At 57.8% G+C, this 106,509-nt stretch overlaps 2 protein-coding genes and 1 long non-coding RNA gene across 15 annotated transcripts; 2 read left to right on the forward strand and 1 right to left on the reverse strand.

Annotated features, from left to right (window-relative positions):
- Positions 1-9,635: 9,635 nt before the first annotated feature.
- Positions 9,636-33,631, reverse strand: CTBP1 (C-terminal binding protein 1). 8 transcript variants are annotated; one of them, XM_033856481.2, is made up of 11 exons: positions 33,422-33,626; positions 26,171-26,363; positions 24,615-24,769; positions 16,405-16,549; positions 14,931-15,137; positions 12,818-13,032; positions 12,040-12,170; positions 11,532-11,651; positions 11,311-11,438; positions 10,698-10,815; positions 9,636-10,542 (listed from the first exon to the last, which is right to left on the reverse strand). In XM_033856481.2, exons 2-11 carry the CDS (start codon positions 26,175-26,177, stop codon positions 10,356-10,358), a joined length of 1,413 nt encoding a protein of 470 aa, XP_033712372.1. In that variant the 5' UTR covers positions 26,178-26,363; positions 33,422-33,626; the 3' UTR covers positions 9,636-10,355. The 8 variants fall into 8 exon arrangements, with proteins under 8 accessions (XP_033712372.1, XP_033712371.1, XP_033712370.1 ...); XM_033856480.2 differs by lacking the exon at positions 26,171-26,363 and having other exon boundaries at positions 9,636-10,539; positions 33,422-33,629; XM_033856479.2 differs by lacking the exon at positions 26,171-26,363 and having other exon boundaries at positions 33,422-33,627.
- A 12,557-nt stretch (positions 33,632-46,188) lies between these two features.
- LOC141278728 (uncharacterized) lies at positions 46,189-54,865 on the forward strand. The gene is made up of 3 exons (XR_012331810.1): positions 46,189-48,534; positions 51,440-51,996; positions 52,166-54,865. It is a non-coding gene; the product is annotated as an uncharacterized lncRNA (long non-coding RNA).
- A 15,102-nt stretch (positions 54,866-69,967) lies between these two features.
- MAEA (macrophage erythroblast attacher, E3 ubiquitin ligase) lies at positions 69,968-104,931 on the forward strand. 6 transcript variants are annotated; one of them, XM_033856490.2, is made up of 10 exons: positions 69,968-70,114; positions 85,469-85,651; positions 87,515-87,718; positions 91,639-91,761; positions 92,500-92,613; positions 95,122-95,198; positions 96,142-96,250; positions 99,365-99,498; positions 99,796-99,991; positions 100,236-104,931. In XM_033856490.2, exons 1-10 carry the CDS (start codon positions 70,046-70,048, stop codon positions 100,329-100,331), a joined length of 1,305 nt encoding a protein of 434 aa, XP_033712381.1. In that variant the 5' UTR covers positions 69,968-70,045; the 3' UTR covers positions 100,332-104,931. The 6 variants fall into 6 exon arrangements, with proteins under 6 accessions (XP_033712381.1, XP_033712382.1, XP_073660844.1 ...); XM_033856492.2 differs by lacking the exon at positions 69,968-70,114 and adding an exon at positions 71,035-71,055; XM_033856491.2 differs by lacking the exon at positions 92,500-92,613.
- Positions 104,932-106,509: the final 1,578 nt, after the last annotated feature.

The raw sequence follows: 106,509 nt of genomic DNA on the forward strand, positions 1-106,509 counted from the left end.
AACCACTGGGCGCGAAGTTTGAGCTTAGACCATCGACAGCGTAAGCGACGTGCACTCCTTATCGTCTCTCCTAACTGGAAGCTGCCCTGCTTTCTGAGCGCTGGTTCTGTGCACAGCCGCCCTCCTGAACTCACCTGTGGCTTCTGTGGTTCCTGCTTGTTCCAGGGCCGGCACGAAGTTGCAGGGGGGCCTGTGTGCGTGCGCGCGCGCGTGGTCTGGGGGACACGCGGACGGGGCATGGTGGGCTCTGGAGGCCAGGCCCGGTGAGGCCTGGGCCCGAGCTGTCATCACTGGCGAGGGGCCGCCAGGCTGGGGCCTCGTTCTGAGGAGAACTGCGTCTGTCTGCGCGTCTGTGCCGTCGTCCGTGCTGTCTGTGGCTGTTGCCGAGAGTGCCTGGCACTTGCGGGCACTGGGTGGGTGTCAGGATTTGGGTCACTAAGAGGAACTTGAGTCTCCCTTGGGGAAGCCAGGACACAGCCCAGCACCCACCACCCCAGGGCCCCCGCCGGCACCTGCCGGGTTCACCCTGCCCGGCCAGGCAGCCTGAGGTGTTCACCTGCAGGGATGGTGGCCTCAGAGAGGGTGGGGTGGCCGCAGTGGGGATCCTCACTCACCCAGATGCCTCCTCCGTAAGAGCCCCAGGCTGCCCACCACCCAGGCCCCCTCGAGGTGCCCCCTCCCCCTGTCACCACGGGTCCAGCGGGGCAGCTCCCACCTCTGAAGCCAGGCAGCCTTTCACAGGCTGGGGAGGCTCGGGGCTCAGCGGCCAGCAGGAGTGGGGTCCCCAGGCCCCAGGAGGCAGGGTAGCAGGAAGCAGCCTGGTCCCTGGCCCCACCTTGAGCTTTCCCGGGGCACCAGGTGGACTTGAAGGTCCGCCCCGGCCAGGGAGGGTCTGGGAGCAGCGCAGCGTGGGGACGGCCTGGGGGACGGCCTGGGGGGCGGCCAGGCCCCAGCGTGTGGTCTTGACGTCGGGTGATGGCGTCTCCCGCCAGAGTCCTCCTGCCCCAGTCCCTAGACCGGGGGCCACCAGGGCGACCCTGCTCTGCCCAGGGCCGGCACAAGGCCCTGAGTGGGAGGTGTCCCTCTCTGGCGTCCCCGTGTCCCACCACGCCAGCCGGCGGGCAGCTCCCGACCTCAGCCATCCCTCAGGGTGCCTGCCTGAGGGCCGGTCCAGCCCAGCCTCTGGAACTAAAAGGGCCCAGCACAGGGTGGACTGGCACTGCCCACCCGCTTCTCCCGTGGAGGGCCCAGCCGCGGACCGCGGCGTGCCCACCAACGCCAGGCCCCAGCTCCCCTGGGCCGACCGTGGGCCCACGTGGAGCTGCCACAGCTCTGCCAGGGCACAGGGGCCGGTAGCCAAGGCCACCTGGCTAGAGTGCGACCCTGGCCGGTGCCCCACAGCCACCACCCACCCCTCCGACTGCTGGGCGTCCCCATCCGCCCATTCACACTTGCCACCGCATCCCAGGGGCAGAGACCAACGACGAGGGTCCGCAGGTGGCGAGAGGCCTGAGGCCTGGGACCCCCAGCAGGCACCTTGGCCCTGCACCCGGGTGGGGACCAGTCTGCCCCCTGGGGGAGGGGGCACCTGTTGCCGACAGGGGTCCTGGAGTAAGAGGGGTCTCCTTCGGAGACGGACCCCAGCAGCGTTCACGGCAGCTCAGATAGAAAGAGCCCCCCAGCAGCCCCGCCTCTGGGCTCAGTGCTTGGCCTAACTCTGCGGAGAGCAGGGGAGGGTCCCTCGACGGGGAGCAGGCCTGGCCTGGGGGGCTCTCGGCCATGGGGCAGAAGGGCTGGGGCAGCCCATGAGGTGGGTGGGTGGAGCTCTGCCAGGAGCACAGGCGGTGCGCAAACTGACGCCCAGCTCTGCGTGTGGGGGTGAGAGCAGGTGGCTGGGCCACTGGTGGAGAGCGGTGGGGGGAGGGAGGGAGGGGCACTGTTGGCCAAGGTCAGCTGGGGGAGGGCCCGAGGGAGGCCCTGAGGCCTGTAGGGTCATCACTGCTGGCCCGGGGCAGGTGGGCCCTGAGCGTCGGGCACAGCTGAGGGAGCAGCACAGACCTGCTAACCCCAGGCTCCCTGAACGGGGCCCCGGGGGGACGGCTGCAGCAGCCCCACTCCCGGCTCCAGCTGGGGGCGCCCGGGGTCTGAGCTTGCCGGGCCCAGGGATTCCATTCCAAAGAAAACCAGTGTCCACAGCGCGGCCTGGGGTAGGGGCAAGGGCCAGCCCCGTCCTCCCCACGGCCACCCGCGCACCCCTCTTCTCCTGTGAGTCCAGGGGGCCCAGGGCGGCTACTCCTCCGTGGTCGTCCCAGCCAAGCCAGATGGGCCCAAGGACTGGTTTTTTCCTCAGCAACTTCCAGGACCTTCCATCTGTCAAAACACTCACTGCTTTTATTGGAAAGCTGGTCCCCAGCCCTGAGCTCGGGCTGCCACCCCTGCCCTGCCCCCACCCGGGTACCAGGCCCCCAGGGGACGGTGCACTGGGCAGCCTGCCACAGCCCTGAGGCAGCAGTGACCACCCGCTGCTCAGATGGGGACACCGAGACTCGCGGGAGGCGGGGGTGGACGTGGGCGGGTCTGGCTCCTGGAAATCCACGTGTCCCGAGAGCAGGACGGAGGTGGCCTCTCTCCCCAGCCTCGCGTCCCCAAGGGCCCAGCCTGGCCCTCACCAGAGGGACCTCCGCTGCCTGCCCTCTGCCCGCCCAGCCCCAGGCCTCCTGCCTGTGCCTGGGTGGGAGGGGACAGGACTAACTCCGGGCCCGCCCCCCCACCCAGCTGCAGCTCCACACCCAGGGGACAGGCCCAGCTCACACCGGATGGGACGCACCGGGGTCAGCTGTGGGCCAGGGGCAGGCGAGGGAGAGTGGCTGGGAAGAGCTACTTCCTGGAGCAGGGCCACGGGGCAGGGGCAGGCTGCTCTCGAACGATCAGGGGCTGTGGGTGTGGGTTTGGAGGAAATGCCCTGGGACAGCCAGGAGATACAAGGCAGGTGGGGACCTCCAGTGTCCTGTGAGACTGGACGTTTGCCGAAAACCATGCATTTCCTCCTCAAGGACAGGAAGGAGGGGGTCTGCCCCGTCCCCACCTCCAGGCCCGAGGGCTCTGTGCTCTGGGCACCACACACCAGCTCTGACCCTGCTGTCGATTTGGGGCTGTTCTCCTCCGTGGGACATCTTAGTTTCTGGACCCAGTGAGGACCATCAGACACCAGCTGCCCTGGACCGAAGGCCTTTATCAGAGTGAGGAGGGAGTCCGTCCTCCCGAGTGGGGGCCTCCTGGGGGTGCACTTCTCTCCTGACCCCCCAGGGGCCCACCAGCCTCTTGATCTGGGCCCTGCCCTGGCCTCCACCCCTGGCAAAGTCCAGGGCACCGGGCAAGGAGAGTCTCACCTGAGCCAGGTCTGGGTAGGGCAGGCTTCCAGGTGAAGAGGACATGGTGCCGGGGCAGCCAAGACACTCCCCCCCGGGGCTGACCTTCCCAAGGAAAGTCAGTAAACGTGTATGCAAACAAACCACAAGTGAGGAAAGTATTTACAACTCATGTTGTAGATAAGTCTAATTCCTTAATACATAAAGAGCTCTTACAATATAAGAAAAAGACCAGCCATAATTTCCCAAATAGAAAACGAACAAAGACACGTCCCAGGACAGTGTGCAACTTCACTAGTACCAGCAGACAGGCACACACAGAAGCGCCGTTTCTCACTGTGACATTGACGTGAATTGGGAAGTCTGATAACCAGTGTCTGGGTGGCTGTGGGGAAATAGCTCTCGTAGACGCAGTTGGGAGTGTAAATTGGCCAGTTGGGGAATATCTCCCCAGATTACACAGAGGCTATTCCACTCCTAGGAAGCACCCAGGACAATGACCGAGGACAACCCCGGGCTGAGCTGCTGTTTGTAAGAGCAAAAGAGGGGAAGGCACGTGGATGGGGAATAAACAGTGACTCATCCCCACGCTGGAGTCCCATACAGACATCACCAGACCCCTGGCCATGTGAGAGGGACGCAGGAAGCACGGGTGCCCCGGTGGGGGGGCGGCTGCCGGGCTGGGGGTCTTGTGCCCCTCCCTTCTGTCTCTCTGCGCCTCTCGGAGATGGTTCCAGGCCGTCTGGGATGCCCGCCAGAGACATCCCTTGATTCTATGACGAAGCCCCTCTGGCTTCTGTTGGAGTAGCCTGCGGGGGCCGGGAGCCTGGAGCAGAGGTGGACTCGTGCTTGGGCCCCGGTGCTTCAGGTCTGAGGCCAGAGGGTCAGGAACACAGATGGGGGCAGGGTGTCCCTGCCAGGGCCACTGGGCGAGGCGGACTGGGCTCCGTGCCATGACCAGGGCAGGCCTGGATGCCGTGCGCCAGAGGAGAGGCCGGCAGGGCAGCCCGGGGAGCAGGGATGGTCACGGGGGCCCGAGGTCCTCCTCCGGGTGCCGGGCGCCGGCCCAGAGGACCAGATGGTTCTCTTTACGAGGGGAGCGCTGGCGGCCAGGGGCAGAGAGCCCGGAAAAGCCTGCAGCTGGCCCTCGTCTCCATGCTTCTCCCTGATGTTGTTTTTTGCTGGAAAATCAATTCTGCAAATCCAGCTGGGCCCTGGCCCGGAGCAGCTGGGGGCGGAGCAGCTGGTTCTCTGGCAGATGCGGACCCAGTGCCTCTTCCTGCCTCCTCTGGGCCCTTTCTGGGCCCAAAGCGGGGAGGCGGGGCAGGAGGGGGCCAGCCGGGCAGAGACTCAGAGGGCGCAGGTAGAGAGAGCCTGCCCCCCGCCCCGTGTCCTACTCAGGCCACCCCCAGGACAACTGTCCCAAGCTCCGGCCCAGGGCCCGGCGCATTCACAGACCCTGGCAATGGGCACCCACTCACTGTCCCCATGGCCCTGAGCCCCAGATCCAGGGCAGAGGCCGGAGGGCAGCCACCACTGGGTTCCTCGAAGGACCACGGCGGGGGCAGCCCTGATGGAGGGGAGGCCAGATGGCCGGGCCTGCAGATGGGCGGGCAGTCTGACCTCGGCCCCCACTCCTGCACCAGGTTCTGCTTTGCTCTGCAGATCACAGGACCGCCAGCGGGGTGTGCCCTGACCCCCCTGTGGTCCCGGCCCCTCCTTGGATGGAGCCCATGACGGGGACACGCAGATCCAGCCGTTTTCTCCCTCGTGGGCTGCGCTTTTGCAGTCCAGATGTTTAAGGAGCCATTCCACCCCGATTCCGGCCACAGGGAGATGCCGTCCACAGAAGGGTGTCCTTTCCCATTGACTCGTGTCCCCGTGGCATCTCAAGGTTCCACGCACAGATACACAAGTGCACACAAGCACACACACCCCGAGCCAGCTCTCTCCGGGTTCTCTTCCGTTTGGCCCCATCTCTGTCTCTGTTGCTACGTCTGCTTTTTAACGTGCCTTCGAGTTTTATAAGCTCAAATTCACAGACCCGTTAGCCCGTATACACTTGGAGATAAGAATCTGCTGACGATAAACAGCTGGCGTTTTGACCAGGCTGCAGTGAACCCCAGTGCTCCTGTGCAGAGAAGGTGTATTTCAGTGCTACCCCCCCGACGCCACCCACCGACAGAGACCGGTGGTCGCGTCCTGATGGGTCAGCGCCTCCCCAGAGGCCGGTGGCCTTTGCTAATTGCTCGTCAAGCTTCTTTCTTCTGGAGTCGGCGCAGTGTGTCGCACACTGGATCTTAAGATCGGGGAGGGTGTTGAAGGACGTTTGCTCACATGTCTTTCCGTGGGTTCATCAAAGCCATTTGTGAGCCACCGGCAGAGCTCTTGGTGTGAAACGGCCCTGCCGTCTTCTGACGGGTCCTGGTGGAGCCAGGATTTCTGTGCCGATGCCTATTGGCACACGTCGGCAGGCTTGTCTCTTCCTTTCCCATAGCCCGACCCCTTCCGTCATGCTCCCGCCTCGTAGCTGTGGCTGTGACTCCCAGCCTCAGCCCTGCGACCTCCATTCCCAGAGGGAAACCCTGGCTGCCAGGGTGGGACCCGCTGAGGTCACAGGGTGTGCGGAGGGGCTGCCCTGGGCGCTGAGGGGCACCTGGGGCCCACGGGGGCCCGAGGTCAGAGGGAAGCTCCTTGCCTCCCCGCCGCCCTCCCTGCAGCCCCCAGCCCCTTCCAGCCTGTGCCCGAGACCCTGGAGTCACCCGGACCGCCCCCTTCGCTAGCCCACACCCCGAACCGGCAAGGCCGGCGGCTGTTTCCTCCAAGCACGTCTGGAAGCCACCCCCTTTCCCACGAGGTCAGCCACCTTCGGGCTCTCGGGTCCCTCAGCAGCCTGGGCGTCCAGGCAGGGCCGGACGGGCTCCTGGGGCTGCTGGTGATGAGGTGAGGGACCCCCGCTCCAGGTGCAGGCCTGTGGGAGGGGATCCCAGGACGCGGTGCAGGGCCTGAGGACATGGGGCCTGGCGGCTCTTGGGCTCCTGACTTAGGCCCTGGAGCCGATGGGGGCTGCTCCACGAGGCAGTGACGTGTCACAGGGGCCACCTGCGGGGTCGGCCTCGAGACCACAGGCACTGGCCACACCTGCCAGTGACCTCCAAGGAGTTGGGGACAGGAGCTCCGGGTGGGGTGCTGTCCCCTGAGGCCAGGCATCAGGTCAGGAGGGGGCAGGAGAGGTTTCTCCTTAAAGATGGGGGTGATCAGAGGCCCCAGGGTGAGCGCTGAGAAGCCTCCAGGCCCGGAACCAGCCACTGGACAGAGCAGGTGCAGGCCAGGCCCAGAGGGGCAGCGCCATCCTATCTGTCACCCTCGCAAGATGGTCTGCGGTGGGCACTGGCCCAGGGTCTCGCCCAGTGGGGTTGGGCTGGGGCCCAGAACTTTGCCCTCCCTGCCGCAGAGCGGCCGTGTCTGCAAGGCCTCCTCCCCGCCAGGTGCTGCCCCACCCGGCTGGGAAGGGTGCCCGGCGAGGGGTCCCGGAGCCCCTGGAGCAGCACGCTGGGCCTGACCCCCGCCTCCCCACCAGTCAGCGTGCGGGTGACAGGAGGGTGTCTCAGACACGTGAGGTTTTACGAAATCAGCTCCCCTGAGCCCACTGTCAGGAAGCTACTGAAGGATGTGCTTCAGCAAAATGAGTGTGAAAACCCAAGAAGAGGGAGTCGTGGGCTCGGGAAATAGGGCCGCCAACACGGGGAGTTCTGAGGGTGACCCGTGTCTCCAATCTGAGGAAAGGCCCAGATTCACTGATTCATTCCCACCCTCACACGCTGGGCACGGGGCAGAGAACAAAACGGACGAAGGGCCGGCCTCCGGAAGCTCACACTTCTGCAAAGGCAGTTAGACCAAAAAAGGGCTCAAATTAAAATATCAAGTTTCAGCTCTGACATGGAAAGACCTCAGAAGCGTCAGCCCTGTCCTTACAACAAGGAAAAGTCAACAGGGTTTCCTGGACCCATTCCAGAACCGAGGTCACAGGGCAGAGCGCCACCCTGAAATCTGGGGGGACAGCTGACAACAGCATCCCAGCTGAGAGCAGATCCCCGGAGCCGAGGCCATGGGAGCAGAAGCTGGTAGGAAGCGTCCCAGGGGGCAGGGCGGCCCCGAGAGAGGACGCCTCCAGGACAGAAGCCTCGCCGCCCCCAGTCACCGGACCCCCGACCAACACGTGCGCTGTGAGCAGCTGTCCCGCCGAGCTCCGTGCGCACACCCGACATCTGGCTCCGACCCGCTGGGCGAGGCCCACGCTGACCTGCCCAGGCCGGGGCTGACGGATGATGTGATGAAGTGATGAAGCCACTGTCAGATTCCTGGACGCGTCTCCCAGCCTCTGCACGTCGCAATTCTGTGGCCATACCAAGAGTAGAGATGCAGGGACTGGGTGATAACTGGGCCCAGGGAAGGGACGAAGGGCGTGTGTCCACACACAGCAGACGTACACCTAGTGCTCTCAGCAGCCCCTACAAGGCCCGGAGGGGACATGCCCGGGCAGAGGGCTGGTGTCTCTACGGGAGCTCGGGGCTGGGCCAACCATCGACACTGTCCTCTATGGGGGACACCTGGGGGCCCTGTCCCTATAGGGCCACCCTTCAGCCTGGGGGACGCCTGGGGGCCCTGTCCCTATATGGCCACCCTTCAGCCTGGGGGACGCCTGGGGGCCCTGTCCCTATACGGCCACCCTTCAGCCTGGGGGACACCTGGGGGCCCTGGTCCCCGTAGGCGGCCCCGTGCACCTCCTGGGCTGACGGTGTAGGAGTCGCCCCACCTGCACTCACTCCTGGAGATGAGGCTGGAGTGTCTTTTTCTCCTAGGAGATTTGAATCAGAGTTAATCTCATAAAATGACTGCAAGGTGCACCTCCTTTCTTTCTGTCCTGTGGAATCAGTTGGTAATTCGTGTATTTTCTACTTTAAATATTTTTTAGAACTAACCATTGATGCCACTTGCAATTTTCTTTCAGGAAGTTGTTTTTTTAGTTCGATTTCTTAAGTCATAGAGCAATTCAGATCTTTTACTCTTTGCCTGTTTTAGCAAAAGTGTGTTTTCCTTTTTTTCTAAATTCTCATCAGAAAGTTGTCATCACATTCCCTGTCATTTATTGACATCGCCAACTGTTGTAACAGGCTCCTTTTCAGTCCTGTTCTGGTGGTAAATTCCTTTATCTGAATTTAGTCATTTTACTAATTTAGAGAACCAACCAGCGAACTCGACACTCTTCTATATATTTGCGTTCTATTCGATTAATTCCAATCTTATATTTATCACGTACATCCATCTATAATTTAAAAGTTGATTTTTTCAGTGTTTTTCCTAGTTGCCAAGATACATATAAATACGTCCTTATTCCAGCCTTTATATTCTTTTCTCAAAGTCGTACCGCCTCTCACTTTTCTTCTAAGTCCCTGCTCCGCCCGCTCCCAGGTACGTTAGCTGCTGCCCAGCTTGTGCAAGTTGTTCTTTCACTGCTGTTCAGGACTCCCGAGGGGGCCGCTGAAGACGGAACAGCTGAGAACCTTCCACAGTCAAGTTAACAACTCGAGGGTAAGCGGCTCCAGAAGCAGAGAAGAACCCTAACCCGGCGTGGACGCGAGTGGTGGGGACGGTGGCCGCGGGGAGCGTGGCAGGTGGCGAGTGTGGAGCGCGACACGGCTCCCGCCCCGGGCTCCGTGCCCACACCCAGGCGGGGACGTGGGCAAAACCGAGGCGCTTTCCCAGAAGTTTCCCGTAAGCGAGTGTTTGCCCTCGCAGGACCCAGGGAGGAGTCCAGGGGCGAGAGGCCGAGGGGCCGGAGCTGGCGGGCCCGGGACCTGCTGCGGCAGGTGGCAGGAGGGACGCGCCCCGTCCCCGCCCTCAGGCCCCCGTCTAAGTGCAGCCACGCATCCCAGCCAAGCGGTGCGGCCGGACCCACGGGCGCGGCGGGGCTTCCGGAGGCGGCGGCGTGACGAGGACAAAGTGGTGTCGCTGGGCACGTCCCTGCGAGCCCGGAGCCAGCGGTCTCTGCCGCCCCCAGGGGCCCGGGTCCAAGGCTGCCCGAGGGCGGAGGGCGGGGGTGGCAGAGGCCAGCACTCAGGCCGCAGCGCCCCTCCTGTGGTGACAGCGGGGCTCACTGGGCCGTCCATCCAGCCCCAAGGCCACCAGCGCTAGGAGAGAAGAGGACTGACCCCGCCTGTGTCCCGGTGAGACGCAGCCGATAAAACAGATGCTAGGCGTGCCGGCTCTTTCTGGGACTTTTATTTCTTTAAAATAATTCATACAAATGGTTACGGTCACAAACATGATTTTAACCAAAATATTGCTAGCCTACCACATCAGCAGGACGGCACCGCGCGGCCAGGCGCCGCAGCCCCGCCGCCCGGGACGGAGGCCCGCGCGCTCCTCTGCACCGCTAGCGACGCCGTCTTCGTTTGGAACGGGGGGGGGGGTTCATGCCAAAGTTAGGAAAGACAGCCTTTGTTTTGTTTTTCTAAATTATTCTAAAAATAAGACAAGCAGGTAGAAAAAACAATGCACTGAGTGGCGTAAAAAGAAAACGGGGAGGATTCATTGTCCTGAGAAGTTTGCCAACTGCTTGGTTCGGGATGCGATCCACACACAAAAGGGAGAACGTCTGAAGCAGACCCGCTGAGCCCTGCCTCGGGCTTCTCCTGCCGACAGCTAAGCAAACAAATCCTTTGCGACGTTCTAAAGACTGTACACGGACGGGGACACTCACGATAGAGTTAACTACTGACTCTGCCGCTGCTGAGCGGGGACGCAAAGGACACGGCAGCGGCCGGCCCTCGGGACGGGACAACTACAGCTGATGCGGGGAGAGGGCGTCACCTCTCACCCCTGGCGCCCGGACCGTCCCGGAGGCCGTGGCCGCCTGCGGCGCCGCCCCTGCACACACCTGTCCGAGGGCTTGGCCGGTGCCCAGGCTGCGGAGCTCTGCCCGGGCTACAACTGGTCGCTCGCATGGTCTCTATCTGCCTCGGGCTTGACGGTTTGGCCGGGAGAAGGCGCGTGGGGTGGGTGGGACACGGGGGGCAGGCCGTGGGACAGGGACATGGCGCTGGGGACGATGCCTTCGACTGCGGCGGGGATGCCGCTGGGGGCCACGCCCACGACGCCTGGGGGGTACCTGCTGGGAGAGGAAGGAGGCAGGTGAGGCCAGCGGGGCAGGACCCCGGGCTGCGCCTGAAGGCCGCCTGCTGGGGGACGCCGTCCCACTCCCTGTGTGGCCACCACCCAGACAGACGGTCTCACGTCCACCGGGCCCTGAAGGCCGCCCCCGCTCACCTGTAGGCGGCCCCGTTGAGCTCGGGGTGCACCACGGCCGGGTCCACACTGGCCCAGTGGGTGGCGGCTGCCAGGTGGTCTTTGTTCACGCAGTTCTTCAGACTGTCAGGGATCCGGCCTGGGGGACGTCGGGGAGAACGGGAGGGACGGCGCCCGCGTCAGGCCGCTGCCAAGGGGACCCCAGAGGCAGGGGCTCCACCGGGGACACGGGCAGTCTCCACAGACTCGCTCCCCTTAGGCACAGCCGGGTCCTGTCTGGGCAGTGTTGCCCTCAAAGCTCGGGGACCCCCAACCCCAAGCAACCGATCTCAGCTCAGCAGTGCCCCCCACCCCACCTGCTTGGCCCGGGGGTTTCAGTCAGAAGCTGACAGGGCCAGGCCCGGAAGGCTTACACGTGCAAGTGAGTTTTTACAAGGTGGGGGAAACACCCCACGAGCTGGCACCCTGAGCAGGACAGCCAGCGAGCGCCACACACGCGACGCGAGGGCCCGGGCTGCGCTCGGCCCCTCCGTGCTTGGGGTCTGCCACGCCCGGCCCCGGGCGGCCGTCTCCCTAGCCACGCCCCCCCCCACCCCGCAGAAGGCGCCGCGGCCTCGGGCCCCCGCCGGCGCACCTGTGACGGCTCTCCGGATCTCCCGGGCCGCCTCCTCACGCATCTCGATGGAGGCCTGCTCGCTGTACCAGGCCGCGTGTGGGGTGCAGATCAGGTTGGGCGCGTCCTTCAGGGGACCCTGGCTAAAACTGCACGGCACACAGGAGGTCAGAGGCCCTGCGCCTGCCCGGAGCCACACCCCACCCTCCGCCAGACTCGGTGGCTCCCCCCGAAAGACAAACCTGCCCACGGGCTCCTGACCGCAGTGGGGAGGGGCCTTCACGGGGGGTGGGGATGCTGCCCGCCCCTCCCGCAAGTGGCTGTGAGCTGCAGACCCCAGGCCCTCCGGACACTGCTCCGTCCTGGAAGGGTGAAGACCCGCCTGGAGCTGCCCGGCCGCCCCGGACGGGCGTTTCAGCCGGGAGGCGTCTGACGTGGCCACGTGGGGGCAGCCGCCTCGTGCCCCCGGGCACTCAACAGGACGCCTGGTCTGAGCCCTTCCCACCACGTGCAGGGGACTGGGCCGTCCTGGCCTACAGTGGTGGCCTCCCCCCGCTCTGAGACTCGGCCAGGGAGGAAGGTCTGCCCCACGTGGGATCTCAGTGCCCGAGGCCGGGGCCTGCAGGCTGTGGTGGGCGTCGGGGCCCCACTCCCTCGCCGCGCTGTGGCCGCCGGGTCGGACGCAGGCAAGCGCGGGCCGTAAGCGGGTGAGCGCCGGCTCGGGGACCCCAGGGCACCCCCGGCAGGCACCTGAATGGCTCTGACTCGTGCACGTCCAGGGCCGCACCGCGGATCCGCCCCTCCTTCAGGGCCTGGGCCAGCGCCTTCTCGTCCACGAGGCCGCCCCGGGCCGTGTTCACCAGGAAGGCCCCTTGTCTCATCTGGAAGACACGACAGTGCGGCCTGAAGACACTCCCCCGCCGGGTCAGGAAGTGGCTTCCCTGCTCCCCGGTGAGGGATTCCTTGTGACCCCTATCTCACCCCAACTAAGCCCACCCCGTCGTGGGGCTCCGGTGGCCGTCCACCAGCTCGGGGCAGCTCGTGCCTGTCCGGGCCCCACTGAGTCCTCGGGGACCGCACAGCCCCCGGCCACGCCCTGTCCCCCAGAGACCCAGACCCACTGGGTGAGAACCAACGAAGGTGCCTGGCCTCACCCTCTCCAGGGCTTCAGGAGCCTGGGGCGGACAGCAGGTGAGGCCCCAGGCGGGCACACTGAATGTACACGCACGCCCACCCACACGTACACGTGCACACATCAATGTAAGTGGCCGCCCCACACTTAAATACACGTACACACACGTGTGTACAAGCCCACGTGCACACACACACGTGGGGTGGGCACCATCGTCGAAGCTGACCCGCCCCCACGTGCATACACCGTGCACGCCTGCAACACAGGTCTCTGCGCACGCGGGCACTTGAAAGGCCCTGTGCCGCGGTTCGGGGAAGAGAAGGCCCCGTGGCAGGCCCGCGCGGTGGCCGGTGGCCGGCAGGCGTGGCGGGCAGGCGGGGGCCCCGGGCCGCACACCTGTTTGACGGTGAAGTCGTTGATGAGGTGGTGGTTGTGCTCGTTGAGGCCGCAGTGCAGGGTCACGCAGTCGCTGTGGAAGAGCAGGTCCTGCAGCGTGCTGACCCGCTGCAGCCCCAGCGCCCGCTCCGTGCCGTCCGCCAGGTAGGGGTCGTAGAACAGCACGTTGAAGCCAAAGGCCTTGGCCCGCAGCGCCACCGCCTGCCCCACGCGACCTGGGGGGCGACAGGGTGTCACCGCGGCACCTCTCTGGCCGCCCCGCCTCGGTTCCCCGTCTGCCCGGGGTGAGCCTGAGGCGTCTGACCCCAGAGGCCCAGCGGCAGGACGTGCGCGGGACGAGGCTTTGCAGAGAAGGGGCGGGGCTCCGGGGGGCTGGGGAGCGCCGACGGGGGCCCCGCGGATGCACGGGGCGGCGAGGCAGGGGCTGCAGTGTCAGGATAGGCCCCAGTGCCCCGGGGGCTGAAGCCCTCTGTCCTCGGCTCCCGAGAAGACAAAGCAGGGGAGCAGCGCAGGCCAGGAGCTGGTGGGGGGGGTGGGCAGGCACGCCAGGGCCCTGCGCTTGGGGCCACGGGACACCATGGAGGCTGGTAAGGCGCCAGCGCAGAGGGCCCGGGGAGGACGGGCACCCAGCGGTCCTGCCGACCCGCCACGGTGCCAGCGCCTCGGAGCAGTCACTCACACTGCCCGGTGGGCGACGCTGGCACGGAAGCCCCCGCTCGGCTGGCCTCGCCTGAAGCCACTTCCCCTACGACGTCAGTCCCCAGTTCCAGGAACCAAGAGAAACCCGAGGAGGATTTTCACTTTTATGAGAAAAGGCAAAAGCGAAATTGCGCTCAGTGTGTCTGGTAGGTGCCGTTACAGAGTCCCTCCTGTCCCCGGGAACCGCGCTCCGTGTCTCAGTGTGGAGCTGCTGTGGCCTTGGCCTCCACGAGCGACACGGGTCCAAAGGCTGCTGCTTCTTCCCTTTACGCCACTCGGGCCACAGGTTTCAGGGGACCACTCTGCTTGGGGCGGTGGGGAACCAGAACAGAGACTCTCGGAGTCCCGAGGGGCGTGGGGAGGGCCAGAGCAGGTGCCCAGGGGCCGTGGTCCCCAGGGCCGCCGGGCGCTGGTTGAGACGCAGCCTCTGGGGCGTCCCCGCCGCACTGAGTGTCTTGACAGACACTGCCTGGAGGTGGCCGCCCCAAGCCCACTGGCCAGGCACAGCAGCTCCCCATCCTGGCTCCTTCCTCCCGGCCTGCATCACATCGCGTGGCCGGGCCATCCCTGCCCTCAGACAGGCCGAGGGCGCTGGGGGCCTAGGTGCCGGGTGCAGGGCACTCACAGGGCTACGGGGCTCTGGCCAGCCCTGGCATCTGTGTGTGCACATCCAGCAGGACAGCACGTCGTGTCGGGGAGGGACACCCCTGTGCCCCACGGACGCCCGTGACCCTGACCCCCTGCACTAATGCAGGCGCGTCTCTGCCCTGCAGTTCCCCCACAGCTGCACGAGGCGGCGCCTTCGCCGTGGAGAACCTGTGAAACAGCTGATGGGGCTGCAAGGAGCTACGGTCCCGCCCATGCTGGGTGGCCCAGGTGGACGGGCAGGCCCCTCCCGCCACACTGCCCTCCCCTGCTCCCCCAAGCCCTAAGGCCCGCACCACCCCGGCACCTCTGCCCCCGCCCCCCGCCCACGTCTCCGTTCCCTGGTTTGCTGTCTGAGCGCAAGGGGCCCAGGGCTGGCCCAGGACACCGGCCTGCAGGGCACGCGACTGAGCGGGTGAGTGGAGGGAGCAGCCTCCGTCCACCCAGAGCAGGGCTCAGGGCAGCCTGCCCGGCCACCACCCGAAGGCCTCGTGTGTTCAGTCGCGGGGCAGGGGAACGGCAGAGCGAGCGTGCGTGAGTGTGCGTGACCACACGAGCACGTGTGACCCCAAGAGCACCTAGTTAACATCTGTTGTGTGCGTGGGCCCCACTAGGTGCTCCCGGGGTGGAGAAGGACCAGCACAGTCTCTGGGGCAGAGACCCCTCAGCCCCACGCTGTCCCCTGGCTGGGGACCACGCGCTAGCAGCATAGCGCAGCCCCAGCCTCAGGGTCCACAGAGCCTGCGCACGGGGCCGAAAGCCATCGCACCTAGCCCGATGATGCCCAAGGTCTCCCCGCGGATCCTGGCGGCTCCGGAAGCCACCTCTCGGATCTGCTCGACGCTCTGGACCCGCGTGCCTTCCCGGAGCGCCTGGTGCAGCCACGTGGTCCTGCGGTACAGGTTCAGGATGTGGCACAGGGTGGAGTCGGCGGTCTCCTCCACGGACGCGGCCGGCACGTTGCAGACGGCGATGCCTGCGGACACGAGATACGCGGGGCAGTCGCTAGCACGGTCCTGGGCCTCACGTCCCTGCCCCAGGATGCTAGGAGACAGATGCAGGTTACCTGCCCCGTGCCGCGTGGGAAAGCCACCCATGGGTCCAGTGGGCAGACAGGGTGGGGGACAGAAGAGAAAGAGGCCACCTGGGCGGATGCCCACACCTGCTTCTGCTCCTCCTGGACCACTTGCCACTGAACCTTCTGGAAAGGGGTTTTGGCCAGGCCACCCCTCCCCGGGCCCCGCCCCCCCCACCCCCAGCTCGGCTTGCGACAAAACGTTAAGACAGGGTCAAGAGATCACGCAGGGGAGACCGAGCGACAACAGAGCTGGAGGCCCCGTCACACTCGGGAACAAGGCTGCCGCCTGACAGAGGACCAGGCCCTGCGGAGGTCTGGCAGGGATGACCGCACAGCACGCCCCAGACTGTCCCTGGACGAAGGACGGAGCCCCAGCCCGTGAAATCGCGAGGCAACGAGGACCCGCTCCGCGAACGGGGACGAGGCCCGGAGGGCGGCCCAGCTCGAAAAGTGCCCAGACCGCAGCCTGACACCGCGGTGCCTTCCTGGGGACAGGTGATAGCGGGGTGAGGGAGCTGGGCTGGCAGAGCAGAATGAACCCTGGGACGCGTGGCAGCCGACAGCGGGAGCCGTTTTCACGCTGCAAGTCTGAGGCCGCCGTCGGTGACCGCGGGCCGTGGCAGGGCGCGTCCTGACCTGCCCTTACGCCGTGACCAACACAGAGGATATGGAGAGACTAGACCAGAACGTCACAAGAGGCTGAACACTGCACCCGGAGAAGCATGCTGCAATCTGTTTCCGTGAGTGTGTCACACACCTGTGTGTACACGCTCCCACGCGTCCTAAATCACAACACAAACCTCCTTTCCCAGCAAGTCTCGTGCACAGGGCCGCGCAAACCCCGACACAGATGTGCTGGCCGCCCCCCCCACCCCGGGCTGATGTCCCTTCCCCGCGGTCCCCAGGAGGCAGTGCAGGAGGGCGGCGGACACGCCGCCCACAACGCCCGGGGGCTTTCTGAGAGATGCTGCTGCCACCCTGCACCTGCCTGAGGGGAGCTGGCGTGGGGCCCACACGCTGCCGGCCTCCAGGCCACCTCCAACCAGGCAGTCGGCTGCAACGGGACTCTCCTCTTCCCCGTAAAACCAACAGACAAAACGTGATGAGGTCACACCAAGGGAGCAGTGCGCAGAGTTGCAAAAAGAAGAATCCAAGTCCGTCCTACCTAAGTCCCCAGCTGACTTGATGTCGATGTTGTCAAAGCCGCTGCCGATTCGGACGATTATCCGCAGCGCCTTGAACTTCTCCAGGTCCTCCCTGGTCAGCGTGATGGTGTGATACATCAGCGCCCCAACGGCCTCGTTCAGCACCTGCAGTGAAGGGGGCACGTGAGCCGGTGCCGCTGCGGGAGAAGCCACGCGGGCACTCCCCCCAAGCGCGGCCCCCGCTAGGCAAGTCCCAGGGCTCCAGCAGGTTCCCACCCGAGCGGCCTTCCCTCCGGTGCGCATGGCAGGCCCTCTCAGGGGGAAGGTGCCCGATCCCCATGTGAGCGGCCTGCAGTGACCCGAATATGACAGATCAGCAAACGCGCGAAGCACACCGAAGGTCCCTGCCCCGGTCGACACAAGGGACGGCGCTCTGCCTGCCTGACGCAGGGGGGTGGGCGGGGGCTGCCTTCTCCTTGGGCACCAGGCGCTACTACAGACGACAAACACCTGGCGCTGGGAGGACCCGGCGCACCCGCGACCTCCAGACCCCGCCGATAGGATGAGAAGCCAGCGGCCACTTTGACACACCGTTCCTAGAACAGGAGCGGCCGCAAGGCCGCAATGCGCTCGGAGCGTCGGATAAGTCCCTGGGGACAGTGAACGTGCCGCAGTGAGCAGGGCACCACTTTCAAATGGGGAGAGGGCTGATGTGCCGACCCCGCCGTCACCGTGCACAGAGCCCGGCCTCCAGGTCCGCCCTGCACGGCCCAGGGTTGGAGGGTCACCCCCCAGAAAGGAGCAGGGAGCAGCCGCAGCCCCTGCGCACTATCCACCGCGCCGCGGACCTGGGGGGCCGCCTCCTCCCAGCCCCCGCCCACCACTGGGAGGGGCGTCAAGGTCGGGTACGCGCTCCGGGCGCGCCTGCGCCTAAGGTGGGCCTAGCCAGCTGCAGCCCGCAGGAGGGGCCCGCCAGCTCTGTCTCTGCACCCGTCGGAGCGTGGCCGGGGCCGTCGCCCCGAAGTGCGGGGCTCCAGGACACCTGGGGGCGGCCCGCGTGTCTCGGCGAGTCTGTTCCAGGCGAGGCCCACGCGGGCAGGTTGGTGCCAAGCGCACAGACCTCCCCGTGGGCGACGTCCACCCACCATCGCGCCCCGTGCAGAGCCCCGCCCACGACCCCCCTCGAGGAGACCCCCCACCCACCTGCCAGCTTAAGTCCATAAGCTCTGCCGGGGCTGGGCCCACCAACGTGTGACGCACCTCGCTCCTGGGGGGTGGGGGCGGGGAGCGCGGGTCGAGGAAAGCGGGGCCACAGCCCAGGACCGTGAGCCCGGTCCGCAGCGGGACGCAGTCTGGCCAAGGCCAAGGACGCATGGTCTGCCATCTCTGGGCCCAAAGGCAGGGTCTGCGGAGCAGGCCCACCCCGTTCCAACGCATCATGTAATCCAAATCCTGCCGTACTTGGGAACGAGGTTTACTCCTCCCTAACGGGACGTTATAATCAATGACGTCTCAAATTCAGTGAAACAGAGTCCGCTGGGAACCCATGATGATGTGTCTGTGGGCCCCCCTCTGGACCGAGCTTCCAGTGCTCACCCTGGGTCCCCCAGGGCAACAGAGGCTGCTGGACCACAAGGGGCCACATGTGAGCTGAGGCAGCAGCTGGCCCGTGGCTGACGCAGTAAGCGGGGTGGAGCGGGCTCTGAGCGTGGGACGCAGCGCAGGGGACTGCAGCCCCGGGGAGACTGCTAACGGCCCCAGCTCGCCCCTTCTACGATGACTGAGCCCTGGTCCCAGCCGGACACGTGACCACCCGGAACTCAGTTTCCTCTGAGGCTGGCCTGGCCTCCGTTCCCCTCCTGCTGCCTGCGGTGGCCTGGAGGACACGGCCACAGGGGACCTCACAGAAAGGACCAAGGTAAGGGCAGCTGGGAAGCAGCGCAGGGGGTCCTGGGCCCCTGACCCTGCAAGGAGGCGACGGGGCACTGCCAGCCCCACTCTGGCCCCAGCTCAGAAGATCTAGGAAGCTCAGCTCCGGGAGCAGGGGGCTGCCAGTGGGCGTGTGAATGGACCGGCTGGATCATGCCCGAGTCCTGACAGCTTCCCCGACCTCCTGGGAGGGCCACAGACGCAGGCGCAGACTTCCGGTGCCGTGACTCGACGGGACCCGGTGTGGACGGGGTGAGGCCTGACGTGTGACAGCAGAGCAGCAGCAGAGGACATTAAGCAGGGGCACGTGGGGAGAGTGGGCAGGAAGATACAGGGCAGTGGACATGGCTAAGGCCACGGGCAGGTGCAGGGGAGAGGGAAGGGCTCGGCTGGCGGTTCCCCCCGAAGGCCCCTCTGGCCGCCCTGTGCTGTGTGGACAAGAGCTGCTGAGGAGGGCCCCCTTGGGGCAGGTGGGCAGGAGCGGGGGGCAGGCTGCATGCAGACAGAGATCTGTTGGTGCCCGCGTTGTCCGGCACGGCTGGATGCTAGAACCAGAGAGACGGACACGTCCCTGCCGGCACTGGGAGGGGCTGCCCCGGACACAGGGGCAGATGTATCAGCTGGACGCCCGTGGGGCCCTCGGCTACAACGGGCGTGCGGATGGGCTGTGGGCAGGCGGGGCGGGGCAGGTGGTCCTCGCGGCTCAGGCGCGTGTGCAGGGCCAGCTTTTCCTGAGCATTGCACCCAGCTGTGGTCCTTAAGTGTCCTGGGCTGCACTTTTTTTGTTTTTTTTTTTTGCGGTACGCGGGCCTCTCACCGCTGCGGCCTCTCCCGCTGCGGAGCACAGGCTCTGGACGCGCAGGCTCAGCGGCCATGGCTCATGGGCCCAGCCGCTCTGCGCCACGCGGGATCCTCCTGGGCCGGGGCACGAGCCCGTGTCCCCCGCATCGGCAGGCGGACTCCCAGCCACTGTGCCACCAGGGAAGCCCCCGGGCTGCACTTTTAAGCAGGGATGGTCCACGACGGTCTGAACGTTTCTAAAGCTGGAGAGACTGTGTGGCTTCCAGCGCTGGCTGTGCTGCAGCAAAACCCCACGTTTGCTTGTTTCCTTGAGGTGAGAAGTGAGTGGATCCCTGCAGACCCTCTTCAGGCTCCAGTCTTGCTGCCGCTGCCCCCGGGGCACAGTCTGCCCATCAGCACCGACCGCCCAGTACCAGGCATTCCCAACGTCCAAATACTCCGTGTGACGCACGCCGACTGGAACTGTTATTTCAGCTTTCACTTGCATTTCTGGGTGTGACTCAGTCACCCAGGTACGTTTCTGGGTAAATTATTTTTTTCACGCCTGGTCCTTCTACTGAGCGTCTCTCGAATCCCAGGGTACCCGGAGAAGTGTTCTCAGAGGGGAGCCCGGGCTCCCCTCAGAGCAGCGCCCACCCTGTACCAGCTACAGGAAGAGAGCACTGCAGGGGCACCACGCTGCCCCGTCCAGACTCCAGGTCCACGCTCCTGCTGGCTCCTGACCCCTTTCCTGGTTGCAAAGTGGCCGTGACACCCCCGGTGTGGCACTGACCTCCCAGCGTCCACTGCTGCCAGCCTCTACCTGCTGTGTCACCAGCTAGTCAGTGACCTGGCGTCCTCAGGTCCACAGGAGGAAACGCAGCCCACCTGGCCAGGCGCTCAGAGCAGAGGGCCTGAGGGGTACTCACTGGGCACCACACCAGAGGCAGGCCACCGGTCAGGGCGCCTCCTCGGCCCGAGTCTCCCCTCCCAGCATCACACACACACATACACACACACACACACACACACACACACTCAGGGCACCTCCTCAGCCCGAGTCTCCCCTCCCAGCATCTCACACACTCACACACACACTCAGGGCGCCTCCTCGGCCCGAGTCTCCCCTCCCAGCATCACTCTCTCTCACACACACACACTCACACACACACCCACCCTCAGCGACTTCTCATCTTTCCAGATGGACATGTTCTGTGAGAGGCCACGCAGACGGCTCGAGGGCTTTCCCGATGACAGGAGGCCCAGGTAGAGGGACAGCGGGCTGAAGACCGCAGACAGGTTCCCACAGGCCTGCTGGAGCGCCACCCAGACCTGCAAGCTGACAGCCCGGCTGCCCCTGGGGGGGGCGGGGGGGCAGTGTCACCTGCTCTGTCCACACCCCCCCTCCCGTGCCCACTTCCCACTGGGATCTTTCTCCTGTGGGTTGAGGAGTCTGAGTATTTCAGCTCTTCCCCCCCGACTGTTACACGCACTGCAGTCGCGTCTCCTTCGCCCCCTCACTTCCTGTTGTGTGTGATTTCTCTTGCAGGGAGACTGTTGTGACCGCCTTGTACGCGGATGCCCCTCCTTCCCACGCTGTGCTTTCTGCAGAACTGCCCACGTTTGGTCCTGTCCTGACCAGGGCAAACACGCTCCCCTCAGACGCCCCTCTCACTCTTGGTGACGGCGGCCGCGCACGAAGGTGCTGGCCAGCATCCCCAGGGCTCGTGGGCTGACCAGTCCTCTCTGCCTCCAGGGTCCTCAGGTCCCACCGACTGGGAGCCACCCCCCCGCTGGCTGCAATGCCTGTTTCTGCGTTTCCCCTGGATTTTACTTCATGTCTTACCCGGCCTCGGCGCCTCCCTCCTGGGACTGGGCGCTTCACTCCAACGAGGCCCCTGCTGGTGCCCCTGGAACCCCAGGCGCGTCCCCGTGTCACTCCCACCCTGGCCCAGCCCCTCAACGGGACCCCAGGTCTTCCTTTTCCATGGCCCCCTCCACCTCACGGGCACCTGATCTCTGAGGAGCTTCGGAGAGAGCGGCGGAGGGGAGAAACGCCTCTGCCGGCCCCCGCGCGTGGGCGGGCGAGCGAGCCTGGCTAAAACCCTCCTCTCAGGGGCTTTGACGCGCCCAGCTGGGGCCGCTCCGGTTCTCGTCCCCCACCCCTGACGCTGGTGAAATCTGGATCCTGAATGGCAGGGCCTCTCGGGCCCCCGACACTCATGCTGGGTTCGTGGCAGGAGCCCGGGAGCCTCTGTTCAGCTTTGGTAGTTTTCCTCGTGTTGTGGCGAAAACGTCAGCCTCTCCTCCTTAACGCTCAAATAACGTCGGATGGACGTCCAACCAGCTGTGAGGAGGTAGAAACCCCTGATCAGACGTGACGCGTAAGACAGGCTGATACTTCCCTTCTAGGCCAAAGCCTGCAGCCAGGTGGTCCACGGACCCCGTGTCAGCTCCAGAGCCACCAGGGTCCTGGGCTCCTGTCTTGCTGCCCCACCATTCCCAGGCTCCCCTGGCTCCACACGGATTCCTTTTGTGGTCTGGGTGGCTGCCCAGGCTCCAGCCATCACATCTGGTTTCCAGCCAGCAGAAAGAGGGAAGGTGGCTCTGCACACAAAGGCTGCTGTCCTCTCCCTGGCTGCACTTAGTCATCTGGCCACCCCTGGCAGCAAAGAGGGGGAAGGAAGTGCTTGCCCGGGATGGGGAACGGGAAGTTCCCGAGAGCGGCTGCACTGGCCAGCTGGGCCCGGCACCCCCGCGGAGTCTACGAATCTCTCCTCGTTCCTCATCGCTTGCATCTTTCCTCTGGGCTTCCCCTGACTGTGTCTTGTGAGCTTCCTATTGAGGTTTAAACCTTCCGCTCTCATTTTAGTTTCCAGGAGCTCCCTCTAGTTCTCCTGTGGTTCCTTTCTCACTGCGTCCTGCCTGGTGTACAATCAGGCGTTACCTCAGGCCTAAGGACCCCAATTACACAGTCCTAACGTCTCTTCTGTCAGGAGCATAAAATTCCGTCCCCAGGACACTTTTTCTGCCTGTTCTTCTCTGGCAGGCAAGGCCTTTCTGTGGCTTCCCGTGGGTGTCAGGAGGCGTAGGGCTCGGGGGGGACGCCGCCTGCCCGTTGGGGGGGGCTCTGAGGGCCCTATGCCCCTCCCCAGGGGTCTGTCAACATTCATTCATTCCTTTATTTATTTATTTATGGCTGTGTTGAGTCTTCGTTTCTGTGCGAGGGCTTTCTCCAGTTGCGGCGAGCGGGGGCCACTCTTCACGGCGGTGCGCGGGCCTCTCACTGTCGCGGCCTCTCTTGTTGCGGACAACGGGCTCCAGACGCGCAGGCTCAGTAGTTGTGGCTCACAGGCCCAGTTGCTCCGCGGCATGTGGGATCCTCCCAGACCAGGGCTCGAACCTGGGTCCCCTGCATTGGCAGGCAGACTCTCAACCACTGCGCCACCAGGGAAGCCCTGGGTTTTATATTAACTTGTTGAAATAGTTTTGGTAAGTTACAGTTCTGAAAAAAACACGTTTTGTCTCAGTTTTCAAATTTACTGGCAAAACTTGTTTTAGTACTGCTTACAGTTTTTAAACTTTCTCTCGGTATATCTCTTTTTCATTCCACTACTGTTTTTTTAAAAAGTATCTTTTTAGTTTGAAGCGGTGTAAGGTTCACAAGATGCTGCCAACGAGGGGGATCCCGCGTCCCCTGGCCCGGCCCGTGGTGGGCAGCGAGCCTGCGCCCGGGAGGTAATCTGTGCGCCAGGTGCCCTTGGCCGTCTTGTCCTTGCTTGTGTGCTGTTCTGTGGAACTTCACCGTGGGTCTGTTCAAGCAGCCGCCTCACAACAGGACACAGAAAGCAGGACTGCCGTCGCCACAGAGACACCCCCGTGTTAGCGGCACCTGAACCCGGCACCTCGGTCCCCTTTGCCGGCCCCGTCACGGTGGCTGGCCAGAGTGACGACGCCCGTGACCCTGAAGAGCTGGCTGCTCTGGCCCGGCCGACGCCGGTGCCCGTGGCTCACCCTTCCTGCTCTGCCCAGTGGGGCTCCTCGGTACCCGTGCCAGGTGGAAGGCCACCTGGTTCCCTCTGCTTCCGGCCCCGAGGAACGAAGCTGCTGGGGGGCTCGCGGGAGGTGTCTGAGTGGACGTGTGCTCCGCTTCTCGGGGGTAAATGCCGGCACTGGGGCGGCCAGCCAGGTGGCCCGCACCTGCTCAGCTTTGGGCAGCCGCTGGCCCGAGTTCCTGGAGGGGCGGCCCGGGCGTGCAGGCCGCCGCACTTCTCTCACCCGCTTACTGCTGCCTCCCCTCGGCTCTGGACCGTCGTCAGCCTTTTCCTCATCCAATTCTGCCCGCGGCCCATCCCCTCCCCTCAGTCCCTGAGACTTGTGTCAGAGGCTGGCTCCCCACCGGGCCCCGCACCCCAAGCCTCCGTCCTGCCGCTGACCCAGGTGGCTGTCGAGTCTGCCCAGTGAGCTCTCACTTTCAGCTTCGCTGTTTCTGCTCCTAGATCTTCTAAAAACTCCCCCGAAGCCTCTGCCGTCGTCACGTCTTCTGCTCTCGGCTCCCTTGAGGTGCTCAGGCTTGGTTTTCACGCTGTGGTGGTAGCAGCAGACACCCCGCCGGCCCCGTGGGTCCCTCTAGTCCTTTGTCTCTGCTGGTTTTTGCTCAGTTCTTTCTTCTCCTACTATCTTGTTATCTTCGACTGTGCGATGAACATTGTGCTAGGAGGTGATCTGCAGAGACAACTGGGGGCCCAGGCCTACGGGCTCTTCCCGTAAAGAGTGCCGTTCTCCCTTGTCTCTGCCAGCCACCTGAGCGGAGGGCACAGGGGCGCCTGTGATCCAAGTTCAAGGCTTGATGTGGACGTTGCGGGGCCGGTGGGGGGACATGTGAGGGTGCATCTGGCCCCAGCTCGTCCTTTCTCCAAGGGTCCAGCCCAGAGCCAGGGTCCAGCGGGGCTCCAACCTCACCAGCCCATGAGGCTGCCAGAGCCGCCCTGGCCTCTCAGCCGCCTCTTCCGGCACAGCTGACGCCCCGGCCCGGCGGGCACGACCTGTCCACCCCTGCGGCATCGGGGCCTCTCCTGACCCTGTTGGTCTCTGAAGCACCTTGGTTTTATAAACCTCGGTCCAGCTTCCTCACTGACTCAGGGGAAAGGTGCTTCTGAAGTACCCGGTTGGCTGTGACTACAAACAGAAACCAGGTTAACATACTTCCTGTCCCAGGGAAGCTGAGAGCTGCAAACCGCGTGGCACAGGCTCAGGGCGTCCCGGCGACTGCCACGGCCTGAGTCGTCAGGTGATGGTGGTGCAGCATGCCCGCCCCCAGCACCGTCCACCGCAGCCACGTCCCCAGATGCCACTTTCTGGGAAAGAACTGGTTATAATGGAGACATCCCACCCCCGCCTCCCGACAGGCCAGGTGGTGAGGGCAGCGCCACACCTGCCCACTCCGGCAGGAACCCTGGGACACCTGCCTCAGCGCTGGCGAGGCCACGGCTCCCCACCTCCCCGCCCCCGCCCGTGGTACCTTCTCGTGGATCTCCTGTGTGGACTGTGCGTCACAGAAGGCCACTGTGGCCACGTCCTTCAGGATGGGCATCTCCACCGTGCAGTCCCGGCCGTCCAGCAGTGCCACCAGGGGCCGGGGGTGCAGGGGCCCGTTCATGATCGGAGGTCGGACGCCTGCAACGACAGGGCCGGACGCTCAGCTTCCCGCGGCAGCACAGCCCCCGCTGAAACCTCAGCCCACCCCAAGGACTTCCAATTCTACGTGTCCAGCCACCAGGATCTTTGTCAAAAATAAGTTAAAAACCAGGAAGGAAAACACACTGATGTTTGCCACAGCTCAGTGCCACCTGAGTGGACACCGACGGTGGTGACTGCCCCCCTCCACGGATCAGGGCCTCAAGGATGCAGAGGCCCTGGCAGCCCCGCGCTCCAGCTGGCGTCCAGACACGCAGGTTGGAACGATGGGCTCGGGGACGCACCCGACGTTTCTCTTGCACTCGATGCTGTGGTGTTGCCACCCAAAAACCCGGCAGGGACCCACCCAGCACCAGCATCGCCTCTGCTTGTAGGTTTGAGGAGCAAGAAACAGTGTAAGGGTAGAACAGGGTCAGGACACGGGAAGAAGGCCAGAACCCCTCACCTCCCCAAAATGAGACAGCGAAGAATGGTTAAACACTCACTCCCTCCACACGAGGCCCAGGTGGAGACGGTAGGGCTTCACAGGTGACACGCGAGACAGTGGGGGCCGCACCAGCCCGCCCCCTCACCATGGCCCCGCAAGGCTCGCCCTGGGACGTGGCAGCCGGCGCGTGCGGTGCAGGACGAGAACCGGGTGCGGGTTCCGCGGCGGCCCGCCAGCGCCCACCACCCACGAGAGCGCACGGCCGTCAGGACCGGCGGCAAAGGCGCCAAGACCGCCGGGAGGGCTCCTGGCGTGGGGTCCAAAGGCCAGGACCTCCCTGGTCACCTCCCCCCGCGTCACGAGCAGAGCGTCCAGGCCCCCTCTGTCTGTGGTGCGACGGCGGGAGTCCTGTGCAGACGGTGCCCTGGTCTCTCCAGCTCCACTGGGAGAACAGCGACATCTCACTTAAAGATGTTACTCATTTTAGCGTGTGACAAACACCCGCTCCCAGCCTCACTCAGCTGGAACTTTGCCCAACATCGATCCACGCGACCGCAAGAAACCGAGCCCTCCGGGTCTGCGAAGGTGTCTTAGCTGAAAGGCGCCTGCAGAGCCTCGTCTGAAGCGCCCAGCGGTCAGAGAGGACGGGAAGCCCCAACGGAGGGCACTGCGACCGGGAGGGCTGCCAACCGCAGCGTGTCCACGGGAACGTCCCGAGAAACCCCGCGCCGACCTGCAGCCTGGCCGGGCGCCCCTCCCTCGACACCCTCGACAGAAGCAAACCCCACGGCAAACGTGAGGCCCGACCGAGGCCTCGCTGGCCCGGGCGACTCGCCCCCTCGGGACGCCCCTGTCCTAACCCCAGCACACGCAGGGGGCCCCGGAGCAGCGCCTCCTCCACGGCCGCGGGGACACCGGCCTCGGCGGCCTCACTCTCCCGAGCCCCAACCAACCTGACATCTCTTAATATGGGCTCGGCTTCCACGACCATGAATTCGACTGTTCAAAGCGTCTATCTTCAGAAGCCCCCTGCAGAACCGCGTCCTGTCACTGGATCCTCATCCCACGTCTTTAATTGTCTCGAACCAAAGCTCCTAGGCTCCCGTCCACGGCGACCACTGAAGCCCACGCCGGGTCAAAGTCTGACTAAAAATTAAACACAAGAGACACGTTAAACACCACTGAGGGTCAACTAGACTCACGAACCTCAGGTCCATGGAGGAGGGGCTTCCCTGCACCTTGACTCCAAGCCCGTGGCTGCCGGGCTGGGACCTACCTGGAACCAGGCCCGGCCCTGCGTGGGAGTGACCGGCGGGGCCACGGCTCGGACGCAGAGGCAAGAGGCTCACCCCGAAGGTCGCCGCCACGTACCCGGGAGCCCACCCGGATGCCACCGTGTGCACTAGCTGGGAGGCCTGGGGACCGGACGGCCCAGAAAGCGGGTCTGTGGCCAGTTCCGCAAGCTCCTATCTCACGGGGCCCATCGCTTCCTGGGTCCGTGACGGGGCACAGGCCGCTGGGGGAAAGGGCCCCGGGACACAGACCCTGACCTGGACGCTTCCTGTACCGCACCCCCGAGCCCCCCAGGCGGGGTCCCGGGACCGGGGCCAGATTCAGGTGCAGTCCTTCCCAGAGAGCTGCCCAGCCGTTCCCGGCGGCCAGGACGACCTGGTCATGACCCACACCTCGGGCACACCCGAGCCCTCCCTGATCCGGCTCAGCTGCGGGGACTGGCCAGCCGCTCCTGAAAAGCTCCAGCCGGCCAGCCAGACACAGCCCACGACCCCAGGACACGGGCGGCAGGGCCGGGGGCAGCCTGCAGCCACGGGCCAGCGGCGGCCCTCAGTGCCTGCCACCCAGGGGGGGCTAGCACCCGAACCGACCTCCCCGCCGGCTCCCAGGCGGCCTCGGCCCCTCTCAGCCCCGTGCGGCCACGTGCGCCAAGGCCCCCGCGCTCCCACAGGCGGGGGTCACGACGCCCCGGCCCAGGTCCCCGTCCCGCCGCACCCGCTCTGCTTCCCGGGCCACGCAGCGTGGACAGCAGCCCCGCCGCGAGGGGACTCGTGCCCAAGGGGTCGCGCTACCAGAGCTCCCGCAACTCACGCCGGGCCCCCCCCCCATGCAGCCACGCTCCCCTCCGGAATCACCAAACACGAGGAATCGGAACGCTTCCACCTGCAAACAGCAGAGGCTCCTTTGATCTAACTTCCTCCGGTAGAAACCGTACTCAGCGAGCCGTAAGGCAGCAGGTGTCACCCCACACCCCAGACACGGCCCCAGGACAGGACGACACCCCCAGCACCTCAGGGACCCTCAGTGCCAGTCCTCAGGCCCTCCTCACCTTCCTACCCTGATTCTCACAGAAGGGGATCGGGAACGGCGACGGGGGTGGGGTGCCGGGCCGGGCGGCAAGGACGCTGCCTCGCTTGCGGTCTCGCTGGCTCTGGGGCCCCAGCCTCGCTCCCGCTGACCGACCACACCGCCGCCGGGGTGGGCACCCCCGCTGCAGAGGCAGGAGAGCGAGCTCCAGGACCTCAAACACCTGCAACCCAGGCCCCACTGATCCCATCGTCTCTTCCAAAGTCGGCCCCAAACTCATTCTAAACTGCAGGGGCAGCACAGCAATGCACCGCGGCAGTCAGCTCCGCACAGCCGAGTCAGGCCGACCTAGGCGCCTTGCCCTCCTACCCGAGGGCCCCCGGGAACCACACGGGAGACAGTGTGTGCAGGTGATGGAAACCCCAGAGAAGTCACAGCCGGCCGTCTGGTCACGAGGACTGCTTCAGTCCCCTCCCTAAACCCTGGAGTAACCAGGGCCAGCTGCACTGGGAAGCAGGACAGTGCCCAGCCGGGCCTTCCCTGGCTCACTCGCGCTCCCACCAGCCAGCAGCGCCCCTACACGCCCGCTACATGCCAACGGCCAAGACGGTTCCCTGTCCCCCGAGGGCCCGGGGCTCACAGGCCTCAAGTGCGGCCCAGCACTGCGTCTTCCCAGCCCTGGTGAAACAACCTGGACCCCTGGGCTCTCCCATGTCCACCGCCCACCAATCCTTCTGTGAAAATGGTCTCAAAAGGAAGCTTTGCTTTGGTCTCAAAAGGAAGCCCTGCTACCCCATGGGGGTGGTGGGTGCCTGCCCGGAGCAGCTGGCGGGCCTCAGAGGCCAGCCTGCACAGACGCAGGGCCCTGGGCAGGTCTCAGGCCCAACGTGCAGACAGGAGGCGACCTCTGGTGGGCACTGCAGACAGACTGGGTGAGTCTGGCTCTCCCCTCCCCGGCCCCAGTGCCCTGTGGGCAGGACGGCAGCGTCCAGCAGTGGCTGAGACACAGGGATCCAACCGTCCAATTGTGCTTGAAATAACAGCAAGACCATAGTCGCAAGAAGCTTCTGGGCTCGTGCTGGGGACGCTCATGGGTGAAAACGCTAAGCTGCACCTCGTTTCTACAAATAAGCCAAACAGAAGCCCCGTAAGTGACTTCATTGCTCAAGACACCGACGGGAGAGCCCCTGGACGCACAGGGCAGCAGGGGGTGCGCTGGAGGGTGGACAAGCTCAGGCCAGGGGAGGGGAGGGTCACGGTTAAGCCCAGAGCAGGCCAGCAGGTAGCCCCAGGGACCTCAGGGCCACCAAGCCACCTCCTACAGCCACCGCTGCCCCAAACACCCTGCACAGGAACTACAGGAGGCCTTCTGCCCTCCGGGGGAACAGCCCCCCGCTTAAAGAGGGAGTGAAGGATGGCTAGAGAGGGCAAGGCCCGTGGCCAACAGGCGTGGACCCTGGGGGTGGCACGCAGGCCACGTCCCACGCGTCCGGTGGGTGCAGTGCCACCAGCCTGGCCCCCCGGCCCTGTGCTGACTGGACGAGTCTCAGGGGCTCCTGCCCTCTACTCACCCGCCTGTCTCTCGGGAGCCACAAGGGTCTGCACCCCTCCCCCACCAGGTGAGCCAGGGGCTCGGTTCGTGGCCGGGGGCGTGGCAGGGACGGGGTTCTGGCCGGAAGCCCCCCGGCCAGATTCCAGACACACCTGCCCCTCCCCCTTACTAGAAACTGGACCCCATCTGGGAGGGTGGGACGCAGGGCCGGCTCCTTGCAAAGAAACTCGGGGGACCAGATACGTCAGGGACGGCCCCAGCCCCTTGGTGACCTCAGTGACCGTGAGGGGCCACCCTGGGGAGCGGGTGGCTGGCAGCCAGGACACCTGTCAGGACGGAGACTCTGTCCCCTCAGCGATGGGACAGCCGAGGAGCAGACGGGTCATCTCCCGAGGGCGTGAGGCTGGCCCCAGGTTCCCGGGTGTCCAGACGCCCTCCCTGGTCAGCCCCAGACCCGGGGCTCTGGGCGCAGGAGGGCCCGTCCCGTCCTCACTTGGACCCTCTCCAGCACCCCCCGCTCTCCCCGCACCTGCTCACCAACCACGCAGAGGTGCTGTCAGGGTGGCACCTGCTGCCGGGAGCACCTGCCAGGGGCCACGGCCCCGCACTTCCAACACGTGACACTCCCGGCCTCACCTCCTCCCACCACCCCCAGCTTCCCTGGTCTCCTCCTGCCCGCCCAGTTTCTGCTCAGGGATGGACGTGGGTGCCGGCTGACCACTGGGGCCATACGGCCAGAACACGAGCTCTGCCAGGACAGGCTTCCGGGGGCACCCAGCGAGCACGTGGGAAGGGAGGGATTTCTGACGACCAGCCTGGCGCACAGACGGCTCTAGCCCACGCCAGAGGCGCCAGGCGCCCGCCACGGGCAGAGGCAGTGCGTGCCCGTAACCCAGCGGCTAGGTAAAGGGGGGAGGGGAACGCAGGGACCAGCGCGGCTGCGCAGAGGAAGCCCGTGCCAGAGCCGGCAGCGCCGCGGCCCTGGGCTGTCCCGGCTCCCGGGCAAACACCGGGAGCGGGCGGCGGCCAGACCTGCGGGGCCGAAGAGGACGTCCGTGCCAGCCGCCACCCAGCTCGGGCCCGACAGGAGGGCGCTTGCTGAAGGCCTGGCAAGCGGCTGCCCTAACTCCCCGCCCAGACCCTAGGACCGGTCGACACTTCCCTTGAGCCTCACCACGCAGCAGCAAGAGGGACAGGAAAGGACGAAAGGGGACTTGGGCTGCGACTTGCATTCCACGCCAAGGGAAGACGCCAACGACGGGGAGCCGCATGGGGGGACGTGGACACTCGGGCACCGTCTTCGCGCTCCCTCCTGCCCAGCTCTACACGCTGGCCGTGCGGCCCTCCTCCCCTCCCCCACCACGCACCTAAGACGCGTCCTCGGCCACGGCTCCCCAGTGTGGGGCTACCCTCGGAGGGTCCAGGGGCTGCAGCTGGCACGCTCTGGGGTCACCCGAGTCGCTGAGCCCCCCAGACCCATCACGGCGCATCCCTGGCACCAGGGCCTGCAGGAAGCCCAGGCTTCCCGAGAACCCGGCCCTCGGCCACACCACGCCCTGAGCACCGGGTCAGGGTCCCGGACCAGCTCCCGCCTCCTTCCACAGCACAGATGAGCATCATAAGCTCAGCGCACCCAGAACTCACCCCCAGAACGGCCTCTGCTCCTCTCCAGCCCCAGTAACTGCCCCGCCCAACCCAGGCCCCAAACGCGGCAGCCACGGACAGGGTCTCTGGCCCCACGGCCCGTCCAACGGCCAGGCCGGTCTCCCTGGGGCCCACGGCGAGGGTGTGCTCTCCTTACTCCACCAGGCCTCTGGCCGGTGCGCCGCAGAGCCCCGTCACCGCAGCCGGGGCCTGTCACGCGCACCGCTCAGCAGCAGGAAAGGCAAACTCCTTGGCACCGCTGGCGGCCGCTGCCCCTGCCACCTCCCCACCCTCCTGTGTGAAGCCAGCACCGGCCCTCCAGCTTGACCAGCAGGCACGCCCTCTGGAAAGCCACCTCCCGAGACAGGAACCCGAGGACCCAAGGGCGGCCCCGCGCCTGCCCCCGCGTCACTCTGCCTGAAGAGCCAGCAGCAGCCCGCCGTCTCCAGCTCGCCCCGCTGCCCACAGCCCAGCCGTCTGGCCGGGGTCCGCCGTGTGCCCTGGGCAGAGTCTGGCTGGGGTGGGCGCTGAGCCCCTGCAGCCAAGGCCGAGGCGCTCCCGCAGGCAACGCGTGGCCACGTAAAACCTCCAGCAGGACCACCAGCCAGAGTCAGCCTCAACTTCGCAACTCCTCGGAAACCAAAAGATGCCCCACACACGTGCTAGATAAAAACCGTGACAAGAGGCGAGGATGCGTCACCAAGACTGCCCCACGCGCGTTCACCTCTTTCACCATCTTCATGTACGCCCACGTGCGTGCGTGTTCTGCTACCTTCGTGATGCTCAGAATCCCGGAAACGAGAACGTCATCCACGTCGAAAGAACGCAGGTTGGGGCGGATTCATCATGATGCCACCGTAACTTAGGGAATGTCACCTTCCTACCTTCCAGAGTGAGGTTTCACAGCTGCTGTGTGGAGACCCTGTCCCTCAGCCCCGCCCCCGGCCCTGTCCCTCCATCCCCAACACCTGGCACACGCTCACTCATGTGATCCCACCTCTTCACACGCTCCATCCCCACTTTACAGACATGACACAGAGAAATCAGTGTTGGTCAGGGGCTCAGCTGGGATTCCCCCAGGGACAATTCTGTGCTCTTGGCTGCTGTGGTCACTCCCCCAGAGGCTGAAAGATGCTGCCCCATTCAGGAGTAGACAGGCTACACTGACCCACAGGGCATCCCAGACGTCCACACTGCTGGGAACTGGCTTTCTCCTGAGTATTTGCCTGTGTATGCTTTTATAGAAATAAAGTTGTTTCTCTTGGAAAGTGGGGGGGTCCTGGACAGGTGGAGGACGCCCCCATGGGATACGACCGGCAGTCCCGGCTCTGGACCCCCTTTGTGCGAGCCAACTCTCCAGCCACCCAGAGAAGGGGGAGCTGGGTGAGGGGCTTACCCTCGTGCTACTCAACTCAGAGCACCCGGAAGAAAGCCATCCCACTTCCCGAGAGCAACCTGTCCTAACCAACCACGAAGAAGAGCATCACGAGAAAGGGGCTGCCCCGGCCAGGTTCCCGGCTTAAGAGGCTGCCAGCTAAAGGCCGTCCTCCCGGCAAGCCCAGGGCCGCTGCACCCTTCCGGGACAAGCAGGCACCAGCCAGAGAAAGCTCCGTCCAAACCCGCGGCTCAGGTGCCGCGGCAGCTCCTCCCTCCACAGGCCTCGGAGCCTGGGGCCCCGACCTGCAGGCCCCAGCGGCAGGGTGGTGGCGCTGGAAGCTGAGGGTGGGGGCCCTCCCCTGCCGACAGGATGCACCCGTACCATGAGGAGGCCCCAGCCCGGTGGCTGGAAGCCCGGAGAAGCTGGGGCTGTGCAAGGGTGGAAAAACAGGTGGGCATGACACGGAAGTGGCCTGACGGGGGCGTAGGGCAGCGGCCGGCAAACCAACACCACCCGTGGCGCCCCCCAGCCCCAGGCTCAGGGCCCCCAGAGCTACCCAGGGCACGGAGAACGCCTGTTCCTGACACCTTTCAAAACAGGAAGGGCACAAGGTGCCTGGGGACAAACGGAAGCGGGTCACACCTGTCCCGTTACTCAGGTGGAAACGGACTCATAAAGAAAAGGGCGCCCTGCCGCCACCTCTGCCGGGTGAGCGGGAACGGCGCGCCTCCCAGCTGACGCATCACTTCTGTCACTTCAAAACGAGTAAAGATCTCAAAACGGTCATTTCATTTCAAAAACGTCACTTCAAAAACGAGTAAAGATCGCCTGCGGGAAGACCCGGCGCCGCGGCCCCGCAGAGAGGCCGGTTCGGGTCCGAGGCTGCGGCCCCGCACGTCCCCCGGCTGCGGTCCGAGGTCCGGCCCCGAAGGACGCGGGGTCACCGGCGCGCCCGTCCTCCCTGCGGGGCCCCGTCAGCGGGGACCCGGCCAGCCCGGCCCTTAGGACGGACGGGCCGCCGGGACTTCCGCACCGAGTGCGAGGTCCCGGCTGCGGGGGTCCCGAGGCCCCCGCGCCCCTTTGTGCCACCTGCGCGGGCGGGGCGGCGGCGCACGCGCACGCAGCAGCACGCGCACGCGCACGGCGCTCCCTCGGTCCCGCCCCCCGGCCCCGCCCCCGGGCGCCGGCGCGCGGACGCCGGCGCGCACGCGCACTCGCACACAAAAGCCGGGGCCCGCGCCCGCCCCGCCCGCCCCCGCGGCCCCGCCCCGCCCCGCCCCCGCGGCCGGAAATGCGCGCGCGCGGCCTTACCGAGCGGCAGGCCCTTGTTGAGCAAGTGCGAGCTGCCCATTGAAAGGCGCGGGCGGCCGCGGGCCCCGACGAGTCCGGAGCGCTCCGCCGCGAGCCCGGCGCGTGGGGCGGCCTGGGCGCCGTCCGCTGCTCCGCCCGCTCGCCTGCGCCCGGGCGCCGCCGTGCCGAGCCGCCGCGCCGCGCCAGCAGCCGCTCCACCGGGCGGGGACAGGGCGCGCGCGCGGGCGGGGCTTCCGGCGCGGCGGTCTCCTGTTTCCAGGCGCGGGCGCCGCGCAGGACCACGCGGGCGGCTGCAAGCCGCGCCCGCCCGCCCCGCCCGGCCGCCAGGCTCCCCCGCCCCCGCTGGCCGCGCCTTCCCGGCAACCGCGCAGGCACCTACCCGCACACACCAGGCGCCTCCTGCCCGAATGAGCACACGCACTTGCTGAGAACCCCCAAGGCCCCACTTGCTCTAGACATGCACACGCACCTGCTCTGAACCTGCCAGGCCCCACCTGCCTGGATCCCACTGGGCCTTGACTGCTGGGCTGAACGGGCCCCTCATCCTCACCTTCCGGCCGCACCCATTCCGCACCTACCCGCCGGCCGCCGAGCGGGCTCCTGGGCACCGGTGGTTTAAGTGTCCAGGCGGCCGCAAGGTCAAGGTCGGGGGAGGCAGCGGCTCAAACCCCGGAGGGGTTTTCTGGGAAAACCCGCCCTTATGCTGTGCGGGGAGGCCTACACAGGAGCCCCCAGGACAGCTTCCCGAAGCCAGCGGCAGGGACTTCCCTGGGCCTGGGGCGGTGCAGGTGGTCCCTGGGAGGTGGCCAGGTGTGGCTGAAGTGGGTGTCAGTCTGATCACCGCCGCGGCCCCAAAGACAGCACCTGTGCTTAGTTCCAGAAGTCCAGAGGGGACCTGGCACCCGAGGGTCAGGAGGGCTCTCCAGGGTGGGAGCTCGCCAGGCCTCAAGAGCAAGGTGATCCGGTTATGGGGAAGGGCCAAGGCCAGCCCTGGGAGAACCTGATCCGCAGAGCAGGGATGTCCTGGGAGTCGGAACGCTGTCAGGTGACCCTGAGGATGGGCGATGTAACTGTCCTCTTAGGTAAAAAGCACGTCATTAAACACGACAGCAGTGGGTACCAGTAAACTGTCGGTACGGTTTGATGAAACATGATGGACCATCCTGAAATCAACTGTGTTATCTATATATCCTTAAAATCCATGATCAGTGAGAAAGTGTGGGTGGGTTCAATAAAGGATGATAGGGAACTGGGTGTTTATTTGCAAAACAAATGCTTTTAAATTCTCACTTGGTACTCACCTGTGAAAATACCTCCCAAATTGGATTAATTAAAACGTATGGAGAAAATGGGTTGTAAATGAGCATTCAGCAAATCTCTTAGAGAACTTTCCTAAACACAGATGCAAAAGCAGTCACAAGGGAAAGATGAAACTTCCGGACCCGGGCACGTGTCTTGCCCACACACCCCTCTCATTTTCTTAGTTAACGCTGTCCGGGAACAGAGCCCCTGACATGGCCTGGACCAGCTCCTCCAGCCCTTCCTGTCCCCTCTCGGCATCTCGATCGCTGAGACCCGAGGTGCCCCTTGATACCTGCTCCCTCCCCCACGCAGCCCCTAGCCCAGGGTCACCTGCCTCGCTCCATCCCTGTGAGCGGCACAGTGAATGGTAGAACAGAAATCAGATTCCACTGAGTCCTGCTCAAAGCCTGCAGGCTTGGCATCGCACTGAGCCGGTCAGAGAGCCCTGGGCCCAGGCCAGCTGCATCTCCCCCAGCCTCCCTTCCACTCCCTGGCCAGGCGCCCCTGCCTCCCCCACCCCCCATGCTCCAGCAGCGTGCCTGTCTCCCCACCTGCCACAGGACTCTGCACTGCCGTTTCTGCTGCCTTCCCCAGCTCTTCCCGTGGCCACTTTCTCCTCCTTACCCTGTGCCTGCTCTAGGATTTACCTTTCTGTCTGGGCGTCCTTCCCGCTGTGCTGTCAGCTCCCTGAGGACAGGGCATCTGTTCCCCCCGCCCTCGTGCATCTGAGGTGGGAACCGAGGCGGAGGTGTGGGAGGACTGACCTGCCTTCCGAATGTGCCTGTCTCACGCTTGCCGTGCTCAGAGGCACCCAGGCCACAGGCCCCCCGCCTCTGCTGCCCTCCACGCCCCTCCGCCACCCCCGCCTTCGCACATGGCTCTGAAGACCCTGAATCACCCTCGGGGAACTACTGGCCTGCAGACCAGGGCTGGGCGGGCAGACGAGAGGCCCAGAGAAGCTCATCCCCGTCTCCCCACAGCCCGGGGGAGGCGGGGGCCTGGACTAGGACAGAGCTGCCCACCCCGCCCGGCCAGCTGTGCTGCCACCTCCCGGCGAAGCCCCCCTCCCAGGAGGACTCGCCACCCAGAAGGAAGGACTGGAGGAACCCCAGCCCTTCGCTCTTGGGCTGGACCCGTGTTTGTACCCAAAGTATGTCCTGGGAACTTAGCCTAACTCTGCGGATGGCAGAAAGTGGCCCTGAGCCCAGGAAAACCGGAATATGCTGCTCCAGAGACCAGGCCGCCCGCCAGGTCACCAGAGGTGCCGCCCCCGAAGCACAGGCTTCTTGAGGAATGCGAGACGTTTCTCTAACGCCAGAGGTTAATGTTTTACTTTTCTGTCCGTGGACAAGAAAAGAGCCTTTGTCTTTATGCTGAAACGTGTTCAGATACCTGCATAATTTATGAAACAATCAGTTCGGCATCCAGCCATGTTCCCTGGTCTCATCAGTTGCTGTGGGACATTCACTCTCCCTGTGTTTGGCGGTCCCTGAGGGCGCAACGTGGGCGCCCCCAGGAAAGCTGTCTCTCCTACTGGCATTGAGAGGTGGCCTCGGGATCCAGCTTCCGGTTGAACAAAGGGGCTCTGAGGCTCTCCTCGGCATCGGGGAGCACTGGCTGCTCCCCACTTTCACACCACTGGGGCCGCTGTGCTGAGGGTCTCCTGGCTGCCCCGTGCCAGTGGGCTGCGCAGAGGGGAGAACCTGGGGGCCGATGGGCCCACGGTGGGCTCAGTGGGGTCCCGGAAAAGGGGAAAGGCGCAGTGTCCTGATGTGGGGAAGGGGCAGCCCTGCAGAGATCTGGGAAAAGAGCATTCCAGAAAAGGGAGAAGCAAACTCTAAGGCCTGGAGGAGATAGGGGGACAGAGGGCCGAGGCCAGGAGCGGTGGGAGACCGTGGGCTCACAAGGGCAGGGGCAGGGGCTTCTATTCCCACTGCTGGACGGTGGGGTGCACAGGGCAGGGACCCCATGTGGCAATCCAGGAGAAGGCCTGGACAGCTCTCACACTCTGAGTCGGACTTTGGACTCCACCAGGGACCACCCAGAAGCGGGCCATCCCAGGCAGAGTTCAAGTTTCTTTCTAGGCTCCCTTTCACCCGTAGGTTCATTTTGTAGCAAAAGCAAGCACCAGGGACTTCACAGGTGCAGCTGAGACTGAGTGAAGTTCCCCCAGCCCAGCGCTGCAGCCGCATGCCTGCTTTCCCGGGGCTCCTCTTTGGCCCTGACCCCTGTCCCGGTGTCCCCGAGCACCGTCTTCTGGCACTGGGGCTCCAGCCACAAAGTTCTGTGTCTCCCCGCACGTGCTCCCAGATGTGACCGCGTGGCCCGCAAGTGTGTCCCTGCTTCCTGCAGTGCGGCTCTGCTCCGGCTCTCCTGCTGCGTCCTTCCCTCCTTCCCCCCTCCTGGCCTGGGACCAGCAGGTGCCGTGTGTGTGTGTGTGTGTGTGTGTGTGTGTGTGTGTGTGTGTGTGTGCGCACGGGGCGTGCGTGCCAGCCGCCTTGGCACCCCTTCCCTTCTCCTGTGCCTGGGCCCACCACATGCCTGAGCGCAGGAGGCCCCGGAGAGTCACCTGGGTGGGGAAGCCGTGACCAGGGAACGGTGGGGCTCAGGGATACCACACCCGTAAGGAACCAGAAGCGAGCGTTTTGGTTAAAAAACAAATGTTCTTTGTGGGGCCCCGCGTCTGTGGCCTTGAACTCAGTTTAAACACTCGTGCTGGCCACGTGTGGGAGCCGTGCTCCGTTCCAAGTCATTTCACTCTGGAACCGACCAGGAGGGACGCTGCGTCCACTGCTCCGCTGCCTGAGCATGCTTCAGAGGCTGAGGGTCAGCGCCTTACCCAGCGCCCATCGCTCCACCCCAGGCTTCAGGTTTCCTGGTCAGTAAAGTCTCAGCATCTTGTCGTGGTCCGCAAACGCAGGGCCTGGAAACCATGATGAGGTGCTGAAGGAGAGTCCCCGGCTGCCAGCCGGACACATGGCCAGAAACGGCTGGTCAGCAAAACCACCACAGGTGCACTTGAAACAGAAATGGACAAATACCTACAATAACTTATCCAGACTGAAAACTACCATACAACTTATACAACTTCCGTGACACTCAGGATGTCAGCCGTAAGATGAGAAGAATAATGACGTCTACCTTCGAGGGGATTGCAGACTGTGAAGTGCTCCAAGGGTGGAGAGGTGGAGAGGGGCTGCGGCGGCTGGGTGGGTGTTCTCCGCCTCCCCCCAGGTCCCAGTTTCCTCCATCATAAAGAGGGAATAAAAAGTCGCCTGTCTGGCAGGCTGGCTGGGACTCGATGAAACACGTTACCCGAAGGCTGCTTCTTACGCCCTGATGTGTGGGGCTGGGGCACGCGTGGGGGGCCCACCCCCTGGCAAGGCCCCCCGGCCCAGCTCCCAGCCCTGAGGAGGCTCTCCTGGTAAGCGTGTGGATGTGACCTTGGACGTTCAGGGAGAAGGTGTCCCGCCAGTGCAGAGCTCCTCTTGAGACAGGTCACCTTGGTGAGTTCAGCAGGAACATGGAACCTGTGACCCAGTCATTGAGTTCCGGGTAACAGAGTCTGTTACGGGTTGACTCGTGCCCCCCAGGACCTCAAATGTGACCTTATTTGGAGAGAGGGGCTTTGCAGGTAATCAAATTAGGATGAGGTCAGTAAGGTGGGCCCTAATCCAATGACTGGTGTCCTTATAAGAGAAGGAAAGAGATATTGGGACAGGGAGAAGGCTGGGTGAAGATGGGGGCGGAGATCAGGGTGAGGCCAAAGGTTTCCAGCAACCACCAGAGCGAGGGGAGAGGCCTGGACAGGTTCTTCTCAGAGCCTCAGAAGTAACCACCTACTACCATCTTGAACGTGGACTTGTGGCCTCCAGAACTAAGACAATAAACTGCTGTTGTACAAGCCACCCAGTCTGTGGTGCTTTGAAAGGGCAGCCCTAGAAAATCGGCACAGAGGGGAATGGCAAATGTTCTGAAGACCAGACCGGAAGATGATCTTAGAAACAAAGCGAAAGGAGACTCCCCGCTCTGGCGTTACCCATGACGGCAGAGCCCCAGGCCCCTCCCACTTCAAACTTGCAAAGGCAAGATGGAAGCAGCATCCTTTCCATGTGGAACCAGCTCCTGAGGAAGCCGGGATATTCCAGCAGCCGGACACAAACAGAGTGAGGGCAGACGGGTGGCACCCAGGAGAGCTGGTCTCAGAGTCTCAGGGTGTCCGTCTTGACACCCGCATCAGCCCTCATGAGACGAGGGCCCTTGCAGGGAGGAACACGAAGTAGGAGGCCTGTGTGCCTGGGCTGCTCAGACACAGGCTCGGAGCCTCCCTGGAGCTGAGACACTGGATCTTCACGGGTCTCACAGTACAGGCCCCGTCACCCCTGCAGCAGATAAACTGACACGGAGCCCGGGCCTCGGCCAACGACACCCGCGGGGCCCAGGACGGAGGCAAACACATCATCACTGCGGGGAGAAGCTCTCCTTCCAGCACCGTTGGATTCTGTCCAGCGAAGGTGAACTCACAATGGGAAGCGGGAGAGGGAGGCCCGGGGCAGCAGGCGCAGTCTCCACATGGCCGGCCGGTCCACACGGTGAGGCACTGCCAGGGCTAAGGGAATAAGAGGACAGGCGAGCCAGCAGGGGCGAGACCCCCGGTGGGGAGAATGGAACCTCCAGCAGGAAGCCACACTCACTGCAAGGAACCGGCCGCTGGGTGAGCGGCCGGGAAGCCCCTGGACGTTGAGTTTGCCAGGTGTGTGCACGCCACCCAGGACGCGGCGTGGAGTGCGGGGGACGCAGGGGGGCAGGCAGAGTGTCCAGGGGCTGCCATTCAGGGAGACTGAGAGGGTGAGGAAGGAACGATAACGCCTGGGAACTTTCCCTCGGCTGAGAGATGCAGTCCTCGGACTCCGGAGCACCTGAGTCTAGAGCTGGAAAAAGGAACCTGCGCTTGTACGTGTGGGAGAGAAACCACAGAGCACTAAAGCCAAACAGTGCAGGAGACGAAAGCACCCCAGATACCCCCAAAGTAGCGATGACGACAGCAGACTTGTTAAGATGATAAAAGCAAACAATAATTCTATACCTATTTTGTCAAAGTCTCGAGATAAAATAACTACTGACGGGACTTTACACACAGCGTGGTTATCTGCCGTGGTATAAAAAAATTACCCCAAACTAAACAAGTTAGAACAGAACGCATCTAGTATCTCAGCTTCTGCCGGTCAGGAGCACGGGAGTGGCCGGGGTTGGCCTGATGGTCTCACGAGGCCGCAGTCAAGGCGCTGGCCCAGGTCGGGGTCCCGCCCGAAGGCGCCCCTGGGGAAGGGTCTGCTGCCGGGCTCCCTCAGTGCTTGGCTGCCCCTGGCTGTTGGGCTGAGGCACCTCACTTGCTGGCCTCACGGGCTTCTCCCAAATGGCATCTTGGTGACAGGAGTCTTCCAGCAAGGTGGAGGTCACAGGCGTTTGTAACCAAATCGTGGGTGTGAAGCCCGTTTGCCACATTCTGTTGGTTACCAGTTACCAGGTTACTATGTTAACGCTGTTACTAGGTAACAGTGTGTGTGTGGGGGGGGGGGGAATTCCACAAGGAGCGGAGGATCGTAAAGGTCTCGTCAGAAGTCCGTCTAACTCAATAGTCAGATTGTCACTTGAGAGAGAGGGCTTAAACCAAAACATCTTCCAACATGCGTGACTAAGGAGTTTATCAGTGACAGGTCCTTGCCGAAGACACTGCTAGAGGAAGCACTTCAGGAAGAAAGGAGTGGGGCTGAGAAGGAAAGGGCGTGAGCAAAAGAAGCAACTGCGAGCTACTCACACAAGGTGATAATGACGGTACTTTGGGGAAGAAAGGCAGAGAGGAGGTGAGATACTGAAGAATCAGAATGGAACTTAAACCATGTAGAACTTGGCGATAAAGAAAATGCTTAGGATGCAGCTAAACACACACTTGGAAGGGAAACTGCTCTGAAACTGCACATGTGGGAAAAGAAGTGGAGAAGCAGGGACCTACGTGTCCGACTCAGGAGGTTAGACGTGGATAGCAGAGCACAGCCATGGAGAGAAGAAGGAGGAAAACAGTCAGGTCTAGAGAAGCGATTCACAGGACTAAAGATCAGAAGGAAAGTAAACATTAGGCAGGATGAGCAAAGCCAGAACCCGCCTGGACTACCTGATGGTTCCACAGACTAGAATACAGCAGAAGCAATGGGATGTCACCTCCAAGGTGAAGCTACAAGAAGCCTGTGGCTCCTGTTTCTCTCTCCCTCCTTCTCCAGTCCTATCTCCATCCCCATCTCCACCTCCATCTCCATCTCCATCCCCATCCCCATCTCCACCTCCATCTCCATCCCCATCCCCATGCCCATCTCCTCCTCCATCTCCATCCCCATCCCCATCTCCATCTCCCTCTCCCTCTCCATCTGCATCTTTATCTCTATCTCCATCTCCTTCTCTCTATCTCTCTCCGGCTCCTTGCTCTGGGAAAAGTGGTTGCTCTGCTGTGAGCTGTCCCGTGGAGGGGACCCATGTGGAGACACTGACGTCTCCAGTCAATGGCCCTGTGAGTGAGCTGGGAAGTGGCTGTGACCCCAGTTGAGCCCTCAGATGACTGCAGCCCCAGTTGACACATTGATGGCAGACTTGTGAGACCTTGAGGAAGAAGCCCCAAGCTCATCACGTCTGGTTCCTAACACTGGGAAACTGTGAGGTGATACATGTTTGTGGTTTTCAATCACTGAGTTTCGATGTAACCTGTTACACAGCAATCAATAACTAGCACAAACTACAAAAGTCACAATGTGGCAAGATTGAAAAAGAAAGGAGGAAGGATGGCTTTACTAAACAATATTAGCAATGAACAGTGAGATATAACCACAGATAGAACAGAGATTTTAAAATCAAAAGAAGATATAACCAATTTTGCCAAGACATTCAAAGCTTAAATAAAATAAACAATATTCTGTTAAAAATTAAGCTAACCAAAACTCACTCAAGAAACAATAGAATACCCAAATAACCCAGTAACCACAGAGAAAATGGATCACTCGTTTAAAGGTGGACCCCCTGCAAAAATGCAGATGGTTTAAAGGAAAGTTCTGTCAAATATTTAAAGAGCAGGTAATACAAATCTTATTAGTGTTTCAGGTAATTAAGAAGTAGGAAAGGGCTTCCCTGGTGGCGCAGTGGTTGAGAGTCCGCCTGCAATGCAGGGGACCGGGTTCGTGCCCCGGTCCGGGAAGATCCCACATGCCGCGGAGCGGCTGGGCCCGTGAGCCATGGCCGCTGAGCCTGCGCGTCTGGAGCCTGTGCTCCGCAACGGGAGAGGCCACAACAGTGAGAGGCCCGCGAACCACAAAAAAAAGAAGAAGTAGGAAAGCTACCCAAATAATCTTGAGACATCAAACTCAGATGTTACAATGAAAAATTTTAAGATATAGACTATTCATATTTAGAAACAGAAATACAAGATTATCAAATAAAATACCAGCAAACCAAACCCATCAATATGTATAAAAATAATTACACCAAATTAGGTTAATTTCAGGCATGTAAAGATGATTTATCATTACAAAATATATTACACAGTGATACTGGCTTTTCTATTCACCTGTGCTCTTTACTTCTTTGTATGGATTTGAGTTACTGTCTAGTGTCCTTTCATTTCAACCTGAAGGAGTCTCTTTAGCATTTCTTGCAGGGCCGGTCTACTAGTGACAGATTCTCTCAGTTTTTGTTTATCTGAGAATGTCTTAATTTCTTCTTAAATTTCGAAGGATAGTTCTGTGGGTGTCGAATTCTTGGTTGATAGCTACTCAATGTGTTTATCATCCCACTGCCTCCTGGCCTCCATGATCTCTGACGAGAAATCAGCTCTTCCTATCACAGAGGTTCCCTCCTACAAGTCAGTATTCTCACTTTGTATTTGGTTTTCAGCAGCCTGATTGTTATGTGTCTTAGTGTGGATCTCTTTGAGTTTATCCTACTTGGAATTTGTTAAGCTTCTGGGATGAGTACATTCATTATTTTCATCATATTTGGAAAGATTTTGGCCATTGTTTCTTCAAATATTCTTTCTGTCCCTTTTCCTCTATCTCCTCCTTCTGTGACTCCTGTTATGCATATGTTGGTTCACTTGGTGATATTCCACAAGTCTCAGGCTCTTTTCATTATTCCTTTTTCTTCCTGCTTCTCAGATGGTCTAATGCCTATTGACTTATTTTCAAGTATACTGAGTCTTTTGTCTGCTCAATCTTCTGTTGAAACACCTCTAGTGAATTTTTCCTTTCAGTTGCTGTACTGCTCAACACCAGAATTACTATTTGGTTCATGCTGATCATTTCTGTATTTTTACTGATAGTCTCCATTTGGTTTGACATTGTTCTCATGGTTTCCTTTGGTTATTTGTACATGTATATTTGGCTCTTTGAGCATATTTAAATAGTATATTTAAAGCCTTTGTATAATAAGTCTAATGTCTAAGCTTTCTCAGGGACAGCTTCTGTATACTTATTTTGTATGAACCATACTCTCTCATTTCTTTGCATGCCTCATAACAATTTTTGCTGTTGGAAACTGGACATTTTGAATATTATAATGTGGCAACTTTGGAAATCAGATTCTCCTCCTTCTCCAGGACTTGTTGTCATGTCTTGTCGTTACTGTTGTTTTCTTTAGTGATTTTTCTGAACTAAATTTGTAAAGTCTGTGTCCTTTGTCATGTGGCCACTGAAATCTCTGGTCAGTTAGCTTCATGGTTAGTTAGTGATTTGACAAAGACTTTCTTAAAAGCCTGGAACAAAAAAAAAAACATAAGTAACAGAAACACCAAAAACCCTCCGAGTCTTTGCAGAGGGGCTGTGTGTGAGCTCAGTGCCTTCACCTCTCCCCCAAGGAGCTGACAGCTCTGCCTTAGCCTTCACTTCCATTTACATGGAGCCCAAAGGTCACACAGAGGTGAGAGATTAGGGCCTCTCAATTCTTTTCTGAGGATGTGCCCAGCCCTGGCTATGCACATGCACCTCTAGATTCCCAAGGATATGTGGGAGGTTTTCAAAACCTTATTCCCCAAAGTACCTCACTGCCCAGCTTTTCCTCCCAAGCTTTTTAATGTGTCTGTTGTTTGCCCCAGTAGCAACAGCTAATACATTTGCTTTTAAATGTTTTCGATAAATGTTTTGACAAAAATCAGCCCCTTAGGTAGCTACTTCTCCATGCTGAGAGAGTTCCTAGTTCGGTAAAATAAAGGCAAGCCCGTTGCAACAGTCCTTCAGGGAGCCACCAGAAGGTCAAAACAAAGAACCACAGCTCCTTGGGAAGGAGGTCCGCTCTGCTGCCTCTGGCACCAGACACCCACACCTGGCACATGGGCTGCCATTGTCAAGACTGCCAAGCCAGGCCAGGGATGGGGGCGGGCGGGCAAGGGTGAGAAAAGTGACCCAAAGCCCTCATGCTGAGCGTGAGCTGCCTTTCCCCTTATTATTCATTCACCTTGTTTCTTTACATCTTTGACTGTAGTCCAGAGTTTTGATAAAGTTTATTCTGAGAGTTTCTGCGAGAGTATCTGCCAGCTTTTGGAGTCCCTTACTGCACCATATTCACTGATGTCACTCCTTAACAAACATTGCTGATGAAACCCTGTGAGAAAACTATGAGTAGCTGGGAAATTCCTTGACTTGATAAAGAGTATTAACCACAAGTCAACCGCAAGCACTGTAAGCGATGGTGTGGCAATGGTTACACAACAAAGTGTTCTTTTTTTTTCTTTTTAAATGTATTTATTTATTTTTGGCTGCATTGGGTCCTCGTTGCTGCACGTGGGCTTTCTGTAGTTGTGGCGAGCGGGGGCTACTCTTCGTTGCGGTGCGTGGGCTTCTCATTGCTGTGGCTTCTCTTGTTGCAGAGCACGGGCTCTAGGCACGCAGGCTTCAGTAGTTGTGGCTCGTGGGCTCTAGAGCGCAGGTTCAGTAGTAGTGGTGCACAGGCCTAGTTGCACCGAGGCATGTGGGATCTTCCCGGACCGGGATCGAACCTGTGTCCCCTGCATTGGCAGGCGGATTCTTTACCACTGGACCCCCAGGGAAGCCCCAGCCTAATTATTATTGGAAAATGATAAAGGACACTGTGCACTTGAAGATAGTGTGGGGCTAGTGATGGGAGAGCTGAAGGGTGAAGGAGGCAGTCCCTGTGGCTGCATGGGGAGCTGCCTGGAGAGTCCCTCTGGACAGAGGCCGTGGCCCTTGTGCAAGGAGACAGCCGGCCTCAGGTAACCCAGCTGCCCCCTAACCTGACACCCTGCCTGGGTCCTGAGGGTCCAAGTCAGCCAAGTGCCTGGGCCACGGGGTCCTCCCGGAGGTGGGGGCACAGTGAGGGAGGGGAGAAGGGGTGCCGTCAGCCAAGTGCCTGGGCCACGGGGTCCTCCCGGAGCCGGGGGCACAGTGAGGGAGGGGAGAAGGGGTGCCGTCTGATGCATCTCCTTAGTCATCTTGTCCCCACAAAGGGTCACACAGCTCCGGGTCAGACTCAGCCAGTGCCGAAAAGAAGCCAGAGCGAAGCCAGAGCCACCCTCCCCACAGCCCTCCACCAGGGCCCGAAAGCCCCAATGGTTGCTTGTTTCTTCTCTCTGTTAGCCAAGAACAAAGACCTGGCTGTAATGAAGAGGCGCTTATTTGGGGGCTGTTAGGACCACAGCCCAGATGCAAGCCCTGGAATTGGTTCCACCAGCCTGAGATCTGCCTCTTTAGCTGGGCCTGGGCACCGGCGGGAGGACCCAGACCGGGTGCTGATGAACACTCCCAAGCAGGGACCCCTTCCTCTTAGGCAGGACCTGGACCTCAGAGGGTGACAGCTGTGCCTTGGGACCGTGCCCTTTCCTGTCAGAAGAGAGAATAACGTTTGTTTGGTGGAGGTTTACAGGAACATTGTGACCTGACCATGACCTGACCTCAGAAACAAAGGCTCTGACACCAAGGAGTGTGCAACAGCTAACCACGCCCCCCCCTCCTTTCCCATAACAGGGCTTCGCTGAAGGGTTTCGGGGAGTTGGGGGTTTTAAGGCATGAGCCACCCGTCTCCTTGCGTGGCCCTGCAATGAACCTCTCTCTGTTCCCAGCTCTGATGTTCTGGTGTTGTTTGGCCTCATGGTGCCTCAGGCACACGGACTTGTGTCTGGTGACGACTGCACAGGAGTGATGAGGTGCCATCTAGGAAGGATGCATCCACCTTGCCACAGGGGTGGCCCACTCCCTCTGTTGTCCTGGACCCTGCGGTATGAAGGTCCTTCCTCTTCTTAGAGCCTCGCCTCCCCTGTCCTTGCCCCATGCCGCCTGCAGCCCATCCGCCCGTAGTCCATCTCCCTTTCTCTGAGGGCCTGTCTTCTGAACCAGCTATCAGATGGCAGAAGCTGAGGAACAAAAGCGAGCAGTTGCAGCGTCAGGATCCAGGCAGGCTTGGAAGCGCGGCAGGATATCACAGGGAGGCATTGGGACGCGCGGGGCTGTTATAAGAGCCCGGCGCGGCCGTGGTCTCCCAGAGGACGTGGCGCTTCTGCTGCAACTCCTGCAGCTCGTCGCCGCGTCCTCCGCCGCCGCCTTCCCCGAGCCAGCCCACGGCGCGACCCGCGCCCACTCGTCCTGCCCCGGGCCCCTCGCCCACACCGTGCACTCCACGTTGGTGCTCGCGTGCACCTTCGCGCCTCTCTGCGGGCCGGCGAGTTCACGCACCCGCACCGGGCGCCTCCTGCACCCTCGCCCCTCGGCGGGGCTGGCCCGGCCCCTCGCCCTCGCGGTCCCGTCCAGCAGCGAGGGATCGGGCGCCGGGAACCGCAGCACAGCGGACCCCCACCCCGCCGGAGATTGCCCCTCCCAGACCTCCAGCGTCGCAAACCGGCTCCGCACAGGCCGGCGGAGCGCCCCCGACAGACTCCGGGCCGGGCCTCCAGCTCCGCGCTGGTCAGAGGGTGGCCGCCAACCCCCTACTGGGACACCGGTCGGCCTTGGACCACCGCCGGACCCCAGATCCAGGGCCTGCACCTTGGACTTCCTGCTCCACAAAGGCCAGCCGCTGACTCACAGGGAGAGTTCCTGGGACCCCTGCCCACCTCCATGCAACCTCTCAGTGGGCTCCCTGCAGAGCCGTCAGAGGCCCGTGTGCCCTGACCCACCTAGGAACCTTAAACCAAGGTCTCCTGCCCTGACCCACCCAGGAACCTTAAACCAAGGTCTCCTGCCCTGACCCACCTAGGAACCTTAAACCAAGGTCTCCTTGGACCCCAAGCCGGGCAGAGGCCAACCACTGATGCGCACTGACATTCCCGTGGCCCTACCTGAGCCTGGGGACCTTACATCTAATCTTAACTGCACTTGAACCTACTCCCATAAGAGGACAAAGCACCACCCCACAGTCAGCCCCAGAGTCACCCACGCAGTAGCAGGTCCCCACCTTGGATGCCCCACTGAGCAGGGGACTCCCACCCCCCAGCACCCAGAGCCCCGTGGGTGCCCCTGGACTTAGGGAACCAGATCCCAAGGTCTCTGGTTTGGTTTCCCCCCAGGAGAAAAGGCAACCTTCACATCCAACTGAGCGTGCCCTGGACCTCCGCCCACCACCACCCAAGCTGTATGCATGGGGAATCCAGCCCCACTCCCCCTCCTACAGGACCCCACCCACGTGTGCATGGGGAATCCAGCCCCACTCCCCCTCCTACAGGACCCCACCCACGTGTGCATGGGGAATCCAGCCCCACTCCCCCTCCTACAGGACCCCACCCACGTGTGCATGGAGAATCCAGCCCCACTCCCCCTCCTACAGGACCCCACCCATGTGTGCAGGGGGAATCCAGCCCCACTCCCCCTCCTACAGGACCCCACCCACGTATGCATGGGGAATCCAGCCCTGAGCTTTCCCTTGACGTTCTCCGAGTCCTCTTGTGCCTGTGGCCCTCGGCACCTCTGGCTGGAAGGGGCTACTACCTGGTAGAAGAGAAATGCCTCGTCCCACTCACCGTGCACCCCACCACCGCACGGCCCTCTCAAGCCACCTTGGACACCTCCCATTGCTGCCGGGCGACCATGGCCCTGACCCGCTCCCTGACTCTGGGCCCCAGCCACCAGAAAGGGAAGGACCAGCCCCGGCAGCCCCTCCCGCCCAACAGCAGTTCAATCGCTCTGTGAGACTGGCGGAAGGCAGGAAATGGGACAGGGAGAGCGACCTGGACCCAAAGAAGTGGGGCCTCCTGACCCAGACAGGGGAAATCCAAGGCCACCAGCGCAGGCGGGACTCGGCCTTCCATGGCCGGGGCTCCGACTCAGAAACGGCAGCGCCTCATGGCCGGTGCTTGGAGCCGTGCGTGGCGTGGTCCCCCGGGAGGGTCACCGTGCCGAGGTGCTGATGGGCCTCTGGCCTGGAGACCTTTGCTCTTCTGGTGGTATATCACCTGAGGAGTCTTCGTCTTCTGGGGAGGGCTTAGAACAGGACAAGGACAGGAGAGCTGTCCACAGGCAGGAAACTCGTGGATAAACTTTGGAGGAATTTGACAGAAAGCTTAAATTTATGAAGACAGTTTTTCACAGAAAGAGGGAAATTAATAAAAATCTATCCAAGAAAGTGTCTGAACTGAAGGAATTGCTCGGAATGTCTGAAGAAAACCAAAGGAGGAAAAATCTATTCCACTTGTCACGGAAGGACACCATTTAAAGAACTCGCCAGAGAACAGACGTCCCGGGACGCGGCTGGAGATGAGGGAGCCTGCGAGCACGTCCCAGGGGGAGCCGCGGGCCCTGAGCGCAGAGGGGTCCTTGGCAGAGCTCCTCCAGGTCAAGGACAGGTTCCCCCGCCTGGAAGGGGAGGGGGAGGCATTACAAGAACAGGCCGAGCGTTGGGGTGGGAAGGAGGCCCAGGTCCGAGAGCTGGAGAGCTTCTTCCTTAAGATGTGGGGCTTCCTGGAAGCTTTTGCACCAGGGCCGTTTTCACGGTACGAAGGCCTGGCACCCCTGTGCACCCCACCCTGGGAGGGGGGCCTAGAAGCGGGCTAGAGGTGCTTCACCACGTATAGGAGTTTTGAATAAACCGCGTTGGAAGGGGACGGAAGTGTTCCCGGTGATGGGGACACCAGGGGTCGCGGTCGCTCCCCCCGACACGTGTGCTCACAGCCTCCAGCTGATTGGGTCCCAACTGGGTCTGAACTGCAGACCCACCAACACTCAAAGCCAGCGCCGAGCCGGGCGCTGTTCTGAGGGGCAGCAAACCAAGCAGAGGGCCCGGACCCAGGGATTCCAACAAAGACCGTTTCTGGCCCAAGGCCTCCCAGCCAGTTTGTGGCAAAACTTGGGTTTGGACCTTGGCGTTACAGCAGCAGGTGCCGGTCTGATGCAGGTCTCTGATGAGCAAATGTGAGGGGTGAGACCAGGGTGGAGAGAGGCCAGGGGCATTGGGTGAGGGGTGTGGGGTGAGGGCGGCAGGTGGGAGACCGGAGAGGGGGCTGGGCTGGCGGGCTGCGTGCGCGGGAGGGCGGCCCTGCGGGATGGGGGGCAGGTGGGAACAGGTGCATCTGGGGGATGAGGGAGGTGGCCGCCTCCACGAGGCAGAGCTGAGAAGGAGTTGGATGCCGGGGCTGGGGGGAGCTCAGGTGCGCCGGGGCGCAGGGCAGCACTCTTGCTCCCTCTCTCCCCCACTCGGCCACAGGCTGCAGCCCAGCACCTGCTCTGCCCAGAACCCTCTTACTTCCTCAATGCCGCTGGCCACCGCCCCTCACCTCGGGGCTCGGGGTGCACAGGGAAGCTTTGAGCTCCAGGGAGCCGGGCTGGGACGGCTGGCTTGAGGGAGTGTTGACAGATGTGGCATTAGACCATATGTATATGTTCTGAAATGTGTATAGGTTCACAGGAGGGTGCAGATAGGGCCGAAAGGCCCCGGGCACACTTCACCCATTTTGCCCCGGTTGGTGACATCTTACGTCACCGTAAGACAGCACTCCCTAGGAAGCCGGGGTCAGCGTGGTGTGCGTGTAGGGTCCTGTCCTTCCGTCGCCCTGCCCGCGGCAGCCACCCATCCGCTCTCCATCTTGGGAGCTTTGTCATCTCGAGAGTGTGGCCTGAATGGAGTCATACAGCCGTGACCTTTTGAGATACTGGTCGGGCTTGTGTTTAGCTTTTTAAGAACCCGTCAAGCTGTCTTAGCCGTGTGTCTTACACGCACGTTCCCACCAGCTGCGTGAGCCCTGCGTCCCTTCCAGTCTGCTGTCTTCTAGCAGGTGGGCAGTGGCGTCCTTCAGGTTTCCCTTTGCGTCTCCCTTGGGGCTGGTGATACCGAACAATGTTTCATGTGCTTATTTGCCCCCTGTGTATTCTCTTTGGTGAATGTCTGTTCATGTCTTTTGTGCATTTTCTATTCGGGTGGCTTGTGTTTTTTACCGCTGAGTTTGAGAGCTCCTTTGTCAGATGTGCGGTTTGCAGGTGTGTCCTCCTAGTCTGTAGCTTGCTTGTCTTTTCATCCGAACAGGATCTTTAGTAGAGAAAACAGTTTTCATTTTGCTGAAGTCCGATTTAGCACGTGCTTTATTTTACGGATTGTGCTTTTAGTGTCGCGTCTGCGTCCTGGAGATTTTCTCCTGTGCGTCCTTCGGGTAGTCTTGTAGCTCTACATCTTACTTTTAAATCTAGGCTGTGATCAGTTTGTGTCCACTTTTGTATGAGGGGTGAAGCTTAGGTCGTGGTATTTTTGTTCCTTTGTTTTGTCCTTGTTTTGTGGCCTGTGGCTGTCTAGTTGCTCTGCAAAGACCATCCTTCTATGTTAAAACGACTTTTCACCTTTGTCAAAGATCAGCCACGTGGGTGTGGTCTACTTCCGGGTGGTGAGTGAGTGTGGTCTACTTCCGGGTCCCCTGCTCTTCTCGCTGGTCCTGGGTCTTTGCCTCCACCCATACCCGTCTTGCGATGGAGTGCACTGACTTCATTCTTCCATTTTGTCCCTTTTCAAGTTGTTCTGGCTGTCCTAGTTCCTTTGCATTTCCATATAAACTTTAGAATAGTTTTGTCAGTGTCTATAAAATAAAACTTTCTGGGATTTCTGTAGGAATGTGTTAAACCCGGAGATCAGTCTGGGAGATGAGACATCTTGACTGCGGTGTGTGTCTGCGTTCGGGGGGATCTCTGACCTCTTCCACCACCCTGCTGTGGGGTCCCACTGCTGCCTCTGCACCCCTACTTGTCCAGCTGCTGGAAGGACGGGTTCGCGGTGGTGCCGAGAGCAAAGTCAGGGCTCACACACCGAGGGCCCGGCTGCCCTGGCCCTCAGCGCCCCTCCACCTTCCCACCCCCGAGCAGAGCTGTGGGACCCCTGGAGCCCCAGGGCCTCCACGTCAGCGCAGCCGGGACTCGGGCACAGCAGCTGGGGGTGTCCAGCCCTCAGAGCGGACTTGGAGATGGAGGGTGGTGGCAGCAGCTGACCCGTCCACTCGGCCCGGAGCCTCCATGCCTGGGCTCGAAAGAGCCCAGGAGCCCGTGGGGCCGAGGCCCAGGCCTGGCTTCCATGTGGAGAAGGAGTGTGGCGCTCCTCGGCCTGGGGGCTCGCCCTCCACCGAGGGGTCTCTGCGCGGGTGGCACAGGGCCTGTGTGCCTGTGGCTTCCGTTTATTTTCCAGAACACATGAGTTATGACTGTGACAATCTCGGCAGCAACAGCAAAGCGTCTTGACGTGTTGAACTGTCGTTTTGTGCCCCAGGTTCCGACTTGCCGAGAAGGGACCGGGAGGTCTGGTTACCCCACCGTCCGGCCTGGCAACCCTCCAGGTCTCATCTGCTGCGACACAGCTCACTGGGACCGCGCCGAAGCGTGTTGTCCAGGAAGCGTTCGTCTGAACGTCTGCTCTAGGTTCTCTGGGGCTTCTCCCTAGGAGTGGAACTCTGGGTCCCGTGTGTCACTTTCTGAGAAGCCACCAGCACGGTGTCCACAGCAGCATCACCATTTGCATCCCTACTTGCGCAGTGGGAGGGTTCCCGCCTCTCCACACCCTCACTAACGCTCGCTATTTTCTGTTTGGGGATTATTTTGTTGTTTGAAGTGGCATCTCACTGTGTTTTGTTTTTTTGTTTTCTCACTGTGGTTTTGATTTGCGTTTTCCTAGTGACTGAGGTGGGAGGTAAGACTTCTCCTTTATCCCCTTAGCCTTCGCCGGACTGACACAGGACAGAGCAGCAGGAGAAAAGCAGACACATTTTATTTAATAAAATGTTATGTGTACGTGGGAGTCCTCACAGGACAAGGACGCCCCGAGAGGTGGTGAGGGCCAGGTGTTTATAAAGTAGGTTGAACAAGGAGTGGCAATTGTGGGACAGAAGGGGGAGTATCTGGGGGATGGAAGGAAAATACGAGGGATTTAACGAGGTCTGCTCGCAGGGTCCTCGCCTGGCAACCCGCCTCTGGTGACGAGTGTTTCTTCTTGGTGCAGGGAGGATGTCCTCCACGTCGAGTCTCACCTCTGCCTTCAGGAGGAAAAGGGGAGTCAGAGCACCCTTCCTGCACCTGCTGTTTTGCAAGCGCCTTTAACACAAGATAACCAATGTGCCAAAGCAGCGCAGCACGGAGCGGCACGTCCTGAGCCCCTGCCCTCGCCATGCTGAGCGTCCTTTCACGAGCTCATCGCCGTTCGTGTATGTTCTATGGGGAAATGTCTGTTCAAGTGCTTTGTCCATTTCTTTAGATTCCACATATAAGTGATATCATAGTATTTGTCTTTCTGTCTGACTTAACAGCATAATGCCCTCCAAGTCCAACCATGTTGCTGCAAGAGGCATTATTTCATTCTGTTTTATGGCTGAGTAATATCCCATGTGTATATGTACCACATCTTCTTTATCTCTTCATCTGTTGATCAACACTTAGGTTGCTTCCACGCCTTGGCTACTGTGAATAATGCTGCTATGAACATTGGGGTGCACATATCTTTTCGACTTAGTGTGTTTGTTTTTTTCAGATATATACTCAGGAGTGGGATTGCTGGGTCATATGGTAGCTCTATTTTTAGTTTCTTAAGGACCCTCCGTACTGTTCTCCACAGTAGCTGCACCAGTTTACATTCCCACCAACAGTGCACGAGGGTTCTCTTTTCTCCACACCCTCTCCAATGTCTGTGTTCTTTTTCATAGCAGCCGTTCTGACAGGTGTGCTGTGATATCTCATTGTGGTTTTGATTTTAATGCAACTTTCTGAAGCTGTGAATTTTACTGCACTCTTCTATTTTTACTGTTCTCTAGAAGTTCTGTGCTCTGTACCTAGCTTCTCTTTGGCTCCAGAGAGAGGCTTTGCCGTTTCTGGGCGGAAACACTCTTTTCTCCTAGTTTGGATGCGACGTGATCGAGAAAGTCGCTTGTCCTGTTTCTGCTCTGCAGTGCCCGCTGTCTCCTTTGCAGGCTGCTGGGTGGGCCGTCTCAGCAGCACCTCTCCTGTGAGTGCCTGGATTACCTTCTGGGCTCTATTCTTGAGAGTTTGGGACAGGGTGGGTGCATTTCACTGACGTGGCCCCGAGTAAGAAGAAAACTCTTTACACCGCCTGGGCGGCCTCATGCCACAGACGATCTACTCTCCACCCCGGTTACCATTTTCTCCTTCCCAGCACCCATTTCCATAATTAAACCATGGGGGTAGGGGTGTCTCCAGGCAGATTTACCAAGACACCGATTGCGTCCTTTCGGAGGGGGCCGCACGTTGGGGAGGACGGGCCATACACACACACACACGTGCACACACGTACGTGCACACGGGTGCCTGATTTCTTTAGCGAGAGTCACAGGGACACCTGGACCCAGGCGGCCGGCCCCGCTCCCGGTAGCTTCCTCAGCTCTCGAGTCCCTGCAGGGCTGCCCCTCTAGCAGCGACACACACCAGCTAGGTCTTAGCTCTGTCCTGCGTCCCAGCCTTCTTATTTTCAGGCTCATAGCACCTTTCCGAAGGAACGCTTACAATGCTGGGCCCTGACAGGAGTGGTCTTGAACGCCGAGCACACGTCTGAGCCCCACTCAGGACCAGGGGGGGCCCACAGCCTGGCCGCTGCCCTGGCCTCCAGCCTCGCAGCCCTGGAGGCTGCCGCCTGGAGAGTTTAGCGGCGGGTGTTGTGAAAATGACGGTCGCGTAGTCTGGGTGGATTCTATCTCTACGGCTGATCACAGAAACTAATTATAGGTTGTTTCACTAAATGATTTCAGGGGAAAACCAAAAAATGTTATTTTTTTACCAGTAAGCCAGCTAACTGCGTGTAAAATCTTATCCTCCTGTGTGGGGCACGTGTTTGATTCAAGAATCAGTATTTTAAACAGAATGGGAAGGTGTCAGCCGCCTCCTGTGAGATCAAAATCACCGGAGGTCAGTTCTGGTTGGACAGCGGACTGGGCAGTGTCCCTGAGCCCTGGGGGGTTATTGACGCCCTGGCTGTCCTGTGGGCAGCTGAGATGAAAGAAGGGGCCCCGGGGCCGGACAGGGAAGCCCCCATCCTGTAACAAACAGCCTCCCACCCTCATCTGCACAGCCCCGCCGGGACGTCCTCCCACAGACCTGTCCGGGAGCCGCCAGCCTCTCTTCTCTAGATCCCCCTGACCCACCGGGAAGGGGGTGTTGGTACTCGCGCATGAGCCACCCTGCACCCCTAGCACAGCTGATGAGTCGGATCCTGAGATGCTGGAAGCTCGAATGGAGAGGACCTGGCAGCTCATGGGCGCTATGTGACAACAAAGGCAGACTTGGCCTTCGCCCCTCAGACCCCCGGGATCTCCTGGGTGATGAGTGTCTTCTGCGGTTCATAACCATCTCCTTCCAAGCACAGCTGAGTTTATGCCAATGAGGCGACGCCGCTGGGGCCTGTGAGAGCTTCAGGACAGGGGTTGGTCACTAGAAAAGCCAAGTGACCAGGGTGGGAACCCTCAGCCCCCCCACCCCCAGACCTCCGGGGAGGGGACGGGGCTGGAGACAGGGTCAGAGCTCTTGAATGGTGAGACTGGAGAGCACCAGGTTGGTGAATGCGAGGGGACGCTGGGAGGCTCACGGCCGAGAGTGAGTGGCTCCATCCCGCCCCCACCCCGGCAACCCCCGCCCCATACTGGGCTCTTCCACTGGTCCTGAGCTGTGTCCTTTATCATGAACAAGTAAATACATTTTCCTGAGATCTGAATCGTTCTAGTGAATCGGTGAACCAGAGGAAGGGTGGGAACCACCGAAGTTGTCACTGCCAGGGAGAAGTCCCACGTGGTAGTGGGGGCCCACGTACAGGTGGCGCTGGAGGGGGCAGCCCCGCGGGACTCAGCCCTACTGAGGGCGGCGCTGACTCGGGGGGAGGGGCATCCAGATGGTGGAGGACGCGCCGGGCACGTGACTGGTGGGGTCCGGGAGGGAAGCCGGCTTCCGGGAGCCCCTGGTCTCCCTCAGGCGATGCAGCCTCCACGCCCCGTCTCCACCTCTCTGTCTCTCCCAGCCTCTTTCCATCTCTATCTCTGTGTCTCTGTGTCTCTGTGTCTCTCCCGTCTCTCCCTTTCACAGGGGGCTTGAATTAACTCCCATTACTCAGGACTAGGGTCCTTTTTACCCCTCTGCCCTGGAGCTCGAGCGCGTCTTGCTTCGCGGCCTGGTCAGGCCCCATTCTGCCCCGCCCCCAGAGCCCCCTCCCCATGCCCGGTCCTGTGCCGGGCCCTGCCGACGGCGCCCTCAGGAGCTGCAGAGTAAGGGGACCCGCAGGAAGACCCCGCAGGCAGGAGGGACCCTGGGTGCGGCCCTTGGGCCAGCCGCCCGAGGCGTTTCCAGGATGCGAAGGTGTGACTCACCGGAGCCGGAGGACCTGTCCCCAGCCCCGCCCTCCCACCGCGGGCAGGCGTCCGCCGAAGGTTTGTCCCAAATGTGCTTCCGGAACACAGAGGGGGCAGTGGCTTTGCATGGCCCGAAACGAAGCGTCAGAGAGAAAACTGGGCGCGCGAGCGCTGCTCCCACATGGACAAAGGTTAAGTGTACAAACACGTAGATTTTAATAAGAGGCGTAAAATACAGAAAGGTACACGTCGTACGAGAACCTCTTCAGCCACACGTGCCCACGGGCTCCCACAGGCTCCGCTCCGAGAGCGTCTAGTGAACACAGATGGGCCAGAGACAAGCCGCCTCCCCCGAGACGGTTCTGTGACCTGTGATCCCGGAGGCCCGAGCGACTCCGCGTGGCTGGGCCCTCGGCTCACTCGACGCCAGGGCCACGCGGGGACCCGGCAGGAGGACGGGGCGCAGTGGCGGCCGGGAACCCACTCGCCTCTGTGTCCAGGGCCCAGATGCCGCGTCTTGCTGGCTCATAGCATCTGGATTAGCGGAAAAGCGCGGCCTTTCCACTTGACCTTAATCCCGCCGAGATCAGGCACCCTCCTCACTCTGGACCCCAGTGCAATCCCGCAGGGTGAGCCAGGCTCGCCTGCAGACAAGGGTCCCCCTCACCCAGACACCGCCTGTGACGCAGACTTTCCCCTTTTATTCTACTTTTGTTGAGGCTAAACCTTCCAGAAACAACTTCCAAAAGCATGGCCGTGCCCCCGAGTCAGGGGCGCCACAGGTGGGACGCTGTGGGCTGTGGGCTGTGGGCTCCCCGGGCGCCAGGCGCCGGACACCGCCGGCGTCCCAGAGGGACGATCTGCCGGGGAAGCTGCATCCGAGGGCAACAAGTGACGCCTGGTCCCGGGGCAAGTACAGAGGAGGCTTCCCCCCCAGCCCCCCAGCCCTGACGTCTGTGTTGCATGAGCACCACACATCCTGCTAAAGCGAAAGGGGTAATAACGTCCCTCAGGTCCAGGGCGGTCACAAAACAGACGATAAGTGAAAAGCGTTTAAAAGAGGCAGTCACTTGGTTGCCTCAAAGAATGGGGTTGTGCAGCCCCGGGGCCCTCAGAGATGAAGGGGTGGCCATTCCCACGGAGCTGACCGGCCAGAGCACCAGCCACACGACCACGGGACCAACGTGGTTCCAGAAGCTGGGGTTGGGGCGTGATCCATCTTTACGGCGAGGGACGCAAAGTAAATAAGGTTTTTATACTAATGAAGCTTATTCAGAAAGAACCAAGTAATCCAAATGCAGTTTTGTCTTCAAATAAGTGGATTCCGAGAATGCATGCCGCACATGAACTGTGAGGGTTTACACACTTCTGTGACATGCAAACTCTGGGCTGAGTGTTTGCGTCCCCAAACTCTTATGTTGACATCCTACCTCCTGTATTTGGAGGTAACTGGAGGTGGGGCCCCCGGGAAGGGCTTGGGTGCTGTGGGCAGCGCCCCTGAGACCAGACCAGTGCTGTCTCAAGAAGAGGGAGCAAGTTGGGACTTCCCTGGGGGTCCAGTGGCTAAGACGCCGCAGGCGGCCCGGGTTCAATGCCTGGTTGGGGTACTAAGATCCCACAAGCTGGAAAAAAAAAAGAAAGGAGGGGACGAGCATGGGAGGAAGTCTATTCACATTATCGTGCCAACACGTAAGGTCAGGTCTGTGCAAGTCCACTTCCATGAAGCTTGAGGAAGCTGATTTATGGGGTGAAGGGTCGGGAGGGCAGTCCTCGGGGGCGCAGACAGGGAGGGGCAGGGAGCCAGTACTCTCTGTGTGCCCAGTGTGTGCCCAGTGAGCGCATAAAGGGTATTGGTCTGTAGTTTCCTTGTAGTGTCTTAGTGTGTGTGGCTTTGGTTTAGGGTAACGCTGGCCTCAAAGAATGAGTCAGGAAGTGTTCCCCCCTCTTAAATTTTTTGAAAAGTTTGAGAAGGATTCGTACTAGTTCCTCTTTAAATGTTTGGTAGAATTCACCAGTGCAGCCATCAGGTCCAGTTTCTTTGTTGAGAGGTTTATTATTGCTGTTATTACCGATTCAATCTCCTTACTAGTCATATTTCTATTCTTATTTTCTATTTCTTCATGATCCAGTCCTGGTAGGTGTTGTATTTCCAGGAATTTGTCCATTTCAGCTAAATTATCTAATTTGTTGGTGTACATTGTTCACAGTGCTCTCTTATAATCCTTTTTATTTCTGTAGAATTAGTTTTAGTGTTTCCACTTTCATTTCTGACTTTAGTCACTTGAGCTATTTTTCTTTGTCCATCCAGATGACATGAATTATGTTGATCTTTCCAAATAACCAACTTTTGGCTTTACTGATTTTCTCTATTGTTTTCCTATCCCTTATTTCATTTATTTCTGCTCTAATCTTTTTTTATATATAAATTTATTTATTTATTTATTTTTGCCTGAGTTGGGTCTTTGTTGCTGGGCATGGCCTTTCTCTAGTTGCGGCAAGTGGGGGCCACTCTTCGTTGCAGTGAGCGGGCTTCTCATTGCGGTGGCTTCTCTTATTACAGAGCACAGGCTCTAGGCGTCTGGGCTTCAGCAGTTGTGGCTCGCGGGCTCTAGAGCGCAGGCTCAGTAGTTGTGGCGCACAGGCTTAGTTGCTCCACGGCATGTGGGAGCTTCCCGGACCAGGGCTCGAACCTATGTCCCCAGCACTGGCAGGCGGATTCTTAACCACTGCGCCACCAGGGAAGCCCTAATCTTTATTTTTTGCTTCCCTTCTGCTAGCTTTGGTCTAGTTTGTTCTTTCTCTAGTTCCTTAAGTTAGTGTGCAGATTTGAGATTTCTCTTGTTTCTAATGTGTTTATAGCTATACATTTCCCCGGATTTGAGGTTTTCCTTGTTTCTAATGTGTCTATAGCTGTACATTTCCCCGGATTTGAGGTTTTCCTTGTTTCTAATGTGTTTATAGCTGTACATTTCCCCTAAACACCACTGTTGGTGGGTCTATTACTTTTGGTAAGTTGTGTTTTCTTTTTTACTCGTTTTGAATTATTTTCTAATTTCCCTTTTGATTTATTCTTTGATCCATTGGTTCTTTAATTTCCACAAATTTGGGAATATTCCAATTTTCCTTGTGTTATTGATTTCTAACATCAATTGTTGTGGTTGGAGGAGATACTTTTTATGGTATCTAGCTTTTTAAATGTATTGAGCCTTAATTTGTGGCTTAACATATGATCTATCCTGGAAAGTGTCTCACGTGCACTTGAGAAGGATGTGTATGTTGTTGTCGTTGGGTGGAGTGTTCTGTGCACAGCTGTTAGATCTGGTTGGTTTACTGTACTGCTTATGTCCTCTATTTCCTTATGTATCTTCTGTCTGGTTGTTCTATCCAATATTACGAGTGGGGTTCTACAACTATTGTTTCAGAACTCTCTATTTCTCCCTTCAATTTTGTCAGTTTTTGCCTCATATATCTTTTTATTGGAGTATAATTGCTTTACAATGTTGTGTTCATCTCTGCTGTACAAAGAAGTGAATCAGCTATATGTATACCTATATCCCCTCCCTCCCACCCCCCATCCCACGCATCTAGGTTGTCACAGAGCACCGAGCTGCACTTCCTGTGCTTTATAGCATGTTTTGCTAGCTATCTACTTTATGCATGGTAGTGTATATATGTCAATCCTAATCTCCCAATTCATCCCACCCTCCGCTTCCCCCCACGTCCACATGCCCATTCTCTACATCCCTATTCCTGCCCTGCAAATAAGTTCATCTGTACCATTTTTCTAGATGCCACATATATGCGTTAATATATGATATTTGCTTTTCTCTTTCTGGCTTACTTCACTCTGTATGACAGACTTTAATCCCATCCACATCTCTACAAATGACCCAATTTCATTCATATTTATGGCTGAGTAATATTCCATTGTATATACGTACCACATCTTCTTTATCCATTCTTCTGTTGTTGGACATTTAGGTTGTTTCCATGTCCTGGCTATTGTAAATAGTGCTGCAATGAACATTGGGGTACATATGTAATTTTCAATTATGGTTTTCTCAAGGTATATGCCCAGTAGTGGGACTGCTGGGTCATATGGTAGCTCTATTTTTAGTTTGGTAAGGAACCTCCATACTGTTCTCTACAGTGACTATATCAGTTTACATTCCTACCAACTGTGCAGAAGGATTCCCTTCTCTCCACACCCTCTCCAGCATTTATTGTTTGTAGATTTTTTGATGATGGCCACTCTGGTGTGAGGTGACGCTTTATTATAGTTTTGATTTGCATTTCTGTAATAATTAGTGACGTTGAGCATCTTTTCATGTGCCTCTTGACAATCTGTATGTCTTCTTTGGTGAAATGTCTATTGAGGTCTTCCTCCCATTTTTTAAATTGGTTTGTTTGCTTTTTTGATATTGAGCTCCATGAGCTGTTTATATATTTTGGAGATTTAATCCTTTGTCAGTTGCTTCATTTGCAAATATTTTCTCCCATTCTGAGGGTTGCCTTTTTGTCTTGTTTATGGTTTCCTTTGTTGTGCAAAAGCTTTTTGTTTAATTAGGTCACATTTGTTTATTTTTGTTTTTATTTTCATTACTCTAGGAGGTGGGTCAAAAAAGGTCTTGCTGTGGTTTATGTCAAAGAGTGTTTTTCCTATGTTTACCTCTAAGAATTTTATAGTGTCCAGTCTTACATTTAGGTCCTTAATCCATTTTGAGTTTATTTTTGTGTATGGTGTTAGGTAGTGTTCTAATTTCATTCTTTTACATGTAGTTGTCCAGTTTTTGCCTCATATATTTTGATGTTCTGTCATTAGGTGTGTAAATGTTTATATTTGTTATAAGTTCTTGCTGTATTGATCCTTTTATTAATATTTAATGTCCTTTTTTGATTTAAAGTCTATTTTTCTCTGATATTAACATAGCCATCCCAGCTCTCTTTTGGTTACTGTTTGCAAGGAATATCTTTTCTATCCTTTCAATTTAATCTATTTGAGTCTTTGGATTTAAAGCAAGTCTCTTGCAGACAGTGTATAGTTGGAGCATGTGTTTTTATCCATTCTGCCAATCTGTCTTTTTATTAGAAAAATTAATCCATTTACATATAAAGTAATTACTGATAGGGAGGGACTTACATCTGTCATTGTGCTATTTGTTTTCTTATAGCTTTCCCTCCTCATTTCCTGCATCACTGTCTTTCTTTGTGTTTAGTTGATTTTTTTGTAGTGAAATGTTTAAATTCCTTTCTCATTTCCTTTTGTATATATTCTATAGCTGTTTTATTTGTGGTTCCCATGGGGGTTACATTTAATACCCTAAAGCTATAACACTCTAATTTGAATTTCTACCAGGTTAACTTCAAGGACAACGAGACCTCTGCTCCTTTACAGCTCCATATCCACCCCTTTTGGTTGTTGATGTCACAAAATGACATCATTGCACATCGTGTGCACAAAACATAAATTATACATTCTTTTAAGCGCATCATTCTCTTAAATTATGTAGAAAACAAGATTTGGAATTATAAGTCAAAATTACAATAATACTAGCCTTTAATAATTTTTAAAATGTATTCATGTCTTAAATAATATAGAAAACAAAGTGCAATAACAAGCCATTGTTTCAATAACACTAGCTTTTATAATTGCCCATGTATTTACCTTTCTTGAGATCTTTATTTCTCCATATGTTTTTTGTCTAGTGTCCTTTCATTTCACTTGCATGACTCCATTGAGCATTTCTAGTGGTCATGACCTTCCACAGCTTGTTCATCTGGGAAGGTCTTATTTCTCCCTCACTTTTGAAGGAGTTTTGGCAGGTATAGTGTTCTTGGTTGGCTTTTTTTTTTTTTCCTTTAGCACTTTTTTTGTGTGTGTGTGGTACATAGGCCTCTCACTGTCGTGGCCTCTCCCACTGCGGAGCACAGGCTCCAGACGCGCAGGCTCAGCGGCCATGGGTCACGGGCCCAGCCGCTCCGCGGCATGTGGGATCTTCCCGGACCGGGGCACGAACCCGCGTCCCCTGCATCGGCAGGTGGACTCTCAACCACTGCGCCACCAGGGAAGCCCCCTTTAGCACTTTTAACATGTCAGCCCACTGCTTTCTGGCCTCTAATTTCTTTCTTTTTTTTCAATTTACACACAAATGTTTATTTCTCCACACTTACCTTTTTAAAATTGAAGTATAGTTGATTTACAATGTTGTGTTAGTTTCTGGTGTACAGCAAAGTGAGTCAGTTATACGTATATACATACTCCTTTTCATATTCATTTTCATTATAGTTTATTACAGGATATTGAATATAGTTCCCTGTGCTATACAGTAGGTCCTTGTTGTTTACCTGTTTTATATATAGTAGTTTGTATCTGCTAATCCTAAACTCCTAATTTATCCCTCCCTCACTGCCTTTCCTATTTCATAACCATAAGTTTGTTTTCTATATCTGTGAGTCTGTTTCTGTTTCCTAAATAAGTTCATTTGTGTCATATTTTAGATTCCACATATAAGTGATATCATATGGCGTTTGTCTTTCTCTTTCCAACTTACTTCACTTAGTATGATAATCTGAGTCCAACCATGTTGCTGCAAATGGCATTATTTCATTCTTTTTTTTTTATCACTGAGTAGTAGTCCATTGTGTATATACACACCACATCTTCTTTATCCATTCATCTGTAGATAGACATTTAGGTTGTTTCCATATCTTGGCTACTGTAAGTAGCACTGCTATGAACACTGGGGTCCATGTATCTTTTCAAGTTATAGTTTTCTCTGGATACATGCCCAGGAGTGGGATTGCTGGATCATATGGCAACTCTACTTTTAGCTTTTAAGGAACTTCCATACTGTTTTCCATAGTGACTGCACCAATTTACTTTCCCACAAACAGTGGAGGAGGGTTCCTTTTTCTCCACACCCTCTCCAGCATTTATTATTTGTAGACTTTTTGAGGATGGCCATTCTGACTGTGAGGTGTGAGGTGATACCTCATGGTAGTTTTGATTTTAATTTCTCTGATAATTAGAAGTGTTGAGCATCATTTCATGTGCCTGTTGGCCATCTGTATATCTTTTTTGGAGAAATGTCTATTTAGGTCTTATGCCCATTTTTTGATTGGGTTGTTTGGCTTTTTGCTATTGAGTTGTATGAGCTGTTTGTATATTTTGGAAATTAAGCCCTTATTTGTTGCATCCTTTGCAAATATTTTCTCCCATTCTGTAAGTTGCCTTTTCAGTTTGTTTATGGTTTCCTTTGCTGTGCAAATGCTTCTAGGTTTGATTAGGTCCCATTTGTTATTTTTGCTTTTATTTCTATTGCCTTGGGAGAGTGACCTAAGAAAACATAAATTCTCTGATTTATGTTAGAGAATGTTTTCTGGCATCTAAAATTTCTGATAAGAAATCTGTTGATAATCTCATTCAGGATTGTGTATGATGATTTGCTTCTCGCTTGGTGCTTCCAAGATTTTGTCTTGGAAGGTCTTTGTCTTTTGAAAGTTTGATTATAGTGTGTCTCAGTGTGGGTTCCTTTGAGTTCATCCTACTTGGATTTTGTTGAGCTTCATTTCATCAAATTTGGGAAGTGTTCGGCCATTATTTCTTCAAATATTCTCCCTGCCCTTTTTTCTCTCTCTTCTCCTCCTGGGACTCCCACAGTGTGAATGTTGCTCTGCTTGATGGTGTCCCACATGTCCCTTAGGCTCTGTTCACTTTTCTTCAATCTTTTCCTTTCTGTCCCACAGACTCACTAATTTCCATTGTCTTATCTTCAAGTTCACTGATTCTTTCTTCTACCAGCTCAAATCTGCCTTTGAATCCATGTGTTGAATTTTTATTTTAGTTATTGTATTTTTCAGCTCCAGAATATCTTTTTGGTTTCTTTTTCAGGTTTTCTATGTCTTTATTCATATTTCTATTTTATTTGTACATTGCTTTCTTGACTTTCTCCACAGCTTCTTTCAATTCTTTGAGGATCTTTAAGGTGGTTGTTTTAAAGTCTTCGTCTAGAAGATCTACCATCAGGTCTTTTCATTGGTAGTTTATGTTGATTTATTTTTTCCTTTGAATAAGCAATACTTTCCTGTTTCTCTGTGTGCCTTGTGATTTGTTGTTGTTTTTGAACACTTAACACTGGACATTTGAATCTAATAATGTGATACCTCTGGAAATCAGATTATCCCCCTTCCCTTGGGTTTGCTACTTCGTGTTATTGTTGTTCATCGTTATAGGCTGTCTCTGTGCTGAGGATAAGCCTAAGGTACAAACTTAAGGTCTTCTCAGATCATTTCTGAGCCTTTCCCTGGGCATGCATGGTCATTTTCTGATTTTCCCCATATATGCATTTATTTTTGAATGTCTGGCTCCCAAAAGAGGAAAAAGAAAAAAGTGAACAGGGATGAAGGCTGCCAGCCTTTTAAAGCCCCTGGAAGTCACTTCAGCTGGAGGGGGAGGGTCTTGCAACAATGAGAGAGGTGCAACAAGGGCCACCAGCCTGTTCATCTGCACCTCTGTGATCAGAAACAGCAATCAGTGATCAGAGCACAGATCCCCAATATCTGCACAGGGTCTTTTTTCCCCACCCTGGTTTCCCCAAGCTGTGTGTAGGCTGCTCCAGAAACACATGCACAGCTGTCTTCCATGAGCATAGGGGGTCCAGTGTAGGTAGCTGCTACTGCGTTAAGAACTAAAATTGACCAAGATGAACCACAATTTACCATCCAAGGCTTTTCCTGGATATTTCAAGCCTTCAACAGACTCCAGAGTACCCAGATGGTTACGGGGAAGATTCTGCCCCTGCATTTATTGTCCAGGTGGGAGATGGAGTCTCACCTCGCAGGTGCTTCCTACTCTGCCATCTTCCCTAAATCCTCTCTTTAAAAAGTACTTGTTACAAGGACCCTATAAATAACATGAACACCCACTAAAATGTGGGATGTGCCACACCTCTGTGTGTGTGTGTATATTTAAAAGCATTATTTCTTATTGATCACACGGTAGTTACAAGAATGTCAGACATAATGACTTATGCAATCTAAACAAGACAGACCGATTAAAATTTTCCATAGTGGGAAAATATACATATTGAAACTTAGCCACGTGTGTAGACAGATGCCTGCAGCAAGAGTAGGTGACGGGAGGTTAGGGTTGAAGGACCACGTGCAGTAAGATTGCTTCCCCTCCATCATAGTAAATACCTTCCATTAACACATAGGTATTCCACAAACATCTAAATACACAGGAGTAAAGTATGACCTGCCACATGTGCAAAGTGTTCTCACTATGCTGTCTCTGTTATACTCCCACAAAAATAGTAAATAGTGAACCCCGTGCAGGTAGTAGGAAGCATCAATCATTTATCCCAGGTTGGACTTGGAGGGTGTTTAACTGAACATTAATATCTGTAAAGAGTCTATTTCTCCTTTTGCTCTGTCTTTTTCACTATTGACATGCACAATTGACAACCAGTTGATGGTTGTTTGACCTAAAGGTGATAACCTTAAAAACATAAGAATTTTAATGACATATTTTAGTCACCCAGTTAACATAAAACGTGGACCATCTATAGCTTTAGATCAAAAGGTAGAGGGAGTGCATCTGAACATCAGTGCTTTTAGGTTCAGTGTTCTGTAGTTCCTACCATTGTCCTAAGGAATGAAACTAAGACAACTTTATCAAAGCAGGAACTAGTTTGAACTCTTAGATCAGAGAAAATCCAAAACAGAAGAAATGTCACTCAATTTTTTCTCTGGGCCTTTTAAGAAAGTAGGCCAATTTATAAATTATTCAAGGTTCCTGTTGAGCAGTGGCGTTTTTCTGTGTGTAACTGTCTAGAGAAAGAACCCCAAAGAACTCCCTAATGTTGTGACAGTGTTGACCCGGCCTTCACTCATTAGGAATCAGGAATCTTGAACAGCAGTTCAGAGTGTTCTCATACACTCCCATTCACCCTGCTTTTTTGCCAACTATTACGGCCAATGTGTTTGGGGGGCAGGCATGTTCAACAAATTAGGCTTAAAGACCTTCTCTGGTTGAGTAGAAACCCTTCTAGAAAGAGTTGGCCGTGATTTGAAGCTATACTATAAAGCTATAGTAATTAAAACAACATGGTCCTGGCATAAAAATAGACACATAGACCAATGGAACAGAATAGAGAGCCCAGAATTAAACCCCTGCATATACAGTCAACTAATATTTGATAAGGAGCCAGGAACATCCAGTGGGGAAAGGATAGTCTCCTCAACAAACAGTGCTGGGAAAACTGGAAAACCACATGCAGACCATGATATTGGACTCCTGTCTTACACCACTCAAAAAAGTTAACTCAAAATGAATCAGATGTAAATGTAAGACCCAAAACCCTAAAATTCTTAGTAGAAAACATAGGGAAGAAGCTCCCTGACATTGGTTTTGGCAATGATTTTTTTTTTTTTTTTGGTATCACACCAGAACCACAGACAACAGAGGAAAAAACCAACAGGTGGGACTATATCAAACTTAAAGTTTCTGCACAGCAAAGGAACCATCAACAAAATGAAAAGGCAACCTATGGACTGGGAGGAAATGTTTGCAAAACATAGATAAGGGGTTAATATTCAAAATCTATTAAAAAATTAATACCACTCAATAACAAAACAAAAAACCCATTTAAAATGGGCAGAAAGATTAAACAGGCATTTTTGCAAGGAAGACACCCAAATGACCAACAGATACATGAAAAGATGCTCAACATCACTAATTATCATGGAAATGCAAATCAAAAGCACAATTAGATATCACCTCACACCTGTTAGAATGGCTCTTATGAAAAAGATAAAAGATCACAAGTGTTGGTGAGGATGTGGAGAAAAGGGAAACCTTGTGCAACAGGCTTTCTCTAGTTGCATCGAGCAGGTGCTACTCTTTGTTGTGGTGTGTGGGCTTCTCATTGCAGTGGCTTCTCTTGTTGCAGAGCATGGGCTCTAGGGGCGTGGGCTTCTGTAGTTGTGGCACGCGGGCTCTAGAGCACAGGCTCAGTAGTTGTGGTTCATGGGCTTAGTTGCTCTGCGGCATGTGGGATCTTCCCAGACCAGGGATCGAACCTGTGTCCCCTTCATTGGCAGACAGATTCTTAACCACAGTGCCACCAGGGAAGTCCCCAGAGTATTTTATTTTTATACTTCTGAAATTTGTAAACAAGACAGCCTAGGTTAAACAATACAGTTTTCCAAAGCTGCATGTGCTCATTTCATACTGTTGAAGTGAAGAGTTTTTCTGCTTGAAGTACAAAAACAATTTCCTAAAGCTCCTAAGCGGGAACACTACTGTTCTTATGATCTGTGATTAGATGAACTGATCAATTTCAGTTGGTAACATCCGTTTTTTCCCTTGGCAAGTGTTTAACAAATTCTAGAACAGATGCATTTTTCTAGGCTTACACCAACAATTTCATTCCAAATGTCTCCTGAGGGGCATGTACCATACACAGGAATCCATCTCTATCCTTCTCACTTTCACACACTCCAGAAATTAGCATGGACAAGCTCACCATTCTGTGTCTGTTCACCAGCAGGAACAGGGTGTCAGAAGTGGGATCTGAAGGCATCAAATCCCGAGAGGCAATGGCCCCCAGAATTGAGCAAAGTACTCACACTGAGCCCCTTGTGCTCATCACTTCCATGAATTGCCACCTGCTTTCGTTTTGGTGAATCTCTTCTTAGACTTCAAGTTTTGCTCTTTTTGCATTTTGAGCTCTCCAATTTTATTTGGGATCTGGAAAGTCTTTGTTGTTTCAGGGGGAAAGTTTTGTCCATTCCAGTTCAAGACTTTACCTTTAGTGAGTACTCAGTTGTTGTCTGGAGCATGGAGTGACAAGATTCTTTTGGGGGGATTGAGCTGTGTTCTAGGAATTCGTTTTATTCCTTTTGGAATCTGGGCTAGGACTTTAGCAACTTCATTGGGTTTCCAGGAGAACTAAGGGAAATGGGATCCCAGTCACCTAAATGTTTTGAGGGCAGCCCTCCTTCAGGGACTCCAGCCAGTTTCATGTTTAAAAACTATGGATCCAGGCTTCCCTCGTGGCACAGTGGTTAAGAATTCACCTGCCAATGCAGGGGACATGGGTTCGAGCCCTGGTCTAGGAAGATCCCACATGCCATGGAGCAACTAAGCCCATGCATCACAACTACTGAGCCTGCGCTCTAGAGCCAGTGAGCCACAACCACTGAGCCCACATGTCACAACTAGTGAAGCCCACGTGCCCTAGAGCCCGTGCTCCGCAACAAGAGAAGCCGCCACAATGAGAAGCCGGTGCACCACAACGAAGAGTAGCCCCTGCTCCCTGCAACTAGAGAAAGCCCGCATGCAGCAACAAAGACCCAATGCAGCCAAAAATTAATTAATTAATTAATTAATAATTTTTAAAAAACTATGGATTCCCCACATGCCCATTTTTAGCTAAGTGGGCTGAACAAACCAAAAGTAATCTGGAATTACAGTGGCCATTATGGGGAAGGTTCAATCTCCCTAAACTTGTTTTTCTTAAGATTACATTGGAGGACCGTGGTTCTAAAATTAAACAAAATGAATGGCATATTTGTTTTCACTGGTAACCGGAAGCTTCCAAACATGCACAAAACTGTAAAATTGCTTCTTTGCAAGATACCATTTCTAAATTGGCTGAAACAACCAAAAAAAAAAAAAAAAAAGCAAAGAAAAAAAGGAGAACAAAATGGCTTCCAAAGCCTTGTGCTTCTTGTGTCCCCCCCTGACCCCAATTTCTTTGTCTCAGGTAGGGTCTTATGTGTCTTCCCACTCCCTTTGCCTCAGACTCTGCCCCTAGAAACCATCTTGTGCTCAGGCCCTGCCCCCAACACCACCTTCCTCTCTCCTCCTCCATGAAAACCTGCCTCTTTAAAATGAGAGCCTCTGAAGATCCAAATGCTGACCCTAATTACTGGTTTTAAGTTAACTGGGGCAAACCACTAGGTGAGGAGATCCTGACTCTTGATCAGTGATGCTTTCAAGGAAAGATCTTGAGCAAAAGGGGAAAATGTAGAATTAATTAAGGGGCATTCCACTAACCTTTGGAGTCAGGACAGGCCCGCAGTGGGTACCCTCACACCCACCATGCATGTCAATTATCCCAAACAGGAAGATGCCTCTACCTACTATCCAGCAGGAATAAGAAAACTTCCCTCCAACCCCACCCCCCAGAGCCCAGCCAATCAGAGACTGCAGCAGCTCAGCCAATGGGAAGCCTCCATGCTCCCCCCCCCAGCTCTTCCAATGGACTCTTCCGTTATCACAGCCCCTCCCAACTCCTCCTTTTCCCTATAAAAGCAAGTCCCCATTTCTTGTTCCCTGGGTTTGCTTGTGGTCTGTCCTTGTTTGCATATTCCGAATCGAAGTTCCTCCACTATTCCTGAGTAAACTCCCTTTTGTTGGTGAAATAACTGGCTGTCATATTATTACAGTTGACAGAGGCTTGAGCTTAGCCTTGAGCTGCACAGGCTCTGATTGCCTTGATGCTGTTACTCTGGTTGATGTGATCAGGTTCCAGGAACTTGGTTTTATCCGGGACAGGAAGCTTCTCATTCTCCCGTGATTCGGTTATTGCCATGATTCTGCTAGAATGCTGCAGGGCGTGGGGGCTGGTGGGGGTGAGGGTAGAGAGTCCGAGTGGCTCCCATTGCGACAGTGGCTTTCTTGTGTCGCCTTAGGTGTTTTTTTCAATGCTAAACTTAATATTTCTTTTTAAAAAATCGTTTCAGAAATGAGTGTGAGATGTGGCTTAATTTGAAAGTCTTCTCTTAACTAGTGAAACCTAATTTAATTTCTATTTTTAAAAGGAATAAAAGGGAATAAGAATGTGAAGTGGTTGAAAGGAAACTAGAATCTGTGTGGACGCCAGGGATGCTGGATGCTCTCCCCGCACCGGGTCCTTGTTACACTGTGGGAGCCTCTTTCCTTAACCAGTTCAGTTCTCCTCTTCCTCAGCGGGAACCTGCGGCTCCGTGTCAAGCTCCAGACGCATTCCTCTGCGCAGAGGGGCCCATGGAAAGTAGCCGGCTGACAGGCACCCGTGGCCTGCAGACATTCTGGCCACGACTACCACGCGGGGTCACTGCAAGGAGGGCTCCTAATCAGGAGGGAGGGGTCATTGCCTCCAGGGGCCGCCCCACGCGAGCCCAGTCACCCCCATAGCCGCGCTCCTAGCAGGACCCCGGCCCTCAACCCCCGGGGGCGCTCTGGGAAGGTAGCACCGGGGCTGGGGCAGCAAGCGAGCGACGGGTGGAGAGAAGCCGCCCCGCCCCGCCCCGCCCCGCCCCAAGTTCAAGGAGAGACCACGCCCAGCCATGCTTCCCTCTGATTGGCTGAACGAGAGAAAGGCCGGCGATGATTGGGTGGAGTGGACGCCTCTCGGCGCCCATCCTCCGCCACGGGGCGGGGGCGGGCGTGATTGGTGCAGGCATCGGCCCGCCCCGCCCCGCGACGTCACTACCCGGCGTGCCGCGCGCCGCGCTTCCGCTCCGCCCGCTAATGTTTTGGCCGGTCCAAGATGGCGGTGCAAGAGTCCGCGGCTCAGCTCTCCATGACCCTGAAGGTGCAGGAGTATCCGACCCTCAAGGTGGGGTCTGCGGCCGGGGGGCGCCCGCGCCTGGCCGGGCGGCCTCTGAGGGGAGGGGGAGGGGCGGGGCGAAGGCCGGAGGGCGGCATGGGGCGCCGGGCGGAGGCCGGGGGTCTGGGGGCCGGACTTCCCCGGGGCCGGGGATCTGGGGGCTGGGCTCCCCGGGGGCCGGACTCTGGGGGCCTGGCTCCCCAGGGGCTGGGGGCCCGTCTCTCTGGGGTCCTGGGCTGGCGGCCGGGCTCCCCGGGGGCAGGGGACCTGAGGGCCGGGCGGGTGTGGCGTCTGGCCATCCATGCTCCCTCCTGCCTTCGTGACAGGGCGGGGAGCGCGTCTGCCTGGCGCCCCGCTTCTCCCTCCGGAGCCCGATTGTGGCCCCTTCGTCCTATAATACCGTGAACTGCATCAGCGACAGTCCTGGTCGTAGACAGGCTGGCGACTTTGGAGGCTGGGGTCTCAGGGCTGTGGGGTCGCGGGCGCCCAGCCAGAGTGCCCACCGTGAAGGGCGGTTGGTGTCCAGCTATCCTCCCGGAAGCTCGTGTCAGACGGTGTTGATGGATGGCTTCCAGCCTCTAATTAGGGAACCTGTGAGGAGAGACCTCACGACCCAATGGGAACCCATTTGCAGGGCGTCACCAAACCTGAAATACAGCCCTTGCCACTCGGTCGCCAGTTGGGTGACCTTGGATGGTCGCTGAGGCAAGTCGACTTAACGCTGGGATGAAATCGGTGTTCCCGGGAGAGGGGTCGGTGCTAGTTCTTCCCTAGTTAGTAGAGGATTCGATGGTGATTGACTACGGCGAAGCACCTGGGAGTAAATTCCTTCAACGCTCAAGGTTATAACATTCCCAGGAGAGCTGCGGCCGATCCTACGTGCGTCTGAATTCCTTTCCCGGGGGCCACGTCGCATCTCTCCTCCCGGAGGACCCAGCATCCCTGTCCACGTCAGTGGTGACAGAGGGGGGGTGCGGTGTGGCCAGGTTGCTGTGAGCTCTGCGTTCACTTCCTGGGAGACCTCGGGAGGGTCCTCAACGCCTCTGAGGTTGTTTACTCCTGGCGCCTGGGTCGGCTCAGGGTGAAGAGAGGGCTCTGGCTGTGGGAAGGTAGCTGAAGGGAAGGAAGGGAAGCGCTGCCGGCCTGAGCCAGATGCCTGTTTGCTGGACCGCAGGTGTAGGGCGTGCTGTTCTGACACTCCACTCCCCGAGACCCTGCGGCTCATAGGCCACGATTCTCTGCTGCCCGAGGCACCGACCAAAACAAAGGGGTGTGAGTGGGAACCGCTGACTGTGAGCTTTGGTCTCCCTCAGCCCCTGCCGGGCCTGCCGCTTGACGGACAGACAAGAAGGTTCAGGGATGAAAACTGTGGTGGTGAATGTGGGGAACACCGGACAGGCAGGATCCCTCCTCCGAGTCGTGCTCTCGCGTTTCATAACCGTGAACGGAGTCTGAGTTGCAGACTTATCAGACAGGCTTTGATTAATGTAGTTAGGCAGATACTTCTAGAGGTAAAGGATTTTGTTTTCGTTTTTTGGCTGCATTGGGTCTTCGTTGCTGCGCGTGGGCTTTCTCTAGTTGCGGCGAGTGGGGGCTACTCTTTATTGCGGTGGCTTCTCTCGTTGCAGAGCACGGGCTCCAGGCACGCGGGCTCAGTAGTTGTGGCTCATGGACTTAGTTGCTCCGCGGCATGTGGGATCTTCCCGGACCAGGGCTCGAACCCGTGTCCCCTGCATTGGCAGGCGGATTCTTAACCATTGCACCACCAGGGAAGTCCCAAGAAATATTATAGTATCATTTCAAGTGAGCTTGCCAAATAAAGAAATTTTACTTCTTTTCTGGAATGATTTTCAAAAGTAGAATTTTTGCAAGGTACTATCTCCGTTTTCCCTGACAGATTATTTAGATCCCACAGGATAATTCCTCTGTTCTCTTGACATGTGTGTCACTGCTGAGTTAACATTTTTATCAGGGGTAATTTCTACTGGATAATGAGGAAGTTTCACCAGGAACATGGGAAGAGCTGTTGGCTCGGGAGCTGTGCTGTTCATGGTCTGGAGAGAGTCAAGAGGCAGGGGGCGCAGGGGGACAGGGCAGGGGGGCAGGGGGTGAGGGCTGAGGGTGGGCATTCTGGAAGGCATAGGTTGTGCTTCTCTAGTCTGAAGGCAGCTCCTCCTGCAGGGTAGCAGGGACGAGCGTGCAGCCGGCAAGTCCCCTTCACACAGGATGGGGACTCCTCCCTGTTGGAGGGCTGGGCAGCCTCGTCATAGCCTCAGGGCTGGTAAGCTCTTCTGCTCTTCTCTCCTGGCAGAGTGGCCAGAGGGTGGAGCGGCCCTTGGTGGCGGCTCCCGGCTCGCCCTGACCCGGGCCCTCTCCCCCGGAGCCCCTGCTCCCCCTGGGGCCTGTGGACGTATGGATGCGTCTTGGTGGCGGGAGCACGCCTCTGGGTGCCTCTAGCTTTGCCGCTTGTCCTGGGCTGGGGGCGCAGGTGGTCCCCATGAGAACCACTGGTCTGCACCTTGCTGTGGGGAACTTGTTCTTACTGCAGCGGGCGTGTCCGGGCACCTGGTGCTCTGGCCCTGGCTGGCACCTTTCCCTGCAGTGTGTGGGGTTGTGGGCCGTGCCCCTCAGGCCTCAGGGAAGGAGAAATGGAAGCTCGAGTGCGTGATCCACCCTCGTCAACTGGAAACCCTGTTCTAATTATGTTTTTAGAAGTTTTTTCTGAGTATAAAAGCAATTTGTGTTTATTCTCCAAATGACTTTGCTAGTTATCCCATTCGTTTTTGGAGTTTTTATTTCTGTTTTTTCATTTGGATAGCTGAAGGAAAATCATATTTTAGAGGCCTTCTTTGTCACTGTCCAGGTCAGGTGGGAGTTCGCTCAGCCCAGGGGAGGGACCTGGCATCGTCGCTGGAAACCTGCTTTGGACCCTGATTCCTCCCCTTGAGCTCACCTGGACCCATCTCTGGGCTCACCTGGAGCCTCATCCTGGCTCCCCAGCCCCTCTCCCAGCCGTCCCCTCCTCGCCACATGTGACAGGCTGGGAGTGTGGCCGTTGCTCCCAGCTGGGCCTGGAGGCAGATTCTCCTGTGTCTTTGAAAAAATCTGCTGCTTTTAATGTGGTGACAGTGTTGTTGACCAAGTACTGCCCTGCAATTTCAAATCCTGGCTTTGTACTTGTAGAAAGTTTGTGCGCCAGTTACATGCTAAAGTTATAACTTTCAGTGCGGTTTTACAAACTTGGCCTCAGCCTGGCTTGGGGGAATCACGTGTTCTCAAATTTGAGAGACGCTGGTAGCATAAAGTGTTTGGACTTTTGAGACAAGTATCTGATTATGCTGTGTCCCAGGTGGTGGCCATGGCTGGGGCCTAACCTCTTTCTACTTTAGGTTTTGTGATTTCCCGAGTGAGCCAGTCCCTCCCTCAGACGCTGGCCGTCTCTGGTCCGCAGCTGCTTGCGTCATGATTGCCTTCTTCTCAGGCTGCAGCCTCGTCACACCTTCAGGGCAGTGCTTGTTCTCAGCTGAAAGAGCCCGCACGTGGCCTTGGCTTCCAGAGCCCTGCACACCCAGAGCTCCGCTGCGTGCCCCTCTCTGAAGTGTGTGCCGCGCGTCCTCCTGGCTTCGCGCTCCCCTCTCTCTCACTGTCGCTGGAGGGACGTTTGACCAAACAAAGGCGACCTGGTGGCATGTCCTGTCCTTGCGTCCTCCGTGCCGGGCCCTCCCGGAGAGACGTGGGTTGACGTGAGGGGTCCCTGCTCGCTGCTTGTGTTTTTAAGTATGGTTAGTGTTTTAAGCAGATTTCAAGTCTGGAGAGGAAAGGGCTTTCTAATCTCCATTTCTCTGTAAGAGGTGGGCTGTTGGAGCCAGCGCTGACCCTCAGCCCTGGGCAGGTGGTGGCAGAGCTGGTGGGGGAGCCGTGTGGCCACCACACACGCCTCGGGCCCCTGGCTTCCGCCGGGTCTGTAACCACCATGATCACTGAGCACGTGACATCTGCGCTCTTGGAACTCTCGGAACAAACCCTGGAGAGGGGGTCCCCGAGAGACGGGTGAGGCCCCGTCCTGGTCACACGCTTGGTGGCAGGAGGCATTAAACGAGGGACACAGGGTTTCAGCGCACTTGTTTGGGGGTGGCCGGGGAGGCGTGTTTCGGGGAGGAGCCATGTGGGTTGAGTTTAAGTCTTGGCAACCCTGACACGGAAGGCTCACGGTCCCACTGCAGCAAGGCAGCTCGGACGTCCCCAGAGCCCTGCAAAGGGGGCAGGGGCCACTGAGTGCCTGGCTGGCGACACGGTCCGGGGGGCGGGGTGGGAAGACGGCCGGGAAAAGGCCTCGGGCAGGCTGAGGTGGGATGTTTGATGCTGACCTGAACCTGGCCAAGCAGTTTCCACCGGGGTAACAGTTGGTTATTTTCAGGTGTACGTTTTTTACAACCTTTTGAAAACCAGAATTATTCACTGTTTCAATCACTACTAACCAATAGTTAACAACTAAATATTGCTGAGTAGTTTGATAACTGGACTATCGCGCAGAATGTGGCCGAGGGGAGAAAACCCCCAGCTGGGTCGATGGTCTCACTGTCCACAGAGCCAGCCTTCCCCTGCCACCACACGCAGCCCCTGGGGCCTGGCCTTGTCCCCTTTCCCATCATGACAGCGGCCCCCGTGCCCTGCCCCATCTGAGCCAGACCTCCCCCGGCTCCCCGCCCCATCCTGTGTCCCTCCCAGGTCTCTGCACATGGGAGCCGGCCTCCTAGCGCTCCACCAGCCGGCTAGGCAGGGCACTGCCGACGTGTCGTTGCCCACGTGGCCCCAGGCCACCGCCCTGAGCCGGATCCGGCCCTGCGGCCCCTGCGCTCTGGCCCTCACCCTGGGGTTTTCTTTCTGGCTTCGGTCACCCTCTGGCGCTTTTTCTGTCAGATGCCCCCTTGGGACGCTGGTCCTCAGTGAGGGGCCGTGTCGGGGCGGTTGTTGCCCTCCCAGCGCCTGGAAGAGCTCCTGGCCCGTGGGGGGCACCGGCGGTAGCTGTTGGCCGAGCGAGCATCTCTTCTGTCTGGGCAGAAATCCCGTAAACATTCACATCTCACTCTTGTCCACGAGCGGCATTCCGGGTGTGGCAGCCTTCGGAGTTTCTTTTCTCACCCCCCCACCCCGGCCCGCACCCCTCTCTCCTTCCTTCAGGGCTCAGCTGCCGGGGAGGAGTGTCTGCGCCCTGCCCCTCTGTCCACTCACGGTGTGCATGCCGTGACCTTCTAGGTGACAGCTGGACAGCACCCTCCGGCACCCCCTTCGAGATGGCCACCTCCCGGTCTCACGAGCGGCCTCCGGGCTGGTTTTGCCCCAGCAATCCCTGGCAGGCTTCTGGCCAGGGTCTCCAGGTGACCCCATGGGGCTGCCTGAGCCCCTGACAGCGTCTGGTGCTCGCCCCCACCTCTCACCACGTGTGCCACAGGCTGCCCTTCCTTCCCGGCGTAGGGCCCCAGGCGGCTCCCGTGACACCACGCACGCCTGGCTCCTCCCAGGCTCACAGCCGCCCCTCATCCTCCTTGTTGGGACTGCTCGCTGACTTGGTGACCTTGTTTGAGGACCCCCGTGTGTACCGATGACTCCCAGCTGGATCCCCTCGCCAGCCCCAGAGCCTTGGACCCGGGAGCCTGTCAGACGTCCCCTCTTGGGTCTGTAAGGTGTCTCAGCATGTGGAAGTCTGAACTCGTTGTCTTACCCAACTCCTCCGCCAACCCGCTCCCCCGTCTTCCTGGTCTCAGTGGCGGACAGCGCTCCCATCCCGTTTGGCTCACGCTGGAACCTTGGAGCCAGCCTCGACCCCTCCGTTCTCAGAGCTCACATCCAGCCTGTCCTCACATCCTTTTCACTCTGCCACCGTGGCCTAAACCAGGCCCTCTCCGGGTTGTTGAAGGAGCCCCCAGCTGTCCCCAGCACTGCCCGTGCTTCTTCCTGGCAGCCTCCCGTCTTACTCGGGGTAAAGTCCAAGGTTGTTAGAGTGGCCCTCCGGGGCCACATGACTTGGCCCCCTCTTCCTCCTCCCCCACGTCGTCCTCCTCCCCTCCCCCTCCTCCTCGCCTCCCCCTTCCCCTCCTCCCCACGTCCTCCCCCTCGACCTTCTCCCCGACCTCCCTCCCCTCCTCCCCACGACCTCCTCCCCAGGTCGTCCTCCTCCCCCACCTCCTCACCTCTCCCCTCCCCCCCACCTCCTCCCCACGACCTCCTCCCCCACATCGTCCTCCTCCCCCCCCTCCTCACCTCTCCCCCTCACCCCCGACCTCCTCCCCGACGTCGTCCTCCTCCCCCTCCCCCACCTCCTCGCCTCTCCCTCCTCCCCGCCACCTCCTCCCCCACCTCCACTCCTTTGGACACTGAGCCACAGTGGCCTCCCCGCTGCTACAGGATGTGCCAGCATGGGGGGCCTCAGAGTCTTTGCTCTTGTTTACTTTGTCCAGAATCCTTTCCCCCAGATGTCAGTCTGGCTTATTCCCTCACCTTCCCCCGTCTCTGCTCAGGTATCACCTTCTCAGTGCGAGCACCTTATTGAGACTGGGAGTCCCACCATCCCCTCTTCTGCTCTGTTCTTCTCCTTAGCTGCCGCTGCCATTTGACTTAACTGTGTTTTGCTTCTTTGTTTCTAACCACTGGGATTATAAGCTCTTTGGAGGGCGTAGAAGAAATAACTCTTCAAATAACAGATGAATTATTAAATATTATTTTGGCAATTCTATCCAAAGAAGTAAGATTGAAACAAGTAAATGTAACTGTTAGAACGAATGAGACAGAATATGTTTATGTACCCAGAAACACAAGCAAACTAACCAGAAAATGACTGCAGTTAATTAGAAAGGTCAGCACAGTAACTGGGTACATGAAAAGCAGACAGAAGTCCTCACTTTTCTGCATCCCAGCAATAACCAGTAGAACATCTCCTGGGAAAATGCCAGGAAGAGTAAAGCGTTCGGGTGACTGCAGCACACCAGCAGTGGGCGCCAGTGGAGGCGCCGTGGCTGGCAGCAGCAGAGGGTGCTGGGTTTCTGTTTGAAGATGCTAACAGTAGCTGGAAAGATACCATCTGACTTCTCTGTGTGCTTGATCAGACCTTTCTTCTTTATCATGAGGGAAGCTCCAAGAAGGGTGTCTCTGCTGGACGCCAGGGTCTGCTATGAAACTGCGAAAGTAACAGCCTTGTTGCAAAGTTGCTGGCTTTGGTTATATGTTGTATGGAAAAGGTGAGCCAGTGTTCCCCTGGTGTATGCATACAGTCGGCACCGGTGCCTGCTCGGGCTCTGTGTGTCGTGTTTGGTCATTGAGCCGCCCCGGGCCTGGAGACGCTCACGTGCAGGGCTGGCGCCAGGCTGCCTTGTGTGCACGCCGGCTGACTCAGCACTTGCAGCGTGTTCTGTTTTACCCGTGCTGCCCTTGCTGGGGTGGACCAGTGGCATGAAAAGATGCCTGTGAGTAACCAGCAGTCGCGGATGAGAGGACCCTGCCCCCAGGAGGGAGAATATGGAGGTGCTGACGGTGCCCTTCCCGCCTCCAGCTTTGTCAGCACTTCACGGAGTGAAAAGTCCATCTCATCACATCCCCCTAGAGGTGGGCCAGCAACATGTCAGTTTTCAAGAAGCCTATTTGAAAGAGGGGGTTTGAAGCACTCCTGCCCTTCGTGAGCCTCCCTCAGGTGTGTGCTGTGCCCGGGGAGGTCAGCCCAGGAGCGCGTGTGATTCGTGAGACTTCCGTGCCACACGCCGGAACACGAGGCACAGCTCTCCAGGCCAGGCAGGGCTGTCTGCTGCCATTCAGGGCTCAGTGCAACACTTTACAGGATGTTGTTAGCTTTGTGATAAATATTTAGAAACCTCTTCTGAGGTTTCTTAATTGTGAAAGATAAAAGGCCTCCTGCCATTGGGGAAATACTTCCTTCCTGTGCTGGTAAAAATGGCTGAACACATTATGAGAACAAACTAAGGTGCATCTCTTTGTCAGCAAGTACTGTGAGAAAACCCACAGCAAACACTGGAGAAGGTTTGAAGAAACACGTACCAAAGCAAGTGGCGCGGTGTGGGAGGGCTGCTGTGGAGCTGGATGAGAGTACAGGTGTTTCATACGGGTCTCGATGAGGGTGTTTGCCGGATTCTGCTTCAGTTATGAAAACAGGAAGGATTACTTTTTGCGAGTCACTGAAGGGGAAAGAGGTACTGGAGGAAATATAATTTAACATTCAACTAATTAAATGGAGAAATTCTATGATCTTAAAAGCTGTAGTGAAACAAATTACCAAGGAAACATTAAGTAGATTTGACTAATACAAATTTAATTTTTTGGTATAACCAGATAAGATAAAACCAGAATTTAAAAGCAAGTAACAAACCTTAAAAAAATCCGCCAAATGTGAACCATAAAAACCTGGTTCAAATTGATGAGAAAGCTCCAATGCCCTCTTCCTTGTTGAGTGTTGGGTGAGGAATACAAACAGAAAATATGTAGAAGGAAGAATGTGTTGAGTTGAACCGCATAAAATCACCCTTTTGTAAAAATGATGGCTGAATAGCCTATACCATGTAAAAAGATTAAAAAAAAAACAACTTCCCATAAAGAAAAACCCCAGGACATGATGGCTTCACTGGTGAATTCTATTAAATGTTTTAAAAAGAGTTAACATTGCTGCCTCACAAACAGCCAGAAAATGGACGCGGAAGGAAGTTTCCCAGCTTGTTCTGTGAGGTCAGTTTTACCCTGATACCAAAACCAGACAGACAATACCACAAGAAAACTACACACCAGTCCTTACGGATGGATGTAGGCGCTCAAATCCGCAGCAGCGTGCCAGCGAACTGGATCTGACAACGTATGAAAAGGATTATGTACCGTGACTAAGTGGGCTTTACCCCAGGAATGCAAGGTTGGCCCAACATGTAAAAGTCAACGCAATGCCATACTAAGAGTATAAAGGACAAAACCCACGATCACCTCAGTAGACGCAGAGAAAACACTTGACAAAATCCATCACCCTTTCATGATAAAAACACTCAACGAGCCAGGAATAGGAGAGAACTTCCTCTACCTGATAAAGGGCATCTCTGAGAAAACCACAGCCGACATCATGCTTAGTGGTGAAACACCAAACCTTTCCCCTAAGATCAGCAAAAAGACAAGGATGTCCACTCCCCATTTCCATTCAGCATTGTCCTGGAGGTTCCAATTGGGGCAGTTGGGCAAGAAAAATAAATAGCAGGCATTCAAATTGGAAAGGAGTAAGTAAACTCAATTTGCAGATGAAATCATCTTGTGTATGCAAAGTCCTAAGGAATACACACGTACACAACACACACACAAACCTGTTAGAACGAATAATCTGGTTCAGCAAGGTTGCAGGATACAAGATCAGTTTATATAATAGAAATAATTCGTATTTCTGTATCCTAGAAATGAACAGTGAAAAGGGAAATGAAGAAAAGAGTTTTATTTACAATAACACTGATAAATTGGATTTCATTAAAGGGAAGAAGCTTGTGTTTCAAAGGTATTCTGTTAAGAAAGTGAAAGGACTACTCACAGAACAGAGAGAAAATATTTGCAGATCTTTTTTTTTTTTTTTGGCGTTATGCGGGCCTCTCGCTGTTGTGGCCTCTCCCGTTGCGGAGCACAGGCTCCGGACGCGCAGGCTCAGCGGCCATGGCTCACGGGCCCAGCCGCTCTGCGGCATGTGGGATCTTCCCGGACCGGGGCACGAACCCGTGTCCCCTGCATCGGCAGGCGGACTCTGAACCGCTGCGCCACCAGGGAAGCCCTGCAGATCATTTTTGATAAGGATCTAGTATCCAGAATATGTAAAGAACTCTTACAGTTCAATAATATAAAGACAAATAACCCGATGTAAAAACGAGCAAATGGTTTGAGGAGACGCCTCTGAAGAAGAGATACAAATGGCTAATGAGCATAAGAGGAGATGCACGACATATTCATCATTGGTGAAATAACGAAACCATGATGAGGCACTGCTTTATACCCATGGGAATGACTGTAATCAGAAAGATGGACAGTAACGAGTGTTGGATGAGGGTGTGGAGAGACTAAAATCCTGATAGACTCTGAGGAATGTAAAATGGTGCAGCCACAGTGGAAAGCAGTCTGGTAGTTCTTCAAAAAGCTACACAGAGTTACCATATGACCTAGCAGTTCCACTCCTAGATAATCTACCCAGGAGAAGTGAAAACGCGCCCATACAAAAACCTGTGCAGGAATTTATAGCCTTGTATTCATAACAGCTCCAAAGTGGAAGCGACTAAAATGCCCATCAGCTTATGAGTGCACACACAAGTGTGGCATTCGCATAATGGAATACTATTCAGCCATAAAAAGGAATGAAGTGCATGCTGCATCATGGACGAGGCTTGGAAACATTACGCTAAATTAAAGAAAAAGCCAGACACAGAAGGCCACAGAGTGTATGATTCCGTTGAGATGAAATGTCCAGCATAGGCAGGTCCATTCAGGTAGACAGTAGGTCAGTGGCTGGTTGCCCGGCTCTGGGGAGTGCTTCTGTAGGCAGCGGGTTTCTTTTTGGGGTGATGAAAATGTTCTGGAAGTAGATGATGCTGATGGTTGCACAGCCTGTGATTATACTAAACACCACTAAGTTGTATACTTGAATTAAAAGGGTGAATTTTATAGTATCTGAATTATATCTCAATTAGAAATTGGTAAAATAAAAAGTGATGCAGGGGGACTTCCCTGGTGGCACAGTGGTTAAGAATCTGCCTGTCAATGCAGGGGACACGGGTTCGAGCCCTGGTCCGGGAAGATCCCACATGCCACGGAGCAACTAAGCTTGTGTGCCACAACTACTGAGCCTGCACTCCAGAGCCTGCAAGCCACAGCTACTGAAGCCCATGTGCCTAGAGCCCGTGCTCCGCAACAAGAGAAGCCACTGCAGTGAGAAGCCTGCGCACCGCCACGAAGAGTAGCCCCCGCTCGCTGCAACTAGAGAAAGCCCACATGCAAGAAACGAAGACCCAACGCAGCCAAAAATAAATTACAAAAAGCAGGGGGGGGGTGGTTTAAAAAAAAAAAAGTGGTGCAGCTTACCTTAATTATCTTTCAAAGGGCGAAAGTTTTAGTTTTGATAAAGGCTAATTTACTGATTCCTCTTTTACAGTTAGTGCATTCTGTATACCTGCAAGAAATCTTCGCCTATTTCAAGGTTGTGAAGATTTTCTCCTATGTTTACGTCGAGGATTTTTACAGTTTCAGCTTTTATGTTTAGGTCTGTGGTCCATTTCAAGAGAATCTTGTACAGATTTTATGAGGCACAGGTTGAGGTTTGTCCTTTTCCCACGTGGGGTCCAGTCCCGGCACCTCTGTTGCGGAGACAGCCGGTCTTCTCTGCCCTGAATTGCCCTGTCTCTTTGGTTGGCCACACGGACCATGCACGTGGGTCCACCCCCCAGGTCGCCCACCCTCCTTGGTCTCCATGCCTTCCTGGACCAGTGCTTTGAATCAGGCACCATTGCCCGTATGTTACCAAAATCATTCAGGATATTTTTTTATCCAGGTAAAAAACAAATGAACCAGCTCCATCATTTCTAAGTGTCTAGCAGTGCTGTATCGCGCTCAGATCTCTAGGACTCTCTTAAGTCAGCTCGGGCCACTCTGACAGAACGCCCCACAGCACACACTGTTCCTTCCGGTCCTGGAGGTGGAGTCCCAGAGTAGGGGCCGGCACCCCCCAGCACGGCTGCTCCCTGTTCCCGCTGGGAGCGTCCCGAGGTGTGTGCTGCTCTCCTTGTGGTTGTGACTGGCGTTTCCCCGAGTGTTAGTGGTGCTGAGCGCCTCCCCACACGTGTCGGGGCCGCGTCTCTTCTTCGGAGAAATGTCAGTTCAAGTCTGTGGCCCAGTTCTCAGTTGGGTTATTTGTCTCTCCGTCGTGGAGCTGTCGGGGTTCCTTATGAAGCCTGGATAGTAACCCTTACCAGGCGTGTGGTCTGCAAACATCTCTTCCCGTTCCCGGTTTGCCGTTGCGCTCTGACGATTGTTTCCTTTGCTTTCAGACGTCTTAAAGTCTAATGTAGTCCCCTTTGTTACCCTTGCTTTCATTGCCTGTGCTTTAGGAGTGTATTGGGGAACACGGAGCTTTTCTCTCGGTCTGGCTCCTTGTCGCTTCCCCACCTCACTGCACTCCTCATGTCCCTGTGGTTTTGTTGTCTCACCGAGGACCGTCTCAGTAGTTTTCCTCCCAGAAGGGGCTTGGCTGCTGAGGGGTGTGGAGCCTTGCCTATCTGCAGGCATCGCAATTGTGCCTCGTTCTCAGTGATACTTTGGCATGGTTTAGAGTCTTCAGCATTTCTGAAATTCCACCCCTTCTTTTGGCAAAAGCCCCTTGGGAAGGAACCTGTGGAGCTGTTGGTGACAGAACAGCAGGGGACAGTTGGGGAAAGGCGGGAGAGGCAAGGCCTGGGCGGCCCGGTGTCCCCAGGAGGGACGTTGATTCCAGGTGCTCGTGCAGGGGGTGGGTGGCCGAGCTCACAGGGGCGCATGGGCAGCAGAGGGTGGGACCCGAAAGCTCAGCCCTGCAGAGCGCGTGGCCCCCGAGCATGTGGGCCGGTGGCCTGGGGCGTGGGAGGATGGCCAGGGCCAGGAGAGGCGTGGGGCTGGTGCAGGCGCAGGGGAGGCCTCTGGGGGACGGGAGTGTCCGGAGCCGTCAGGAGCTTGGGTGGGGCGGGGTGTGGGCCACGTGCGGGGGTGGCACCCTCGCTGCCACCACCCCCACCACCGGCCGGACTGTGCCATGGTTCCATTCCCGCACAGTGGACGTATGCCAGACCCTGAGTCGGCTTCTTGCCTCAGAAGAGAAATAGGTAAGCTTGACTGTTACCTTACAGTGTAAATTGTTGGGACTGGATCCTGACGATGGGCTGCGGATGAATGTGAGAGCGTCGCTGGCTGCTTTTCTGGATAAGAGTTGAAAGTCGGATCCCAGCCCACGGAGCTTTCTTTGGAATCCCCCTGCCTCGGTGACGCGCACGGGTGTACCGGTGTGTGCGCGGCCCGTGCAGGCTCTCTGGCCCGTGGTCGCCCCCGTGCCTGTGCAGGCACGTGACTCTTTTCTCCTGTGTCATGGTGGTTTTGATTATATTTATTGGAAGAGAATTGTAACGTCTGGATGCGATAATAAAAAACACCTTAGGAGCTTTGTTCATTGTGCATCGTGGGATTTGTTCAACTTGTTTTCTAGTAATTCCACTCTGTTTTCTTTTATGAATGCATCGGTCCAGCTCAGATTCCAAATACACAGTGTGTTCACGCAGACGGCCTGCGGGACCCGGGCAGGCTGCCTCCGCTCCTGGCCCCTGGTCCTGAGGGCACAGCCGGTGACCCACTTCCCAGTCGTTCTGGAACTGAGTGCTCACTTTTTCAAGCAGTAACATTAACGCCTGCGCTCACTTGGGTTTAACAAGCAGCCTGGAAGGGCGTGTGCAGTCATCAGTGACCCCACCAGCCCTGACCTCAGCCCCCCGCGGGCGTCTCTCCCTGTCTGCGCGCCATGGAGGCTGCCTGGGGGGGTCGTCGGGTCAGGACGGTGGCGTTGGGGGGCAAACCGAAGGCAGCTGAGGACCCTGGGGCATCTTCTCCGGTGCCGGCGTCACACAATCTTGGGGTTGCTCTACGTGCCGCTCCCATTGCAGAGACCCAACCCCCCCAGTCCTGGTCGTGGAGACCACGGGTGGTGGTTGAAGGCTGGGTCGTGCCTCCACCCTCCAGAATCCCAGCCTGTGGCAGGACACACCCTCCACAGGAGCTGGAGGGGATCCTTCACCACATGCGGTTTGCTGTCTGCCGCGAGCCTGGCACCGTGTTGGGTGCTGTACGCAGTGGTCACTTTCTGACCAAGTGGACACCGAAGGAGCCCCTCCGTTTTTTCTTACAGGAAGTACTGAGTCCAGAGGATGCGGCCGGTGTGGGGGGTGGACCACAGAGCCCAGTCCGGTGGCCCATGCAGGGGGACCCACGCTGCCCACCAGCAGCAGGTGGCCCCGAACGTCCGTGTGAGGCCGTGTCCCGTGTCCTGCTGGGCTTGGCCTCGTAGCTCGGTTGTGCTTTGATAGCCACCCACAGCAGTCATCAGCGAGCCCGAGTCCCAGCGGGGTGGCCACCCGGTGCCGAGCCCACCCCGTCACACGTGGCAGATGGGGCTCAGCTCGTGGCATTCTGCCCCTCAGACTACTGGCGGAACCCAAGGTGTGGATAGGCATGTTTATGCACTGCCGAATGGGAGTGCTAGCTGAGGGCAAGGACGGTGCTGGCCTTGCTGGGTCTCCGGCCAAGAGTCCTGCTGTGGTGGTCCTTCCGTGGCTGGAGCCTGGCTCTGCCATCACCCCAGGGTCTCTGCTGCTGGGAAGCCCAGGCTCTGAGCCAGGCCTGGGTCTCCTCCCTGCCAGGCACAGTACCTGGCACACGGCTGGTGCCTAGCAAGTGTCGGTGGAGCCAGCAGTGCCCCGGGAGTGGGTGCTTCCCTGCTGGGCGGGCCTGAAGACGAAGCGCTCACAGGGGCGGTTTGCGGCAGCCGTCGCAGAATCCCATGGAGACCTGCCGTGTGAGCAGGGAGTGCTGGCAGGGAGTCCCTGTCTTCGGTGGGTTTCCCTAGGGGTCCCCGGGGTGCGGTGCTGGACCCTGCCTGCTGCGCTGTGATGACCCTGGGGGCCGACGAGTGTGTGAGCAGCAGTTCTCCAGACTTCTCAGTGGTGCTTCGTGGGTTTTCTATCTTCCCATGCTCTGGACGGAATGGGTGGTTTTTAATAACTCAGGGGAATGGGCGTCCTCTCGTTGAGATCAGTTAAATGTGTGCCTATGATCTCCCATGGGTGCTGATGCCGTCACCTTCCTAACCCTGAGGTGCACCTGAGGTGCTGATTTCTGTCCGGCCTCAGCCCGGTGCCCGCCAGGCTCATCGGCATCTCTGCTGCACATCGTGGGCTTTCATGTCCATCGATTAAAGCCCCCAGTACTTCTCTCCTTTTTGCTCATTTCCTTAGCTGTGTTATTCTAGATGAACTTGGTGATCTTTCTGTCTCCTGGCTTGTGGAGGTTTCTGGGAAGAGTGGAGGCTGCACTACATCTTAGATGTGGGTCAGGGTGCATCTCAGCCTTTGTGTCCTTGTCTAGGAGCACAGGAGACCCTCACTCACACGGGCCTTTTGTGGGGCTTGGGCAGGTTTTAGAGGAGATACATTTTTAGAGAATGAGAAGCCGAAGCCTCTTGCCTCAAAAAGTGCCACGAAGGAGGCCCGCACATCCTGCGTGGACGATGGGTGGTGCCCACCCGCCGACCGTGTGGAGTTAGTGGCCTTCTGTCTTCTGCAGGTGCCCTACGAAACACTGAACAAGCGCTTCCGTGCCGCACAGAAGAACATTGACCGGGAGACAAGCCACGTCACCATGGTAGTGGCTGAGCTAGAGAAGACCCTGAGCAGCTGTCCAGCCGTGGACTCTGTGGTCAGCCTCCTGGATGGTGTGGTGGAGAAGCTCAGTGTGCTCAAGAGGAAGGTCAGTGCTGCTTCCGGGCCATGCTGCCTGCCCTGCCCCCAGGCTGCGCGCACCCCACAGGCGCACCCTTCACCCAGTTGTCCTGAGAAGGGGCCGCCTCCTGGGGGAGCTGCGGTGGAGGGGCCCCCCTCCCCTGCTGTCCGCGCTCTGGAGTCTGTCAGCTGTAAGGCCGGCTTCCCGACCCACATTCCTGTTCCTGTAGGGCCAGGTTATCCTGACTCCAGATGTCCCAGGGAGCCCAGGTCGGGGAGGCCAGGATGGGTAGTAGATTGATTTATTTTTTTCACAATTTCACCTCAGAACAGCACATAGGGTATCCTGTTTCTGGGAATGGTAGGTATGCCCACTGATAAGCCCTAAAAAGTGAGATAAGATATTTGAAAACATTTTATTTGCCAGAATTGGAGAGCAGGGGGTCAGGGGGGCTAGAAGGCGAGGGACCCCTGCTGCCTAGAGAGAGCCCCCAGCAAGGGCCTCACTGGCCAGTGACTCAGGGCCCTTAGAGTTGGGGGCCTGATGGCAGGACCCAGCAGCACTACACCTCAGGTGAGGGTGCCCAGAAGTGAACTTGCTGGGAGAAGCACTGCCGCCCACCCCCTCCTTCAGCCTGGTCTGAGTGGTCCCAGCAGGTGCTGCCTCCAGGCTCCAGGTAGAGTAAATGCAGTTCTCTTGAGTGGAGGATGCCTTCCATCTGAGCATCAGATGGTTCAACTACAGTAACCAGGACAGGTACACAAGACACCACGACTGCAACACAGCAGGAATAGAAAAAGAGATCTGCACAGACTTCGGGTACAGAAACTATCAAGTACCATACTTTACTGTGCTTAAAGAATGAAAAAATAGCTTGAAAATATCTGCAGGGAGTAGAAAGTATGTCATTTAAAGTTAAAAAGAACCAAGTAAAAATACAAGAAGTGAAAAGTAGCAAATGAAAAACTCAAATGTTTGCTTACAACAAACATTTTAACACTTAACAATCAGACCAAGCTGAAGAGAGAGTTAGTGAGCTGGAAGGTGGGTCTGAGGAAATTACCTAGAATACAGCACAGGGATGAAGAGATGAGAGTGCATGAGAGGGTGAGAGATTAGGGAACAGAGCAGGGACTGTGCAGTGGGCCAGAGTCCAGGAGAGGCGGGCGGGAGAATGACGCGGAGACCTAAACAGGTTAAATACAAGTAAACGTAACTAGGACTTCCACAGTGAGACTGAAGAAAAGAGAGACAGAAAAATCTTCAAAGCAGGTGGAGGAAAATCCGCTTGTCAAGGAGCAGCAAGTATCCTGACAGCTGACTTCTTGATGCCAGTCGGAAGCCAAACCTTGGTGGAATGTGCTGGAGGGAAACAAGGGCCGACCAGAATTCTGGACCTGCTGTCCAGTGCGTAGCCACCAGCCACCTGTGCCCACTAACATTTAAATGGAATAAAATCAAGAATTCCCTGCTGGGGTTGCACGAGCTACACTTCAGATGGTTGACAGTGGCTGCCATGTGACGCGCAGGCGTAGGGCACTTCCACCTGGCTGTCTTAATTTTGAGCAAAATTGCCTTTAAGGGAAAGTATTATAAAAGATAGAAAGTCGTGTTATAATGACAAGTAGTTTCATTAACCAGGAAGCTATGACAAAGTTTAAGCTCTACGCCTCTGGCAGCATAGCCCCAGCGTATGTAAAGCGGTCACATCCCTGAGGAGGTGGACAGACCCTGCCGTCCGCTCGGTGGCAGCAGCCCCGCACACTCTTGCTGTCTGTGGCCCTGGGCCCCAGCTCCCCTCTGACCTCCTTGCCTCCCGGTCCTCGGCGATGGGGGTGGCGTGCCCGGTCTCCACCCATCCTGAGTGCCCCCTCTGCTCGCGTGTCACAGGCGGTGGAGTCCATCCAGGCGGAGGGTGAGAGCGCCAAGCTCTGCAAGCGCAGGATCGAGCACCTCAAGGAGCACAGCAGCGACCAGCCGGCAGCGGCCAGCGTGTGGAAGAGGAAGCGCATGGACCGCATGATGGTGGAGCACCTGCTGCGCTGCGGCTACTACAGCACGGCTGTGAAGCTGGCGCGCCAGAGCGGCATCGAGGTGGGCGCGGGCCGCGGCCTCCCAGCCCTTCGTGGAGGCTGCTCTCGGCCGCTCGCGCGTCCTGAGCCGGGCGGTCCCCTCCCGCCCGCGACGGCTCTAGGGGTGCGTCGCACCTGCCGCATGGTTGGCACGTGTTCCGAGGAGCTGGAGTGTGGACAGGGATCCCTCCCCGCACCGCTGCCCGCTTTCCTGCCGCCAGGCGCGTCCCGTGACTGTCCCCCTGGGGTGACGCCTTTCTCTGGGTCAGGCACGCTTTCCATCTGTCCGTGTGTGCTGACCCCGGGGGTGCAGGTGTGGAAGTACTCGATACCCTAGGCTGCTGGCCGGTGGCGGAGGGCCTCTGCAGGTCGGCCCGCACCTTTCTCTGGCCTTTGGGGCTGTGTGGCTGGGGGCAGTGGTACCCTGGTGTCCCGAGGGCAGCCTTCACTGGGGGGGCGGGGGGGCAAGGAACAGTTGCTCGGGCTGCTCAGACCAGAGTGCGTGGCCAGCCGACCCTGTCCACGTCCTGTGTCGACCAGAGCCTCTGGCGGCAGAATCCGTGTGGACGGCAGTGTCTCCCTCGTCTCCACGTGGGGTCCCGTCTCAGCCTGCTCCTCTGCCACATGCTCGGGACCCCCTGGTTCCGCCCCTCCTCACTCTCAAGTTCTCAGTCTGAGCGCTGCTGGCCGCCTGGGGCCTACCTGCCCCCCCCGCCAGTCCCATCCCCTGGCATGGCTCAAACGCCACCCGTGTGTGTGTGGCTCCCACCCTGGGTCGAGGGGCTCAGCCCTAGCTGCTCGAAACCCCAGCATGAGACCCTGCCCCCTGTCCCGGCAGGTGGCCTCGGGTCCCTGACAGCATCGTGCTGTCACCCCCACACCGGCATCCGCAGGTCCTCACTGTGCGCCCTGGCCCCACTTCCTGCTGTGTCCATGTCCCTGTCTAGTTCCAGCCCTAGGCCTTTCCTTCGACGTGGCTGACACACTCGTGCAGTGGGGCTGGGGACGGGAGGCTCCTCACCCTTGCACCCCAGTCCCGGGCGGCTCCCCGGAGCTGCATGTGCCGCGTGCCCAGGCTCCTGCTGTGGGCGGCAGGGCCACAAGTCTCAGCTCGGTGCCCAGTGGTCCCTGGTGCCTGCTCTCCTCACCCCTCCCTCCGCTGCCCAGCACGGCCAGCTTCTGACCGACGGGCTCTCCTAGCCTCACATTCCTGGCACAGCCTGTCCATCTGCGGTGGGCGTCAGGCTTCACTCCCGCGCCCCCTCCCCCCCGCACACCTGCGAGGGCGTGGCCACGCACACCTGCGGTGGTTGGTGAGGCACGAGCTCCCCACGCCTCCTGGCCCCCAAACGTGTACCTTGTAGAGGGGAGAAGCACGAAGTCAGACGAGATTTGCTGAAGGTGACGTGTCTGCAGAAGTGCCAAGAGGGACGGGAGGGCGGCGGGGGAGGGGCTGGTGGTCCTCAGCAGAAGGGCGCAGCCCCAGGAGATCGGCGTGCACCTCGTCGAGGAGACAGTCCTGGAAGGGGGTTTCCACAGGAGCCCCCAGCTTCACACAGGGCGCGGAAAGCCAAGTCTCTTTCAGAAGCAGATGCAGGAGGACATCCTCTTGGCCTTGGGGTTGGGCGAGGCCTCCCAGGAAGAGGCTGCAGCTGGGGCTCCTTAATGTCAAGGACTTCTTTTCATCAAAAGACACCACGAAGAGGGGGAGTGCGGGCTACGCAGACGGCCAAGAAGGGAGGAACGCCCGGTGGAGTCCACTGTGGTCCCTGTGTTAGGAGCTTCCATGCTTGCGCCTCCCGGGAGCGGACTGTGGTTGGCGCTCGCTCTGGCCCGCCTCCCGCCGGCTGGTTTAACATCTTCACTGTGGCTCCCGTAACTGAGGGTCCAAGGATGTCAGAGGACCGTCAGCAGGAAAGGAAAGACCTGGAAAGACCCGGGATGCCGGGGGGGGTGCAGGCAGGAGAGGCCACCTCTTGGAATTTAGAGCAGAACTGGAAAAGGTGGGAAATGGGAGAGAAGAAAGACTAGAATGTCGTCTGGGCGCCTGGCCTTGCCCAGTGGGAAGGGTTCAGGAGAAAGAAGACAGTGGAGAAATGGCCAAGGAAGCGACATGAGAAAGCCCACCTCTGCAGTGAGGGCGGTGAGCAGAGAACTGGATTAGTGAGTCCTGGTTGCGGCAGCCACGGGGTACCTCGTCATCAGAGCTCCCCTCGGGAGGGCAACGCCAGGTAGCAGCCGGGAGGAGCAGCGGCCGTGGCGCTCGGCCCGCCACACTCCCAGCCCTGTCTGACTGGGTCCTGTTCTGTAATCGTCGGTCAGGACGGGGAGGTTGGGGGTGCCTCTTGCGGGCCCAGCCGCCGTCCCTACTGAGGACGTGGGTAGAGCTGCCCTTGTGTGGCCACCCTGACCTGCCCGCTGTCTGGAGCGGCCATGCAGGAGCTGGAAAGCTGACAGGGCATCTCCAGTGTTCCCCCCCCCACACACACACAACAGGAGCACACCCCGGGCCCTCTGGTCAGCTGCTCTTCTGCCCTTGACCCATTTGGTTCCGCAGGAGATGCTTCAGGAGCTAGCTGGTCCATGGGTAACTGTACTCGATTATTTCTTCTTGTTAATTTTGCTGTAAGTGCCTGGTTTTCACTGCAGCATCAATAGCTATATGCATTCAGTGACTTTCTCTTGAAATAGAATAGGTGTCTCTGGGGCTTCCCTGATGGCGCAGTGGTTGAGAGTCCACCTGCCGATGCAGGGGGCGTGGGTTCGTGCCCCGGTCTGGGAGGGTCCCGCGTGCCGCGGAGCGGCTGGGCCCGTGAGCCATGGCCGCTGAGCCTGCGCGTCCGGAGCCTGTGCTCCGCAACGGGAGAGGCCACAGCAGTGAGGGGCCCGCGCACCGCAAAAAAAAAAAAAAAAGGTGTCTCTTACTTAAAAGCTTGCACCTTAACGCTGCATCCACCAGTAGGACCCTGTGTCCTTTTGCAGCACAGCTCCCACAGGGAGCTTGACATGGCCTGGTGCCTGGGTACGGAAGTTCGGTGGCGAGCTCCTGGCTTGCTTTGCCGTGGCAGACCTTGGTCGAGAGAGTGTGGGCGAGAAAGCTCTCTTGTCCTGTGCTCTGCAGTGCCCAACAGCCCATGAGGCCTGAGCGGGGACCCTGGAGACACGGGGTTCCAGGGATGTTTGGGTTGGGTGTTCCACCTGGTAACTGAGAAAACGACCTTCACTAACGTTTTCTGCTCGAGTCTGTTCCAGATGGAAGAGAAATTTACCTTTTGAAATTTTCGTTTTCTTCTAATGACCCCCCTCCTTTTGTGATGTCTGAGCATTCATCACCTTGCCGTGTGCGACCAGGGAGGTCCTTCTCGCTGGCTGTAACCCAACCTCTTGCTGGGGGCCTTGCTCTTCCCGGCACCACACAGAGCCCCCTTGACTGCAGCAGGTGTGCACTTGAGTTGGTGGCTTCGTTCCTGCGGGTCCCTGGCCCTGCTGGGATCCTCCTGCCCCGCAGATGCAGCTGCACTTGGCCTGCCCTCCCAGAGTGCCAGGCCTCGGGGACGGAGAGAGGGGAGCAGACGGCGGAGGGCAGAGTTGCAGCCCCTAACCACCCCGCTGCCCCTTCTCAGAAATCTAAACTTTAAACCAATCTGCAGAGCAAAACACAGAAAATGAGAGTGTGAGCTGCTGGGGCCTCCGCGGCTGCCCTGAGAGGCGAGGGGGCACACCTCTGCCCTTCAGGGCCCCAGGTTCTGGCAGGGCCTGGGCTCTCAGGGGGCCTGGGAGCCAGCATCTAACTGGGGCGCAGGCCTGCCTGCTGTGCAGACCTGGCCCGCGGAGGGGCTGCCCCGGCAGGGGGCGGGGGTGCTCCTATAAGATGAGACTGTCGGGCCGGCCTTCGGCGGGTCCGGGGTCCCCTGCTCTGAGCCAGTACTTCCTTCCCTGCAGGACTTAGTGAACATCGAGATGTTCCTGACAGCCAAAGAGGTGGAGGAGTCCCTGGAGAGGCGAGAAACAGCCACCTGCCTCGCCTGGTGCCACGACAACAAGTCCCGGCTGCGCAAGATGAAGGTGTGCGGGGCTGCGCCTGGGCGGGGCTCCTGGGGGCGGGGCTGCGCCTGGGCGGGGCTCCTGGAGGGGCGGGGCTGCACCTGACAGGGTTCTTGGAGGGGGCAGGGCGCGCCTGGGCAGAGCTTGCAGGGTGGGGAGGCAGCTTCGCCACCTGCAGTAGAGCCGAAGTGCTTTCACCTGTTGGTTCAGAGTTCTGGGGTTCTGATTCATAGTGGAGGATTATTGGGTTTGGTATGGGTTTTGGGGTTTTATTGGGGGTGGCGTTTGGGTTTTAGGTAAAATCCCAGAAAAGTGCACCCCCTCTGCATTATGGTTTGGCCAGAAGTTCTGAGCACGAGGTGTTGACCGGGCTTGCGCTGCGCGTGGCCGCTGCGGGGGGGGGGGGGGGGTTGGCGCCGGGTTGGCCCACACACACGTGGGGAAGCCGGTGGGAGCGGGTACCCGCCTGCCAGGGTGCAGAGTTCCAGGCTGGGATATTCTCCAATACAGCCTTTCTTGAGACGCACAAGCAGCTTTAAAAATAGGCACTTAAACGTAAATTGCAGAATTTAAACATCCTTACTGAAAGGTGTCATTTGCCTTAGGGCTTGCAGAAATGCTTGATTGTATTAACCTTTCCTGCCTCTGTCAGAAAAACTTTGTCTTCTGTGTTCTAAACTGAGTGCCTCTAACCCCGCCCCGTTGAGCTTGTCGTGTGCACATAGTCACCAGCCAAGGGTGACACTCTCTGCCACCCAGGGCCGCCAAAGCGAGCACGACGCGAAGACGGGACGGAAAAGTAGAGTGGCCAGTGGCTCCCCTAAAGAGAGTGAGGATCTTGGTATGGAAACCATAAAAGGAAAGCCAGAATTGGTATGTAACACGCGCCCGCTCTCCTGCTCCACCCCCACGGCTGTGCGCTCGGTGGGGACCAGGGCAGAAGGAAAATAGGCCTCCGGTCGCGAAAGGCGGTTTCTACAAGCCCTGTTCCCTCCCAGAGAACACTGCTGCTTGGCCAGGGCACACCACGTGGGCCGGGTCAAAGCGGGGGCCTTGCAGCTACCAGGGGCGGGCTGGCAGGGGCCGAATCCACGGATGGTACATTCCTGTGACCTCGCCGTGTAACTTGAAGGAGCATAAGTAGTCGTCCAGAAGCGCACTTGGAGAACAACCTGATGCCACTGGAACGTGCTCAGTACAAGATAGCGTCCGAACACAAGTCAGTGCGCAGGCACTGTACAGTTCGTACATGTGTGGGCACACGTGAGCTCCTGCACTAGATCACACTCGCAGGCCGGGGAGGGGAGGGAGCTGGGGCGGGGGGTCAGGGGTGCCCGTGCCAGATGCCAGGGATCCCTCAGAGCAGTGATGAGATTCTAGACGAGAAAAGAAACTCTGAGACCCACGTTTCCCGCAGTTGAGAAATACATCCAAGGGTAGGCGCAGCAAGGAAAGTCTCCGGAGTTGACCCGGGTCTCTGGACACGTCAGGCTAACAGAGGCAGCAGCGTGTGTGCCGCGTGTCTGCAAACTCGGAAGGGGTCATAAATGGGAGAACGCCACGCCTTTCTCAGACAGCACGGGGCGTGTTCAGCCAGCAGCACATGACGCCACCCAGATCGTAGCCGTCCACGTGGAGTGTGACCGCCTGCTTCCCTCTCAGCGGACTGTTTGAAGGTTAACCTGGAGAGCAAAGAGCCACCGTAAATAACGCAACGCATTTCCACGTGTCAGTTGTGTAAAGCTGTGGCCCGGCGTTTACCCGTGGCGCTCCTCGGCTGCACATCCAGCGGCGGCCCCAAGCGGAAGCAGTCACCGGGTCCCCGGAGGCAGGCGGGGCCTCTCCCCAATGCTCCCCCTCTCGGCCCTGCTGGTCTGGCCTCTGAAGGGGGCGTGTCCTCTTCACTGGTTCGTGCGGCACCGCCCAGGCGGCCTGCGCCCTTCCCCAGCCAGTCGGGGGTCAGGACAGACTGCTGCCCAGGGCTTAGTCCCCCGTGCAGAGGGCAGGGAGTGGGGCTCGGGCTGGGAGACCGCCTTCCCTGAGCACCTGTGGGGTGGATGTGTGGGCACCAGGTAAGTGGCTCTCTGCATCTCTGCCGTGCCTTGGACGCCCTGGGCAGCACGGTCTGGTGGTCAAGTCAGCCCGGCCTCACCCCGTGTCCCTGGGGCGGGGCTGGGGGCTTTGTGTAGGGTGTCCTCCCAGGGTCCGGCCCAGGCGCTTCCCCAGAATGCAGTGTGCACGCCGGGGCTTGGGTGGGGAGTCGCGGGGTTGGCAAACCTGAGTTGAAGCGTCAGGCATAGAGCACCGTTCACGCCATCTTGCGACCTGGGCGCTGTGGCAGTGACAGTGAGGTTTGCGTCCTGTTCTGTTAATTCCAGGTATTCTGTCTCTGGTGGAAACCATGTTCGAGATGTGATCATCTAAATTACTTCTCTTGTAAAATAATCCAGGTTTTTCACCTTAGGTCATGAAAGTTCACTTTGCCTGCTTGCCCTCTACCCCCAACCGCAGGGGTTTTAGCCCCAATTGGATTGATATCGCCGAGATTTCAAAGTTAGTTTGGGCTCCCATACAAGCAACCCCCCTGGTTGGGGCCCCATTAGCCGCCCGCAGAGTCTCCCGTGGAGCTTTGCGACTTACGCCTCCCAGGTGACGCCTTTGGGAGACGGCCACCTCCTGGCACAGCAGCCCCAGCCCCCCCCGCACCCTTGGCAAATCCTGGGGCTCCTGCCCCTTCCAGGAACCAGCCCCTGACTGGCTCTCGCTACCTCTGCCTCCTTCACCTGGTCCTGGCCAAGTGCCCCAGGCCCCCCGGCCCCCCGCCCCGGGCCTCTGAACTGGCTCATCCCTCTGCCTGGAGCATTCTCTCGGAGTTCTCACGGCCCCCACCTTGAGGGTCCGCGCCCAGCGCTCCCTCCCTCCCACCCACCGGGTGCCCAGGCCTCAACGCTGCCCGGCTCCGGAGCCGCCTGGTGGTGGAAGGTGCCCCGTGTGGCTGAGGGCTGCCGGCCGGCAAGGCTGGAGGTAGAGGAGGGCGCACGCTCGCTGACTTACAGGAACTGGGCCGCTTGTCTGTGCGGTTACCCACCGCCCTCTGCGCTGCCGACGGCCCACGCTGCTTCTCGCCCCCAGCACCGCCTGCCGGCCCTCCCTGCCCTCCCCGGCCTGGCCCGAGGGACGCACTCGGGGGCACGCTTGGCCGAGGCTGCGCTGGGAGGGGCCGGGCCCAGAAAGCCATGACTGTGATTGAGATCGCGGTTTCAGTGGCAGCCCTGCCTCCCTGGCGACTCGGAGCGGCTGTCGCTGTGCGCGTGGCCTCAAGCTGGCACGTGGCTCCGGTGACCCCGTGTAAGCTGCCCGTTGTCTTGTCTTCACCCTCAGAGCTGCCTGGAGTTCAGCCTCAGGATCCAGGAGTTCATTGAGCTCATCCGGCAGAACAAGAGGCTGGATGCTGTGAGGTAGGCCTTCCTCCTGACTCTCGGGGCGGGCGTTTCGGGTCCCCTCCCGGTCTGGTTTGGGGCAGGCAGGGCGGGTGTCTGGCAGGTCTTCTCTGGCTGGCTGGGCCCTGCCCAGGGACGCACTGCCCTGCTTCTCTCCCATTGCTGAGCGGGGGTGAGGCCACGGGCGCCCCCGACAGGGCCAGGCCTCCACCGCACTCTTCCCGTCGTGGTCCCTGGAGCAAATGGCCGTCCCAGGTCAGGCTGTGGGCAGCGGGGAGCACAGTGTCCCCAGGGCAAGAGAGCCCTGGGCAGCTGTGTCGGTCCTCCCGCTGCTGCAGCTTCAGCCTGGCGCCCTGAGCTCTGTCTCCTGGAGGCATGGGGCGCCGGGCTGGGGGGCTCCCAGCCCAGGATGTGGTGGTTAGAGGGTGGGCGGGGCCAGTTTTGCTCTCCACGGGGAGCCTCAGGGAAGGAGGCTGGAGTGCAGGCGTGGCGGCAGGGGTCCCCGCCCCCTCCTGCTGTTTCCACCTGCACAGACAGGGCTCAGCGCCCCGGGTCTGATCGGTGGACGCGAGTGAGGCTGTTCTGGGGGTCACTGCAGAGGCGGGAGGCTGGACCCTCTCTGGGGCCCCAGGGGCTGTGCAGGAGGAGGGGCGGGGCGGGTCGGATCCGGGTGCCATGGATGTCGTTGGGCCCGGTTCGTGGCACCCAGGGTCACCTGGAAGGGCTCGGGCAGGTACCGTTTGCGTTCAGGCACTGCCTCTGGGTGTTCTCTAGGTGGGATTCTGTACTTGGTGCCTCGCAGCCCGTCCCCGTCCCCTGGAGGAGGGGGTACCTGAGTACCGAGGCTTTCCGCCTGTCTGGGTGGGGGCGGGGCCCAGGATCCCACAGCTACCGTGGAGCCGAGCTCAGCTTCCCTGCGCTGGGAGCGCAGACTTCAACAGGCCGCGCTGTCCTTTTCCAGACACGCGAGAAAGCACTTCAGTCAGGCCGAAGGGAGCCAGCTGGACGAGGTCCGCCAGGTCATGGGCATGCTGGCATTCCCGCCGGACACGCACATCTCCCCCTACAAGGTAGGGTGCGCCTGGGGGCCCCGGGCGCTCGTAAGGTCTGGTCTGTAGCCACTGCCACAGTCGAGCGTGGCCCACGCACGACTTGTTCGTTTCCCGTCTTGGGCCTGGTTCGTGGGACCCAGGGTCACATTTCCCGTCTTGTTCCCATTATGCTGGTAAAAGAAACTTATATCAGGGCTTCCCTGGTGGCGCAGTGGCTGAGAGTCCGCCTGCCGATGCAGGGGACACGGGTTCGTGACCCGGTCCAGGAAGATCCCACATGCCACGGAGCCGCTGGGCCCGTGAGCCATGGCCGCTGAGCCTGCGCGTCCGGAGCCTGTGCTCCGCAACGGGAGAGGCCACAGCAGTGAGAGACCTGCGTACCGCAAAAAACCAAAAACAGCTTATATCAGAAAACCTCCCGAAGCACATCAGCTGCAAAGCGCAGCTCCGAGTGCCTGACCGCTCCCTTCCCCTCCCCGGGGCACCGCTCTCTGGAGTGCCTGGTCAGGGCTGGACAGGCCGGGGCCTCTGCACGGCTCTGCCGGTGTCTCTCCTGACCTCGCTTGCTCCTGATCTGCTTTCTCTTCCCTGCACCAGGATCACTGGGCACATCTGTCCTCGGTCCCTCCCCCTTGGGTGGCTCTCCTTGACCTTGAGGTTCCATGTGGGTCTGGGCAGGGGCATACCCCCCACAGCTGTGGTCCTTTTGAAACCTGGGGGCCGCCCTAATGACCTTTGAACCTTCTCTTGGAAAAACACCACAAGTCCCGTCCTGTAAAACCTAAGAAGTTTGACAGCCCCCCTTCATTCCTTCCCTTCTCCTTCCCCTGAGGTTCAAACTGGCTGTTTTCTCTGGGGTGGCCCATTGAGTCCTGGGTGCCGCCCACCACTGGTCTCTCCTCAACAGCCTGTCTCAGTGTTTACAGTGTGAACAGGGTTTCCCAAATCCTGAAGTTGTGCTTCCTCTTGATGAACGATTCTATCTTTAAGTCATTCCTCTCTTCTTGGTTTCTGTTATAAACACTCAAGAGAAGCCGAGCCGCACCTTCAGCACTTTGCTCAGAGACAGCTCATCACCCACAGCTCTCCCGTCCACGAACACAGTTCGGCCAGGCTCGGCACACCTCGTAACAAGGAGCCCTCCCTCCAGTTCCCAGTAACATGATCCTCTTCCATCTGAGGCCTCATCACAGTGGCCTTGACAGTCCACAGCTCCTAGGTTTCTCTGCGGAGCCTGGGGCGCTCCCTGCCGCTCTCCCCTCCTCCTCCTGGGCCCACCTTTTAATGGTCCATTTTGTGTGGCATCACCTCCAAGCTTCTAGCTGCTGCTCATTGCCCAGTTCCAAAGCCACACCCCCGTGTTTAGGTATTTGTTTCCTAAAGCATCCACTTCCGGTAGCAGGTTTCTGTCTTAGTCCCTCTGGCGTCTGCAACAACACACCACAGATGGGGGCTTGTGAACAGCAGAATGTACTGCTGATGGTTCTGGAGGCTAGAAGTCCAAGATCAGGTGCCAGTGGGGTCTGGTGAGGCCCTCATCCGAGTTGCAGACTTCTGCTATGTCCTCCCGTGGCGGAAGGGTCGGGAGCGCTCTTAGAGGGGCACTAATCCCTTTCACGAGGCTCCACCCTCGTGACCCCATTCCCTCCCAGAGGGCCTCCCTGACCATCGTCTTGGGCCTCAGCATTTCAGCGTGTGCAGGGAGAGGGTAAAGCCCCTTCTTTGTGTGGTGAGCCAGCCCTGTGCTCCAGGCCTTGAAGCTGGTCTCTGTCCAAGGCCCTGAGTGTTTGCCCTGCAGAGTTCTGTGGGGCCCCTGGCAGACCCGGCCCCTGCCGCCCAGAGCGTGTGGCGCAGGCCTTCGGGAGGTGGCCGGAAGCTTGTCGCCCGGACTGAACTCACGCCTTCTGCAGTGTTTGGGAATATAAGTCAGCAGGTCACAGAGATCTTCAGGTCTAAACTCAGGTTTCAACTCACAGCGTTGGGTCTTCCTGCTCTGGAGAGTTGTTAGAAGTGCAGGAAAGGCCGGCCTGCCCTTGGGGGCGAGATGGCCAGCTCAGGAGGGCACGGAGCGTGTCCCTTCCCTCCCCGATGTGGCCTTGCAGGGGCTGTAAAGAGCCAGGCGAGTGCTGCCATCATGGCTTTGTGGACAGGAGGGCCGAGCCTCAGAATGGGCTCCGGGCCAGGGCGGAAGCCACAGCCGCCAGGGCAGGCCACCCCTCCCCGGGGCAGGGCTCCCCACACAGCCTCCCACCCATGAAGATTGGTCAGACAGGTTGAGCAGCACAAAAGAGAAGAGCAAGATGACACAGGAGAACCTCGGCCCAGAGCAAGCGGGGGACCTAGGGTGCGGGAAACGCAGAAGCAGAGCTGGGACAGTGGAGTGTCCTGGAAGCAGGAGCAGGGGGGCAGATACTCCTGAAACGCGCTGGAGCGGCCTGGTTAAGGGAGCGAAACCCTCGTCCCTCGTGGTGGGAAGTCACAGGCGTGTCCCGACGGCTCACGGCGGGAACAGGCCGAAGTGTTTTGTTTTGAGAGGCGGCTGTAGCAGAGGCTGCGCAGGGCCTCGGAGTCGGCACTGGGCAGTGCCAGCCCCGGGTGTGGACCTCGTTCTCCGTGGACTTGGATAGAAGAAATATTAAAAGCGTTTCTTAAACGTTGGAGTGTGATGTGTACCGTACGCCAGGACTCTTGAGGAGCTCACACAGAACCTCTGGCTGTGCTTTTGTGTGTGTGTCTCCCCCTCCCTCCCTGCGCTCTCTTCTTGAGTCTAAACCTGGGTGGTTTTAGGCATGGACGTGATTTAATCTTCTCTTCTAGTAAGTGGTTTCCAGGAATAAGGCTTCTCCTTTCAGACCTTAATGCTCTTAGCAAGAGGCTCTTGCTCGCTCCGTGCTGAGCTGGCCTTGCAGCCTCAAGTCCTTGACTTGCCTCGAGGCCGCAGGACACGTGCTCTAGGGCAGCCGAGTCCCCGCCCAGCGAGTCGGTGTCCCAGAAAGCGAGTCAGCAGTGGGCTCGCCGCGGGCCGCCTGCGTGTTAGTGGGGTGACTCTTCCTCCCGTCACCTTTCATCTGCAGGGATGAAGAGTCGCGTTTGTTTGCTGTTGTCACCCCAACTCTGCCCCGCTTCTTCCAGGACCTGCTGGACCCGGCCCGGTGGCGGATGCTGATCCAGCAGTTCCGGTACGACAACTACCGGCTGCACCAGCTGGGGAACAACTCCGTGTTCACCCTCACCCTGCAGGCCGGCCTCTCGGCCATAAAGACACCGTATCCTTCGCGCTGGGAGTGGCTCCCCGTGTGCCCCTCTTAGTGTGGGGCTGGGGCCCAAGACCCCGCTTCTTAGCGCCCTCGTTCTCCACCTTGAAACGGGCGCTGCATCCCCCGGCCTCAGGCCCGTTCCTTAACTGGGCTGCAGCCCCACGGTGTTGAGACTGGGGGAGGGGGTGCCCAGTGGAAACCTGCCCAAACTCCACGGACCGAGCCATTCGGAACAGCCTCCCCCGTGGTGCCCGGGGGACCCCCTAGAACCTCGGCCGGCCCCCGCCCTCCTTAACCCGCGCGCAGGCAGTGCTACAAGGAGGACGGCAGCTCGCGGAGCCCCGACTGCCCAGTGTGCAGCCGCTCCCTGAACAAGCTGGCGCAGCCCCTGCCCATGGCGCACTGCGCCAACTCGCGTCTGGTCTGCAAGATCTCGGGGGACGTCATGAACGAGAACAACCCGCCCATGATGCTGCCCAACGGCTACGTCTACGGCTACAACGTGAGGGCGGGGCCTGGGCTGCGGGAGGGAGGGCCGAGGCCTGTAGGGAGAGCGGGCGGGGTCAGAGGGCGGGGCGGGGCTAGCAGGGCTGGGCCCTGAAGGCCTAGGGCAGGGGTACCTGCCGGAAGTAACTTCTCCGAAATGCAGTGACTTATTTCCCGAGCCTTGGTTCTGTGGGTTTCTCATAGAAACGTTGATTTAAACCATATTGGCCCGTCTTAATGCGCCTGGTCTTTCTTTTCAGTCCCTGCTGTCTATCCGGCAGGATGATAAAGTCGTCTGCCCGAGAACCAAAGAGGTCTTCCACTTCTCCCAGGCCGAGAAGGTGTACATCATGTAGGCGGGTCGCCGCACCCGGGCGGCTGCGGGCCCCTGCCTGCCTGCCTTTCTGTTTCTTGCGACCAAAGATCAGTGAGCAACGACAAACACTCTTGGGAAGAGAAGAAGTAAGATTTAACAAGCTCGTACTTGATTTTGTAACAAGTCAGCTCTTCGACGCTTCTGAAGCGCTTTCCCCTTTCAGAGAAACTTCTTTAAAGACTGACCACGCGGAGGGAGGCTAGAACCTTTCACCATAGGAACTGATCCCTTCCCCGTGTTCTCACAGTTCCCTCCCTTTTGCTAACGAGGAACCCCGGGGGACAGGCTAGTCCTCGGCCGTGGCCCGGGAGCGTTGGTGGCCATGCCAGACTGCCCTGCGGCCACTCGGTGCCACGAGGGACCCTGTCACTTCTCTGTAGAGCTGCTGCCAAAACGCCAGCACCGCGGGAGGGGCCGGCCTCCAGGACCGCCGCCTGCCTGCGGCCGCGCCCACGGGGCCGTGTTAGGATGTGTGTAGGCTCGGTGTCATGTCACTCGTGCCGCCTTATCTCCCGCCTGAGAATGTATCCGTGGAAATCCACTGGACCGGGGTCTGCAGAGGCCTTGCCGACGGCTCCGTAACTTTAGCTCTAAACACTATTCATTGCAGAAGCCAATAATAGTTCAGTTGAGGTAAGCACCGATGACTTTCCAAATCAGATGAACCATCGTAGTTTACACGAAACCATATCGTAGAGGTTTGTATTCAGCGCTTATTTTTGCATGTTGATGTTGATTAGCTAATAAAATGTAAATGTAAGACACGGGAATGAAAAGGTTTCTACTTCTTGTTCCGCGTGCACATCCCACCCCGCCGCTGGTGTCTGCCACCTGGCCGCTGGTCCGGGGTGGGGCCTGGGTTGGCGGAGAGCTGCTCCCACGTGAGCTCCGTCCCAGAGTCCTGCCCCAGGGCCCCTTCAGCCTCACCGCTGCCCCCCGAGCAGCACCTGGTAACTGGGGGTCCCTCTGGGGTCATTTGAGGCACCTGAAGCAGAGCGTGTCTCCTGCTGAGAAGGTGCCAGGCTGGGAGGAGGGGCCGCTGCTCAGATCTCCCCGCTGAACTTCGGCAGGGATGGCGCGGCAAGGGGGCTCAGGGTTAGGATGCGGGCGACCGCATGAGCCCCTCTGCCTAGCAGGTCGTGCCTCGGTGGAGGGCCCTCCCCTGCCCGCTGCTTCGGCCCCCTGCAGTCCAGAAGCTGCCCAGTTCCCTTTGGCAAATTCCTCTTAATTCACACAGCTTCTGTCACTGTGGCCAAATGGGGCTCAGAAGCAGCTGGAGGCCACTCCGGCTTGGTCGGGGCAGGGCCACCAGCTCCACCAGGCCCCCAGCACCTGGCCCCAGGCGTGCTCTGTGCTGCGAATCTCTGTCCCCGTCGTTCCTGCAGACGTTTCCTGCTAGGACCGGCGCTGGGTTCTGCGGCCCCTGCTAACCACTCCCTCACGCCTGTTCCTGCCATGTCGGCCGAGCCTTCTGGGCTCCTTGGCCTCCTTCCTGACCTCACTGCTGTGCTTCCCTGACCCTTGACCCGCCGGGCTGCTTGCTGGGTGCTGGCCGCTGTGGCTCCCGGCCTTGGTCCCAGCTCTCTGCTCCTCTGCCAGGCGCCCACGCCGACCCCTGTGCCCGGGGTCCACATCCCAGAGACCACGGTCTCCAGGTCGTCGCCGTGTGCTCTGCTCAGTGGGGGCCGAGGATGGCAGCGCCGTCCGAGTGGGTCTCCCCGTGCCCATCTGCCACCAGTCAGGCCCCAGCGCACACGGGGGCTCCCGGCTCCGCAGGGGTGCGGGGCAGAGCTGTCCGCGGGGCGATGGGCTCCTTGCCGCCACCTGCACCGAGGGAGGGAGCAGCGGGGTCTCTGCTGGCCCCATCCCCATCCTCTCTGCCTGCCTTCCTGCCCTTTCCTTTCTGTAGAAGTAGGTCTTAACTGAGCACACGCACGAGGATGAATTTCTGCACGTGTGCTTGTGCGTGCGGCCCGAGGGCCAGCGGGCCCTCAGGGCTGCCCCCGGGTCCTTCGCAGGCCAGTGTTCCAGCAGCGGTGGTTCTTGGTGAGAGTGGCTCAGCGGTTCTCAGACTTGGTGAAAACAGAACCCTACCGTCGGCTCCCTGGGTGGCTCGCCCACGGGCAGGGGCAGCTCATCCTTTCCACTGTGTGCAGCGTCCCACTGGACGTGTGGAGGGTGACTTCCCGTCCACACACTGGTGGACACTTGGTTGTTTCCAGATAAACCTGCCCGGAGCGCTCTTGTGCGTGGCTTTTGCTGAACACACACACGTGTTTTGTGGGAGGAGTGCCGGTCTTGTGTTACCTTTGCTAGATAGACGGTTGGCCGGCATGGGCCCCCCCCCGCCCGCTCACACTGCCGCCGGTGCCCGGCGTTCCACGTGGACTGCACGTGCTGTCGGCTGTGAGCACCCGCTCCCTGTGGGCTTGTTTAGTTGTGAAAATGGTATGTGTGGAAACACAGATCGTAAGTCAACAGCTGGATGAGATTTGCTAGATAAATGTTCACACACATTAGCCAGCGGGCCCGGGTGGCCAGCGCTCCCGGCCCCTCCAGACTGTCTGCCTGCCCTGCACACGGCCATCACTCCAGTTTTCATAACTCAGGTGAGTTTCGCCTTCACTAAAATCAAATCACGGACTGAGCTCTTGGTCCCTGACTTGTCTCACCCAGAAACTCCCGTGGTCTCTGTGGGCCGCTGCTTCCCTATGCGCACCCGGCCTGGTTGTCCACCCGGCCATGGACACACAGGCGTTTCCCGGGACGTTGGCACCCCCGTCTCTGGACATTCCTTCTTCTCTCCTGGGTAAAAACCTGGAAGTAGAGTCCCTGTGTCCTGGTGTCGTCACGGGTTTACCGTCGCAGCCACCGAGGACTTCCTGGAGTGGCCACACGGTCCACGCCCCTCCGCTCGCCCCACCTCATTCTTTGCTATGTGTGTTTGTGCTCTGCGTTTCCTGGGCTGGGTCTGCCTCACTACCCGCTGAGAGGTTAGTCATAACTCCGTCAAGCCTTCTGCCCCTTCATCGTTGGATTACCGGTTATCTTCATTCGTAGGGATTCATGACACAGTCTGGCTACCGACCCTTTGTCAGAAATATGTACATACACTTTATTGACACTGTCGTTTGATCAGCCGAGGTTTTAATTTTAGTCAAGTTCAATTTATCAATTTCTTCTTTTATGGTGAATGCCTTTTTGTATTCTGCGAAATATTTGCCTATCTCAACATCAGAATGATATTCTCTTATATCTTCTAGAAGGTTTAGTGTTAGCGTTTATGTTTAGGTCTGTGATACATCACAAATTAACCCGTGTGTGTGGTCCGAGGGAGAGGTTGAGGATCGTTTCTCCCCAGTGTGTTTACCCTGTTGTTCCGACATCAGAAGACTTTCTCCCCATTGAATGATGGCGGCTCCTTTGTTGGGAAAACCATCCCCTGACTCTCCGTCTGGGTCCCCTTCTGGATGTCCTCACGCCACACTCCACCTCAGTCACAGGAACTTCAATGGAATTCTTGAAACCAGGGAGTGCGAGTCCCTTTTGTTCTACTTATTTTCTAGGTTTTCAAGATTGTGTCAGCCGCTCTACCTCCCTTGCACCCACATGTAAATTTTAAAATCAGCTCTTAAAATTCTACCGGGAAAAAAAAACAGTCCGCTGGGATTTAAACTGGAATTGCGTAGAATCTCAAGATCGATTTGAGGACAGTCTTAGTCTGCTCAAGCTGGGCGGCTGAGACAGGAGGATATTTCCTCACGGTCCTGGAGGCCAGAGGTCCAGGACTACAGTGCTGGTAGTTGGGTCCTAGCGAGACCCCATCCGGCGCCTTCTCCCTGTGTCCTCCCAGGAGGGCACCAGTCCTGCTGCATCGGGGCCCCGCCCTTGTGACCTCACTTAACCTTAATTGCCTCCAGTCACACGGAGATATGGGTTTGGGGGAGGGGGTGCCGATTCAGTCTGTAACAGGGACTTGAAAATCGGCAGTCCTGAGTCTTCTAACCCGTGAACACAGGCTGTCTCTCCACATGTTTATTCAGATCTACCTTCATTTCTCTCATTTACATTTTATAGTTTTCAGTGTACATACCTTGCACATATTTTGTTACTTTAACCCTAATTATCTCATGATCTTTTTATTTTATTTTTTTTGCGGTACGCGGGCCTCTCACTGCTGTGGCCTCTCCCGTTGCGGAGCACAGGCTCCGGACGCGCAGGCTCAGCGGCCACGGCTCACGGGCCCAGCCGCTCCGCGGCATGTGGGATCTTCCCGGACCGGGGCACGAACCCGTGTCCCCTGCATCGGCAGGCGGACTCTCAACCACTGCGCCACCAGGGAAGCCCTATCTCATGATCAACGCTATTGTAAACTGAATCTTTAAATTTACCTTTGCAACATTTCCAATATGGTAACAGACAGACATAGAGCGATTCTGTATATTGACCTTGCATCCTGTGACCTTGCTAAACTCCCTCATTAATCTTAGTAGCTTTTTGGTAAATTTTAAGGAATTTTCTATGTACACAACTGTATCATATGTAAATAAAGACAGTTTACTTCTTTCTTCCTAATCGCATGCCTTGCTTCTCTTTTTCTTCCCTTCTTGTACCAGCCAGAGCCGCCAGCTCAGGGCTAAACAGGAGGGTGGACACCGTTGCCGTGTTTCCAATCTTGGGTGGAAAGCATTCTCTTTCACTGTTAAGGGTGATGCTTGCTGTAGGTTCTCCTGGGTGTTCTTTATCAGGTTGAGGGGGTCTCCTGAAAATTATTACCATAAACTGATGTTGAATTTTGTCAAATGTTCTTTAGTTTGTCTAAGGAAATTACCATATGATACTTCTTCTTTATTCTGTTGTCATGGAGAATTACATTTTTCGATTTTGAGTGGTTAAACACACCTTGCATTCCTGAGATAAATCCCACTTGGTATGTTATATTCTTAATGTATCCTGGAGCTGTTCTGCTAGGCCTTTGCTAAGCACATGATCTATGACGTACTCTATTATTTTGTAATGTCTGTAGGACATGTAGTGATGTACCCTCTCATGCCCGTTGTTGGTCATTGGCTTCTCCTTATTTTTTCCTTGATCAGTCTCGCTAGAGTCAGTTTTCTATCAATTTTATAGATTATTACAAAGAAGCACCTTTTGGATTATTTTCCCTGTTGTTTGACTGTTTCTGTGTAACTGATTTCTGCTCTTTTCGTTTTCTTCCTTCCACTGATTCTGGGTTTAAGTGTTCTTTTTCCAGCTTCTTGAGGGGAAGATTAGATGACTGATTTGGGGCCTTTCATTTCTAACATAAACATCCCATACGTTTTAACGTTGTTTTTATTTTCATGCAGTTCAAAACATTTTAGTTTCCCTTGTGATTTTTTTCTGTGACCCACGGACTATTTCGGTGTCTGTTGGCTAATTTCCAAATACGTGGAGATTTTCCAGATATTTTTGTCATTAAATTCTGATTTAATTCTGAAAACCTTCCTGTAACATTTCTTCCACCACAGATCTGCTGGTGATGAATTCCCTCAGCTTCTATTTGTCTGAAAATGATTTTATTTCACCTTAGTTTAGTTTTGGGGGGACAATTCACTGTACATACAATTCAAGGTTAACAGTGTCTTTTTTTTTTTTTTTACTGCTGCAAGGGTTCTGTTCCATTTTCTTGGAGCTTGTGTTGTTTCAGGCGAGAAATCTGCGGCTCTCTTATCTTTGCAACACGCCTTTTCTCTCAGACTGCTTTTAAGGTGTGTCTTTGTCACTGGTTTTCCACTATTTGATTATGACGTGCCTTGAGTGGTTTTCTTCACATTCACGCTGCTTGGGGGTTAGCATCCTGAAACATCCGCTTTGGTTGTTTTACAGTATCTTTTTAGTTCTCACCACAGTTCAGCTTGGCTAATTTTATTTACTGATTCAACATTCAACGAGTGTGGAACACCTACTGTGTGCCTGGCATCATGGTACAAGACAAAGATCTCTGTTTTCACGGAGCATATGTCCTGAGAGCAGAAGAGGAAAAACCCCAATAACCTAGTAATAAGATTACAAGCCTGTAATCTTGTGAGTGTGAGATAGAGCTGTAAGCGCTGTGAGACAAAGTACAGGAGGTTAAAGGGCAGGCAGGCTGGGCAGGGGGCGGGGCGAGGGGAGGC

The sequence above is a fragment of the Tursiops truncatus genome, chromosome 5 (genome assembly GCF_011762595.2).
Source record: "Tursiops truncatus isolate mTurTru1 chromosome 5, mTurTru1.mat.Y, whole genome shotgun sequence".
NCBI lineage: Eukaryota > Metazoa > Chordata > Mammalia > Artiodactyla > Delphinidae > Tursiops > Tursiops truncatus.

What these genes read in the sequence shown, in the direction of transcription:
- MAEA (XM_033856490.2), top strand. Translation starts at nt 70,046, where the DNA reads ATGGCGGTGCAAGAGTCCGCGGCTCAGCTCTCCATGACCCTGAAGGTG. An exon ending in TAAAAGGAAAGCCAGAATTG is followed by an intron (nt 92,614 to 95,121) that starts GTATGTAACACG and finishes CTTCACCCTCAG; the next exon opens with AGCTGCCTGGAGTTCAGCCT. An exon ending in CTCTCGGCCATAAAGACACC is followed by an intron (nt 99,499 to 99,795) that starts GTATCCTTCGCG and finishes ACCCGCGCGCAG; the next exon opens with GCAGTGCTACAAGGAGGACG.
- CTBP1 (XM_033856479.2), bottom strand. Translation starts at nt 33,461, where the DNA reads ATGGGCAGCTCGCACTTGCTCAACAAGGGCCTGCCGCTCG. An exon ending in CAACAAGGGCCTGCCGCTCG is followed by an intron (nt 24,770 to 33,421) that starts GTAAGGCCGCGC and finishes CTGTCGTTGCAG; the next exon opens with GCGTCCGACCTCCGATCATG. An exon ending in CAAGTCAGCTGGGGACTTAG is followed by an intron (nt 15,138 to 16,404) that starts GTAGGACGGACT and finishes TCGTGTCCGCAG; the next exon opens with GCATCGCCGTCTGCAACGTG.